General features: G+C 45.3%; 2 protein-coding genes across 2 annotated transcripts in view; one reads left to right on the plus strand and one right to left on the minus strand.

The window, feature by feature from the left end:
* Positions 1 to 31,997, minus strand: part of LOC124722447 (aquaporin-5-like) — a 51,145-nt gene extending 19,148 nt beyond the window's left edge. Inside the window, exons 1-3 of the mRNA XM_047247608.1 lie at positions 31,931 to 31,997; positions 28,402 to 28,601; positions 18,996 to 19,139 (exon numbers count right to left, since the gene is read on the minus strand). Of these exons, the coding sequence (XP_047103564.1) occupies positions 18,996 to 19,139; positions 28,402 to 28,601; positions 31,931 to 31,997 (411 nt within the window). The remainder of the gene's footprint in view (positions 1 to 18,995; positions 19,140 to 28,401; positions 28,602 to 31,930) is intronic.
* A 14,295-nt stretch (positions 31,998 to 46,292) lies between these two features.
* Positions 46,293 to 116,018, plus strand: LOC124722448 (aquaporin AQPcic-like). The gene is made up of 5 exons (XM_047247609.1): positions 46,293 to 46,313; positions 47,438 to 47,581; positions 48,000 to 48,206; positions 90,866 to 91,060; positions 115,959 to 116,018. Exons 1-5 carry the CDS (start codon positions 46,293 to 46,295, stop codon positions 116,016 to 116,018), a joined length of 627 nt encoding a protein of 208 aa, XP_047103565.1.
* Positions 116,019 to 144,179: the final 28,161 nt, after the last annotated feature.

Consider the following 144,179-nt stretch of genomic DNA (forward strand, 5'->3'; position numbering starts at 1 on the left):
CAAGGCTCTGAAGAGCACTGAGTGAGTCAGAGCAGAGTACATACAATGAATGGCGGTGGCAGCGGGCATACTGAATGGCCTGATGGAGAGCAAAAAGCTCGGCCATAAAGCTGGAACACTGGTCTAGGAGCCGGTATTTAAAGGTGCCGGCCCCAACGACAAAGGCACAGCCGACACCATCGTCAGTTTTGGAGCCATCAGTGTAAATAAAGGTGTGACTGGCAAGTCGCGCACAAAGTTCGACAAACCGTGAGCAATACACTGCAGCCGGAGTACCCTCCTTCGGGAGCGAGCTGAGGTCGTGATATAATGAACCGGAGCCTGGAGCCACGGTGGTGTCGGGCTCTCACCCTCTCTGAAAGTGGAGGGAGGGCAAAATCCAATTGTCGAAGCATGCGACGAAAGCGGACTCCAGGGGGCAGCAGGGCAGACACATACAACCCATACTGACTGTCGACAGAATCGGCGAAGAAGGACTGATAGCAGGGGTGGTCGGGCATTGACAACAGCCGGCAGGCATACCGACAAAGCAGTACGTCCCGCCAGTAGGTCAATGGTAATTCGGCAGCTTCAGCATAAAGACTCTCGACGGGACTGGTGTAGAAGGCTCCGGTCGCAAGACGTAACCCCCAATGGTGGATGGAGTTGAGATGGCGTAAAAGGGATGGCTGAGCAGACGAGTAGACGAGGCTCCCATATCCAGCTTTGGTCGGACAATGGACTGATACAAGAGAAGCAGGACAGTGCGATCCGCTCCCCAAGATGAACCACTAAGAACTCTGAGGACATTAAGGGAACGTGTACAATGGGCAGCGAAATAAGAGACGTGCGGAGACCAACAAAGTTTCCTGTCCAAATGGGAGAACAACGGGACCGAGATGTAAGGATGGCGGAAGGAACGCTTTATATCGCCAAAAGTTTATGCAAACCGTCTTCTCTTCAGATAACCGGAAGCCATTTGCCACACCATGAGTATAGGCTGTCTAGACAACGCTGAAAGCAGTGCTCCAGGAGGCATGTTCGCTGGGCACTGCAGTAGATCGCGAAGTCATCGACAAAAATAGAGCCTGAGACATTAGGTGGAATGCAATCCATAATTGGATTGATCGCTATGGCAGAAAGGGCTACGCTCAAGACAGAGCCCTCAAGCACTCTGTTCTCCTGGAGGAAGACGTCGGACAAGGCGGAACCCACACGTACCCTAAACTTTCGGTCTGTTAAAAAGGAATCAATATAAAGGGGCAGGCGACCGCGTAGATCCCACCTGTGCATAGTGCGGAGGATACCTCCTCTCCAACAGGTATCATAAGCCTTCTCCAAATCGAAGAACATGGCTACCGTTTGGCACTTTCGCAAAAAGTTGCTCATGATGAATTTCGACAAGGTCACAAGGTGGTCAACAGCGGAGCGGTGGCGACGAAACCTGCATTGAACATTGGTAAGTAGCCATCGAGATTCAAGAATCCAAACTAACCGAGCATGAACCATGCGCTCCATCACCTTACAGACACAGCTTGTATAAGAAATGGGGCGGTAACTAGAAGGAAGGTGTCTATCCTTCCTGGGTTTGGGTATAGGAACAACGACGGCGTCACGCCAACGCATGGGGACCTGACCTTCGGTCCAGACGCGATTGTAGGTACGAAGAAGGAAGCTTTTGCCTGCCGGAGAAAGGTGGGCCAGCATCTGAACGTGAATGGCATCTGGCCCTGGAGCAGAGGACCAGGACAGTGCAAGTGCACGTTCGAGTTCCCGCATAGTAAAGGGGGCATTGTAAGTTTCCAGATTCAGCGAGTGGAAGGAAGGTCGCCGAGCCTCTTCTGCCTCTTTCCTGGGAAGGAAGGCAGGGTGGTAATGGGCGGAGCTTGAAACCTCCGCGAAAAACCGGCCGAAGGCGTTGGAGACATCCACAGGATCAACAAGGACCTCAGTACCTGAACTCAGGCCAGGTACCGAGGAGTGGGCCTTCATGCCCGACAGCCAGCGCAGGCCACCCAGACGGCAGAAGAGGGAGTAAAACTGTTAAAGGAGCTGGTGAAAGAGGCCTAACAAGTTTTTTGCTGTCTTTGATGACTCTACAGCATTGCGCTCTGAGTCGTTTGTATCTAATACAATTCGCCAACGTAGGATGGCGGCGATAGGTGCGTAAAGCACGTCGTCGAGCACGGATAGCGTCTCTACAAGCCTCTTTCCACCAGGGGACGGAAACGCGACGTGAAGAGGAGGTAGTACGAGGAATGGAACGTTCGGCAGTATTTATGATAACAGCCGTGAGGTATTCGACCTGACTGTCACAACTGAGAAAATCGTGGTCTGGAAATGTCCCCAGTCAGCTTTCGGTATGTTCCAGCTCGAAGGACGTGGGGATGGGGCGTGGTGTAGGAGACGAACGACACAGGGGAAGTGGTCGCTCGAATAGGTGTCAGAAAGGACATACCACTCGAACCGACAGGCAATAGTGGTAGAACAGATCGAGAGGTCCAAGTGGGAGTAGGTATGAGTAGAGTCCGAGAGGAAAGTAGGGGCGCCAGTATTGAGGCAGGCAAGATTGAGATGGTTGAAGGCATCCGCCAAGAGGGAGCCTCTCTGACAGGATGCTGGAGAGCCCCAAAGGGGATGATGGGCATTGAAGTCACCAAACAATAAAAACGGTGGAGGAAGCTGAGCGATCAGGTGCATCATGTCAGCCTGACTAACTGCAGATGACGATGGAGTGTAGACGGTACAAACGGCGAAAGTAAAGGCAGAAAGAGTAATACGGGCAGCTATTGCTTGGAGTGGGGTGGTCAATGGGATAGGATGGTAATAGACATCGTCCCGAACGAGCAACATGACCCCACCATGAGCTGGAATACTGTCCACAGGGGTGAGGTCAGACTGCTCTGAGGTATAGTGGGTAAAAGCAATTCGGTCAGTTGGGCGTAACTTGGTTTCCTGGAGACTAAGGACGAGCGGACAGTGCAGGCGGAGGAGCAGTTGTAATTGCTCCCGATTAGATCGAATACCTCATATTCCAATGTAACAAAGCCATCGCTAGTCAGAAAAAAAGGGGGAACGAAACAGGTGAAGAGCTGGTCACCTCGACAGCCGCAGGGGGCCAGGTTTCAAGGGAACAACTCTATAACCGGCAGTAGGCGGATCCTGTTCCATCGAGTCGTCGTCAGCTGCGGCCGCTTTCCCAGGTTGCGTAGGAGGGGCAGCATCATTCGCAAACGAGAGGCCAGCTGAGCGCCTGGCAGCAGAGCATCCCAGCGAAACTGAGGACGGCCGGGAGCAGCGACTCACGGATGGAGCGTCAGACGAAACGCGCCAGGGTGGAGAGGGGGATAAAGACTACTTCTTGGAGGCCTTCTTGGAGGCCTTCTTGGAAGTCCTATGAGGCATGGGGATGGTGGGCTGGACCCGAAGAAGGTCCTCACGCGCAGGGTCGGTTTTGGAACGCCGGACATCAGAAGCCGGGGTCAGGAACATTTCCCCAATGGACGCCTGAGAAGAGGATCGCTTCTCAGGCGGCGGATGGGGAGGAGGAAGGGTGGCCCCTGGGGCAGAGGGGGCAGGGGCCGCGAGGGAGGAGGATTTGGAAGGGAGGGATTTGGGAGGCAGAGGCATAGACCCCGGATGGGGTGAGGAGGTGGAGGGGGGACGGGATAGGGGTGAGGATACTGTTGAAGGAGTGGACACGACTGAGGCAAACGAAGTTGTCAACGTCACGGGATGGAGGCGGTCATACTTTTTCCTGGCCTCAGAATAAGAGGCGTTCCAAAGTTTTTAATTCTTGGATCTTCTTCTCCATCTGATACACGGGGCAGTCTAAAGATCTAGGCGAGTGGATGCCAGGACAATTGACGCACTGAGGTGGTGGGGTGCATGTACGGTCCTCAACAAGAGGACGTCCACATTCGCCACAAAGGGGGCTCAGCCTCACACCATGACGATATGTGCCTAAAGTGCAAACACCAAAAGCAGCGCATAGGAGGTGGGACCTAAGGTCGCACGTCACACCGGTAGCACATCACCTTTACCTTCTCCGGGAGAACGTCCCCCTCGAAGGCGAGGATAAAGGCCCCGGTGTCGATGCGACAGTCTTTGGGACTCGCTGGACGAAATGCACGCCTCAGCGCTCCAGGTTGGCCCTGAGCTCCTCATCAGATTGCAGCAGGAGGTCCCGATGAAAAATAACCCCCTGCATCCTATTCAGTGCTAGATGCGGGACAATGGACACTGGGATGTCCCCTAGTCAGTCGCACGCCTGGAGCACCGCCGACGGAGTGGCAGAGGTGGTATTTATAAGAACGGACCCCTAACTCATTTTACCGAGGGCCTCGATTTCCCCGAAGATGTCCTCAATGTGCTGGTGCTTGACAAAGAACATGGGCTTGGAGGTGGCGAACGTCCCCCCATCGGTCCGAGAACAGACTAAATAGCGGGGGAAGTACTTCGACCCAAGCCGGCGGGCCTGTCCCTCCTCCCAGGGAGTGGCCAAGGCGGAAGGGGCAGGAGAACCAGAACCAGAGACAGTACCTTTCTTTTTAGAAGACTTGGCCGCAGAGCGACCCGATACATGTTGACATTTCATCTGCCGAACATCCGCCCCGATACCACCCACTCCGACCAGGGGCTCTCCCCACGGGCGCCACCCAGCCTCAGCAAGGGCCACCTGGCAGGATGACCGTTGCCAGGAGTCCTGATGCCCCAAGGAGATGGGCATCTACTCCTTGGCCGACATGGGGAGGGTGCAGCTCAGGTATCGCCAGTACAATTGTTATCTGATGTGCATCCGCAATATCGAGGTGTGACGCTGGAAGTACAGCAGGAAGACAAGGCTGAACTTCCAGCGCTTTAAACACAGCATGAGGCGAGGGGTATGGGGCTTGACGTCACAGTGGTAGACCATCACCTTTACCTTCTCAGGCCATGTATCACCGTCGAAAGCCAAGATGAAGGCACCGTTGCTCTGACCCCAATGAATGCGCCAGACGAAATGAACACCTCGCCACTAAAGTGCAAAAGAAGGTCGTTGTGGAATATAATACCCTGGACCATATTTGAACTCTTGTGAGGCGTGATAGTAACTGAAACATCCCCTAACTTGTCACAATCGAGTATGCCCGGCAGTGTGCACAGGATGCTCATTTTATCAAAACTGACCCAGAGCGCATTTTGGACAAGCCCTCCACCTCCCCTGACTTTTCCTGTAAGTGCTCTATGAAGAACTGAGGCTTCACAGACAAAAGATTCCTCATCAGCTCTTTTACATACTAGGTAGTGGGACGAATAAGCTATGCTGCCATTCTTAGCCTTTTGTTCCTCCCATGTTGTGGCCAGAGAGGTTAAAGATTTGGGGTCATACGTGTTTGCATTAAATTGAGCCCAGGAACACTGACTGCTGGTGGCTGGCCACCAGCCAGAGAAGATATGAGAAGATGTGTCACACTTCATTGCCTGTCATCCACCCTGATGCCACCAATTCCGCCTAAGAGTCCTCACACGAGCCCACCCAGCCATAGCGAGGTCCACGTGGCAGGATGGCCATTCCCGTGAGTCCTGATGCCCTGGGGAGATACGCATCTACTCCTTGGCATACATGGGGAGTTAACGGCGCAGGCATCGGCAGAGCGAACCCTGTGTTGTCAAGGGGCTACAACAAACAGGGTACATGGCAACCCCACCACAAACTGGCTACTGTGCTGGATATCAGGTGCGAAGAAGCCCATGGTGGTCGTCGGCGCAGAAAGCGACAGCATAGTGGATGGCAGAAACTGCTCCCAGGAATGTATCCTCGCCAAAGAGACAGAGTGAGCGGGACTGAAAGTGACGAAGAGAAAGCGGGCTAAAGATCTCTGCACGATGGACACGATGCACCATGTAAGGTGCCCCTTCTCCAATTGGCTCTCTTCGGGAAAATTTTGAAAAATGGATGTCAAAACCCTACAGGGGGCCATCACCTAAAGGCTGAAAGGTGTGAGACGCCTTTTAGTCTCTTCTTGCGACAGGCAAGAATACCTCACAGGGCTATTCTAATCCCGAGCCTGCAATTGGTTCTCTAAAGGTCTTTTTTCCTATAGACGGTATCTATCCAAGTAGTCGTTATGCTTCTGTATCACTACATGTCTTCTAGCCACTCCCGTTTAGCCATTTTGCACTTGTAAAAATTTTTAGATGTGTTTCCTTTCGCCTGCTTCATTTGCTGCATTTTATATTGTCTCCTTTCGTCAGTTCAGTATTTCTGATATCCATGGCTGTCTACGAGGCCTTATCTTTTTACATGTTTTATCCTCTGCTGTCTTTACTATTTCATCTCAATACCATCAGTTTCTACTATATTCCTTCGCCACGTTTTAGTTACTCGTTGCTTAATACTCCTGTATCTCCACCTCTAGTTGTTCCATGCTACCCAGATTCCTCTCTGTAGTTTCATACCTTCAGTTTTAATATATGGTTTATAAACAAATTTTTGTCAGAGTCCAACAATGCCCCAGGAAATCTCTCAGTTCAAAATCTGGTATACAGATCTACCATGTAATCAAATTTACCCTGGTGTCCAGGTCTGTACCACTTATGCAACCCTCTTTCGCGACTCCAACGAAGTTTTTTTTGTTATGGATTTAGGGCGCAAAACTGCTACAGTCATTAGCGCCCGGTCTGACTCAGGGAAAGGTAAAGGAAACAGGAAACCAGCAGCAATGGGAACTCAAAAAATTGGAGAAACTAAAAGAAGGAAAGCTTTAAAAAACCACTATAGAAGAGGGTTCGTTGTCCCCGAAAAGAGTTTCAAATGACTGACGTCATCTCACTGGCACTAATAAACTCGAGAACGCGATCGGCTGAGCGCGTGTCATCTGCTAAAATGGAAGATATATCAGGCGACAGCTGTAGACGGGCGCGTAACGGAGTAAAATAGGGGCACTCAAAAGGTGTCTTACCGTCCACAGCTGAGAGCAGTGGGGACAGAGTGGGGGAGGATCGCCGCTTAAAAGATGTCGATGGCTAAAAAGACAGTGCCCTATCCGGAGTCTAGTTAAAATTACCTCCTCCCGACGACGCGTTCGGAAGGAAGAGGTCCAAGCACAGGGAAGAGCTTTCACGTCCCGCAATTTATTATTGGGAAGTGTCGACCAATGTGCGTGCCATAAAAGAGCAACACAACGACAAAGCACTCCGTAGCTCGGTGAAGGGAATCATGCGAATAGCTGGCTAAAGAAGAGAGACTGCAGCCTTGGCCGCTATATCGGCCGCCTCATTTCCACAGATACCAACGTGTCCTGGGAGCCAGAGGAACGCCGGAGCAAGTGGAGGCAGTCCTGAATCCGGTGGACCAGAGGGAGAACAGGGTAGAGAGCTTGGAGACTGAGGAGAGCTGAGAGAATCTGAACAGATAACATACTGTATCCGCTGACGGCGACGGATGTATTGGACAGCCTGGAGAACAGCGTAAAGCTCCGCAGTATAAACCGAACACTGGTCGGGAAGCTGAAATCGATTTGGGGTGTCGCCAACAATATAGGCACTCCCTACACCTAACGATGTTTTCGAGGCATCAGTGTAAATAAATGTGGCTTCCTTCATTTGTGCACAGAGCAGCAAATGCCTGACGATAAACAGGTGGAGGGGTACCATCCTTGGGAAACTGAAAGGTCACAGAGCGGGCAGGTCCAGGGACGGAGCCAAGGCAGCGCTGTACCCCAAGTTTTCAAGATGGTTTTAGGAAAGCAGAAGGAAAGAGAATGGAGCAGTTGACGGAAGCGGAATCCCAGTGGTAGTTGGGAAGAAGGGCGGCCTGCATACCCTAAATCCAAGGAGGCGTCGAAAAAATGTCATGGGCCGGATTAGCAGGCATGGAAGACAGATGGCTAACATAACGACTCAGGACAGCTCGCCAATTGGACAGCGGAGGTTCAGCAGTCTCAGCATTAAGGCTTTTCACAGGGCTGGTGTAAAAAGCTCCAGACACTAAACGTAATCCACGGAGTCGAGACGCCGAAGAACAGACGGCCGAGCAGAGGAGTAAACTATGCTTCCATAGTCCAATTTCGAGCGCACTAAGGCGCAATAGAGGCGGAGGAGGACCACTCGGTCCGCTCCCCAGGAGATACGATTCAGGACACGGAGGGTGTTGAGGGATCGCAGACAGCGAGCCGAAAGATATGAAACGTGGGAGGACCAGTACAGTTTTCTGTCAAACATAAGACCCAAGAATTTAGCGACGACCGAAAACGGAAGGTTGACAGGTCCTAGATGCAAGGAAGGTGCAACGAACTCCGTACAACGTCAAAAATTAACACAAACTGTCTTACTGGAAGAAAAGCGGAAGCCTGTTGCGATGCTCCAAGAGTGGAGGCAACCGAGACATCCTTTAAGACGGCGTTCAAGAAGGCTGGTCCGTTGAGAGCTGTAGTAGATCGCAAAATCGTCCACAAAGAGGGAGCCCGAGACATCAGGAAGGAGACAATCCATAATTGGATTTATGGCGATGGCAAACAGTACAACACTCAGCACGGAGCCCTGGGGTACCCCGTTTTCTTGGGAGAAAGTACGGGAGAAAGAGTTCACCCGCACCCTAAATGTGCGCTCTGCCATGAATTCGCGAAAAAATGGGGCAGCCGGCCTCGAAAGCCCCAAGAGAACAGTGTGCGGAGGATGCCTGTCCAACAGGTATCTTATGCTCTCTCCAGATCAAAAAATATTGCTACCGTTTGGCGTTTCCGGAGAAAATTGTTCATGATATAAGTGGAGAGAGCAACAAGATGGTCAACTGCAGAACGATGCTTTCGGAATCCGCATTGGGCAGGTGTTAAAGACTGCGGGATTCCAGCCACCACGCTAAACGGTAATTCACCATACGCTCCAAAACCTTACAGACACCACTCGTGAGAGAAATGGGGCGATAGCTAGAGGTGAGATGTTTGTCCTTTCCAGGTTTCGGAACGGGAACGACGATAGCTTCCCGCCATCGTCTGGGAAAAGTACTGTCGGTCCAAATTCGATTATAAAGGCGAAGGAGGTAACTCAGACTATGGGTTGATAAATGCAGCAACATTTGGACATGGATACCATCCGGTCCTGGGGCGGAGGAGCGAGAAGAGAGGGCATGTTGGAGTTCCCGCATGGAGAAAACAGTATTGTAGCTATCGTGATTTTGAGAGGAGAAAGCAAGATGTCGCACTTCCGCTGCACCTTTCTTCGGGAGAAACGCTGGCGGGTAATTTGAAGAGCTCGAAATCTCAGCATAGTGCTGACCCAATGAGTTAGAAATTGCGACGGGGTCCACTAAGGTATGATGCGCGACAGTGAGCCCAGAGACCGGGGAGAAACTAGGCGCGCCTGAGAACCGTCGAAGCCGACTCCAAACTTCCGAGGAGGGAGTGAAGGTGTTAAATGAGCTAATAAAGAATTTCCAGCTTGCCTTCTTGCTATCGCGGATGAAGTGACGGCATAGCGCACGGAGCTGCTTATAGCGGATATAGTTGGCCAAAGTAGGATGGTGACGGAAAATGCGAAGAGCACGTCGCCACTCACGTATTGCGTCACGGCATGCCTCGTTCCACCAAGGAACTGGGGGGCGCCGGGGCAATTCGGAGGTGCGTGGTATTGAACGTTCCGCAGCTGTAAGAATAACGTCGGTAATGTGTGTGACCTCATCGTCGACGCTGGGAAAGCGACGGTCATCGAATGTCGCTAGAGACGAAAAAAGTGTCCAATCGGCTTGGGCAAAATTCCAGCGTCGCGGGCGCATATATGGCAGTTGAGGCTGCAGTCTAAGGACACATGGAAAGTGGTCACTCGAGTGTGTATCATCAAGAGCGAACCATTCGAAGCGCCGAGCTAGCGGAACAGTACCGACCGCAAGGTCCAAATGAGAAATTTGTCGTGGAGGCAGACAAAAATGTGGGTACCCCAGTGTTGAGGCAAACTAGATCCGCTTGGCGGAAGACGTCTAGCAATAGCGAGCCACGTGGACAAGGATGTGGAGATCCCCAAAGCGGGTGGTGGGCATTGAAGTCCCCAACGAGCAAATAGGGGGGGTGGAAGCTGACCAAGAAGATGAAGGAGATCAGCTCGTGCCATTGGTGTGGACGATGGAATGTATACAGTACAAAGAGAGAACGTGTATCCAGAAAGGGAAAGACTGACGGCGACAGCTTGGAATGAACTGTTTAAGGGGATTGGTTGATAATGGAGAGTATCATGAAGAAGAATCATGAGTCCTCCATGGGCTGGAGTGCCTTCAACAGAGGGGAGGTCATATCAGACGGACTGAAAATGAGGGAGAACAAAGCAGTCATGGGGACGCAGCTTTGTTTCCTGAATACAGAAGATGACCGGCGAGTAGGATCGTAAGAGGATCGACAATTCATCCCGATTGGCTCGAATGCCGCGGATATTCCAGTGTATAATGGACATAGGGTGAACAGAAAATGGAGGAATGTGACCAAGGGTGCTGTCAACTCAACGACTGCTCAGAGCTTGCCACCGACAGCATGGAATGGCATTCAGCCGAAGGCAGAAGATCCTGATCCATAGGTTGGTCAGGAGCAGCTCCTGCCACCAGCGATCGGCCGGTTGACCGGCCACCAGCAGTGCGCCTCGGCGACACAGAAGACTGTCTAGGGCGATTGCCGCCAGGTGGTGCTGTAGATGGGACACGCCTTGGCGGAGAAGGAGAGGAACTGGGTTTCTTTGTAGCCTTCTTGGAAGTATGATGTTCAGATGAAGGAGGAACCGATGTTGTGCGGTACGTAAAAACTCTTCACGAGTATGCTCTTTTTTCGAAGACTTGGTGTCTGACTTTTGGGCTCGAGATTTAGCAGAACCCGACGAAGGGTGAGCCCGAGAGTGGGCAGGCGAAAGTGGTGAGGTTGAACGGGCGATCTTTGCGCTGGCCGATCTGACGACCGTGGCACTAAAGGTGAGGTCGCAAGTCTGCGTGGCCGCCTCCTTTGTTGGCCGAGGAGAAGCAAGGACAGTGCTGTATTTTCCTGTCTAAGGCACGGTGGGCTGTCGACTGGCGAGTAATTTTCGAGCAGCAAAGGTCGACACCTTTTCCTTCACTCTTATTTCCTGGATGAGCTTTTCGTCCTTAAAAACGGGGCAATTTCGAGAGGAAGCAGCGTCGTCACCCATACAGTTGATGCAGCGAGGGGATGGAGGTGGACAAGCACCCTCATGGGCATCCTTGCCACACGTAACACATTTGGCCGGATTGGAACAGGACTGGCTGGTGTGATTGAACCGCTGACATCGATAGCAACGCGTAGGGTCTGGGACGTAAGGGCGAACGGAAATTATCTCATAGCCTGCTTTGATTTTCGATGGGAGTTGAACTTTGTCAAATGTCAAGAAGACAGTGCGGGTTGGAATGACGTTCGTGTCAACCCTTTTCATAACTATGAACAGCCGTTACGCCCTGGTCAGACAGGTAGTGCTGAATTTCTTCGTCAGACAATCCGTCGAGGGAGCGTGTATGAACGACTCCACGCGAGGAATTTAAGGTACGGTGCGGTTCCACCCGGACAGGGAAGGTGTGAAGCAGAGGAGTACGGAGCAATTATTGTGCCTGGAGGGCACTGTTTGTTTGTAACAACAGGAAACCATTGCCGAAGAATCCCGCATGATTACCGGCGTCTCCGATGGCGCGCTCCTCCCTTGTGGGGGCCCTCTCTGAGGGCACGCCCACCTTAGGTGATTGTTCACACCTCAGGTCACACCTCCCGACACCACTTCTATTTCATTTGTAAATTTTTAACCTTCCTGCCCGAATACATGTTTTAGCATTTCACATTCTGACAATGAGTTTTTCCTGGTGACGTCCTCCTGGGTAGTCCACACCCAGAAATCCGGATGGAGGAGAGGGTGACTTACTTCCGAAGAAGGTGCCGTCATGTAACCGTACTAACGTTGTAGTTTCCTGTTGCATTCAGCTGTTTGCAGTACCAGCACAGTAAAGCATGTTTGGTCTGATAGCATTCTGTTATGAATGCACCTACAGTATGGCAGTATCACTGCGACAGCAAGCCAAAACACTGTCAAATTCACTGTTCCTGTGACACGTAACATTGCCCATGTAGGCGGCCACTCATCTCCGGCCGGCATTTGACAGTATTTATGCAATGAAACACTTTGAATTAAGTGATCTTTAATACAGAACATGCTAGTGGCCGTATCTTTTTCACCCTGTCGAAACAGAACAGTCCATGAACCTGCTGTATGCCGCTGCACACTAGCAGTACTCAGTTCTGTGTGTGGCTTTCTAGATTGAGGTGGTAATGAAAGTTATTAAAGCTCACCAGCTACAGAACAAATTAAGCTCTTAGTTCAGGCATACCAGCAGCTTGACTTAAATTTGTCGACTAAGCTGTAAACCCCTTTCAACAGGTATACAGTACGTTCGGCTACATAGTCATGATGTTTGATGTTGCCTAACTATGAAACATGCAGTAAATTAACCTTACAGATTCTGCCCTGCATTGTGCACAGTCGCGGGCCATCACTGTTTACATACTTGGCGCTACCGAGAGGGTAAGATCCTATTTGCTCACTTACAACGAGACCCGTAACTGCTGCCTAACGCAAGCTCATCCGTTCACGTCCCACGTTCGACCAACTCAGTTCGAAACACTTCGTTTAGCTCATTGTTGACGCCCCGAAATGCTTCGTGTGCGTTTTACGATGTTGACATGGAAATGAATAATGAGTATTACGTATGGTCTTAATATTTGTAATTGCTAAGTTGGTTCATGGCAGATGTGAAAGGAGGTTAATGAATGAAAGTTGACCATACCTCATTTCATTACTTTCGCCATACCAGGTACCAGTAACCATTTTAATTACTACGCAAGTTACAGAAGTTAACCCTATGACTCCCAGAGTTAGTAACGTCAATAATTTCTGCCTGACTAGCGCGTGCATGGCAAGAGGAAAGTGCATTGTGCACATACCCACCAGTAGTAGCCGAGTCCTTTTAACGATCGACCTAAGTATGCCTATGTCGATAGTTCGCGTTTTATCATCGCTGCCACTTGTAATGCCTATAGGCGGCTGCTGCTGCTGCTGCTGCTGCTGCTGCTGTGTGGATAATGCAGAGCTACAGGCAGGCACGGGAATCTGCCATACGGCATCCAGACTCTGCAGTGGCAAGGCAGCCACGGCGACATTCTGTTGCAGGCAGCTGGTCCCAGATACGGCATGATTGTGCTAGCTTCAGCCAGTTTTACGCTAACCTTGTTCTGTAAGGTTTATTAACTTCAATTTTATCTAGGAACATATCAGAACTCACCTGTAAATACTTTAGCTCGGCATTGCGTCAAACGCTTTCGCTAAACCGTACCCTGGCGTGAGCTTCGTTGCAGTGGAACTACATTTACAGCCATGTCAGGAAGTGTCCACTGAATAGCCAAGCAATGAAAAGGTATGGGAGCCTCCATGCACACGACTGTGTTAAGCTATGAAAAACAAGCTTCTAGGAACTGTTTAGTTGCCGAAGCAGCTATTTGCATGAAGGACCTAAGCCATGGCACATTGCGCAATTCCTTAACGGTTGTCGAGAACTATGTTCTTCGCAAGGTACTAATATCTTTGACATTATTATAGTAGTCCTGCAATACATTGTCGTCCACTATAAGGAAAGTAATTTTGATTATAGGGAACAGATATATTCAAACAAATTACGCGAATACAGCCGAGTCACCTGTCGTGCTCGCATGTCATACTATACGTAATAGCATTTTGAGAAGAGCAGGTCCAGACTACCTGCAGTAAGTTTAATATTCTTTACAATAACTCGTTTTTACTGCCCCCATCAAGTAACCTGCTAATACAACATCGTTGAGATTATCTACACAGGGTGATTGTGCATGTGAATAATTACACACTGGTACTTAACGTCTAGTTTAATTTGACATCCATTTTGTCACTAATTCTTAGTGATTGCGCGACATGTAATTATCAACTAATAATACGTTTTGACCTATGTTAATTTAATCAATGGCTTTCTCAGCATAATCCCAGTAACCGACATCGCACGTCATTAACTATTCCTTAGGATGACCAGTACCAAGGGAATGCTCTGAAAGATTTGCTCAGCTGTGTGTACGGTGCTATGCTTAACACATTGTCCCATTGGTCAAACCAATGTATGACAAGCCCTAACATCAAGGGATATTCTAGATCTTATTTACTCAAACCTATATCATCTTTAACAGATCCTAAGAGTACCCTAATCTTGGACGAAAAGCAGATTTTACATGTCTCCCCATAATAAGACCAATACTATTTGAAATTCTACCTTCTAAAGACGAGAACTGTATTATTTGCCATCTCATTTTCGTCACTCATCCGATCCGCGGTTTGCCAACAGATCAATGGGCGCCTTATCTGTCACTAATCATTCTGAAGAAAGGTTAGTTTGAAATTAGCGAACTCAGGTGACCGACTCACATCGTCCGAGATGTACGAATGTCTTGTACAAGGCCGCACGTACGGAGACAGAGCTCTCGTGAAAGGTAAGTAATTTAGGTTGTAATTAATTGTAGTTGAACACAAATACGTTCATTAGTGTGCTCTTCTAGCTTGCCATTAAAGGTTTATTTGCGTATTCTTCCAGTAATCGAAAAACTGTTTGTTTTGGTTACATTCGACTGTTTAGGCCCAATTTTTGAACGTGCATATTTAGCGTTATACCACAAATTGAAGTGCATTTGCTAATAGTTTACTTACATATTAGTTTCCAAAACATTTAGTGTCCTTTTACATCTGCATTTAATATATTATCGTCATCACTTAGACAAGATATTTACTAATTTCCAAACTACCATGGATACTAAGTGTGTGAGCTGCAGTAGGAAAGTTAGTTCAGGAGTTTTGTGCAGCTGTTGTGACAGGTGGTTTCATTGGTGAAATTTTAGTGGCGTGGGAATTGCGCAAGCAAACTAGACTCTCCAGTTCTTTTGCAGAGGTTTGCTCAAGAGATAGGATTGTAGCTGAACAGAAGGAGAAATTAAGAGCCCATCAGGCTGATTTGGACAGAGCGAGGGAGGAACTGAAGAGATTAAGGGGGAGGAGGGTAAACAGCGGTAGGAAGTGGTAGCTGGGAACAGGGGCTAAAGAGAGAACAGCGAGTTTCCCAATTGGCACAACCAATAGATTTGCCTCGCTACCACAGTTAAGGAAGAGGCTCCAGTATTAGATGTTAAGATGCAACAGAATCTCATTAGGAAACCAACTGTTTGGAGAGAAGTAGAAAGTAAGAGGAAAGTTCTGTTGCTAGGTAGCAGCCATGGAAGGTGTGGGCCAGATTTTGCAAGAAAAATTAGGTGACAGGTACCAGGTCACAAACATTCAAGCCAAGTGCATGTCTTAGCCAGGTGGTAGATGATACAGGTTCCTTGTGCAAGGGTTTCTCAAAGCAGGATCATGTGATAGTGGGTGGAGTGGGAAACAATATTGATAGTGACCAGGGCTACAGTATTGAGTGTGACCTGGAGGAAACAGCCTCTGCACGACCCCCACCAATGTTGGGCTGGTGCCTGCTTTCGTGTGGCATGATCAGCACCAGTTTAACAGCTGTCAGGAAAGTAAATATGGAGTTTGATCAGTTGCATAGGGGGGCCACTCTCAGACATTGGCTTGGTTCCTGTAGATGCTATTGATAGGGGGGGGGGGGGGGAGATTTCGTAAGGCATGGCTTATACCTCAATAGGAAAGGGAAGGGAAGGGTAAACTGGCAGGGTTGTTAGCGAAATCCATAAGGGGACACTAATACTCATGGATGTATCTTTTTTAGATTAATATCAGTGTCCAATGGGAAGTTCAGGCAGGCAGGTACTGAAGAGGTCCAGAACTCCCAAGACTCACAACAGTAAAGTAAATAATAATGTTACTATATTTACCACAATATTGGCGGATTAAAGAAAAAGATTCTCAAAGTAACAAATAATGTTACCATTTTTCACCAAATTATTCCAAGATTGAATAAAGTAGCTGAGCTCCTGGTTTGTTTAGATGACATTGAATCTGATAATGTAGGAGATATACTATGCCGGTATGAGAATCACGTTGTGTCTGATACGGAAAAGGTAAATATCAGTGGTTATAAACTAGCTACACATATGAGTAGAGAGAATAAGGTGAGAGGAGTTGCCATATACGTCAAAAGTTATCACTGTGTAAAAAGCTTAGATATAAAAAATTTGTCTAGAGCAACATACAGAATCATGTGCCTGTCAACTTAAACTGAAGGAGGGCTCTTATTTTAACAGTATATAAAGGTCCCTTTCAGGAAACTCATTTACTTCTGGAAAACTTTGATACCTTCTTGTGCTTTCTGTCAGACAGGGGAAAGCAAATTATTTGTGAGGACTTCAATGTTGATTCACTGAAAGAATGCAATAGGAAGAATGATCTGGAGGTCTTGCTCAGTTCTTTTAATTTGACATCTGTCAGTTATTTTCCTACTCAGGTAGTAAAGGACAGCAGCACATTGATAACACTTATAGAGCAAGGTAAGTTTAAAAACAAATCTTTGTGCTGTTGAGAATGGCCTTTCTGATCATGGTGCCCAACTAGTTACAGTTTATGACAGATCCATTCAGTAATTCAAAACTACCCTCCACAGTTGTGCGTTCAGTTAATAACTCAATTAGAAAGGTCAGGGAAAATCTTCTGCGATTTGACTAGGATGAGGAGTACAAGGAACCTGATGCTAATTTAAAATATAACTTATTTCATGATACTCTTAAGAGAACCAGGAAACTGTTTCCCCAAGAATATAGTTAAACCTAATTATAAGAAACCATGCAAAAAACCTTGGCTTACCAAAGGAATAAAAATATCTTAACCTCAAAAGGGAACTGTCTACTCTTGTTCTTAACGACCCAGAAACAGCCAAATATTAAAACTACTGTGCTACATTAAGGAAGGTTATTAAGAAGTCCAGAAACATGTGCATCATGTCAGATTAATACCCAATAAAAATCAAAACAATTTGGAATATTATTACAAAGGAGTCAGGGCAACTAAGAGTACAGGATGACGGCATTACCATCAAAGCGAATAGAAACTTAACAAGCCAGAAGTCTAAAACATTTTGAATAATCATTTTTTAAATGTTGTAGAGAAAACGGTATCTAAATTTTCATTAGAAGATGCAAGGCAGTTAATGGAAGAGGCCTTACCCACACCATTTGATATAACTGAAATTCCACCCACCTCTCCATCTGAAATTAGGAAGACGATGAACTCAAGAATAAAAGCTCACATGGAATTGATTGAATTTCCAGCACTGTAGTAAAAGTTTGTTCCCAAGAGGTAATTGGGATTCTTAGCCACAGACGTAATAACTCTCTGAAGGGTATTTTCCCAGATAGACATACTTCAGTCATTGGTAAAACACTGCATAGAAAGGGGATACATCTGATGTCAACTACCGCCCAACCTCTCTTCTGACTGCCTTCTCCAAAATTCTTGAAAAGTAATGTATTTTACAATAGCTTCACACCTTTGTAAAAAATAAAGTTTTAACGAAATGTCAGTTTGGTTTCCAGAAAGGTTTTTCAACGGAAAGTGCTATGTATACTTTCACTAATGAAATACTAAAAGCTCTGCGTAACCAGAAGTCACCCGTTGGGATTTTTGTGATCTCTCAAAGGCTTTTGATTGTGTAAATCATAGAATACTTTTAGATAATCTGAAGTACTGTGAGCTGAATGGGACAGTGCTTAAATGGTTTACATCAGACCTAACTGGAACAGTGCAGAAAGTTTAAATACGCAGTTCACATAAGATCCAAAAACCTTGTGATTTCTCAGACTCGGGAACAACCAAGAATGGGGGGGGGGGGGGGAGACCCACAAGGTTCGGTCTTGGGGCCTCTGCTGTCTTAATATATTAATGACTTGCCTTTCTGTATTCACGAAGATAGAAAGCTGGTACTTTTTGCCAATGATAGAAGTATAGCTATGACACCCAACAGACAAGAATTAACTAATGAAATTGTGAGCGATGTTTTTTCAGAAAATCATTAAGTGGTTCTCTGCAAATAGGCTCTCAAACTTTGACAAAACATATACAGTTGTACACAGTAAATGGAATGACACCATTAACAAATATAGAAACTTCCTGGCAGATTAAAACTGCGTGCCAGACCGAGACTCGAACTCGGGACCTTTGCCTTTCACGGGCAAGCGCTCTAACAACTGAGCTGTAAATATAGACTTCGGTCAGAAATAGGTAGCTAAGGTAGAATATTCACAATTTCTACGTGTATGCATTGATGAGGGGTTGAACTGGGAAAAACACACTGAAGATCTGCTGAAACGTTTGATTCCAGATACTTACGCTATTAAAAGTCATTGCCAATTTTTGGCGATATCCATCTCAGTAAATTAGCTTACCACGCCTATTTTCATTCTCTGCTTTCGTATGGCGTCATTCTGCGGTAACTGAGTAAAAGTGTTCATTGCACAAAAGCGTTTAATTAGAATAATTGCTGGAGCTCATCCAAGATCATCCTGCAGACACTTATTTAAAGAGCTAGGGATATATTCACTTATGAAATTTGTTAGTAACAGATCGAACGAACTCGAAAGTAATAGCAGTGTACATAGCTACAACACTAGGAGAAAGGATGATCTTCACTACTCAAGGTTAAATCTAACTTTGGCTCAGAAAGGGGTAAATTACGCTGCCACAGAAGTCTGGTCACTTACCTAATAGCATCAAAAGTGATAGCCATATAGCATTTAAAAGGAAATTAAAAAATTTCTGAATGGCAACTCCTACTCAGATGACATTTGGATATAGTAAGTGGGTAATTTCCCCATCCTCCACCCCAAAAAAATATTAAGTATCATGTAATATCTTGTGTAATTTAATATCATGTATAGACACCTTTCATTAACCCGACACGTTCCACACCATTACGACGTGTGGTATTCATGATCTATGGAAGTACTAATTAAACTAATAAAACTATGTTAATATCCCGACAGCTCTTTTCGTACCTTGAGGACAACAGCAGCAGCGATTGCGCCAGCACACTGGGCCGCTATGTACATCACGGCCCTCAGGAGGAAAACGTGGCCGGCTGACAACAGGCCCACCGTTACTGCTGGGTTTACGTGCGCGCCGCTCACATGACCCAGGCACTGAAACACCATATACCATCCATCGCTCGCTGATTCCTTATTTTGTAATTTTCTGATGGTATTAACGTACGCGAGGATGCAAGGCATCTGAGATTGTGCTGTTCATTGTACAAAATTTTCAAGTTATTTCATCTGCCTCGTGTCACAAACATGTGAATAATGAAATAGTCTGTTTACCTTTATTTCAGTATCTGCATAATTAGAATATATGTTAACAGCAGTACTAGCTCTACTGTGAGCAGACTATTGTTGCACGAGCCCCTGTACAAAATGCTTCAGGTGACTTCAAAAATCAAGCATTTGTTAGATAATGCTAACTACCCATTACAAATGCCTCACGACGAGCGTTGTGTCAGTTTGTTTTGAAGAGCTCTACGTGCCATTAGAACAGGATGGTCACCCTAAATTTGAATTGTAAAAATGACTAATCAAGTGGTGACCTTATCTCGTTATGTTAAACGGATTGAACTAATGTGTTAACTCGTAGTCCTTCCACATGAGAAATCCTGAACCGAAAGAATACACTTTACTATGAAACAAAATCAATGAAACTACTACTGCACACCCCCTGTAACTATTTGCGTGCGAAACGGTTGGTTGGACACTTGTTTGCTTGTTACGGGACTGAACAGCGTGTTCGTCAGTCCATAGGCCTAGATAGTTCATCCTGAGTTGGTGACCGCCACAAATTTGAAAAGATTATTGAAGGTAGGAGCTTTAAGGCATGCATTGAAGGTAAGACTGACGTCAGAGCTAAGAATTTCCAGAAGGTATATTGATCGGACCTATACATAAGACAGAACGGACAGAAGGTCGCATTTCATCCCTCACTAACCCGATTAAATGTTAAGAAAACTGCATAGTAAAGAATCTCTTATCTATGAGATGCTTAATAGTGAAAGTGAGAAGGCTAAAATGTAATGGACATATGGTGGACAATCAATAACAAAAAGGCGAAAAATCAAGTCATCAGGTGGGTGGGGCCAGGCGAATGTCGCCCACGCCCCTGCATGCGACAGAAGTCAGCTCCAATCCGTTATCAAAGTGGTGACAAGAGGAACAACACCCACTATTAATTTGAGAGCTATCGCTGACACGAAAAATGGGGTGTAGCGGAAGGAGGGCTGACCACATCTAAGTGCAAGTGGATGACAGGCGACTGGTAAAGGCAATACAGTTTAGGGTCACCCCCACCTAGCATGTGACCAGTTCCAACCAACCCTCACCTACCCAGAATGGCTTTTAAAACTGTGACAAAAACCACTGTCAAAACAGAACTAGTTCCACTCAATGAGTTGTCCAACATTAGAGGTAAAGTGTTCAGAAGACCAGTCTTAGCATGGATAGGCAGGAGGAGGAACCATTCCACCAGGATATGAGCTACTGTCTGCAAAGACGGTGGATTGCTTCTTTGAGGCACGTATGAAGTGTTGTGCCGCAGTGGTCTCTTTGACATTGAGTTTATTAGAGGGGCAATAACCAACCAGATGTTCATATGTGAATAAGCTGGATCGTCAAAGTGAATGTTGACCGAGTGTTCACTTCTGTAACTGAATAGTCTGATGCCGATGTGAAACCATGTTCAGACGTGTGATAGCATGGCTAACCTCATTACAGATGTCTGAGGCCATAGGCTGGCCAGACTGGTGAAACAGGCGAGGCGCAGAACTGTGGCGGACCTAACGTCAGAAAAAATGGTTCAAATGGCTCTGAGCACTATGGGACATAACAACTGTGGTCATCAGTCCCCTAGAACTTAGAACTACCTAAACCTAACCAACCTAAGGACATCACACACATCCATGCCCGAGGCAGGATTCGAACCTGCGACGTAGCAGTCGCGCGGTTCCGGACTGGGCGCCTAGTAACGTCAGACTAATGCCGGTCAGCAGACAAGTATGTGTGAGCATAAAGCGCAACTAACACTCCTCATGATGAGCCTCCACAGCTAACGACCCACTCATGTGCCAATGTTGACACCACATCTGCAACTGCGACTGAAATGGACATGACCATCCGCACTGGATGTTGGCGCAATGGTAGAGCATTATATGGTCTGATGAATCCCGATACCTTTATCATGCTGATACGAGGGCACGAATCCATCGTCTTCTGGGGGAACTGCTCTTTCACGCCTGTACTGTGGGAACATTCACGTGGGCATCCATGGGTCCAGTGGAGTTCGTGCAAGACACCATGACAGCTGAGCAGCCGTGTACACTGGTTGCAGACCACGTACATCCGTTCATGAGGATCATGTTTCCCGATGGCAGTGCAGTTTTAGCGGAATAATGCGCCATGTCACAAAGGCAGGATTGTGGTTGAGTGGTTCACAGAACAGTAGTGAGCTCTAATGTGCTCACGCCCTCCCCAGCTCGCCAGATCTGAACCCACTAACCCATCTTATGTTATTTAATGTGCCCCGCTTCCCTATAATTCACGGGAATGGTATGTGCACAGATGTGGTGCCAACTTGCTCCAGCGATTTGCTAGGGCCTCACTGCTATGCCACGAAACGGCACTGCTGTTATTTGTACCAAATGTGGACATACTATTAGGTAGATGGTCAATGTTCTGGCTGATCAGTGTAAGTAGCAGTAGCACCCTGATACTCTTGCAAAACAACTGGACACTGAATGATCATGGGAGTAACTATATGATCTTGAACCAGATTAATTCGTTATCTGGGTAGTGTACTGAACAGGATATGCGGAACAGCAGGTTATGTGAAGCTCCTGGCAGAAGTTAGAGGTGCATTTCAGCTGGTAATTCTGCTGGAGGGTGTCAGCGAGGCGATGCACCGTTTACACAAAAAGAAGTTTTAGTGTGAGGAAACTGATGGATGATCGCTTACGTGATCAATACTTTGTACCCTCTGACGAAGTAAGAACCTAACTTCGGCTGGGAGACCACAGGAACGGTACAGCAATTCTCAACAAGGTGGAGCCGAGCCATAAATTATCAACCATAGAATCCAGCAAGACTATGGCCCTGTATGTATGGAAGAGAGTGATTTACAACTAAAGATGTTGACAAGTAAGTGGGGTCAAGCTTCTGCATGAAGCTAGTTTTTAGTAGCCACATGTTGCATAAAAGTAAACCTTTAAGAAGGTGACTTCCCAGAATAGGACTGCAACCACATCCTTGTTCTGCGTCAGAAAGCAGGCGTCAGCATGGGCTATGGTGTGACGAGAAATGCACCACACTTTCACAGGAGATATTTGTAAACCATGGAAAGGTTATTGTATGTTTAAAGGGACTTGCTACTGAGTCGTTAGCCCATTTCATGACACGCAAAAAGGTAGGAAGCAACTACACAGGTAAGTCAGAGTTAGAAATGGTCGTGACAGTAAAGCCGACAGGTAAAGGTAAAAGCAACCCAGACAGAATCGGGCACAAGAGCGTCTAAAGGCACAACAATGTGAGGGGGAAGTAACTTTCTTACGAATTTAAATGGGACTCCTTAGAACCACATAGCTCATGCTAAACCTTTTTAGATAAATTCAAAGAACCTGTATTCACGAAAGACTGCTGCCACCATCGTGCATATCAAGGTAACAGTAAATTTTTGTTAAAAACGGCACCAAGTGGCAAAGTTTTTTTTTCTATTTTTAGGTGCTGCATCCGAATATGTTTGCCAAAAAATTTCGTGATGCAACACTGAAAAATGCAAAAGGTACTGTAACAACAACGACGCTGCACTATTGTACAGTTAAGTAAATTTTTTTCCATCTGATTTTTCGATAAACTAGTGTAACTGATGTTCTGATTTCATTTCTTTTTTGTTTCATGTCATTGTGTTAAGAAAACTGAACAAGTTTGAATGTGAATATTAATGCTTTATGTCAAATGTCAAGCAGTATTTTAATAGAATTGAAATGTAACAAATGTTGAAACTGTTGCAAGATGTTTAAAATCTTAACTGTACGTCTGGTCCATACGCAGGCAATGTGTTAGGATATGTATAATGTAAAACCTCGGGTGAATACCCTGTCTGTAGGGGAGCGGTGAAAGGTGGATGGCAGGCGAGCGCGGGAAAATGCACGCGGGCACTGCATGGCACAACGGGCTCAGCAGTGGTAGTTGGAGTTTGGCATTGGTCTGAGCAACACCTTCTGGAGCGAGGAGGCTCTCCAGGAAGACGTTTCACTGAGCCTCGAGTATGCTGTTCCAACGCCCACACAGCATGGCAAAATTCCATAGGCACTAAATGGAGAAGTATTGCGACGCTAAGAAGAATTGAAGTGCCGATACGTCAAGAGCCATAGCTGTGGTTGTGTGTGTGCTCTGTGCCTCGCCATCTCGCCGGTCGCCAACCGCCGCATCGATAAAAGCAGGTTGAAACTTTTAGTACTGTATTCGTATGGACCATAGAGTGAACTGTTCAATAATAACCTAAATTTTACCAGAACTTTCCCCTCATTTAATTATCCTCACAGCTAACCTAGACAGGATCCTTTCCAAATGTTGTGCAATCCGAGTGTCCCGAAATGAAAAATTAAATTTTGTTAATAATAAATAATAATTACTTGCAGACCTAGTTATGTTTGAATGGTGTTTAAAGAACTGTTTTGTTAATGAACCAGTAAATGAATAACGAAGGTCTAATGAAGTTGAAAGGTAACTAATATTGATATAGTAATGAAGTTTAATTATTTCGAGACAGATATAAAGGTATTTAAATGAGAAGTAAATAAGATAAAAAGAGTAGTAACTCATACTGGAAATCGTGAACGCATGATAATTTCAGTAATCAATTTTTTAAATATAGTGATCATAACAGTTACAGGGCCCCCGCCCCTTTTTATTCATTTGAATTCTGTAGTGTTCCACATTGGTTTGACCAGCAAAAGTTAAAGTCAATATATAAGTCAAAATTTATCAGTGTTTTATCTTCATCAAAATTGACATTTTGTGTGTGGCTCGAAAGTGCTATTTCTAGGGTAACCTATGCCCTATTTTAATCAGATCAATAGACAGTACGAAGCTTTGTAGTATACATTATAGTGTAGTGTTATGTATTCATGGTTTTTCCATATCAGTACTGAACGTGAAACTATCAGTTCAATAGATTTTCTGGTTCTAAAATTTTACTATGTTGCGCAGTGTTACTACGTGTTTTGCATGAATATACATCAACTTGTACAAGGAAGAAACTCAATGCCTAATTAGGCTGGCGACCGCATTATTATTAAATTGGTAGCATCTTCAGTGTTGCTTTTGGTCCATCCTGACGTGTAATTGCATTTCGAACTTACTTGACGGATCATTGTTATTACAGAGTGGGTGTAAGTCTGATTTGCCACTATTCAGGTACACGCGGTCAATATCTATACGAAAATCCTGTCTCGTAAGGTGAACCCCGCTCACTTACCATAGTACAGGCTTTAATGAGTATTGTGTGCCCCACGCGCACGTTACAGTACCATTTTGGGCACTTGTTGCATCTAACAAAGTACCAACTTCTGGTAAGTAACTTCTATTCAGAATGGAAGTGTACAAAATTTCCTACCTATTTCACTACCTTTATATCTCCGACAAACTTAGGGCTCAAGCGCTAATTGAGAACTGACGTGTGTCGACTGTCTCCTTAAAACACTTTCCATTCCAAATCCATTATTATCAGCTGTAACTTTGTGAATTCCTCCCAGTTTTACGTTGAATACAATGTAGAATGTGTTATCCGTTATGGAAGCTCCAGTAAGACGAGAAGAACCGTTTCTAAATTCACTTTGTATTCAAGTTCTAAGCAAATGTGATTCCGTCTACGTCTTCGTTTTATATTCCATACCTTCAACATGGCTGGTTAGAGAACTTTTCCACACAAACGACTTTTCTTACACTTTTACCCCTGTCAGTTTTCGCTGATAACTGGAAAGTACGATATACGTCTAGCACTTCGGCGCCACTCTCACTTTGGCGCCCCGAGCGGCACACCAGAACGAGATGGCCGGAGGAGGAAATTTGTTTCTCATGGCTCTGTATGGGAAAGGTCATGCGACTAAAGCGAGTGATTTGGAATGCAGGCAATACGTATCTTCAACGCACTAAAGTGAAACCAATATTGCCTCACCACTTCTCACCGAAGCTACTGCATGACAACATTCAGTTTACTTTCACGTGGAGCAGTTGTTATCCGGTCGAACAACACTGAACAAAACGAGTTGCGTGGAAAACAAGTAGTGGTCTCTTGCCAGTGCAACTGAGCCCTGCACTGGACTAGACTCTAGCCATTACTTGTAATTGTTAAAGACGGCTGTCAATGCACTTGTGGAGGCAGGAAAGCTAACACATTGCTCCCCGATTTTCACATCGTGCGAAGAGCGGAATGAACGTCCAGCCCCAGTGAGGCAGCACTGGTCTAGCTTAAGTGACTAAAGGAGACCGAGTGTGAGTAGAGACACTTGCACGAAGCGGAAGATACGTCATCTTTTTCGTAATCCTCCCTCCTTGAGATGATCAAGCTTTTCTTACTGTCTCTTACTCCCTGGATTAAGAAGTCCCGATGCTGATGCAACAACCCGAACCTTTACCAAGACCCACTGCCTTCGAAGGACCTCAGCTAGGACCCTCTAAACGACGGTACATTTCTGCCCAAATTGTTTTTACGTAATCATGTAACTTAATATGAATAATTTTCAACGATTTTTCGTTGAAATTCCAAATTTCTTGTCACAGCTAATACAAGGTCTGATTTGTGTAACTTTTACATTATGTAATTTGTGAAATAATGACCTTTGCATATGCGATATAATGTTGGTATGTGAAGAGAATTGGAGGAATTCACTGACAGCCTTTAAAAATCAATTCGAGTTGTGGAGCGGAAAAGTGAGTTTCTTCATAGGGCAGAACAAATACGTCTGTTTTTAACTAACGCTTGGGCACGACGGCTCGTGGGTGAAAAATCCTTAATAACGGCATTTCTAGGAAATTTTATGCACTCATTTCGAATAGGGAGGTTATTTACGAAAATATGACTTCCTAGTTACAAGCAAGGAACAGCCAAAAATGTTTTTGCATTTTCTCAAGGTCATGAAATTTTGCAGGCAAAATTAATTCCGGTTTAGCACCCCCAGAAAACAATTGAAATCAAAACCACTCCACAACCTTCCTGGTCAAAACAAATTTTCACTAAAATAATGAGAAATAGGTAAGTATGTGCGGTGTCTTGCGCCAATTTTCTCTGTTCACCAATGGTATGGGAGAAACACCAGTATTGGTTCTATTTACCCTCCACCGAGTGCTGTACAATGATTGACTTAAGATGAACGTGGGTCAACACAACTGACGTGTACCGTGTAACGCTCACAAAGTGTGATCCAAATTTGACTGCCAGGGAAATTTTTGTTCAGGATAGCCCATAACAGCAAGCGTGAGGACAGCTGCTAAGAATACCAATAAGTTTCGGTATTTTCGCTGGTAACTTTTCGACCACCCAATTTGCTGGTATGACCTCTTGCGCAGCAACTATCATCTCTCCGTACACTGAACTATAGCTTGCCCGACTACGATTTGAGCATGAAACAACCATAGTGTGTTTCAATTTCTAGTCTATGCAGATGGATTGCACCTAGTGCAATGTTACGGAAGGTCCTTAGAAGTGAGTTATGATTCCGGGAAAATTTAAATATTTAGTAAACACTCAGTAAAAGCTTTTATTAGCTAAATTTTATGACCACACGGCTCGTTTCGAGTAGGCCCCTGCTCACAACCGTTTATTTCGCCCGTTGTCTAAGGACTGCGATTCATTCGTCTAATCCCGTAACGTGGCAGTTTTGTATTTTTAGAGGGTGCACCATTACGATGAATGTGACGGTTTGATCATTCACACTGAATTGCAAGTGTTACTATCAGAACTATATAACAAATGATAGGTTCCTCCAAAACATAGGCTATTTCAGCTTCGGGCACTGATGTCTAAGTGCATGCTGAGTATACTACGTAAGTCGAACAGAAGCATATATCCTGACGTTACATTGACTTTGAAACTTACTGATTTTAACGCGAAAGACAAGAAATAATTACAAGGAGTGATGAAACACCATCCAGCTCTACACGAACTATACAGTAGCAGTATAAATGTGTATATCAGAATGAACAGTAGTCAGTCCCCTTGACGTAATGTATTTAAGGCCTAAAGTTAGAGGTCAATTACGTAATATTGTCACCATAGCTCTTAATACCTTTGGTATTTCAAATACTTAGAGAAAATAGCTCATACTTTAACAGTGACGTCTTCACGTTATAGAAGAAAGAATCCAAGCGGAAGTACTGACCACATTAACGGATCAGTTTACACTTTAGTTTTGCCTGGTATACATTCATTGGAATAAAATCCGAAAGTAATAAGACTCAATTCAGGAAGAGACTCAGTTACTTTGCTTACGTATTTCAGCCTACGTAAAACATTCTGGCAAACATTTGATTGTTTAGGGCATTCACTTAGACAAATTGGCGATGTAACTGTTTCAGAAAAACCACACTTTAAAACTGAAAGACTGATGTGCAATTCCTCCCACTATAGATAAATACCTTAATAGGGGCTGTTAGACCACTAAGTCAAAACGTTTTATTTCAGTTGACAGCACTGTCCCAAACCAAGATTAGGTATTTTGTGTATGAAATATTACAAGTGCATAACTTTCATTCTGACAGTTAATTCTGTAAATGTTAGTTCAGTTTACTGTTATGCATTCACCTATTTTGACGATCCTAACTGACAACCACGCGGGGTAGCCGCGCGGTGTAGGGCTTCTTATCTCCCCGTCGGAGGTTCGAGTCCTCCCTTGCGCACTCGTGTGTGCATGTTGTGCATAGAGTAAGTTAGAGTAAGTTGGATTAAGTAGGACCGATGACCTAAGCAGTTTGGTCCCCTAAGGTCTTACCACCAGTAACATTTATTCCGAAAGGAAAAATAACTGCCAAATCGGGAGCTGATAAATAAAATGGCTAAGGTAACTGCCGAAGACTTCAGAATTAGCATGAAAAGAACGTAGCTGTTCCAAAAGCAAGCAGTTACGGCAAATTTTCCGACAAACTAATTTGTCCGATAGTTTCAGTGAGGATAAATGTAATATTTGAACTAAAGCTTCACAATATACCCATTACGTCTATATTCTTGCTTAATAGCATCAAATGATAGCTAAGCTCAAAAATGCACACTTTTCCAGTGACATTGCCATTACAAATCTCTGAACAGTACATTCACTGCACTGGATATAGCAACTGGATTTAAATATATTAATAAAAACCTGTTACTCACCTGAACAACACATGCAACAATCAGCCCGAAGGCCAGTGAAATTTGAACAGTCGTTGGCTTGTATCCTTCAGACCAAGCTACAGTGGTAGAGCCACAGCCTACGAGGACCAACAGGAATGTTCCTATGAACTCCGCTGCAAACTTTCGCCAAGTAGTGCTGTACACTTCGACCTCGTGCAAACCTGCTGCAGCCCAAGCGCCTATAGAGGAAGTATTTTACAGTAGTTTCACAGAATCCCAGAGCATGTCTTACATGTGACTTTCATATCAAAGCTACTAACGATGTTTTACAGTTACTGTTATACAGATACAAAAGATTAACTGTATTGTATGAAATACACCAGAGCTATTTTACGAAGTTGCTTCTTTGGATATTGTTAATGAAATGCTCATAAATCTCACAGTATCACTATGCCATAACGGCAGATTTAAGTTTGCCTAGTCTCTGAACCACTTGTTGCAAACGTAACGCTAACGTTTTACGAATAACAAACCGTAGCTTTATGAATATTTCAACGTATTTTACTATAATTTCTTAAAGCTGCTGAAACACTGACGGTATCCAAAACTTTAAAATAGTTAAGCGGGAAAACTAATTTTCCAGCGTTTGTATCAGTGGAGCGTTCGAACTTATTAGTCTGCTTAGGTTCCAAGCAATCGCACTGGAGGCGTCTGAAGAGCCTGCAGTGATTAATAATGCTGCACCACAGTTCCTACCGTATGCCTGCACGTCGCCAATTTCCTTGTCAATGATTTCTGCGAACTTAAGCTGTAACCATCTTATTTGCACAATCTCAAATCGTTGAGAAGGATATTTACGTCATGTGCAACCAGTGATACCAACGCCGAAAAATAATTTGTTTTTCCGCTTAACTATTTTAGGTATTTGGATACCGTGAATCTTTCAGCAGCTATAAGAAATTATAGTAAACTCCTTCGAAACATTTGTAAAGCTACGGGTTGTTATTCGTAGAACCGTAACATTTACTTTCCGCGTTAGAAGTCTGAACTCCGAGAAGTTCCTCGACTTAAGATACCAGTAACTTCAGAAGAGTTTTGTGGGTTCTGTCAACGCTTCCAGCATCATTAGCATGTGCTGGAAACTTTAATATTCAGTTTCAGACGATATGCACAAAGCTAATGTCAGACAAGCGACGAGAATTTAAGGTCCTACTATCGACAACTACAATTGACTTTCTTCCCCATTACGATTTTGCTTTCAACCAAGATCTGATTAACAGTACGCCGTTCAGTCACAAGTTTTTACCTATCACTAAGAAGACCATCACCAGTTGGTTAGAATACTTTGTGAACTATTTCAGCAACATTAGGATTACCGCCAGGCAGTACACTGAACTAAGGGTAGTTTCCTTTAACTGCTATTTTTGTACGGTAGACTGCTTCAAGAGAAAAGACTAGGTGGAGCTTCGCAGTTTCGACCGCACCCTTGTATTGCAAAGAAGTGGGTTCTAGAGATTTCACTCTACGTAGTACGTATCACTTCAGTCGAATGGCGTTACTTGAAGAGAACTTTTTCAGAACCAAAGTTCTGAATTTCACTTAACTACAGCTGTCTACAGAAGACTAGATACATTATGGAGAAATTAATAGCCCTAGAGTATATTCTTATAACGTGTTTTACACTTTATGACGCAGAAGCAGCCAAATCTTTAACCCACTTACTAACGGTTCTCTCAAACGTATTCGAGTTTAATTTTACTCTTGAGACTTCCGTGACAGACCCGTTTAGAAGCCTCTCCTAGGTGCTGCCAGAGAAAGTAAATACCGTAACATTCTTCCAGCTGCCTGACGTCAGGTGGTTACTGCTACCAAGCAGCGAAAGCTGTTACTTACAAATAGCAGCCACAGGCTCTCTCTAGCAGATATCTGGAACAAATGTGGGATTTTGGTAACGTGAATCTGTGACAGTATTTCATTTTGAGATGTTTCATGGGTTAAAACGGTAATTCTGAAATTAGAGAATTCCATGGCCCATGAATGACACTCTTCGATATCCTTTGGCAGGAAATTTCATCGTTTTAAAGTTCAATATATTTGCAAAAATTAAAGCTAACATGCCAAGCTTTTCACATGCATAACAATACGAGTGAAATAAAATACTGATTAAAGGGATAGGGATCCAACCTGTACGAAAGAAAACTGCACACTTTTCTAACCTCCGTATCAATTCATCCTTACTACACACTATTCCACACTCCACATTCTAACGCAGCTGATTCGCATTAACACTGACCTTCCTTCATATTCGCATAGCACGGCATGACTGGAAACAGCTGCACACTGACCAACAAGATGTCCTCGCTCGACTGAACGGGAAATCATATCCGTACTAGTCAACCAGTACCGTATTGGCGCAAACATTTTCACGGCAAAGACTATACACTTCTACCATCAGTCCACGTTTGAAACTCTCAAGTTTTCTTTAATGTATAGAGAGCCAATCTGCATGCTGAATTTTATGCTCAGCAATGAAAAATAATTGTTGGATGAACATACAAATGTTCAGCATGTTTCCTGATAGGCATCCTTCGTGTTTGACATTAAGGCGACAGTGACAAGTATACTTTAGGTGATTTTTTTTTCAGATATGCTCTGTGAATGCTTACTCCGAATCTTCGAATCTAAACTAAATGCCGGCCGCGGTGGCCGTGCGGTTCTGGCGCTGCAGTCCGGAACCGCGAGGCTGCTACGGTCGCAGGTTCGAATCCTGCCTCGGGCATGGGTGTGTGTGATGTCCTTAGGTTAGTTAGGTTTAAGTAGTTCTAAGTTCTAGGGGACTTATGACCTAAGATGTTGAGTCCCATAGTGCTCAGAGCCATTTGAACCATCAAACTAAATACCGACAAACCTAAGAACATTACTGCATGAATACACTGTAATATATTGGAATGAATTTATTGCATAAATAAGAAGCAGGTGCCAATACTTTTTACGTGTTGCCTCCCTACCTATTAATGTGCTAAACCATAAGAAATAAGTTGCAGTAAACTGTCTTTTACAGTGCTTTAATCTGTCTTCGTGGTGGACATTGGTTCATCTAATTGACTCTGTGGTACTACATCGGGTTAGAGGAACTGTTCATGGTCTTCATTTCGCAGGCAAACATGAGATATCGTAGAAATAGGAACATCTGGGATTGTTTACACACTGACTGGATTAAATTACAGATATCTGCACACAGTCATATAGAAACAGGATGCAGAATACTGTCGAATTCGCCCGGTGGATGGGGTGAAACTTGGCGGCTTCTAGTAGCCTCTCGAAGCCTGTATACGAAATGCTAGCATAGGATTATTTTATCCTCTCCTTTCTTTAATTCCAATTTTCCTTGTATGCTAAGAGTCGAATGTTTATACCATCGCAAAACAAGAATGGCATTACGTTATTAAGTTAAAGCACATCACTCACAAGGCCAGCGCAATTAAGAGCAAAGGAAAAGTTAAACAATAGTATTCGGACTCTGTGTCTATTTCAGCGCGCTAGTTCTGCTTTTATGAAGTTCACTCACCTGGGATGATTGGACTGTAGGTCACATTCCTCTCTGCTGTGCTTAAATTAGTATTCCACAGTTCCATTCTGGATGCATCTCAACTCCGCCTTGGGTGCAGATTGTATTTTCAATTAACCTGTATTCTTTTGAAACTCTTAGACAGGTGTACAACAGTCAAATGGTTCTAACCATAAACAGTGTTGATCGGCTTCAAAGCCCAAAATTCTTTTCCCTTTAACTCTCTAAATTAAGGAAGGTTCCACTCTCACACCTCGTTAAGACGAAGTCATTAGAGATATACTGTATTGTATGTTAACCGGGGACCTAGAAACGACGGAGAGACTCCGTCCCCGCCGCAGCCGCAGTGGTCCACAACCCCACGACGACTACCGCAGTCCACTTCACCCCTCCGCCGCCCCACACCGAACCCAGGGTTACTGTGGGCTTCGGCCCCCGGTGAACCCCCCAGGGAACGTCTCACATCAGACGAGTGTTTGCGTGGTAGAGTAACGGTGGTGTACGCGTACGTGGAGAACTTGTTTGTGGAGCAATCGCCGGCATAGTGTAACTGAGGCGGAATAAGGGGAACCAGCCCGCATTCGCCGAGGCAGATGGAAAACCGCCTAAAACCATCCACACACTGGCCTGTGACGGACCTCGACACAAATCGGCCCGGCGTTAGACCGGACGGCCAACCTGGCGGGCAGAGATATACTACGCAAGCTCATATTATACAAACATCGAGATCGGCTGTGGCTTTGTTACAGTAAATATCTGAACTTCCGCCAGAAATGCTTTTAGAGAACCACTAAACCCTAAATCATAATAGGAGCGCAGATACTTGGATCCAGCCTTCCCTGAATACGAGCTAATTATTTTATCACTAGCTACCCTATCTCGGTATATATTTTCTTAATTTTTGCGTAACTTATATTCTTAGTGGGTATGACCTCCGTCAACGATTCTTTCAGAACAGTTTACAGACGTTTGCTAGGTGTATGATCCAAGGGCTTCCTGGTATGTAGTACGTAGTTATCAAGCAATGCACATATGCGTCACTTAACTATATTTAAGAACTGTTTTTAAAATATTATGATGGAAACTAAACTGGATATGCAGTACTGTTGATACTGTTTCTGTTAGGGTCAGTTATCACTTACTGCTACTGACGATTCACCTGTTTAGATACGGATATGTATGTTCATTTCATATAGTACAAAAGAAAGAACCAGTGCAACAATAACTCAGAGTGACACTGTTAGTACTCAATCACCAACTGTCAGCCGCCACATACATGGTCTTGGAGTGAAGTTCCTGACGGAAAAAACAACCGTCCTGAAGATGTTTTGCAGGATATCAAACGTACCATCGTTTGTAAATACACTCTCTAGCTCAAGACTTTTGACACCATTTCCGGACGTGGCCTTTCTTGACGTTAAGGAGCAGATGTAAATTCTATGAGCTTGAGTACTTGTATTGCCACAAGGATATTTATCATCAACCTAGTCAGTTTTCTATGTGAATGGTTATATGTCGCATTAGATATTGGATAAAGCTTATAAATGTATTTATAAAGCGCTTTTTTGTGCTACGGAAAAGGCATAGGCCTTTCCGCCGGTTTTAAGCTTCTTGTTGTCAAAGGAGGGAGATCAGGATTTAACTTCCAATCGAGGACGAAGTCATGAATCTGACAAGTATGAGGAAGGAAAGTGACCGTGTCATTTTCAAAGTAAATCTTGCCACTTCAGACTTAGATTTGAGGAAACCACATTAAATCTAAATTAGGATGCCGAGTGGAGACTTTAACATTATTTCTCACGATTACGATTCAATTTCTGTCGATATCTGATATATGAATTAAATTCTGAGCTGTGGAATACTGATGCCCTCAACGATGGTCCACCTGTCCAGCCTTCGACTATGCAAAAGTTACATACCGTGCAAAGAGTTCATTCTGGGAACGTCCATCCAGATGAACCTGGCCTATACTCGCTATATTGTTCCTAGGATCGTAAAAAGTGCTAGTTTAACCCATAATCTAAAGCTGTGTGCAAAATTTATATTTTCATTTTATAAAGCAGTTCTCCAAATGATTAGTACAATTAGTAGGAAGCCACATAAAATCTAAATTAGGATTGCCGAGTGGAGATTTTAACTCTATTTCTCACGATTGCGATTCAATTTCTTTCGATATCTGATATATGAATGTCTCCAAATGATTAGTACAATTTCTCAGGTGAGATGCGTGATCAATATACTATTAGCGTGCGCTTTTGGTAGTATCGCCAGGAAGAATATGACTGAGTCAGAAGATGCTACATTGTATACAGATCATTTATTGTGTTCCACTCTCCAAAACTGACTATCCACTGTAATCAAAACGTAAAGACCAGTAAGTGTATGCATGCGCTGGGTAAGGTCTTCCAGAAATTAGTGTGCAATACACTGAAGAGCCAAAGAAACTGGTATAAGTATACGTATTCAAATGCGGAGATAGGTAAACTGGCAAAATGCGGCGCTACGGTCCGCAACGGTCCAGACATGTGTCTGGCGCAGCTGTTAGATCGGTTACTGCTGCTACAATGGCAGGTTAACAAGATTTGAGTGAGTTTGAACGTGTTATAGTCGGCGCACGAGCTATGGGAGACAGCATCTTCCAGGTAGCGGTGAAGTGGAGATTTTCCCGTACGACCATTTCACGAGTGTACCGTAAATATCAGGAATCCGGTAAAACATCAAATCCCCGTCATCGCTGCGGCCGGAAAATGATCCTGCAAGAACGGGACCAACGGTGACTGTAGAGAATCTTTCAACGTGACAGAAGTGCAGCCCTTCCGCAAATTGCTGCATATTTCAGTGAAGAGTCAGCGTGTGAACCATTCAACAAAACATAATCAATATGGGCTTTTGGAGCCAAAGGCCCACTCGTGTACCCATGATGACTGCACGACACAAAGCTTTACGCCTCACCTGGGCCCGCCAACAACGACATTGGACTGTTGATGACTGGAAACATGTTGCCTGGTCGGACGAGTCTTGTTTCAAATTGTATGGAGCAGATGGACGTGTACGGGTATGTAGAAAACCTCATGATTCCATGGATCCTGCATGTCAGCAGGGGACTGTTCAAGTTGGTGGAGGTTCTGTAATGCTGTGGGGCGTGTGCAGTTGGAGTGGTATCGGACCCCTGAGACGTCTAGATACGACTCTGACAGATGACACGTATGTAAGCATCCTGTCTGATCACCTGCGTCCATTCATGACCATTGTGCATTCTGCGGACAATGCGACACCTCACACGTCCAGAGTGGCTACAGAGTGGCTTCAGGAACACTCTTCTGAGTTTAAACATTTCCGCTGGCCACCAAACTCCCCAGACATGAACATCACTGAACATATCTGGTATGCCTTGCAACGTTCTGTTCAGAAGAGATCTCCATCCCCGTAGGATTCATGGTGTCAGTTTCCTCCAGCACTACTTCAGACATTAGTCGAGTCTATGCCACGTTGTGTTGCGGCACTTATGCTTGCTCGCGGGGGCCCTACACGATATTAGGCAGGTGTACCAGTTTCTTGGGCCTTAAGTGTATATTTAATGATCATTGCAAGCTGAAAGGCATGAGTCCCTGTCTATTCTGGTTTATTGGAAAGAACTCTACGAAAACTATAAGAAACACAAAGTGTAATGGCAAGGTAGTCACGAAATTTCTACAAACTGTGACCAGTATAGTTGTTTTTTTTTTTTTGTTTTTTGTTTTAGAGCGCAAAAACAACTAGGGTCATACACGCCTACCCAGAATAGTTAAAATATTAAGGAGCACATCTAGTCACCATCTGTTACCGTATGCGACAGCAATAACTATCATTACATGCAGATTACAGAGATACATTCATCTGTGACAGCTCTTTAATAAATCAGAATTGACAGGGACTCGTGTTTTTCAGCTTACAAAAATCTTGAAGTCTTTTACACAATAATTTATATATCTCACCCAATACATTTGCAAGTGAGTAAATTTTTGGCTGCAGCGGTTGTAAGCTTTAGTGAGTAGCACACAATAAATAAACTACAGACTGTGAATAATATTGACTCAAACATAGGGGAACCATACTTCAGAGTGCGCAGTTGAGGTATAACCTTAAATATCTGGGTTATTATCAATAGGAAAACAAAATATTTTAGGTTTATATTAATGAATAAAAAATCTACATGTTCAGAAAACTACAACAGCAGAGAGGTAATACCTTTATCGAACTTTTCAAAAATACAAAGAAAGGGAATGCGCACTCTTTCGTTCACCTACGCTTAAGGGTAAGCAAAACATGCCCCAAAGAGTGCGTATTTAGCAAATGTCACAAATGAACGCATTATCACCCTCAAATGAAGAGCACTGCTCGTGGCACCATCTCCTTCACTTAATCCACTGGATACAGTCTTCTGGAAACGCCAGAATCTATGTTCCCTACTAACCGCTTTCAGTCTTTTCCTTAAAGCAGACTCCTTCATACCAAGAGCAGCGGCAACCTTTGTTTACTGTCTCCATTTTCAATTCGTTGTCTGGCTTCATGGAACAGCTCTTCAGTTTAGATGAGCTTCATGTCCGATTTTCGCACTTAATTTGAAGTCATTCAGAAACCAAACCTATCCTTTGGACTCCACAACGCACTCAAGAGGTACAAATTTGCAGTTGTGCCCTAAACAGAGACCGAGTGAGGCGGTGCAGTGGTTAGGACACTGGACTCTCATTCGAGAAGACGAAGATTCAAACGCGTGTCGGCCATCCTGATTTAGGTTTCCCATGATTTCCCTAAATTGCTTCAGGCAAATGCCGAGATGGCTCCTTTGAAAGGGCATGGCCAACTTCCTTCTCCATTCTTCCCTAATCCGATCGGACCGATGACCTTGCTGTTTGTTGACCTATCCCAAAATCAACCAACCAACCAACCCTAAAGAGAACGCACGCACTCTTTGGGGGCGTTATATGCGCGCTCTTACGTACTGAAACAATGATTCCAAGGGAAGTCAACAGATGACAGCACACGTCACATTTACTAGACATCTGGACACAGTATGGTAGATATAAAGCAAGAGTTTCAAAATATAATTAGGAATTAAAGGCTATTGCTCGTGTATTCTGTGTATAATTATGCAATAGAGTACCAGAATTACATCAAGAATGCTCAAGAGTGATTCTTACCTGTTTTACCTCGGAAAGATAGGATTTCTTCACACAGCTTCTGCGAGGCTTTTCTGATACCACTCTGAACACAGCTACGTCAGTTGCGAGCTGATCGCTTTAGTCAACTGTCAGGAGCTGCGCTCTCTTTGGGACTGCACACTGTTCGATACATTTACCCTATTCTTCCTAATGATTCTGCCAGCAGTGCATGCTAATAACCAATAGATCACGTATCTTACACGAGAAATCGTACTAATCATCTGGAGAATTGCTTTATCAAATGAAAATATATATTTTCGACACAGCTTTTAATTATGGGTTAAACTAGCTTTTTTAACGCTCCCGAAACAACACAGTGAGTCTACACGTTTAGGCCTCGTACTTGTGGCTGTGCTTTCCCAGAATGGTTTCCTTCAACCGTATGTAACTTTGGGGCAATTGAAGAACGGAGTGGTGGACCATTGTCGAGATCATCAGTGTGAAATAGCTCACAATTTACGTTCATGTATCACTTCTTGACAGAAAATGGCTCATATTCGTGAAGAATAGGGTTAAAATGTCAATAAGAAATACAAAATTAACTTTTGTATAGTTTACCCAACATCACTTACATCTAAGGCTCGGATACCTCCTTCGAAAGGGACGCGATCGGTTTGCTTCTTCATCCTCATCGACAGGACATAAAATCCTGACTTTCCTATTTCCTGACAGTGGCAATTACATAATAGTGATATAATTTTGAGAACAATGATGAATAAATCAAGAAATGGGAGAAACACTACTAACGGTAGAGTACAAGAGAGCGTCGGGTCACAAATTTCATAGACATTTGATATCATGTAGTAAAACATTTCAATAACGTATTCAAAAATATAATCACGGTGCCCCGCTGCTGCTTTTAGACATTTAACGTAGAAATATTTATAATAAATACAGAGATATGAAGTTCAGCCTGAGACCTCACAAACGAAGTAGGATTAACATATCGTTTTCCTAGTGGGTATTAGCGTTCCCTGAACATCGGAGAGATAATAAATGGGCTATAAAGCAAACTGATAAATGAAGCAGAATGGAATCGACCATTCATGGAAGTGGTTTTTAGAACAAACACGGAAAATGTGCAATATGTTGAACGAATGTGTGTAATGCCATAAATATTGTGTCAAACTATTCCCTATGAAAGAAAATGTAGCAAGCTTCAAGGCAGTTCATAATATCTCTTCGTCATCTCGCAAGTATCTGACAAAGTTTGAAATCCTTAATATTTTCTGCATTTTCCCTTTTAAGTGACGATTCGATTTACCAAATGCGAAGATAAGGAAAAAGTACTGCTTATTTATAGGGAGAATATTTGAGAAAAAATAATGGCTCATTCATTCGTTGAGTAGAAGATAAAAGCGTTAGTTCCATACTTACAAATTATGGAGGTTGGGTAACGTCACACTACCCAGAAGTTATGAACGAATCAGATCATTTCTCAGGAAACTATTCAAAACATTTTTGTGACTTCTGATCTGTGTAAATTCTGGGTAATGAGCTGTATCACTGTAACTGGTCCAAGGACCTAAAACATAATGTAGATGATAATAATAATGATGATGATGACGATTTCAGATAGTGAATATAACTGTCGAATTAAAGTTATATGCTAACGAAGATCGTCGCCTTTTGTGGACGAAGTCGATTAACTGAGTTGGTAAAGCCCACTATTTTAATCTTTAAGCAATAAATACTTCAATTCTGATTACACTAGAATGTAAAATTCGTTGCAAAACTCGATAACCTATACGACCCCGTTTTGGGAACGGTATTCTATAAAGCAAATGTTAGGTTTTATAAGTTATCGAACATTTTTATTTGTCTTTAGTTTGGACCAAGCGAGGACGCATAAGAGGTAAGACACTAGACACGAATTCGAAAGGGTGGCTGTTCAGATCCCCATCCGGCCAGCAGCTAGCTCGAATCACTCGAGGCAAATGTGAGAACGGTTCATTTGGAAAAGACATAGTCAGATCCCTTCCAATTCCAGGTGTGTGCTTCGTCCTAAGGACCTCGTTGTCAAAAGGAAAATTAATCACTTAAAAATGGAATAAATTTCTAGACGAAATACAAAAATCGTGGTGCTTTAGAGGTCCCGAATCACTTAGAAGAATGTCGCACTTGTCACATGCGTTGGTAGCTTCATGCTGAATCAACACCTACAGGCAATGGCACTCTAAAACAATTACCCTTCCAATTATTAGCACAGCATTGGTATGATGGAAATTCGCGACATTCGGTATTATGGGGTTAAAAATTAATCTTCAGTTTGGCATAAAAAAGGGAAACGTTTACGCTGAATTTCCATTTTCGACAGTAATATGAAAACATTTCTTCCGATTATCGACCATATTGAGGGAGCTATTGTGTGTTGGGACAGGCAATGAGGAACGTATCTGAATCTGTGACATTCCTCAGAGTACCATCACCTATAGCCCAGAAAGCATGAATTCTTTTTATTTCCCGTAATTAGTACACTGACTACAGATTTTTTTTTCTTCACTGTAATTTAATTCCCATACCCGTAAGAACGGGAGTGGAACGGCAGCGATACAATTGCGGTTTATCAGCAGAGAGCATTTACGAAAATATACGAAAACAATTTTAGAATATCTATGCTTCTTCTTTACCAGTTAAAATGTACATTTGTACATTTAAGGTGCTAAAAACCATTAGGTGTATTTTCAAACACAAATATCGTTGGTAGTCATTAAGATAAGAAAGAATGATTTCACTTCACAGCACTAACATGAAGGAATCGCAGGCGCAAAGGATAGATTGGGATTATAAAGGTTGTTTGTTATTGTGGTCTTCAGTCCGAAGACTCGCTTTATGCATCTTTCCACGCTACTCGATCCTGTTCAAGCCTACAGCCAACATCCTAGGGTCAGTATAACCTCGCGTGTTACTACATTTCTCCAAACTGATCTTCCTGATGTCTGCTTCTACCAGTTTTTCCATTCTTCTGTAAACAATTTGTGTCAATATTTTGCAACCATGACGTATTGAACTGGTAGTGCCGTAATATTCACATCTATCTACAGCTGCTTTCTTTGGAAATGGAATTATTACATTCTTCTTAAAGCCTAAGGATATTTCGCTTGTCTCCTACACCTTGTATACGAGGTGGATTAGTTCTGTTATGGCTGGCTCAACCAAGAATATATGTATTTCTGAGTGAATGTCGTCTACCCCAGGGCCTTGTTTCAACTTACGTCTTTCAGTGGCCTGCCATATTCTTCTCGCAGTATCTTACATCCTTTCTCATCTTCACCTAGGTTATCTTTTCTTTTTATATTGCCTTCAAGTAATTTTTCCTTGCACTGTCCTTCTATATACTCGTTCCGCTTCTCAGCTTTCCCTTCTTTGCTTACTACTGGTTTCCCATCTGCGCCCTTGATATTCGTGTAGCTTCTTTTCTTTTCTCCAAAAGTGAATTTAATTTTCCCGTGCGATTTATCTGCTTTTCCCATGGCTGAGTGGCCAAGTGAAGATATGAGTAATAGAGTTGTAATGGAACGAAATGTGCGGATGGACTACTGATAAGAAGTGTTACATATCAATGTTACTTTGGGTGTACGTGCTGAGGTATAGAGTAAAACAATCCTAGGCGTTAGACTCCTGCCAGGAATATAAATCATTTCTGCCGTCAGTAACATCTGCAGAACAAACAGTTTCATTGGCATCAGCTAAGGACACTTTGGATTAAACTTCTTGATTCACAGTTAAGGAAGAAGCTGTAAAGACGAGGGTGTAGAGAACTATGCAACGTTCGTGGTAGTTGCTAAAATTTTCCACGCTTTGCAAAAGCAAACTGAGTACAGACAAATGTAGTCAGTACGGTGTCCGACGTTACCATAAAATTCCAAAAAATTGCCGTCCACTCTTTCTCCTCTATCAGATGTTACACACAGAACCACAAGCAGTGGCGAAAGAACAGTTAACACGTTGTGTCTTGATGTTACTGCCTAGATGCCATCAACGTTAAATTCAGTTTGTTAAATCATATGATGTTATTGTTCTAGAATTTTGTACGCTATCGCTGGACGAGGAGTTGCTCGCAGATTCTACTGTTAATTGAAATGTTGAAATTCGAAGGCTACACATCTCATTGGTACACGGAAAAGTAAACTAATAAAGCATGACTTTAAAACTAAATTCCATGAAGTGTTACAGTATCTCTGTAAGATTATCGTAATGTCTTAAGTACTGTAGACGTGACGTTATGTCAAAAAATAAAGAAATTGTAATACATAGATTGGACAGAGACTGTAGTGTAGCATGTTCTTCGGTGACTGCTGTCTTGAAGTGTGCCGTCTTTGCTGCGACAGTGTTTGGTCTACTAGAGGTTTATGTGAGACTAGCCACCCTGCCCATTTGTAGTGCGAGTCTGCCAACAGCGCCGGTCTTGTTGATATTGTGGAGCCTCACAGCCATGTGTCTGTTTGCACTGAAGCATCCATTTACTCCGCAATGTAAGTTGGAAGAGCTATTGCATGTGTATAATACCGATAGCTTTAAGGTCTAATACAGTTTAGGCTTGTTTTCAATTGTCTGAATTTGTGAACGTCGATGTGTTTGTGTATCTTCCACGTAATTTCTAGTTTTTGATGCTGGATGCTTCAAGATCCAGTAGTAATTAAACTAGTTGCCTTATAAAAGGTAAGATTTCGTGGTAGATAGAGGAACGCATACCGATCAAATTTTTATGTCTTAGTTACGTCATTCTGCTTTATTCATGACGATTTCGTCATCACTGTTCGCGAACTTTCGTTGCAACGGATTGAGGTGTCCGGTCAATGCTGTATAGGGAAGCAGGGAGCTAAGGCTAAGTAAGTAGTAACTGAACGCACTCGCCATGTTGCAGACTGTAGTGCACTATTCTGTAGCTGTCCAATAGATTTACTTCAGAAACTTTATCAATTGAAGCTAGAACTTTCTAAATAAAGTCTCATACCATTTTTAACATAATGGCTACGTCGGTTTGAGTTCTTCATTTGCGTAAATAATTCCATACTATGAGTGGACGTTTATTGGGTCGCTTTCTGTTTGGTACAAATTTGGTAATCTATTTTAAACTTCGGTATGAGTTGGGTGCTAGAACCTCCCAGCGTAGTTCAGAGATGGGTGACCATTCAATATAACACGCTTCGTCAGTTAGGTGGTGGCCACCTTGTGTATCACTGCCGTTTGTCTCTTCCCTTGTTAGAGACAAATTGGTTCACGGGAGAACAATTTCTAGTAAGCCTCCATGTAAGCTCTAATCTAATTTTGAACTTCGCAGTATTTTCGGGAAATACTTTGGGAACCAATGTATTAATTAACGTGTGGAGGAACTGAAATTTTCCATGGCTGCTGTAGGCTTCTGACCCAAACTGGCTGAAAAATTTCTCACGCGAGAGTAAAAAAATGCAGAAAACTTTCAATAGCATTTCCATCCTCCCAAAGCAACAAAATTTTGTGATAAACACTTGTAGCTATGTCAACACCTTACACATTAAAAACGAAGTAAGCTGGGCGTATCAAACACGTAATTTACTTAAGAATGCCCACCACCCCTTTCCGCTCGTTCTGTTACATATTGCACGCGAACCACGTATTCTGTTTTCCGGCTTAGCTACTAGCATAGCTATAAGAAATTTGTCACAATTTCCCAGTACTATCGGTATGGGTTAAGACGCCCTATGCAGCTAGTGGAAATGTTACGTTCTAATAAGTTCCGAATTACTTGGTTCGTAAACTGTCGATGTCATTGCTGCCGTAAACGTACTAATGTTGCTTGCAAGGGGTAAGCAGGAGAAAATCAGCATGTTAACTGTAGCATGTATTACGGCAGTTTGGAAAGAGCGAGCTCTTTCCATAAATTTATTCCTTGGTGCTGCACCCGAGACAGTAAGTGGCCGTCAGGCTAAACGCTAGAAACGAATGGCTGTTCACGAATGTTACAAACGAGTCCAGACTGCCACCTCAGTGCTTCGTAATGTCTCAGACGGCTGTTGCTCATTAATCGATTACATTCCCGTCCTGCAGGTCCGTGATGAGCATTTTTGACAGTGAAGCTTCTTCACAGCTTAAAACTGTGCGGCGGGTGCCACAATCAGCTAGGAATGGTAAATCTACATGGGATTACGGAGAGCGTATAGCGTAGACACGTTGGTTGCATGCCAAGTCAAGCAACATCGTGCGGCAGCTGCTTCGATAAAAAAGCTCCATGTTGCTGGCTTCATATTCTTGTCTGTAAGCGGTTGACCAGATAGCGGCTTTGTCAGAACTGTGATGGGGGTGGGAAATAGCCACTAAATGTGGCTATTTCGGAAACGCAACGAAGACCTTACGCTACCACTGTTTCAAAATAGTAGTGGGAATCAACCTCTTCCTACTTCACTCGTTAAATCCCACAGCGGAAACTTCCGTGGGCTCCGACCAAGTAAGTCAACGTGAACGTGGTTACGGTCATAACACTAATCGTTAATTTCCACGCTCTGTACTCTAGGAAACATGGGGAATAAATTAAAATAATTAGATAAGCGCGTTGTCAGATGGAACAGTTTAAAACATGTACTAGAGGTGTTTCAGCATGTGATTTCTGAACTTCGTCTTCGGATTTAGCGTCTCGGAAGGCTCTTACCTTTATCTGCCTGCACTAAAAGATCCTTCATACGAAACTTCATAAACGTATAGTCCCACAGTTAATTACGTGTCTTCACCGCGTACGTTTCTATAAATTTATAACGACAGGTTACCTCGTTATTAAATTTTGATACGTAATCGGCAGTTATCATGTTTTCCTTTCAGAAATTTAACGACGAAAATTATCTGAAATAGAAAATCAAAACGTGCCTGTCTTCGAAGAGCAAATATCAAGTTGTGATGGAAGTTTTTCCTTTACGAATAGTTAAAAATTGAAAATACTTGACCGTCTGCTTTGAGGGAAATTCAGATTGTCCTCAGAAATCCTGTACTTTGGAATAAAGGCTAGGGCAAAGAAATGAACGCTAGAGTACAGTATCAGGGCTTAAATTTATCAAAATATGCCAGGTCAGTTTGGCAATGTAAGGGTGCGTCCGTCTGTCACATGTACAACTTCTCGCTTTTGCGGCCACAAGTAACCCGTAAAACCCCATGGAAAAAGCTGCTGACCGCCGTCCCATCTCTGCTAAAATGCGCAATAACATTACAATTTAAGAATACCTCCAAGCACTCTCTGAAAGATTGGAGTTAAATTTTCTCGTTATAGGAAACACGATGAGACATGATCGTCACCACCAACCCTCCGCTTTTTATTATTTTCTACATATCCACTATTGTTGGAATGAGCGATTCCGTCACGCCACATATTGGTAAAACATTCCAGCCGTCTTCCAATTTAGGTAGAATTAACGAGGCTTCGCGGCATAAATCTTCATTGTACAGCTTCGTACGTCATGAGAAACAAGCCCCAATGTGAGAACAAAGCAGAGCTTAATGTTTATCATGTTGAGCTCACTGCTAGTGACTAAAACCAACCTCGGCTGTATTAATCCTCATTCGATAATACAAGTTTAATTTCTTAGAGTAAATCCAGGTTGCCAAATTGGGCTGAAGTGATGATTGGATCTGCAACATTACATACCAGACCATCTAGTTCCTGACGTCAGCACAGCTTGGCGACCTGTAGATAATCAAAGAAACGAAACTGGTAGTAACAGATGTGTAAAAACGCAGCTGAGGTTTTCCATTAATCGGTACTTTGAAGAAGCCTGTCACACAGGTCTGGTAGACAATGTGTCCTAGGAGAAAGGGTCAATATTCAAATCACTTCGTGATTTGAAGAAATTGGAGTTGAAATAAAACCTCAGAGGTAGTAGATCATAGCTACTGGCACACATGGCTTCTACTGAACAGGTATTAACAGCCCTTAAGGTGTGAATTATGCAGCTTGTTTCCCAGGTTTTTGATTCAAATGATCGTAATGTCATTCATGCCTCCTGCGCCACCCTGCATAAGGTTGCATTAATAAACCTTATGAAAGGGTTCGGACCCTTATCCTTAGAGCGTAAAGGATAGTTCTTGACTTTCTGCGTCTGAAATGACTGTTCTAATTTCAAGATTTCTTTCCCATGTTAGCTAACATTTCTTCAGAGGGGTGAGAAGCTAGTTCCTCACAGTTAGTGTGTAAACAGCTTACTGACCGCACAGGAAACGAAGTCACTCGCTAGTTCAGCATAAACAGCATGTATATGCCGCGGACGAGGCACAAATGACATTTTGAAACGAAATACAAAATGATTGCACATACTGTGCTTCTTTGACACAAGGGGAAAAGATACGAAACGAGATTAAGTAAAAGGTGTATGAAAGGATAATGTAGATAGAGGAACTCTAGCCTAAGAGGAACTAAAATTTATTACTGTGATAAATCCTGTAAATACTCCTTGCGTTTGAATAGGGGAGCCGTCTTAATTTGTAGATAGGAGACATAGTATAGTGCTGCGACAGTTGCAGTATGAAAACAGGTGGCAGTTCAGCTAGAAGAAACGGCATGGTTGAGGATGGAGGGTGCCTCAGCACGACAGCCGTTGAAGCGGCGGACAGTATGGTTTACCTAGTGTTTCCACAAGACCATTGCAAATTCACCTCGATTCTTGAAACTTGCAATGCCATGTCTCGGAAGTGACACTGTGCTTATGTTCTAGGCGTCCTGGACCTGATAAGGTTAGACGAGATGAAGCCCTGGAAAACAGTGGTGGTACAGCTGGCTGCTGAGCTCCTCGGCACGTTCCTGCTGGTAGTCGTCGGGTGTGGCTCGACTACAACGGCGTGGTCGGAAGGCTACCAGCCGACGACTGTTCAGGTGGCCCTGACATTTGGACTTACTGTCGCATGCATCGTGCAGGTAGGTATCGCAATATTGGTCGCATTCTAGAGAGCAAGAAATGGTCACTCGTTAAGCTTGCTAGTAACGGGGGAAATAATAGTAAAAGTGTAGTGAGCTGCGTATCGCAAATGGAATTGAGGTAGATTAAACTGCTACTGACTAGAAAGTACCTGGTCATGGCGTGTTGGGGCCGCTCTTTCAGCGGCGTACATAGATAGTAGGGGCGCAAAGTGCAGTTGTAAAACGGTGTGTGCTGGCTGTCTGTGCTTTCTTAGTGTCTCGTTCGTGGAAAACGTCAGACAAGATGTGGAAGCTCGCAGGCCATGTAACGGCTGTGGGCAGTAGAACATTCGCTCCATATTAGGGTTAAGGCCAGACACTTCAGCTATAATTGTCAGTATTACTAAGTTCGCGGCAGAGACGTTGTGATCCGTATTATGCGCATGATGTTCACGGCATTGACAATGGTCTTAAACTGGTTATAAGATACGGGACAAGATAGGATTCGCAGTGACTTAACAATTAGAATGTGAAAATAAACCCCTAATGAATCTCATTGCTTAAATGTGATGGTTGTGTATGGCGGTAGTAACTAGAGGTGCTCGCCTGTGCACAGTATTGAACTGTTCGGTCCCTAGGAAACGAAAATTTGACGAGATAATTAAATGTCAGCATCTTAACTCATCAGGCTCACTCGTATTGACCTTTCTTAATGCAGTTCTATGTCAGAATAGCTTAATGGCTGGTTTGTAACTCATTCCCCTTGCTGTAATGCAAGCATGTCACACATCCGCTGCAGGAATGGCTAGAAAGGTGCCATTGTCTGAATAAAAGTGGAGGGTAGAAGTAATGGTCAGTGCCACTCGAACAAAGAGGTTCAACGTGCCAATGCTACAAGTTCTCCTAAAGAGCACGCAGCAATTGGCTACTAAAACGCTATTCGCACAAATAGCGCGATGACAGGTTTCAAACACAGTCAACAATCGGTTGCTTAAATTTATATGAAATTCGTTGTTAGCAAACTAAAATTACTAAACAGATGAGCAGTCGCAATATCCATTTGCGGCAAAACAGCGGAACAGTTTTTGGCGGAAGTACCATTAATACTGAGGCACGATTTCATTTGTGATAAAGCTGGTAGAGAAAGGATTAGGTTCTTCACTGGTAGAAAAGCAGCCAACGAAAACGACTTCACACGATTCAAATTCTTAACACCAGAGGTAAGTACGTCTTGGTACGAAGACGATGCACGTCTTCCTGAGGCAATTTTCGAAAATTTCTGTATGGTTTGGCACCTGGGATATCCAATAAACGAGAGTGAAGAGGCATTGCAAGAATATGACGAACTAGAGCGTATCCATTTCCACTCAACTTAAACTCGGGGTAGTTGCACCGAAATATTTGTATGTGGAAGTAGATAATGTGATTGACCAAAATGTTTGCTTTCAGACGCTGGGCTACGTAAGTGGCGCTCACGTGAACCCGGCAGTGACTGTGGGCCTGGTGGTGGGCGGCTTCCTGGGCCCGCTGAAGGCTCTGCTGTACGTGACGGCGCAGTGCGTGGGCGCCACCGCTGGCTCATTCGTGCTCCAGGTACTCGTAGCTGGCCTGTTGGTTATTTCGTTCTAACAATTGTTAAATGGTAAAAAAGGACATGGTTTCAAACCTACGCGGTAGACTGTTCAGTAGTCTGGAATTTTGACGAGTTATAATCTGACAGTAACTGTACATGGCAACTAATTGCCAAAGAATGACGCCTTAAAGCAGCAGATAGTACAGAACACAGAGTTGTATAGCAACTGTATGTCAGAGAGCAGCGACTAAGGCTTTCAAATCTTCGTAGTCGAAGAACTGAAAAACAGCCATATTAGTGAAGAGGGACTGTAAACTTCGTCCAGCTGTGTTAATTGTAGTAAATTTGTTCGCTCTTTCCACAAAATGGTTTTAAATGTAAATGAAGTACCAGTGAGATGGAAGGTACCTTGGCAGCTTTATGTTGTGGTTGTTGCAGGCCCTGACACCCAACGAGACGGTCGCAACACTAGGCGTTAATGCCTTGAATCGGCACGTGACGCCGACGCAGGGCTGCTTCGTGGAGATGGTCATATCATTCGTGCTCGTGATGGCCGTGTACAGCGCTGCCACAGGGGGGGCGGCGGCGGCGGCAGCAGGACCCTTCACTGTCGGCATGTCTATAACAGCCTGCCACTTGTTCGCGGTATGTTTCCCAGGGGCCCAAGGTCCCTGATCATGGGTGCTCTGAGGTTTAATTTCAATGACTGATAAGTCTGTAGCTGCTGTGCGGACGTTGAGACCTAGGCTAATACAGCCGCAGACATGGTTGTGGAGGTGCCTGATTTAAGCGACCTAGGTGCAGAATCGGCAGCGTACAAGTCGGCACACCAATTTCATTATTAACTTGGTAAATACATTGATACGTCCCTAAATATTCAAAACTCCCGTTTTTACCAACGCATCTAGTTCAGGAAATTAACAACGTATTGCATCAGTTGGGTTTTAAGGAAGAATTATGATAGTTTCATAAGCGACACAGACAGCGCCAACAGTGTTAACGGTCCCTCATAACTACGATCTGTGGTTACACAGGGTATGATAGCAGGGTGGGTAATACCGCGGCCACCGTGTGAGTTGCGCATAGAAACCAACGGCAATGTGATTGCTCGAGTTCGGCATTAAATAGTTAAGGCACTGTCAGGTAGGCCGATCCACCACGGCACCGGTTGATGTAAGAGAATTTGAATGGCACATTCCGCAATTCTGCGTAGTGGCGTGTCTTCGAAGATGGAAAAATAGGCTTCGTATGTTCGATGCTGCCAAGAAATGCTAGCCGAAAGTTTGCCTTGCTGGAAGGTCAACATGAAGCAACTCTTGAACATGATTAATTTTGGAGAGCAATGCTGGAAGTTTCCGCAGAACTTTCTGCAGTCCTCACAACTCTAAGGTTCACTTAAATCGCCGTCCACTGCATATTGGCACTCCCTCCTGTAATGCTGTAGCAACATGTGCTGAAGTCGGACCAATTGCTCTCTTCCTTCAAAAAACCTGTCTTAACGAAATTATACTTTCCTCCAGACCCTTCACAATGGGCCAGCGCCCAATTTTTTTTCCTATCCTTAAGCTTCAGGAACTTCAGTAGATCTGAGTCACCGATCTTGCAAGACACTTTCACCACCAGCGCGCCATCCCGCATGGATAGTCATACCGAGAGTCTGACAGCTGTTTAACAAATTCTGCGTCTTATAGCGCCATGTAGTGAAGTACCATAGTGCCCCCACCCCACCTTCGATAATAATCCGTCCCAATATGACGTCATGAGTAGTTACTTTTTCAGCGTTTTGAAACTGGATCTTCGCTTACCACCTTCAAATTTCGAATTGCATAATGACACAGCTTCGCAGCTAGTTCGAGAAAGTCAGAATAATCTACCTTTCGGTTTTAGGCAAGAACTGCCCATAACTAAAGCTGTAGATATGGTTATTCTTAAGCATGTGAAGTGCCTGTTGGGTATGCGGACGGTAAACAGAACTTCTGTGATGAGTAGTTCTCACGGGGGGTTAGAACGTGGTCATTTCGGTATACTCCCATCCGGTAAACATAAATATACGACACTTCCTTCTTTGCACGCTACATTAAAGATCTTCGAAGTGAATACTCAAGCCTGATAGTAGCTACCCAACAGCGAAGGCAAGCTAAGTGGAGAATCAGGGTCGTTCAAAGGAGTGGGAGCGGACCGAAGAGACTTCCGGCAGTTTCTGGCTAGTCTACAAAACCCGTTCTTTTCTCTGGCCTCGACAAGTTTTTCCTGAGCCAGGTTTCTTACCTGGAAATCTGTAATGCGACGCGGGAACGCATTTTAATCATATTGCTGAAGGAGCCCTTCAGATCTGAATTCAGTGTTGGACAAACAATAACTCCTCCTGTGTTCAAAAAATTTCAATAAAAATACAGCAGCGAAGTTCATGCATACCACAGCCTGAACTGAACTGTTCACCACCCAACACGACCGTTAAAAACTCACCATACATTTGTACAAACTTTGTCCAATTAATCCTAGGTATCAGAACAAGCTTGAAATAACACGGGTCCTTCTTCCTGACAGGAATTCAAAGATGTTAGTGTGTGGGTACGCTGTAATGCGTATGGACAATGTGTGGCGTTGGGTGAAAAACTTCGGAAATTCCGCATAGCTGCCGGCAGACATTGATTAGATTAGGATCGAAGACATACTGGTAATGATAAACAAGAAATACGCTTTAGTTCACGATAAACAGCGACGCTTCTGTAACCAGAGTTAAGAGCCTTAGGGAGCCAATAACGCACGCCCCCAAACGTCGTTCTTCGCATCAAGCGATCGTAAAATGGAACTGCTCAGTGGTGAATCTTGCACACTACAGCCCATTTGACTGTTAGGTCTTAAGAAAGCAACATACGCTGTTAAAGATCAAATGACTTGCGTGAACGTAACAGCTGAAATATAAGAAAAAGCAAGGCTTGGTTCAGTAATGTCGCAGGTAGGCACGAATGCATCGGCGACAGTGCAAAAAGGGAGGTGTAGAGGACAGTTAAAGCTATAATCTACTAATTCCGCTGTTCTCTCAATCACTAAACTTGATACAGGGCACTACTTCTTGGTCTACCCTCGTATAAAAGTAATCGGTGATCTAAGTATTTAAACTGTGTAAATGGATTTAAATATGGAATGTGAACTAACGCCCTATAGAAAGCTTATGGCTCGACCTTGTCCAGACATAAGGTGACTGTCATCAGTGAGTGGTAAGAGATCTTCACACACCAGCAGCACTGCTACAATGAAAGTGGATCATTTAGGTCAAGTATATGCCCAACTAAACGTGAAGGTATCGTCCCAAACGCAATAACACGGAGTTAAGATGTGTGCCCACCTTCGTAACTTAGGTTTCGGGAAGATAAAACTACTTTACGATGTATCAGTTGAATTTAGGGTTTCGTAGAACGCTACCCAGAAATTGACAACGATAGAAAATTCACTTCGTAGGTCAGTAGAGCAAACCCTGATGGTAGCTGAAAAAGCAGCCACAGGACGCACCTGTAAATGACAAAGGACCGCCTAAAATTCAATAAGCTGTAAATCACTATTCAGATGGATTCAAATGTAACGCGGAAATATCTGAGGTATCGTGCAAGACTAAATGACCTTCATTTTTCGCAGATGCAGTATACTGGTGCTGGTATGAATCCGGCTCGTTCTTTCGGACCTGCTTTCGTTACTGAATCTTGGACAAACCATTGGGTATGTATCAAATGAAAAGTGTGAAATGCATTATGAGAGTGAGTTGTTGTCAAAGCTTCGCTTAGTATTGGTTCGGCCGTCTTTTGCAGGTGTACTGGGTGGGACCGTGCGTAGGCGGTGTTGCTGCGGGTATCGTCTACCAATACTTCAGACGAGAAGAGCCTGTGGATGCATCAGAGAGTAGGGCTTCTCCAGGCCAAGCTTCTGGCATGGCCTCAGGGGTAGCGGAACGGAATGTATAAGCACGGAACAAAAATGTAATGCTCTTGACAACATGGCATTGTCCAATTTCTGCCTGAACTTTGTGGACGAGTGTGTAAACCTAATTAAGCCTGATGTTAAGAAAAGCATACTAGAACTCGCCTATTTCGCTAGGCGTGGCAAGGACATATAATGGATGTAAAATTTTAGTAATGTGAAACATTTACAATGTACTGAGATTTTATGCTCCAGTGTATTTTTAAATGTTGTCCACGTTCAATAAATTCAGCATGTCGAAAGCTAGTATCTGCTGACTACTGGAATTAGATACTCCTAAAGCTAGGATAGGCACAAGAGTCTCACCCGACCCTTCGAAATCACAGTACTTGGGCACAACACCCCCCCCCCCCTTTTTATGTTCATGTAACATAAGTGAATATTCTTAACGTGCAGTTAAGTTTCAGGTACATACCGTTCTTCAGCTGGGCTGTTTCACAATTCTTTTCCAGAGGGCGCTGCTTCAGTAAAAGAAATTTCCTGCGTGCTTGGAATAAGACAAATTTAAATCATTGGCGTATCACTAGTTCAATAATTCCCGTGGTTCTCCGCCCTTGCTACTATAGGTTGACATAACATTTTCACTTCAGTTACTTCATTAAGTCAGCTTGTCGTAGGTGCCAATCTCAAGACGTCCTGGCTGCCGACTTGATAAGGCAAGCAGGCAGGCGGTCACTGGCTCTAAAAGATCCAGTTAGGGCATTTAAATTCAGTTCACTCCACAACCATTCAAATAAGAAATGAATCCTAAATACTGAAAGACATAAACGTATGACTCGTTAGTCAAATTTGATCTACTAACAACGCTCGATGAGTCGTTGATATTGGAAGCGCGCGCGCACACACACACACACACACACACACACACACACACACACACACACACACACACACTCTACATGCATACACATGTATACATCTCCGGCAACAGCTCTCAATATAGGTGTCGCCTCAGCAATAATTCCTGCAATGACGTGACGCATCAATGGAGTGAGGTCCACTGTGCGCAGTACACACCCACGTACGTGGCAATGTGTGAAATGCCCTAGCCTTGTTCATTCCCAAATAATTCGAATTAACGACACAATTTCGTGAAGTGCCACACGCAAATCCACTTAAATCGATCGTGAAAATATTCAACGGAACGCTCAAGTTAAGTGATAGTACGACACACACAGTAAGGTAAACTTGGCCAGGCTGGACCGTACTGGCCAATTCTGGCATTAGCCAGTGGCGTTATTTCAATGTATTGTAAAGGCGCGTGGCGCTACCACACTGCTGTCGGCCGTGGCCGTCTTTGCAGAGCTTGGCGCCACTGCTTCGAAAGTGGCACCTCAACTGGCATCACGAGGCTGAGTGGACACCGTTCTAGCCCTCCCACCAAGGGGAAAAGTTACTGGCAGTGCCGGGATCTGAACCTGGGTCGTCTGTCACGATTACCATTCACATGTGACTGAGACGGATTTCACATAGTGCCTATTCAGCAATCTAACAAATTATTTAGCGGTCGCCAGCCCAGTTACGCTATGTTTAACTGCACAACGGTAGAGTATATTGTGCGTCGTACTTAAAAGCCCTGAGTCCTGTAATAACAAAGTATGGGATAGTGTTGGTTGTATTGTATCTTGCTTACTTGTTGCGTTGTAATCATCGTTAAGTGTAAGTAAACTTAAATTTCGGTACCTGCTCAACAAGAGGCAGTGGAACACATTAGGTCGTTCTTGGAAAATTGTCCAGTAACCTGTTACCTGCGATCTGCTGTCCACTTGCTGGTTTGGCGGCTACTGTATTGAGACAATCTAGGCTGTTCAACCCAGGATGACTGAAATCAACAGGTGACAAGTTAATAGATTTCTTTGGACGAAGCTCGTTTACTGTACTGTTCATGAACTTTAAACAGAAAGAAACCCTCTACAAATTTCTCAGAGCAGCACGTTCCACTTACTTGCCATCGAAAGTTGTGAAAGGTCTCTAGGTCTACCCGCCACTCATCCAACTGCAATTTAGCTATTTGCAGGTAAGTAGTTCCCTTCAATGTTTATAATGAATAATCACAGTGAACACACAAGCCTATTTACGTGCAGACGTGGGGGTGGGGCTGATTGTAACATTTCACGTGAGTCCTGAAGGTGGACGTGGAGCCGTCAGGCCCACAGGAACAAAGTTCTGTTAGCTCGCATCGTAAGGCTGAGCCCTTCTTGCAGATCAGGCATCGTCGTGAAACTGTTGCAGGAACGTGCAAGTCTACTTTCCAGTAATGAGTACGTAAAATTTTTAGGGATGCCAGCAATTTACTCAAGTTGCGATGAAAATTTAGATGGTTTCGCGCGCGACCTCTGAAACTTCTAGTTCTAAGATAGCACGCATAAAGCAAGTTTAATTTCACACTGCTGTAACCTCTCACTTGCTGAATGACGTAATTCGTGGAAATTCCAGGTTAGGTCGACCAGTCATAAACGGTGTGTGTGTGTGTGTGTGTGTGTGTGTGTGTGTGTGTGTGTGTGTGTGTGTGTGTAACTGTCTCAGAAAAGTGGCTTCCATCGAAACTTAATTTCGTCGAGTGGTGGTCTTACTCTCACGAGTAGAGCCAGTTAGAACTGATAATACCGGTATAATGGGACTGTGAATACTTGCACTTGGAATAATTTTGCAGTGCTACCAGGTTTATTCACAACTAGCAGAGTACACAGCATTGCCTGGGTATGTATGTATTCCAGTCTTCTAGTCCATCGCCTCCTTCAACCTCTTTCCATCTCTACAGCCTCCTCTCTTGCCACCTCAACTCCCCATTCTTTACCCATTTCCTCCCTCTCCCTGTTCATCTTCCCCCCATTCAATTTTAGTCCATCTCCTCCTCGCCCTTGTCTCTGTCCATTCTTCCCTGTTTTTCATCCTCCTGCTTGTCATGTTCTCTCCCCCCCCCCCCCCCCATCTCTCCACGTGCCTCTTCCTCCCCTTGTCTGTGCCCCCCTCCTTTTTCCTATGTCTACTTCTCTCCCCTCTCTACCTTCCCCTCCCGTATCTCTGTCCGTCCTGCTCCTCTTACCGTTGCCTATCTCCTCCTTTCCCCTGGTCCTCCCTTCGCTCACCACGCAGTAATACCCCAATAGAAGGCTTGATTCTTACTCCTACAGTATTTCTTTCCCTATTGTAATTAATATATGTACCAATTTGACTGAAATGCTTACAGCCGTTTACGATGAGCTTTCTACCCGTGGCTTTTCCAGCATATGCACATGTAAAATATATTTCAAAGATATTTAATTGTATTTTACGACTGTTTGTACATATATTTCACCTGTAGCTTCTTTTTTCCCCTGCATCGTAATGTTTATTACGTCGCATGTCCTGAAACATGTTCAGTACAATGACATATTATTGCATGTACATCCAGTGGTATATGTGACTGTCCGCAAAATCTATTATGAATACAGTTAGTAAAAAAGTTCAAACGTAATGCGTCAGTTTCTCATGCATCTGTCAGTGGTGTCATGTCTCCTGAGCTATGTACCTTAAAATGATACAGGTTTCTAAGTAGTCAGCATTATACGTGGGTACTTCTACGAAATGTTGCGCGTAGTTACTAGCAAAGGGGTAATACATTAAATCATGCTTCATGTGGCAGTCTTAATCCATGGGCTGGATAAATGTAATAAGGGATAAGCTTAGAAGTTGGAAATCATGTGTACAGTTTGATGCAAGTATCCAAGTGTTGCCATTCTCAAATACTTGATGACGAAATTATGGGTATTCTCGCGTCGTGGGCTAAACTTAGTGGCGCTCTACCAAAACTACAGTCGGGTCTTTCTGGTACAGTAAATAGATAAGGTAGGAAATGGTACGCTTGCCGTCGGTATTGACAGGACTGGTAGAAAATAACTAATGGAAAGTGTGAGAGAAACCGAGCCGACGACTTCCCTTTGTTTTTGCACGTAATTAGAACTGCATATCTGTTAGTTCATTGTGTAGTCTGTTCCGTACCCTTACAAACTGTAAACTGAATTTTAGAACTAATAAAAATTAGTCGATCGCTTAACTTGTTTTTATATAACCACTGCAATTACTTTTGATGCAAGTACAGTTTATATGCACCAACATATAAAATCTATATTGCCATTGTTATGTCCCAATAGGTTAATCACGTCAAAGGCAAGAGTTTCCTGTTAAGTACGAAACTAATTTATGAATAACAAACTAGTCTCGTGTAAAGTTGACGATTTATTGAAGCGATGTTTGATACGTTGTCTTGCGTTTTTATAAACGTTGACTTTTAGGAAATTGCGCATTATAGCGTTAGATGATGAATCTTTCTTTATTAAAACATTCCTCTGTCAAGGTACAAAACGAGTTTCAAATGAAACCCGCATAAATGGTGGCAGTTTCAATTTTGCTTTAAATGCTGTTTAAGTATGACGGGGGGGATAACTTGTAGAACAGAAATGATACGTAGGCTACACAGCCCATATACAAGGAAAAGCCAGAGAAAAACCATAGTGAGGTGGTGCAGTGGTTAGTACACTAGACTCGCATTCGGGAGGACGTCGGTTCAAACCTGCGCCCTGGCCATCATCCCATTTCAGGTTTCTTGTGATTTCCCTAATTCGCTTCAGGCAAGTGCCGAGATGGTTCCTTTGGAAGGGCACGGCCGGCACCCTTTCGCAATCCGATGGGACCGGTGACCTCACTGGTGGTCCCCTTCCCTAGACCAACCAACCTGAGAAACTGGAACACCTGCCTAAAATTGTGTAGGGTCCCCGCGACAGGATGCTTAAGTGCCACCTGTTAGTCACCTGTGATATATATATAGCCACTTGTCATGCCCACCTGACAAGTGCTACCTGAGACGTTGTATGTGGAGCAAGCTAGTGGCCTGTTGTAAGGCAGGCTATGGAGTGCAGGATGCTGAAGAAGCAGTATTCTAGTGCCTGCCACTGGATTTTTGTAACTAGCTGCCAGCTTGTGAACTTGTGGCCTGCTTGAACCAATGCCACAACATACATCATAACAATTAAAATTTGCATCTTGAGTGAATTAATCAGCTACTTTGACATGGCTATGACTTCCTCAATTTATTAAAATAATGCCCTGAAATGAGGGCCATGATGCCCAATATTTTGCGCACCAAACCTAGAATAATTTTTCGTTGTCTCCTCGCCACGCCCTCCTGCCTCCAATCTGTCATATACTGGTCAGACCCTAAACTTTTGCTGTAATTTCCCTGAGCTATGACTTCTACCTGTGTGACCATCCTCTCTGAAAGACTTGCCCTATGCACCCTCGTACCTCTATCTACACCACCCCTGTAACTGGCAGAATATACACTCAGAGGGAGGGCCACCTGTAAAATGAAATCTTATGTACCAGCTGTTAGGTAAACAATGTTCAGCCTTTTACATTCGTACAACTACCAACAACTTATCAGTCAGGTGAATGGACATGAACAGAGGGTGTAAACTGGTAATACACAATATCCTGTTGCAGAGCATGCTCTGCAATATAACATTTATGAACTCAGTTCGGCACTCGAGTTTTGGAGTTCTCCAAGTGAGAAATGGCATTACAATATGTCCTTGGTTCTTGTCACCCCCTTGCCCTTAATTTGTTATTGTCTTTTATGCCAGCATTTCTTCCCATTAACGATTCATTTCTTCAGTCCCTTTTAGTTTTCTACATCTTTTATTTTCTCACCAGTCTATTTCTCCCACAACCCCACCTCTGCAATGTACAATGCACTTAACTATCTGCTCTTATTAACTCTTGCATGATGTTTTGTCTGTAATCTCTGTTGTGCTTATTACCTTATCTTCCAACTCCAACGTCTCTGGTTTTCAAATGTTGTCTGATGCAATCCCCCAACAATCAGTCTTTCCTTCTCATTCCATCCGGCAATATTCCCTGATCCATGGTTCTGGGCAACGTTTCCAAAATGTCCACGTTTCCTAAGTCTTACTAATTCTTTATCTTCATATTTTTTTCCTTCCATTTCACCTCTTCTGCAAGAAGGAACCTCTGCCTCCAAAAGCTTTCAAGTTACATTGATCTTTATATGTATGAATTCTCTTACCACTACTTGGTGAGTAGATTTTTTTTATCTATCCAGTTGCACAAAATATGAGAACAGGTGGACTACTATAGACATGAAAACATTTAAGAATTATATCTGAAATGTGTAGAATAGACAGTACTAACAATGTGTGGTTGTTAGGTTTTGATTAATGAGTTAATTTATGATCAAAAATGGTAAGACTTCTGTGTATTATATAATTATGTGAGCTCTGATAATGTAACTAGCTTCACCACAGATTGTGTGGATGGAAAAATATTATTTACATGACTGGCAACATTAATTCTTGTAAATCAAATAAAAAAAATTGTTATATGGCATAAATTTGTGGAAAACGTACTAGTAAATAAGGTGTATGCACAAGCATATCTAAGAATTTAACACTTGTGCAATGAGACAAAAATTTGGATTAGAGTGTATGCTATATGTGGCATCAGTCACTTCAGTATAGTGTGCCTGGGTCTGCCACATTGCAGTCCCCCAACTCTCATCCCCCCTCCTTGCCCCATAAAAAATCTTGCGTAAGAATTATCCTTGAGCATGAATGGGGAAAAGGCACAAAGTGTAACAATTTAAAAAAAACCATAGAAACAATTTCTTCCAAGTATTTCATAGCAAGGACTCTTGTTTGTACCAAGAGAGGTGACGAAGTGTTTAGCACACTGATCATGTAAATGATTTACAGGAAGATAATAAAATGAAGATGGAAATGATCTTGCGTTCAGGAGGATGATGGTTCAAATCTGCATCTGACTCTCCAGATTTAGGTTTGCTATTATTTCCCTAAACCATTCCATGCTCCTTTGAAAGATCATTACTAATTTCCTTCCTCATCCCTGAAACAAGCTGAGATTGTGCTTCTTCTGTAATGACCTCAATGTCAACAGACCATTAAACCCTAATCTTTCCTTCCTTTTGTTGTTTGTATTTTGCGACAAGAGTGATTCCCATTCCATGCAGCACTTAATGAAAAGGGATTAATGACTGACGGCAAGAATTAAAACTTATTACACAATGGAAAAGTTACTAAATGACCTTGCTATAATACAGAAGAAAATTATTAGTTAAGCATTAAAATACACTGCTGGAAATGGAAAAAAGAACACATTGACACCGGTGTGTCAGACCCACCATACTTGCTCCGAACACTGCGAGAGGGCTGTACAAGCAATGATCACACGCACGGCACAGCGAACACACCAGGAACCGCGGTGTTGGCCGTCGAATGGCGCTAGCTGCGCAGCATTTGTGCACCGCCGCCGTCAGTGTCAGCTGGTTTGCCATGGCATACGGAGCTCCATCGCAGTCTTTAACACTGGTAGCATGCCGCGACAGCGTGGACGTGAACCGTATTTGCAGTTGACGGACTTTGAGCAAGGGCGTATAGTGGGCATGCGGGAGGCCGGGTGGACGTACCGCCGAATTGCTCAACACGTGGGGCGTGAGGTCTCCACAGTACATCGATGTTGTCGCCAGTGGTCGGCGGAAGGTGCACGTGTCCGTCGACCTGGGACCGGACCGCAGCGACGCACGGATGCACGCCAAGACTGTAGGATCCTACGCAGTGCCGTAGGGGACCGCACCGCCACTTCCCAGCAAATTAGGGACACTGTTGCTCCTGGGGTATCGGCGAGGACCATTCGCAACCGTCTCCATGAAGCTGGGCTACGGTCCCGCACACCGTTAGGCCGTCTTCCGCTCACGCCCCAACATCGTGCAGCCCGCCTCCAGTGGTGTCGCGACAGGCGTGAATGGAGGGACGAATGGAGACGTGTCTTCAGTGATGAGAGTCGCTTCTGCCTTAGTGCCAATGATGGTCGTATGCGTGTTTGGCGCCGTGAAGGTGAGCGCCACAATCAGGACTGCATACGACCGAGGCACACAGAGCCAACACCCGGCATCATGGTGTGGGGAGCGATCTCCTACACTGGCCGTACACCACTGGTGATCGTCGAGGAGACACTGAATAGTGCACGGTACATCCAAACCGTCATCGAACCCATCGTTCTACCATTCCTAGACCGGCAAGGGAACTTGCTGTTACAACAAGACAATGCACGTCCGCATGTATCCTGTGCCACCCAACGTGCTCTAGAAGGTGTAAGTCAACTACCCTGGCCAGCAAGATCTCCGGATCTGTCCCCCATTGAGCATGTTTGGGACTGGATGAAGGGTCGTCTCACGCGGTCTGCACGTCCAGCACGAACGCTGGTCCAACTGAGGCGCCAGGTGGAAATGGCATGGCAAGCCGTTCCACAGGACTACATCCAGCATCTCTACGATCGTCTCCATGGGAGAATAGCAGCCTGCATTGCTGCGAAAGGTGGATATACACTGTACTAGTGCCGACATTGTGCATGCTCTGTTGCCTGTGTCTATGTGCCTGTGGTTCTGTCAGTGTGATCATGTGATGTATCTGACCCCAGGAATGTGTCAATAAAGTTTCCCCTTCCTGGGACAATGAATTCACGGTGTTCTTATTTCAATTTCCAGGAGTGTATATTCTTGGGGAAACAGTTTCCTGGTTCTCTTAAGAGTATCATGAAATAAGTTATATTTTAAATTAGCATCAGGTTCCTTGTACTCCTCATCCTAGTCAAATCGCAGAAGATTTTCCCTGACATTTCTAATTGAGTTATTAACTGAACGCACAACTGTGGAGGGTAGTTTTGAATTACTGAATGGATCTGCCATAAACTGTAACTAGTTGGGCACCATGATCAGAAAGGCCATTCTCAACAGCACAAAGATTTGTTTTTAAACTTACCTTGCTCTATAAGTGTTATCAATGTGCTGCTGTCCTTTACTACCTGAGTAGGAAAATAACTGACAGATGTCAAATTAAAAGAACTGAGCAAGACTTCCAGGTCATTCTTCCTATTGCATTCTTTCAGTGAATCAACATTGAAGTCCTCACAAATAATTTGCTTTCCCCTGTCTGACAGAAAGCACAAGAAGGTATCAAAGTTTTCCAGAAGTAAATGAGTTTCCTGAAAGGGACCTTTATATACTGTTAAAATAAGAGCCCTCCTTCAGTTTAAGTTGACAGGCACATGCTTCTGTATGTTGCTCTAGACAAATTTTTTATATCTAAGCTTTTTACACAGTGATAACTTTTGACGTATATGGCAACTCCTCTCACCTTATTCTCTCTACTCATATGTGTAGCTAGTTTATAACCACTGATATTTACCTTTTCCGTATCAGACACAACGTGATTCTCATACCGGCATAGTATATCTCCTACATTATCAGATTCAATGTCATCTAAACAAACCAGGAGCTCAGCTACTTTATTCAATCTTGGAATAATTTGGTGAAAAATGGTAACATTATTTGTTACTTTGAGAATCTTTTTCTTTAATCCGCCAATATTGTGGTAAATATAGTAACATTATTATTTACTTTACTGTTGTGAGTCTTGGGAGTTCTGGACCTCTTCAGTACCTGCCTGCCTGAACTTCCCATTGGACACTGATATTAATCTAAAAAAGATACATCCATGAGTATTAGTGTCCCCTTATGGATTTCGCTAACAACCCTGCCAGTTTACCCTTCCCTTCCCTTTCCTATTGAGGTATAAGCCATGCCTTAAGAAATCTCCCCCCCCCCCCCCTATCAATAGCATCTACAGGAACCAAGCCAATGTCTGAGAGTGGCCACCCTACGCAACTGATCAAACTCCATATTTACTTTCCTGACAGCTGTTAAACTGGTGCTGATCATGCCACACGAAAGCAGGCACCAGCCCAACATTGGTGGGGGTCGTGCAGAGGCTGTTTCCTCCAGGTCACACTCAATACTGTAGCCCTGGTCACTATCAATATTGTTTCCCACTCCACCCACTATCACATGATCCTGCTTTGAGAAACCCTTGCACAAGGAACCTGTATCATCTACCACCTGGCTAAGACATGCACTTGGCTTGAATGTTTGTGACCTGGTACCTGTCACCTAATTTTTCTTGCAAAATCTGGCCCACACCTTCCATGGCTGCTACCTAGCAACAGAACTTTCCTCTTACTTTCTACTTCTCTCCAAACAGTTGGTTTCCTAATGAGATTCTGTTGCATCTTAACATCTAATACTGGAGCCTATTCCTTAACTGTGGTAGCAAGGCAAATCTATTGGTTGTGCCAATTGGGAAACTCGCTGTTCTCTCTTTAGCCCCTGTTCCCAGCTACCACTTCCTACCGCTGTTTACCCTCCTCCCCCTTAATCTCTTCAGTTCCTCCCTCGCTCTGTCCAAATCAGCCTGATGGGCTCTTAATTTCTCCTTCTGTTCAGCTACAATCCTATCTCTTGAGCAAACCTCTGCAAAAGAACTGGAGAGTCTAGTTTGCTTGCGCAATTCCCACGCCACTAAAATTTCACCAATGAAACCACCTGTCACAACAGCTGCACAAAACTCCTGAACTAACTTTCCTACTGCAGCTCACACACTTAGTATCCATGGTAGTTTGGAAATTAATAAATATCGTGTCTAAGTGATGACGATAATATATTAAATGCAGATGTAAAAGGACACTAAATGTTTTGGAAACTAATATGTAAGTAAACTATTAGCAAATGCACTTCAATTTGTGGTATAACGCTAAATATGCACGTTCAAAAATTAGGCCTAAACAGTCGAATGTAACCAAAACAAACGTTTTTCGATTACTGGAAGAATACGCAAATAAACCTTTAATGGCAAGCTAGAAGAGCACACTAATGAACGTATTTTTGTTCAACTACAATTACAACCTAAATTACTTACCTTTCACGAGAGCTCTGTCTCCGTACGTGCGGCCTTGTACAAGACATTCGTACATCTCGGACGATGTGAGTCGGTCACCTGAGTTCGCTAATTTCAAACTAACCTTTCTTCAGAATGATTAGTGACAGATAAGGCGCCCATTGATCTGTTGGCAAACCGCGGATCGGATGAGTGACGAAAATGAGATGGCAAATAATACAGTTCTCGTCTTTAGAAGGTAGAATTTCAAATAGTATTGGTCTTATTATGGGGAGACATGTAAAATCTGCTTTTCGTCCAAGATTAGGGTACTCTTAGGATCTGTTAAAGATGATATAGGTTTGAGTAAATAAGATCTAGAATATCCCTTGATGTTAGGGCTTGTCATACATTGGTTTGACCAATGGGACAATGTGTTAAGCATAGCACCGTACACACAGCTGAGCAAATCTTTCAGAGCATTCCCTTGGTACTGGTCATCCTAAGGAATAGTTAATGACGTGCGATGTCGGTTACTGGGATTATGCTGAGAAAGCCATTGATTAAATTAACATAGGTCAAAACGTATTATTAGTTGATAATTACATGTCGCGCAATCACTACGAATTAGTGACAAAATGGATGTCAAATTAAACTAGACGTTAAGTACCAGTGTGTAATTATTCACATGCACAATCACCCTGTGTAGATAATCTCAACGATGTTGTATTAGCAGGTTACTTGATGGGGGCAGTAAAAACGAGTTATTGTAAAGAATATTAAACTTACTGCAGGTAGTCTGGACCTGCTCTTCTCAAAATGCTATTACGTATAGTATGACATGCGAGCACGACAGGTGACTCGGCTGTATTCGCGTAATTTGTTTGAATATATCTGTTCCCTATAATCAAAATTACTTTCCTTATAGTGGACGACAATGTATTGCAGGACTACTATAATAATGTCAAAGATATTAGTACCTTGCGAGAACATAGTTCTCGACAACCGTTAAGGAATTGCGCAATGTGCCATGGCTTAGGTCCTTCATGCAAATAGCTGCTTCGGCAACTAAACAGTTCCTAGAAGCTTGTTTTTCATAGCTTAACACAGTCGTGTGCATGGAGGCTCCCATACCTTTTCATTGCTTGGCTATTCAGTGGACACTTCCTGACATGGCTGTAAATGTAGTTCCACTGCAACGAAGCTCACGCCAGGGTACGGTTTAGCGAAAGCGTTTGACGCAATGCCGAGCTAAAGTATTTACAGGTGAGTTCTGATATGTTCCTAGATAAAATTGAAGTTAATAAACCCTACAGAACAAGATTAGCGTAAAACTGGCTGAAGCTAGCACAATCATGCCGTATCTGGGACCAGCTGCCTGCAACAGAATGTCGCCGTGGCTGCCTTGCCACTGCAGAGTCTGGATGCCGTATGGCAGATTCCCGTGCCTGCCTGTAGCTCTGCATTATCCACACAGCAGCAGCAGCAGCAGCAGCAGCAGCCGCCGCCTATAGGCATTACAAGTGGCAGCGATGATAAAACGCGAACTATCGACATAGGCATACTTAGGTCGATCGTTAAAAGGACTCGGCTACTACTGGTGGGTATGTGCACAATGCACTTTCCTCTTGCCATGCACGCGCTAGTCAGGCAGAAATTATTGACGTTACTAACTCTGGGAGTCATAGGGTTAACTTCTGTAACTTGCGTAGTAATTAAAATGGTTACTGGTACCTGGTATGGCGAAAGTAATGAAATGAGGTATGGTCAACTTTCATTCATTAACCTCCTTTCACATCTGCCATGAACCAACTTAGCAATTACAAATATTAAGACCATACGTAATACTCATTATTCATTTCCATGTCAACATCGTAAAACGCACACGAAGCATTTCGGGGCGTCAACAATGAGCTAAACGAAGTGTTTCGAACTGAGTTGGTCGAACGTGGGACGTGAACGGATGAGCTTGCGTTAGGCAGCAGTTACGGGTCTCGTTGTAAGTGAGCAAATAGGATCTTACCCTCTCGGTAGCGCCAAGTATGTAAACAGTGATGGCCCGCGACTGTGCACAATGCAGGGCAGAATCTGTAAGGTTAATTTACTGCATGTTTCATAGTTAGGCAACATTAAACATCATGACTATGTAGCCGAACGTACTGTATACCTGTTGAAAGGGGTTTACAGCTTAGTCGACAAATTTAAGTCAAGCTGCTGGTATGCCTGAACTAAGAGCTTAATTTGTTCTGTAGCTGGTGAGCTTTAATAACTTTCATTACCACCTCAATCTAGAAAGCCACACACAGAACTGAGTACTGCTAGTGTGCAGCGGCATACAGCAGGTTCATGGACTGTTCTGTTTCGACAGGGTGAAAAAGATACGGCCACTAGCTTGTTCTGTATTAAAGATCACTTAATTCAAAGTGTTTCATTGCGTAAATACTGTCAAATGCCGGCCGGAGATGAGTGGCCGCCTACATGGGCAATGTTACGTGTCACAGGAACAGTGAATTTGACAGTGTTTTGGCTTGCTGTCGCAGTGATACTGCCATACTGTAGGTGCATTCATAACAGAATGCTATCAGACCAAACATGCTTTACTGTGCTGGTACTGCAAACAGCTGAATGCAACAGGAAACTACAACGTTAGTACGGTTACATGACGGCACCTTCTTCGGAAGTAAGTCACCCTCTCCCCCATCCGGATTTCTGGGTGTGGACTACCCAGGAGGACGTCACCAGGAAAAACTCATTGTCAGAATGTGAAATGCTAAAACATGTATTCGGGCAGGAAGGTTAAAAATTTACAAATGAAATAGAAGTGGTGTCGGGAGGTGTGACCTGAGGTGTGAACAATCACCTAAGGTGGGCGTGCCCTCAGAGAGGGCCCCCACAAGGGAGGAGCGCGCCATCGGAGACGCCGGTAATCATGCGGGATTCTTCCGCAATGGTTTCCTGTTGTTACAAACAAACAGTGCCCTCCAGGCACAATAATTGCTCCGTACTCCTCTGCTTCACACCTTCCCTGTCCGGGTGGAACCGCACCGTACCTTAAATTCCTCGCGTGGAGTCGTTCATACACGCTCCCTCGACGGATTGTCTGACGAAGAAATTCAGCACTACCTGTCTGACCAGGGCGTAACGGCTGTTCATAGTTATGAAAAGGGTTGACACGAACATCATTCCAACCCGCACTGTCTTCTTAACATTTGACAAAGTTCAACTCCCATCGAAAATCAAAGCAGGCTATGAGATAATTTCCGTTCGCCCTTACGTCCCAGACCCTACGCGTTGCTATCGATGTCAGCGGTTCAATCACACTAGCCAGTCCTGTTCCAATCCGGCCAAATGTGTTACGTGTGGCAAGGATGCCCATGAGGGTGCTTGTCCACCTCCATCCCCTCGCTGCATCAACTGTATGGGTGACCACGCTGCTTCCTCTCGAGATTGCCCCGTTTTTAAGGACGAAAAGCTCATCCAGGAAATAAGAGTGAAGGAAAAGGTGTCGACCTTTGCTGCTCGAAAATTACTCGCCAGTCGACAGCCCACCGTGCCTCAGACAGGAAAATACAGCACTGTCCTTGCTTCTCCTCGGCCAACAAAGGAGGCGGCCACGCAGACTTGCGACCTCACCTTTAGTGCCACGGTCGTCAGATCGGCCAGCGCAAAGATCGCCCGTTCAACCTCACCACTTTCGCCTGCCCACTCTCGGGCTCACCCTTCGTCGGGTTCTGCTAAATCTCGAGCCCAAAAGTCAGACACCAAGTCTTCGAAAAAAGAGCATACTCGTGAAGAGTTTTTACGTACCGCAACTTCACAACATCGGTTCCTCCTTCATCTGAACATCATACTTCCAAGAAGGCTACAAAGAAACCCAGTTCCTCTCCTTCTCCGCCAAGGCGTGTCCCATCTACAGCACCACCTGGCGGCAATCGCCCTAGGCAGTCTTCTGTGTCGCCGAGGCGCACTGCTGGTGGCCGGTCAACCGGCCGATCGCTGGTGGCAGGAGCTGCTCCTGACCAACCTATGGATCAGGATCTTCTGCCTTCGGCTGAATGCCATTCCATGCTGTCGGTGGCAAGCTCTGAGCAGTCGTTGAGTTGACAGCACCCTTGGTCACATTCCTCCATTTTCTGTTCACCCTATGTCCATTATACACTGGAATATCCGCGGCATTCGAGCCAATCGGGATGAATTGTCGATCCTCTTACGATCCTACTCGCCGGTCATCTTCTGTATTCAGGAAACAAAGCTGCGTCCCCATGACTGCTTTGTTCTCCCTCATTTTCAGTCCGTCTGATATGACCTCCCCTCTGTTGAAGGCACTCCAGCCCATGGAGGACTCATGATTCTTCTTCATGATACTCTCCATTATCAACCAATCCCCTTAAACAGTTCATTCCAAGCTGTCGCCGTCAGTCTTTCCCTTTCTGGATACACGTTCTCTCTTTGTACTGTATACATTCCATCGTCCACACCAATGGCACGAGCTGATCTCCTTCATCTTCTTGGTCAGCTTCCACCCCCCTATTTGCTGGTTGGGGACTTCAATGCCCACCACCCGCTTTGGGGATCTCCACATCCTTGTCCACGTGGTTCGCTATTGCTAGACGTCTTCCACCAAGCGGATCTAGTTTGCCTCAACACTGGGGTACCCACATTTTTGTCTGCCTCCACGACAAATTTCTCATTTGGACCTTGCGGTCGGTACTGTTCCGCTAGCTCGGCGCTTCGAATGGTTCGCTCTTGATGATACACACTCGAGTGACCACTTTCCATGTGTCCTTAGACTGCAGCCTCAACTGCCATATATGCGCCCGCGACGCTGGAATTTTGCCCAAGCCGATTGGACACTTTTTTCGTCTCTAGCGACATTCGATGACCGTCGCTTTCCCAGCGTCGACGATGAGGTCACACACATTACCGACGTTATTCTTACAGCTGCGGAACGTTCAATACCACGCACCTCCGAATTGCCCCGGCGCCCCCCAGTTCCTTAGTGGAACGAGGCATGCCGTGACGCAATACGTGAGTGGCGACGTGCTCTTCGCATTTTCCGTCACCATCCTACTTTGGCCAACTGTATCCGCTACAAGCAGCTCCGTGCGCTATGCCGTCACTTCATCCGCGATAGCAAGAAGGCAAGCTGGAAATTCTTTATTAGCTCATTTAACTCTTTCACTCCCTCCTCGGAAGTCTGTAGTCGGCTTCGACGGTTCTCAGGCGCGCCTAGTTTCTCCCCGGTCTCTGGGCTCACTGTCGCGCATCATACTTTAGTGGACCCCGTCGCAATTTCTAACTCATTGGGTCAGCACTTTGCTGAGATTTCGAGCTCTTCAAATTACCCGCCAGCGTTTCTCCCGAAGAAAGGTGCAGCGGAAGTGCGACATCTTGCTCTCTCCTCTCAAAATCACGATAGCTACAATACTGTTTTCTCCATGCGGGAACTCCAACATGCCCTCTCTTCTTCTCGCTCCTCCGCCCCAGGACCGGATGGTATCCATGTCCAAATGTTGCTGCATTTATCAACCCATAGTCTGCGTTACCTCCTTCGCCTTTATAATCGAATTTGGACCGACAGTACTTTTCCCAGACGATGGCGGGAAGCTATCGTCGTTCCCGTTCCGAAACCTGGAAAGGACAAACATCTCCCCTCTAGCTATCGCCCCATTTCTCTCACGAGTGGTGTCTGTAAGGTTTTGGAGCGTATGGTGAATTACCGTTTAGCGTGGTGGCTGGAATCCCGCAGTCTTTAACACCTGCCCAATGCGGATTCCGAAAGCATCGTTCTGCAGTTGACCATCTTGTTGCTCTCTCCACTTATATCATGAACAATTTTCTCCGGAAACGCCAAACGGTAGCAATATTTTTTGATCTGGAGAGAGCATAAGATACCTGTTGGACAGGCATCCTCCGCACACTGTTCTCTTGGGGCTTTCGAGGCCGGCTGCCCCATTTTTTCGCGAATTCATGGCAGAGCGCACATTTAGGGTGCGGGTGAACTCTTTCTCCCGTACTTTCTCCCAAGAAAACGGGGTACCCCAGGGCTCCGTGCTGAGTGTTGTACTTTTTGCCATCGCCATAAATCCAATTATGGATTGTCTCCTTCCTGATGTCTCGGGCTCCCTCTTTGTGGACGATTTTGCGATCTACTACAGCTCTCAACGGACCAGCCTTCTTGAACGCCGTCTTAAAGGATGTCTCGGTCGCCTCCACTCTTGGAGCATCGCAACAGGCTTCCGCTTTTCTTCCAGTAAGGCAGTTTGTGTTAATTTTTGACGTTGTACGGAGTTCGTTGCACCTTCCTTGCATCTAGGACCTGTCAACCTTCCGTTTTCGGTCGTCGCTAAATTCTTGGGTCTTATGTTTGACAGAAAACTGTACTGGTCCTCCCACGTTTCATATCTTTCGGCTCGCTGTCTGCGATCCCTCAACACCCTCCGTGTCCTGAATCGTACCTCCTGGGGAGCGGACCGAGTGGTCCTCCTCCGCCTCTATTGCGCCTTAGTGCGCTCGAAATTGGACTATGGAAGCATAGCTTACTCCTCTGCTCGGCCGTCTGTTCTTCGGCGTCTCGACTCCGTGGATTACGTTTAGTGTCTGGAGCTTTTTACACCAGCCCTGTGAAAAGCCTTAATGCTGAGACTGCTGAACCTCCGCTGTCCAATCGGCGAGCTGTCCTGAGTCGTTATGTTAGCCATCTGTCTTCCATGCCTGCTAATCCGGCCCATGACATTTTTTCGACGCCTCCTTGGATTTAGGGTATGCAGGCCGCCCTTCTTCCCTACTACCACTGGGATTCCGCTTCCGTCAACTGCTCCATTCTCTTTCCTTCTGCTTTCCTAAAACCATCTTGAAAACTTGGGGTACAGCGCTGCCTTGGCTCCGTCCCTGGACCTGCCCGCTCTGTGACCTTTGTCAGTTTCCCAAGCATGGTACCCCTCCACCTGTTTATCGTCAGGCATTTGCTGCTCTGTGCACAAATGAAGGAAGCCACATTTATTTACACTGATGCCTCGAAAACATCGTTAGGTGTAGGGAGTGCCTATATTGTTGGCGACACCCCAAATCGATTTCAGCTTCCCGACCAGTGTTCGGTTTGTACTGCGGAGCTTTACGCTGTTCTCCAGGCTGTCCAATACATCCGTCGCCGTCAGCGGATACAGTATGTTATCTGTTCAGATTCTCTCAGCTCTCCTCAGTCTCCAAGCTCTCTACCCTGTTCACCCTCTGGTCCACCGGATTCAGGACTGCCTCCACTTGCTCCGGCGTTCCTCTGGCTCCCAGGACACGATGGTATCTGTGGAAATGAGGCGGCCGATATAGCGGCCAAGGCTGCAGTCTCTCTTCTTTAGCCAGCTATTCGCATGATTCCCTTCACCGAGCTACGGAGTGCTTTATCGTTGTGTTGCTCTTTCATGGCACGCACATTGGTCGACACTTCCCAATAATAAATTGCGGGACGTGAAAGCTCTTCCCTGTGCTTGGACCTCTTCCTTCCGAACGCGTCGTCGGGAGGAGGTAATTTTAACTAGACTCCGGATAGGGCACTGTCTTTTTAGCCATCGACATCTTTTAAGCGGCGATCCTCCCCCACTCTGTCCCCACTGCTCTCAGCTGTGGACGGTAAGACACCTTTTGAGTGCCCCTATTTTACTCCGTTACGCGCCCGTCTACAGCTGTCGCCTGATATATCTTCCATTTTAGCAGATGACACGCGCTCAGCCGATCGCGTTCTCGAGTTTATTAGTGCCAGTGAGATGACGTCAGTCATTTGAAACTCTTTTTGGGGACAACGAACCCTCTTCTATAGTGGTTTTTTAAAGCTTTCCTTCTTTTAGTTTCTCCAATTTTTTGAGTTCCCATTGCTGCTGGTTTCCTGTTTCCTTTACCTTTTCCTGAGTCAGACCGGGCGCTAATGACTGTAGCAGTTTTGCGCCCTAAATCCATAACAAAAAAAACTTCGTTGGAGTTGCGAAAGAGGGTTGCATAAGTGGTAAAGACCTGGACACCAGGGTAAATTTGATTACATGGTAGATCTGTATACCACATTTTGAACTGTGAGATTTCCTGGGGCATTGTTGGACTCTGACAAACATTTGTTTATAAACCATATATTAAAACTGAAGGTATGAAACTACAGAGAGGAATCTGGGTAGCATGGAACAACTAGAGGTGGAGATACAGGAGTATTAAGCAACGAGTAACTAAAACGTGGCGAAGGAATATAGTAGAAACTGATGGTATTGAGATGAAACAGTAAAGACAGCAGAGGATAAAACATGTAAAAAGATAAGGCTTCGTAGACAGCCATGGATATCAGAAATACTGAACTGACGAAAGGAGACAATATAAAATGCAGCAAATGAAGCAGGCGAAAGGAAACACATCTAAAAATTTTTACAAGTGCAAAATGGCTAAACGGGAGTGGCTAGAAGACATGTAGTGATACAGAAGCATAACGACTACTTGGATAGATACCGTCTGTAGGAAAAAAGACCTTTAGAGAACCAATTGCAGGCTCGGGATTAGAATAGCCCTGTGAGGTATTCTTGCCTGTCGCAAGAAGAGACTAAAAGGCGTCTCACACCTTTCAGCCTTTAGGTGATGGCCCCCTGTAGGGTTTTGACATCCATTTTTCAAAATTTTCCCGAAGAGAGCCAATTGGAGAAGGGGCACCTTACATGGTGCATCGTGTCCATCGTGCAGAGATCTTTAGCCCGCTTTCTCTTCGTCACTTTCAGTCCCGCTCACTCTGTCTCTTTGGCGAGGATACATTCCTGGGAGCAGTTTCTGCCATCCACTATGCTGTCGCTTTCTGCGCCGACGACCACCATGGGCTTCTTCGCACCTGATATCCAGCACAGTAGCCAGTTTGTGGTGGGGTTGCCATGTACCCTGTTTGTTGTAGCCCCTTGACAACACAGGGTTCGCTCTGCTGATGCCTGCGCCGTTAACTCCCCATGTATGCCAAGGAGTAGATGCGTATCTCCCCAGGGCATCAGGACTCACGGGAATGGCCATCCTGCCACGTGGACCTCGCTATGGCTGGGTGGGCTCGTGTGAGGACTCTTAGGCGGAATTGGTGGCATCAGGGTGGATGACAGGCAATTAAGTGTGACATCTTCTCATATCTTCTCTGGCTGGTGGCCAGCCACCAGCAGTCAGTGTTCCTGGGCTCAATTTAATGCAAACACGTATGACCCCAAATCTTTAACCTCTCTGGCCACAACATGGGAGGAACAAAAGGCTAAGAATGGCAGCATAGCTTATTCGTCCCACTACCTAGTACGTAAAAGAGCTGATGAGGAATCTTTTGTCTGTGAAGCCTCAGTTCTTCATAGAGCACTTACAGGAAAAGTCAGGGGAGGTGGAGGGCTTGTCCAAAATGCGCTCTGGGTCAGTTTTGATAAAATGAGCATCCTGTGCACACTGCCGGGCATACTCGATTGTGACAAGTTAGGGGATGTTTCAGTTACTATCACGCCTCACAAGAGTTCAAATACGGTCCAGGGTATTATATTCCACAACGACCTTCTTTTGCACTTTAGTGGCGAGGTGTTCATTTCGTCTGGCGCATTCATTGGGGTCAGAGCAACGGTGCCTTCATCTTGGCTTTCGACGGTGATACATGGCCTGAGAAGGTAAAGGTGATGGTCTACCACTGTGACGTCAAGCCCCATACCCCTCGCCTCATGCTGTGTTTAAAGTGCTGGAAGTTCAGCCTTGTCTTCCTGCTGTACTTCCAGCGTCACACCTCGATATTGCGGACGCACATCAGATAACAATTGTACTGGCGATACCTGAGCTGCACCCTCCCCATGTCGGCCAAGGAGTAGATGCCCATCTCCTTGGGGCATCAGGACTCCTGGCAACGGTCATCCTGCCAGGTGGCCCTTGCTGAGGCTGGGTGGCGCCCGTGGGGAGAGCCCCTGGTCGGAGTGGGTGGTATCGTGGCGGATGTTCGGCAGATGAAATGTCAACATGTATCGGGTCGCTCTGCGGCCAAGTCTTTTAAAAAGAAAGGTACTGTCTCTGGTTCTGGTTCTCCTGCCCCTTCCGCCTTGGCCACTCCCTGGGAGGAGGGACAGGCCCGCCGGCTTGGGTCGAAGTACTTCCCCCGCTATTTAGTCTGTTCTCGGACCGATGGGGGGACGTTCGCCACCTCCAAGCCCATGTTCTTTGTCAAGCACCAGCACATCGAGGACATCTTCGGGGAAATCGAGGCCCTCGGTAAAATGAGTTAGGGGTCCGTTCTTATAAATACCACCTCTGCCACCCAGTCGGCGGCGCTCCAGGCGTGCGACTGACTAGGGGACATCCCAGTGTCCATTGTCCCGCATCTGGCACTGAATAGGACACGGGGTTATTTTTCATCGGGACCTCCTGCTGCAATCTGATGAGGATCTCAGGGCCAACCTGGAGCGCTGAGGCGTGCATTTCGTCCAGCGAGTCCCCAAAGACTGTCGCATCGACACCGGGGCCTTTATCCTCGCCTTCGAGGGGGACGTTCTCCCGGAGAAGGTAAAGGTGATGTGCTACCGGTGTGACGTGCGACCTTAGGTCCCACCTCCTATGCGCTGCTTTTGGTGTTTGCACTTTCGGCACATATCGTCATGGTGTGAGGCTGAGCCCCCTTTGTGGCGAATGTGGACGTCCTCTTGGTGAGGACCGTACATGCACCCCACCACCTCAATGCGTCAATTGTCCTGGCATCCACTCGCCTAGATCTTTAGACTGCCCCGTGTATCAGATGGAGAAGAAGATCCAAGAATTAAAAACTTTGGAACGCCTCTTATTCTGAGGCCAGGAAAATGTATGACCGCCTCCATCCCGTGACGTTGACAACTTCGTTTGCCTCAGTCGTGTCCATTCCTTCAACAGTATCCTCACCCCTATCCCGTCCCCCCTCCACCTCCTCACCCCATCCGGGGTCTATGCCTCTGCCTCCCAAATCCCTCCCTTCCAAATCCTCCTCCCTCGCGGCCCCTGCCCCCTCTGCCCCAGGGGCCACCCTTCCTCCTCCCCATCCGCCGCCTGAGAAGCGATCCTCTTCTCAGGCGTCCATTGGGGAAATGTTCCTGACCCCGGCTTCTGATGTCCGGCGTTCCAAAACCGACCCTGCGCGTGAGGACCTTCTTCGGGTCCAGCCCACCATCCCCGTGCCTCATTGGACTTCCAAGAAGGCCTCCAAGAAGAAGTCTTTATCCCCCTCTCCACCCTGGCGCGTTTCGTCTGACGCTCCATCCGTGAGTCGCTGCTCCCGGCTGTCCTCAGTTTCGCTGGGATGCTCTGCTGCCAGGCGCTCAGCTGGCCTCTCGTTGGCGAATGATGCTGCCCCTCCTACGCAACCCGGGAAAGCGGCCGCAGCTGACGACGACTCGATGGAACAGGATCCGCCTACTGCCGGTTATAGAGTTGTTCCCTTGAAACCTGGCCCCCTGCGGCCGTCGAGGTGACCAGCTCTTCACCTGTTTCGTTCCCCCTTTTTTTCTGACTAGCGATGGCTTTGTTAGATTGGAATATGAGGTATTCGATCTAATCGGGAGCAATTACAACTGCTCCTCCGCCTGCACTGTCCGCTCGTCCTTAGTCTCCAGGAAACCAAGTTGCGCCCAACTGACCGAATTGCTTTTACCCACTATACCTCAGAGCAGTCTGACCTCACCCCTGTGGACAGTATTCCAGCTCATGGTGGGGTCATGTTGCTCGTTCGGGACGATGTCTATTACCATCCTATCCCATTGACCACCCCACTCCAAGCAATAGCTGCCCGTATTACTCTTTCTGCCTTTACTTTTGCCGTTTGTTCCGTCTACACTCCATCGTCATCTGCAGTTAGTCAGGCTGACATGATGCACCTGATCGCTCAGCTTCCTCCACCGTTTTTATTGTTTGGTGACTTCAATGCCCATCATCCCCTTTGGGGCTCTCCAGCATCCTGTCAGAGAGGCTCCCTCTTGGCGGATGCCTTCAACCATCTCAATCTTGCCTGCCTCAATACTGGCGCCCCTACTTTCCTCTCGGACTCTACTCATACCTACTCCCACTTGGACCTCTCGATCTGTTCTACCACTATTGCCTGTCGGTTCGAGTGGTATGTCCTTTCTGACACCTATTCGAGCGACCACTTCCCCTGTGTCGTTCGTCTCCTACACCACGCCCCATCCCCACGTCCTTCGAGCTGGAACATACCGAAAGCTGACTGGGGACATTTCCAGACCACGATTTTCTCAGTTGTGACAGTCAGGTCGAATACCTCACGGCTGTTATCATAAATACTGCCGAACGTTCCATTCCTCGTACTACCTCCTCTTCACGTCGCGTTTCCGTCCCCTGGTGGAATGAGGATTGTAGAGACGCTATCCGTGCTCGACGACGTGCTTTACGCACCTTTCGCCGCCATCCTACGTTGGCGAATTGTATTAGATACAAACGACTCAGAGCGCAATGCTGTAGAGTCATCAAAGACAGCAAAAAACTTGTTGGGCCTCTTTCACCAGCTCCTTTAACAGTTTTACTCCCTCTTCTGCCGTCTGGGTGGCCTGCGCTGGCTGTCGGGCATGAAGGCCCGCTCCTCGGTTACTGGCCTGAGTCCAGGTACTGAGGTCCTTGTTGATCCTGTGGATGTCTCCAACGCCTTCGGCCAGTTTTTCGCGGAGGTTTCAAGCTCCGCCCATTACCACCCTGCCTTCCTTCCCAGGAAAGAGGCAGAAGAGGCTCGGCGACCTTCCTTCCACTCGCTGAATCTGGAAACTTATAATGCCCCCTTTACTATGCGGGAACTCGAACGTGCACTTGCACTGTCCTGGTCCTCTGCTCCAGGGCCAGATGCCATTCACGTTCAGATGCTGGCCCACCTTTCTCCGGCAGGCAAAAGCTTCCTTCTTCGTACCTACAATCGCGTCTGGACCGAAGGTCAGGTCCCCATGCGTTGGCGTGACGCCGTCGTTGTTCCTGTACCCAAACCCGGGAAGGATAGACACCTTCCTTCTAGTTACCGCCCCATTTCTTATACAAGCTGTGTCTGTAAGGTGATGGAGCGCATGGTTCATGCTCGGTTAGTTTGGATTCTTGAATCTCGATGGCTACTTACCAATGTTCAATGCAGGTTTCGTCGCCACCGCTCCGCTGTTGACCACCTTGTGACCTTGTCGAAATTCATCATGAGCAACTTTTTGCGAAAGTGCCAAACGGTAGCCATGTTCTTCGATTTGGAGAAGGCTAATGATACCTGTTGGAGAGGAGGTATCCTCCGCACTATGCACAGGTGGAATCTACGCGGTCGCCTGCCCCTTTATATTGATTCCTTTTTAACAGACCGAAAGTTTAGGGTACGTGTGGGTTCCGCCTTGTCCGACGTCTTCCTCCAGGAGAACAGAGTGCCTGAGGGCTCTGTCTTGAGCGTAGCCCTTTCTGCCATAGCGATCAATCCAATTATGGATTGCATTCCACCTAATGTCTCAGGCTCTATTTTTGTCGATGACTTCGCGATCTACTGCAGTGCCCAGCGAACATGCCTCCTGGAGCACTGCTTTCAGCGTTGTCTAGACAGCCTATACTCATGGTGTGGCAAATGGCTTCCGGTTATCTGAAGAGAAGACGGTTTGCATAAACTTTTGGCGATATAAAGCGTTCCTTCCGCCATCCTTACATCTCGGTCCCGTTGTTCTCCCATTTGGACAGGAAACTTTGTTGGTCTCCGCACGTCTCTTATTTGGCTGCCCATTGTACACGTTCCCTTAATGTCCTCAGAGTTCTTAGTGGTTCATCTTGGGGAGCGGATCGCACTGTCCTGCTTCTCTTGTATCAGTCCATTGTCCGATCAAAGCTGGATATGGGAGCCTCGTCTACTCGTCTGCTCAGCCATCCCTTTTACGCCATCTCAACTCCATCCACCATTGGGGGTTACGTCTTGCGACCGGAGCCTTCTACACCAGTCCCGTCGAGAGTCTTTATGCTGAAGCTGCCGAATTACCATTGACCTACTGGCGGGACGTACTGCTTTGTCGGTATGCCTGCCGGCTGTTGTCAATGCCCGACCACCCCTGCTATCAGTCCTTCTTCGCCGATTCTCTCGACAGTCAGTATGGGTTGTATGTGTCTGCCCTGCTGCCCCCTGGAGTCCGCTTTCGTCGCATGCTTCGACAATTGGATTTTGCCCTCCCTCCACTTTCAGAGAGGGTGAGAGCCCGACACCACCGTGGCTCCAGGCTCCGGTTCATTATATCACGACCTCAGCTCGCTCCCGAAGGAGGGTACTCCGGCTACAGTGTATTGCTCACGGTTTGTCGAACTTTGTGCGCGACTTGCCAGTCACACCTTTATTTACACTGATGGCTCCAAAACTGACGATGGTGTCGGCTGTGCCTTTGTCGTTGGGGCCGGCACCTTTAAATACCGGCTCCTAGACCAGTGTTCCAGCTTTATGGCCGAGCTTTTTGCTCTCCATCAGGCCATTCAGTATGCCCGCTGCCACCGCCATTCATTGTATGTACTCTGCTCTGACTCACTCAGTGCTCTTCAGAGCCTTGGAGCTCCATATCCGGTCCATCCCTTGGTGCAACGGATCCAGCAGTCCCTCCATTCTTCTGCTGCTGATGGCTCTCCTGTCAGCTTTCTGTGGGTTCGCGGCCATGTAGGAGTGCCTGGGAATGAGGCTGCTGATGCTGCAGCCAAGGCTGCAGTCCTCCTGCCTCGGCCAGCCTATCATTGTGTCCTGTCATCTGACATTAGTGGGGTTGTTTGTAGGAGGCTTGTGTCTTTGTGGTGGGATACTTGGTCACCACTTCAAGGAAACAAGCTCCGGGCAGTAAAACCATTCCCAACTGCTTGGACAACCTCCTCCCGACCATCTCGGCGAGAAGAGGTCCTTCTGACCAGGTTGCGGATTGGGGATTGCCGGTTTAGCCACCGCTACCTGCTCTCCGGTGACCAAGCCCCGCAGTGCCCTTGTGGTCGTGCATTAACAGTGCATCATGTTTTATTGTCGTGTCCCCGTTTCATTACTTTGACTGGCTTGTCCAAAGACATCTAACTCCTGTGGCAGGCACACCCATGAGGGTGGCTGTCCACCTGTCCCCTTGTTGCATCAACTGTATCATGCTGCCTCCTCTCGCGACTGCCACGTCTACAAAGATGAGAAACGTATACAGGAAATTAGAGCGAAAGAGATGTCGACCTCGGCTGCTCGCAAGTTATTAAATAGCAGAAAACCCACTGTGCTTCTGGCAGGTACATACAGTACCGTTCTCGCTTCTCCTCGGCCTACCAGTGAGATAGCTACACAGACATGTAATCTAACATTTAGTGATTCCGTCGTCAGATCGGCCAGTGCTAAGATCGCCCGATCAACGTCTCCTCTTCCTCCCACCAACCCTAAGGCTCAACCATCATCTGCTACTGCTAAGACGAGGACCCCTAAATCAGATGCTCGGACCTTCAAAAAAGAACCGACACGTGAAGATATCTTGCGTACACAAACTACACAGCCATCAACTGTTCTTTCGACAAAACGTAATTCTTCAAAGAAGGCTCATAGAAAAGTGTTCTCTATCTCCGCCGAGGCGCGTTTCTTCTCCTGCGCCACCCAGAAGTTGCCGTCCCCGGCCATCTTCAGTTTCGCCAGGCCGCACTGCTTGTAGCCCATCATCTGGCCTTTCACTGGTGGAGGAAGCTGCCCCTCCTGACCGGCTCAGGAAGGTGGCAGACGCAACTGTTGAGTTGATGGACCATGACTCACCACCTACCGATTGCAGCAGCAGTGCTCACTCGAAGCCAGGCCCTCAGCGGCCATCGAGGTGACCCTTTCTTGTTTCTTCTTTTTTTCGTTTTCATAATGGCACTTAATGGAATATTCGTGGCATTAGGTCCAACCTAGAGGAACTAAAATTGCTCCTTCGAATGCACTGCCCGCTTGTTGTAGGTCTCTAAGAAACGAAACGATTGTATTGACCTGGCGCACTATATCTCCGTGCATTTTGACCTACCACCTGTGGCAGGTATTCCAGCTCATGGAGGGGTCATGTTGCTGGTTTGGGATGATGTCTACTACGATCCAATCACATTGCACACAGATCTTCAGGCAGTTGCCGTCTGAATTACTCTCCCCACTTCCACATTTTCCATTAGTAATGACACTCCATCGTCTGCCTTTACTAGGGCAGACGTGAGAAAACTGATTGCTCAGCTTCCTACACCATTTTTGTTGGAGACTTTAACGCCCACCATCCCCTTTGGGGCTCTCAAGCATCTTGTCTGAGAGGTTCCCTCTTGGCAGACCTTTTCAACCACATCAATCTAGTCCGCTTAAATACCGGTGCACCTACCTTTCGGACGCAACGCGTATCTAGTCCCACTTGGACTTCTCAATATCCACGATCCAACTTGCATGTCGGTTCGAGTGGTATGCTCTGTCTGACACATACTCGAGCGACCATATCCCCTGCGTAATCCATCTCCTGCAACACAACCCTTCTCAACGTTCCACGAGCTGGAACCTCTCCAAAGCCGACTGAGGGCTTTTCAGCTCCCTGGCGACCTTCCATGATCAACACTTCTCCAGCTGCGATAGTCAGGTAGCATACCGCACGGACGTTATTTTCACTGCTGCTGAATATTCCATCCCTCGTACGCCCTCTTCTCCACGTCGAGCCCCAGTCCCCTGGTGGACTACAGCATGCAGCGACGCTATTCGTGCTCGGCGACGTGCTTCACGCGCCTTCCAACGCCACCCTACGATGGCGAACTATATTTTACAAACGACTCTGTGGACAATGTCGTCGTATTATCAAAGAAAGCAAAAAGGCTTGCTGGGTGGCGTTCACCAGCTCATTCAACAGTTTTACTCCGCCTTTGGTAGTCTGGGGAGGCCTGCGCCAGCTATCTGGCACCAAGGTCCACTCCCCGATTTCTGACCTGACTGTCGCGAATGAAGTCCTTGTGGATCCTGATGTCTCAAATGCCTTCGGCCGCTTTTTCGCGGAAGTTTCACTAACGGTTTCAGTTTCCCTGGTGAGAAAAGGGTCTGTATGAACTTCCGGCGTTAAAGTTTCATCCACCATCCTTACATCTCGGTCCTGTTGCTCTCCCAATCGTGGAGACAAAATTTTTATGTCTTACATTTCACAGGAAACTTAGCTGGTCTCCACATGTCTTACTTGGCTGCTCGTTGTACCTGTTCCCTAAATGTCCATGTTCTTAGCTGTATGTCATGGGGAGCAGATCGAATCGCCCTGCTTCCCTTATATCGTTCCATTGTCTGATCAAAGCGGGATTATGGGAGCTTTGTCTAGTCTTCTGCCCGACCGACCGTCTTACGCCGTCTAAACTTTATCTACCACAGGGGTTACGTCTGACGACTGGAGCATTCTAAGCCAGCCCTGTTGAGTATGTATACCGAAGCTGTCCAATTACTGCTAAACTACCGGCGCGATATGTTGCTTTGTCGGTACGCCTGCCGACTGAAGTCATTGCCCGACCATCTGTCATATTTCTCCTTCTTTGACGACTCTCTCGACCGCCAATACTGGCTGTATGTCTCTGCCCTGTTACCTCCTGGAGTTCGGTTTCGTCGCCTGCTTCAGCAACTTGATTTTACCCTCCCTACCACTTTTCGAGTGGGTGAGAGCCAGACGCCACCTTGGGTCCAGGTTCGCGTTCGCCATGAACTCAGCTCGCTCCCAAAGGAGAGGACAGCGGATTCGATATCCCGCTCGAGGTTTGTCGAACTTCGTTCGAGGCTCACTAATAACGAATTTATTTACACACATGGCTCAGACTGCTGCTGGCGTCGGATGTGCCTTTGTCGTTGGGAATGATACCTTTCAATACCGGCCACTTGACCAATGTTCAAGCTTTACAGCTGAGCTTTCTGCTCTCTATCAGACTGTTCACAAAATCCGCCACCATCGACGTTCTCCCTATGCCATCTGCTCTGATTCTTTGAGCGCCATTCAGTCTGAGACCCATATTCGTACAAACCTCTCGTGCAACGAATTTAATGGTCCCTTCAGTCGCTAGCTGATACCAGTGCTCATGTCTTTTCTTTTATTCCTGGCAGCGTTGGTGTGTCTGGGAACGAAGCTGCTGATGCTGCGGCCAAGGCTGCTGTCCTCCTGCCTCGGACAGCTGCCTTTTGTGTCCCATCAACTGATGTTTGTGGGGTTCTTTGTTGGTGCGTTTCATCATAATGGCATGAAAATAAGCTTAGGGACAGCAAACCGATCCCGACGGCTTGGGCGACCTCCTCACGTCCTTCCCGGCGAGAGGTGGTCATTTTGGCCAGGTTGTGGATTGCGCACTGCCGATTTAGCCACCGCTACCCGTTGTTCGGTGACCCTGCCCTGCAGTGCCCCTGTGGTCACCCATTGACGTTGCGCAGTTTTATTGTCCTGTCCCCATTGTATTAACTCTCGTGTTGTCCTGTGTCTGCTGTCTACCTTACAGGAACTGTCAGCTGATGACGCTCGAGCAGCTGCTCGTACCCTTAGTTTTATTACATTAACGAACTTGTCCAGAGATCTTATTTTATCTGCTTCTTTGTAAGTCCTCTCTGGTGTTGCCCCATGCGTTTTTCTACGCTATTAGTGCACTAACGTTTGTGACTGGGCGCTAATGACCTTAGTAGTTGAGCGCCCTAAACAAAACAAAACCCCCCCAGGGGGTCCACAACTCTTTTGTGGATACGTGCGTGGCGAGCACGGGGCCCCGAGCCATTGCAGCCTTCTTTCTCTCCCGGGCTGCATTTCCTTTCCCTTCCCCTCCTTTCCCCTCCATACCCCTTTCCCCTCGCCCTCTCCTCTCCCTCTATTGGTGTCCTTGCTTATGTTGGCCCCCGCTATCCTCCTGGTTCTGTTGGTTTTACACTCCGGCTTTGTTGCGTAATCATCTCCTCCTTTTGGCATTCCTTGGTCCCCCTCTGGGGTTTGACCTCCATTCCAAAATTTCTCTTCCGTAGTGTGAGCCATTTGGGGAAGAGCACCTTACCTAGTGTCTCCGACGTGTGCCCTCCTAGTACATTCCACCTTTTCTTTTACGTCGTTGTCTGATGCTAGGGTGCATAGCCAGCACGGTAGCCAGCCCGTGTGGTGGGGTCGCTATGTACCCTTTTGGTTGAGCCCCCTGAACACACAGGGATCACACTTCTGATACCTGAGCTGTGACCTCCTCATGCATGCCTTGGAGTGGTTGCTCGTCATCCTGGAGCATCGGAACTCCCGGCAATGGCCGCCGTGCCAGACGGCCCTTGCTGTGGCTGGGTGGCGCCCGTGAGGAGAGCCCCTGATCGGAGTGGGTGGTATCAGGGCGGACGCTATGCAGATGAAACGCATACGGGTCCAAAACTCTGGCCGCTCTTCTGCGGCCGTCTCTCTGCGTGGTACTGATTCCTCAAGTGCTGCTTCTCTTGCCCCTTCGGCCTTCCCTTCCGTGGCTACCCCCTGGGAGGAGGGTCAGGCCCGTCGTCTAGGGGCAAAACCTTTCCCCCGTTATCTAGTTTGCACCAGGACTGATGGAGATCCTTTCACCAGTGTCAAACCTTTATTCTTTGTGGAACACATTGAAGACAAGTTCGGAGATGTGGACTCCCTGAGCAAGATGCGGTCAGGTTCGTTGCTGATAAAAACTGCTTCGGCTGCCCAATCTGCGGCCCTTCGTGCCTGTACCCATCTTGGCACAATTCCCGTGTCCATTACCCCTCACCAGTCTCTAAATATGGTACAAGGTGTGATTTTTCACAGAGACCTCATCCTTCAAACTGATGAGGAACTTCGGGACAATCTCGGACGGCGGGGTGTTCACTTTGTTCGGCGTGTTCAGAAGGGTCCTAAAGATAATCGTATTGATACTGGTGCCTTTATCCTGGCCTTTGAAGGGGATACCCTTCCTGAGAAAGTTAAGATTATGGTCTATCGCAGTGATGTGAAGCCGTACATCCCACCTCCTATGCGGTGTTTTAAGTGCTTGCGTTTTGGCCACATGTCTTCTCGCTGTTCCCAGGACCCTCTCTGTGGTGACTGTGGACGTCCACTCCATGAGGGGAGTCCCTGTGTTCCCCCTCCTGTATGTGTAAATTGTCATGGCAGTCATTCTCCACGTTCAGCAGATTGCCCAGTCTATAAGAAAGAAAAAAAGATACAGGAGTATAAGTCCCTTGATCGTTTAAGCTACACAGAGGCCCATAAGAAATATGCACGATTGCACCCTGTGTCCATGACATCTAGTTACGCCTTGGTTACATCTTCATCCCTTCCTCCCCCTTCCTTACCCCCATCCCGGACCCCTCTCCTTCCCCCCTCCCCTGCGGCTCCCACACCTTCTCCTCTGGGCGCTGCTCCCCCTCCCCAGCCGGAGAAGTGTCCCACTCCTTCGGCGTCTGCCGGTCAAGGGCGCCTCTCCCCGGGATGCCCCTTCCCGGCACCTTCCAGGTCAAAGGTCTGATGCAGCGCGGCGACCGCGAGAGCCGCGGTCTCTCGGCCCCCAGGTCGCCCGGTCTCTTTCTGTTCCTGATCTTCCTGCAGCTGGCTCCATTATGCCACACAGCCCTCCTCGATCTCAGCCTGAAAAGAAGAAGAAACATAAGTCCCGGGACAAAGAGCCTCTGGTGTCACCGGAGGTCCCTTCCCCGACTTCACAACCGGATTCTGACCTGTCGTTTATGGATGTCGCCCCCTCCTTGTCGGTGACGGGTGGGGACCCGGCGGTATGACTGGATTTAGCGTGTTCAGCCCTCATTTAAACCATCGTTCTGTGGTTCTCCAATGGAATTGTAATGGCTACTATCGTCACCTTCCGGAATTGAAATCCCTTCTTTCGTCCTACTCAGCAGCTTGTGTGGTTCTCCAGGAATCTCACTTTACTGATGCTCACTCACCGACCCTCTGTGGGTTCCGTGTTTTCTGTCGAAATCGGGTCGGACCCTTGCGGGCTTCTGGTGGCGTTTGTACGTTGGTCCGTACAGACATTGCTAGCACGTGGATTCCTCTCCAAACTACATTGGAAGCGGTTGCTGTTAGGGTCCACTTAGACTCTGCAGTCACAGTATGCAATCTTTATCTCCCTCCTGACAGGACTCTTACACCTGCTGCCTTAACCACCCTTCTTCAGCAACTTCCTCCTCCCTTCCTCCTCCTTGGGGATTTTAATGCTCATCATTCTTTGTGTGGCAGTGCCTTTCCATCTAGACGAGGTCTTCTTATAGACCAATTTATTGCAGACCACGACCTGTGCCTTCTTCATGATGGCTCCCCTACTCATTTCAGTGCTGGTCATGGTACCTTTTCTGCCATTGATCTTTCTCTTTCTTCTCCCTCTCTCCTCCCTTCATTACACTGGTCGCCACATGACGACCTTTGTGATAGTGACCATTTCCCGTTGATTATCACGCTCCCTTCCCGCTCCCCGATGGAGAGGTTACCTCGTTGGTCTTTCCACCGCGCCGATTGGCCTCTATATACTGCACAGGTCGAGTTTTCTCCCTCTTTGTCGGGTTGTATTGATGACGTCCTACGTGACGTGTCTGACGCGATTGTTCGCGCTGCTAACCTTGCTGTCCCGCGCTCATCTGGACAATTTCGTCGTCGGCAAGTCCCGTGGTGGAGTACGGCCATTGCCATTGCCATCCGTGATCGCCGTCGAGCTTTGCAACACTTTAAGAGGCACCCATCTGTAGCCAGCCTTTCTACCTTTAAGCGCCTTCGCGCTAAAGCCCGTTATTTAATCAAACAGAGCAAGCGGATATGTTGGGAACGATTCGTTTCTTCCCTTGGTTCCACTGTCCCTCTGTCACGGGTATGGGCTACACTTCGCTCTCTCCAAGGTTGCCATCGGCAGTCCACCCTCCCAGGCCTTCACCTCCCAGATGGCATTTGTACGGACCCATTAGTTCTCGCAGAACATCTTGCGACCCATTTTGCAGTGGCATCAGCGTCGGCCTCCTATCCAGCTGCTTTCCTTCATCAAAAACAGCAGGCTGAAGCTGTCACCTTATGTTTCACCACTTGTGAGTCAGAATCTTACAACGAACCTTTCACTGAATGGGACTTTCTTTCTGCTCTATCTTCTTCTCACGATACGGCCCCTGGCCCAGATTCCATTCATAACCAGCTGCTTCAACATCTCAGTGCTCCACAATGGCACCATCTTCTTCGGGTGTTCAACCGTATCTGGCTCCAGGGTGGCTTCCCTTCTCAGTGGAGGGATAGCATTGTGGTTCCTGTCCTTAAGCCTGGTCAGAACCCCCTATCTGTTGACAGCTATCGGCCAATTAGTTTGACCAATGTTGGTTGTAAGTTACTTGAACGGCTGGTAGCCCGTCGGCTCACTTGGGTCCTCGAATCTCGGGATCTATTGTCCCCTTACCAGTGTGGCTTTCGAGAGGGACGATCTCCAATCGATCATTTACTTCGCTTGGAATCCGCAGTTCGGCAGGCTTTTTCCCAGCGCCGCCATTTTGGTTGCAGTGTTTTTTGACCTTCGCAAGGCCTATGACACGGCCTGGCCATCACATCTTACTAACCCTTCATCAGTGGGGTCTTCGGGGCCCACTCCCGATTTTTATCCGCCAGTTCCTGATCCATCGGTCATTCAGAGTTCGAGTTGGTACTGCTTTTAGTTCTCCACGGACCCAGGAGACGGGCATCCCACAGGGTTCTGTGTAGAGTGTCCTTCTTTTCCTCATTGCTATCGATGGACTTGTGGCCTCTGTCGGTCCCTTGGTCGCCCCTGCCCTGTATGTGGATGATTTCTGCATTTGGGTTAGTTCCTCCTCGATGCCATCTGCAGAACGGCAGCTCCAGGTGGCTATACGGCGTGCCTCTGCATGGACCCTCTCACACGGGTTTCAATTCTCTCCTTTAAAATCGCGGGTGGTCCACTTCTGTCGCCGTACTACAGTCCACCCTGATCCAGAGCTCTATCTCGCTGCACAAAGATTGCCTGTGGTTCCACAGTTTCGTTTCCTAGGTCTTCTTTTCGACAACAAGCTCACTTAGCTGCCCCATATCAGACTCCTGAAGGTAGGATGTTTCCGTAAACTCAATGTCCTTCGCTTCCTTGCCCACTCCTCTTGGGGTGCGGACCGTTCCCTCCTCCTCCGTCTTTATCGTGCTCTAGTTCTGTCACGTTTGGACTATGGTTGTCAAGTTTATGGTTCAGCTGCTCCTTCCACGCTGCACGTGCTGGATCCGGTCCACCATCGTGGTATCCGTTTGGCCACCGGTGCCTTCCCTACTAGCCCTGTTGATAGTCTCCTGGTTGAAGCTGGGATCCCCCCCCCTTTCTGTTCGGCGGTCCCAGCTTCTGGTGTCTTATGCCCTTACTATCCGTTCTTCTCCCGCTCATCCTTCCTATTCTATCCTATTCCCAGACCATGGACGTCGCCCGCCTGACTCCCGCCCTCGGGCGGGTTTACCGGTTGGACTGCGCCTTGCGTCTCTTAACCGTGATTTTCGGCTTCCTTCTTTGTCCTGTCTTCCTCGCTCCCTCCCCTCCACCCCTCCTTGGTTAGTTCCTCGGCCTCGAATTCGGATGGATCTCCGCCGCGGTCCGAAAGATTCCATCCCCCCGGTGGTGTTCCGTTCCTTTTTCCGCCAAATTTTATGGGAGTTTCGGGATGCTGTTGTTTTTTACACTGATGGCTCTAAATCTGCTGATCATGTTGGGTATGCCTTCACGTCCTTTGTTGGAACGGAAAATCATCTACTGCCATCCTCATGTGGGGTGTTTACTGCGGAATTGATGGCAATTTCCCGGGCCCTTACCTTTATTAAACAATCCCAACAAAACCGCGTTTTGTTATGTACGGACTCGATGAGTGGCCTTCTTGCTATTGACCGGTGTTTTTCGCGCCACCCCTTGGTCTCTGCCATCCATGACCATCTCGCTGATCTTCACCGTGCTGCTTGTTCCATTGACTTCCTATGGGTCCCGGGCCATGTGGGTATCCCGGGTAATGAGCTCGCTGATCGTTTGGCTGGGGGAGCAGTTACTTACCCCCCCGTTTTCTGTAACCCCTCCTGCAGCGGATTTACGGCTTCACATCAAATCCCACTTTGCACAGTCATGGGCCAATTCTTGGGAGGCTACTCCACTGTCTAATAAACTTCGTGCCATTAAGGTGAATCCAGGCCCATGGCGTTCTTCCTTTCGCCTCTCCCGCAAGGACTCGACCACACTGTGTCGTCTCCGCATTGGCCATACCAGGCTGACCCATGGTTTCCTTTTGCGTGATGAGCCACCCCCGCTATGTGGTTGTGGAGCCTTCCAGTCAGTGGCCCACATTTTGGTTGAATGCCCCCTTCTTTTGGCTCTGCGTGCTAAGTACAGACTCCCCCACACTTTACCTTTGATGTTGGCTGACGATTCCCGGATGGTCTCTCTGGTTCTAGGTTTCCTCCGGGAGAGTGGTTTTTATTCTCAGTTTTAAAGTTTTTAATCTCCCTCTGGTGTTGGGGCAGGGCGGTGAGTGTTTGGGTGTCTCCCACTGTAGGCAGTGTTCAGAGATTCCCGATTCACCTCCCTGACCGGAATCCTCTTTTCTTTCCCTTTTACTCTGTTTTTACCTCTTCTTTTTAAGGCTTGGTTAGTTTTTCTATTCCCATACGTACTTTCTGCATTATAGCAGTTGTACCTTTTCAGTCACAGGTGGTCTTGCCCATGCTGCTTCAGCATAGTGTTGGGTTCGTTCTCTTGCCAACTTCCCTCATTTGTTTTTACTATTGACAACGTGACTGCCCTTTTACGTTTCCCCTTTTTCCGTTTTATTGTTCTGACTTTTCTGAGATGTCCCGTTAGCAGAATGGAGTCTATTTGAAACAAGGGACTGATGACCTTGCTGTTTGGTCCCTTTAACCTCAAACAACCAACCAACCAACCAACCAACAAAACAAAACTCGGCAAAAGCTTCGTCTGGACCTTTTGCAAGACCCTAAGGACTGTTAACCCTACCCCTCTGCTGTCACTTTCCTTCGATTCTTGGCGTTCTGGGGCTCTAAAGTTTACACAGACGGCTCGATGGCTGATGGTAATGTTGGTTTCTCCTATGTCCATAGAGGACATATTGAAAAGCATTCTTTGCCTGCTTGCTGCAATGTATTCACTGCAGATCTTGTGGCCATATCTCGTGCACTTCGGTACATCCATTCCTGTTCTGATGAGTCGTTTGTTCTTTGTTGTGACCCAATGAGCAGCTTGCAAGCTATCGACCAGTGCTACCCTCGCCATCCATTGGTAGCGAACATCCAGGAACCCCTCACTGCCCTGGAATGATCCAGTCGTTCAGTGGCGTGTGGACTCCAGGACACGTCGGAATTCCAGGCAACGAACTTGTTGACCGGCTGACCAAACAAGCTACGTGGAAACCGCTCCTGGAGTTGGACATCTCTGGAACTGACCTGCGTTCTGTCTTACGCCGCAAGTGTTTCCGGCTTTGGGAGATTGAGTGGCATAACAGTATGCACAAGAAGCTGCATGTCATTAAGGAGACTGCAGATACTTGGAAGTCTCTCCTGCGGCCTTCTCGCAGGGAATCAGTTGACCTTTGTGGACTCCGCATTGGCCATACGTGTCACACATGGTTACCGCCTCCATTGCGAGGACCCACCGCAGTGTCGCTGTGGCGTGGCTCCTAAATGACAGTCGTCCACCTCTTGCTGGACTGGCCACTTTTATCAGCTCTTCGGGGACTTCTAACTTTCCAGCACACTACCTTCGGTGTTGGGCGACAATGCCTCAACAGAAGTTTTAATTTTAGGTTTTATTCGTGAGGGTGGGTTTTATTAATCTGAGTTTTAGTGCATGTCCATTGTCCCTCTGTCCTCAACCCTATGGTTTTTGGGTGTTTTAATGTGCTGCCGAGTGGCTGGCTTCTCCTTTTTTATTCTCATGGTCGACCAGTCATGGTAATCTTTCTTTTAGTCTCTTCTACAGTAAGTGTGAAGTTGTATATAGTTTCTACAGAAACCAGGCAGAACACGAGTTGAGACGTGAAAGGGAAGCAGTGGTAGAAGAGTGAGACAAGGTTGTAGCCTGTCCGCATTATTAATCTGTACAGTAATCAAACAGGGAAGCATAGAAAAATTTGGACGCGGCATTATCAAGTTTCGAGAAATAAAAACTGAGGCTTCCCAGTGACACTAATTGTCAAAAACAAGAGTAGGAAGAGCAGTTAAACGGAATGGAGAGTGTCTTGAAAGGATGTAACAAAACCATGAGTAAAACCAAAATATTGGTAGTGGAATGTTGTCGAATTAAATCTAGCGAGGCTGAGGAATTTATCATTAGGAAACTAAAGTCTAAAAGTAGATTAGTTTTGAAACTTCCTGGCAGATGGAAACTGTGTGCTGGATCGATACTCTCAGGAACTTTCTTTTTGTGGGAAAGTACGACTGAGGTACCCAGGCGCGACGCATGACCCGTCCTCACGGCTTTACTTCCACCGGTACCTCGTCTCCTACCTTCCAAAATTCACAGCAGCTCTCCTGCGAACCTTGCAAGCCCAGCACTCCTGAAGGGAAGGATATTGCGGAGACATGGCTTAGAAAGAGCCTGGCGATCTTCCCGGGGGGTGTTGGTCTTGAAAGATTAGCAGGAGAGCTGTGAAGTTTAGAAGTTAAGAGACAAGATACTTGTGAACGTAATACTGCTAGGACAGGTCCAGAGTCGTGCCTGGGTAGTTAAACCGGTAGAGCCCTTCCCCGTAAAACGCAAAGTCCCGAGTGAGGTTCTCGGTCCGGCACAATTTTAATCCACCAAGAAGTTTGTGTACACTCTGCTGCAGAATGAAAATACCTTTCTAGACAAGTTTTGCTGTTCGGCCAGTGAAATAAGATCTAGTGAGAATATAAAATGGACCGTCAATGGCAAAATGTTAAGTCTTTGGACTGCAGCATCACATACTGCATTGTATGGCAGGCACAGCAAGAAATAATGCATTCCTTCTGAAACAGTTTGAGCGCTCCTTACAGAAAAGTAGCAACTACCCTCGATTACAAGAGATAAAGTATAACATGGAGAATCCGCGACCGACGGACATCTTCTACAGAGAGAAGGAAAAGTCTTCAAAAGGCGCCAGGTAGGAGAAATAGGAGTTCGGCATGATTTGGTTAATTTGACAATCTTCGTGCACACTGTGACAAGCAGGTACTGGGTCCCATCACTAATGAACCGAAGGCGGCGGTGAACTGTGTACAGCTCTTGGCGAATTTGATCTGTGGCTCCAGACACGGGCATAACCACTCTCATAAACGCCGTAAACTCACTGGTTTGTGTGTACGTATAGTTTCGCAATATTTTTCACATTAAATACACATCGCCTAAAAGCAAAAGTTCTATTTTCGTCAAAATATAATACCTATCGTATTTAATCGTAAAGTTAGTACACGTCTCAGGCAATTCAGCTCATTGAAACATGTAACTAGTTCTTGTTACTCGTTAATTCTTCAGACAGACTTGGAAGATTATTTTTGAGTAACCTGATGGAACCCAACTTACTGATATTCTTAGATACAGATTGCACAAGTAGGTAAGATTGTCCATTCTAGTCCGGTTAAACTAATACTGTAGCAACATGCGCCTATGAACAGCAGCAACAGCCAACAGTTGTGCAGCCGATACTAAGCACCACAGACACAAGATAGCGCGTGGTACTAACGCTTCCTCCTAATATGAACGGTGACGCATATTAACATCTTTAAAAGTTTAAAACCTTTACGAAGATGGTTACATTTCATACGTCGTAATGTGTGGTCTAAAACGTAGTGGACGTAAACGCTATCACATATTTACAATAAATTTGTGAATAAAGTGCCCGTTCTACTTTGATGCTCTGCTCTGTTGAAAACTTAGATTCCGTTCGGCTTACCTTAACAGCTCTTAGCCAACCGACAACTGTTGCCGATGCCAAACTGTCAATAACCCCAGCACAGAGCAGTTCGTCCCACGGAAGAAATCATTGCGTGTGAAGCAGGCCCAATTGTGCAGCACTCACTGCTCTGTGCCGCGATTATACCGCTTTGGTTTCTGCGAACTTCATTTAGCCCAAATCGGTCCATTCCAGGAAAATTTTAAAAGAACGCTTTCAGATACCTTCTGTTTCGGTCGGAACAGCTACATAACTTTCAGTAAAGTTTTTGACATTGAGGCAATGGGTGTTCCATAATAAAGGCCAGTTTACTTCGTCCTTCCTGTCCCTCTTTACGTTTTCGGTAAGTACAGTTCAGTTTGACTAACATTTAAATTAGAATGTGATTCACTCACGTTCTGCCCGAACATATAAATTGTTAATGATTCGAGTTTGTATGGGGATAAAGCAAGTTAGCACATTCACCATTGCTTGTTAATTGATTAGTTTCAAAATAGCGTGCAGTTTCAGGCATCTTCTCACATTAGAGGGCAGCAGATTGATAAATGCCTTTTTCCAACTTGAACAGGAATTCACCTTTGCCCCACTGCGGAATAGAAAAGTCTTCGTCGTTGAGACGAGTGATAGTAGTCATTGAGCTGTACAATAGTTACTGAAGGGCTAAATGTTCAGTCTGCTGTTTATTCCAGGCGCTGACACCAGAGGAGTCTGAGTCGACATTAGGTGTGACGACAGTCAGCCCACATTTGACGCTGACGCAGGCGGTCTTCGTGGAGGCTTTCATAACATTCTTCTTGATGATGACGGTGTTTGGCGCCAGGTCTGCCAGAGGCAGTGCTGGATTTGCCATTGGCTTATCCATCACGACATGCCACCTGTTCGCGGTATGTATACTCTTCGTACCTACTAAATAGCCGTAATGGAGCAAAGCCAGTAGCAATAAACAAACGTTCCATGAAGCTGTTGAGGAAGCGTGGTACAGCATAATGAAAAGTGGATGGTCTTCGCCATAGCTCTTACCATTTGTAGCTGTGGTCTTCTCCCCTCTGTTGGAGAGTCCAACATGACACGTGATAGTGGTCTTTACCGAAAGTTGTCAAACAGCACCAATCATCTGGACATACAGAGATAGTCAGTTAGGAATTGTAACTGGAATTACTTTGCCGCTGCCATCGCCTTTAGCACCCTGACTCGATGCAGCTGTCCAGAATCACGTCCATTCTATCGGCTGTCGGATGACAGTAATCTTGGTAGACTTCAGAAATTACTGTCGCCATTTCAGATCAGATGAGCTCGCCAATGCTGTGAGACATCAATTGATGGAGCACCTCATTGCATTTACACTGGCTGTATTGTGCCTGTATGTGTGGGAATTTCTCAACGTGCCAGCACTTTCTCTAACATAGCTTGAGGGGCAGATTGCATGCACAGCCGAAAGCTCAAACGCCTGCTGGTGGACTGCCAGCGTCGTGTCCTTGCCATATTCAACTATATTTGGAGCGAGGGTGAGAGCTCGTCTTCGTGGTGAGAGCGAGAGCATCGTGGTACTGTAACACCACATTGAGAATGACAGCTATAACTTAGTCTCGCTAATGTTACCTGCAAGTTGCTCGAGCATATGGTTGTATCAGTAACTAGATCGTCGATATTTTGGTTATCAGCCCAGTTTCCGTCAAGGTCGCTCTACTGACAATTTCGTCTGTGAGGTGTGTGATAAGGGGAGATCCACTAATGCAACGGACATCCAGCATTGGAGTCAAAATTGTAGTTCATAGTGTCCCTGCTATGAACTCCAAATTCACTACTGCCTCTTGTCAGGAAGCACTCAATGGTGTGTACTCCGTCATCAGATTTCTCGACCTATCCTTGGGGCTGATATAGTGACCCAGTGGTTCTCCTGTGTCTGTTCCTGGCTATCCTTGATGCATTTCTCGGTTAAGAAGCGATACGCACTGTCTTCTACAGTCGACAGATCAACCACCCCCCCTGCAGGTCCGGGGATTAGAATAGGCCTGAGGTATTCCTGCCTGTCGTAAGAGGCGACTAAAAGGAGTCCCGCCCCCTCAAGGGGGTAGTTAGCGCCTGCGTCCGGAGACGGACGGTTCCACGACCTCTATTTGTGGTCATTTTGCTTTTTCACTTCTCGTTTCTTCCTTCCTTTCTTTGCTCTTCTCCATCTCACTGTCGTCCTTCCTCTTTCCCTTGTCTTCTTCTCCTTGCTTTCTCATTGCCTTCTTCTCCTTGCCTTCTCTGGTCTCCGCCTCGGCGTTTGAGACAGTCTGTCCTCTCTCTCCTTCTTCCTCTTCTTCCTTCCTCCCTCCCTGTGCGCGCCTGAAGGCCGACCCACGCGTTCGCACGCGTAGCCGGTGACAGGGTAACGCGTAATTCCCCGCCCTGGGTAGACAAGTAAGGCACGCACGTACCCCCTGGTAAAGGCCAGGCCCAGGGAGGGGTGATTGCCTGAGCTGATACCTTCTGACCATGCCGATTGGTCCCTCCGTCTGTTTCTCGGAAGGTGTGACCTGAGGTGTAAACATTCACCTAAGGCAGGAGTGCCCTCTGAGAGGGTCCCCACAAGAAAGGAGCGCGCCATCGGAGACGCTAACAATCATGGGGGATTCCTTCGCAATGGATTTCTCTTCCTCTTTCTCGACTTCTGCCCATAAACGGAAACTTGACCAGCCACTAGTGACAAAAGTACTACCGCCTGCCCCACAGTTCCTCGTAGTTTCTCGATCTGAGGACGGAAAAGATTTTTCCTCTGTCAACACTTTCGTTATCCAGAAGGGCATAGAAGCCATAGCCGGATCTGTCAAGTCGTGTACCAGGTTGCGTAATAGTACCTTCTTACTAGAAACTGAGAGCGCCTTTCAGGCACAAAAATTGCTTCGGGCCACACTCCTGTACACGTTCCCTGTCCGGGTGGAGGCTCACCGCACTTTGAATTCGTCCCGTGGTGTGGTATATACTCGATCACTTGACGGATTGACTGACGAGGAGATTCAGTCTTTACTCGCTGAGCAGGGCGTGACGGCTGTCCATAGGGTCATAAAAAAGGTCAACAATGACCTTGTACCGACTCGGACACTTTTGTTGACCTTCGACAGTGTTCAGCTGCCGTCGCATATCAAAGCGGGGTACGAGGCTATTTCTGTTCGCCCCTATGTCCCGACACCTACGCGCTGCTACCAGTGTCAGCGTTTTAATCACACTCGCCAGTCTTGTTCCAATGCGGCTCAATGTCACTTGTGGCAGGGATGCCCATGAGGGTGACTGTCCACCTCCGTCTCCTCGTTGTGTGAACTGTCGGGGTGACCATGCAGCGTCCTCCTGCGACTGTCCCATCTAAAAGGAGGAACGCTGTATCCACGAAATTCGGGTCAAAGAGAAAGTGCCCACCTCGGCTGCTCGCAAGCTATTTGCTAGTAGGAAGCCTGCGCTGCTCCCAGCGGGAAAGTACAGTACTGTCCTCGCCTCTCCTCGGACTACCATGGAGGTGGCGACGCAGACATGCGATCTGACCTTCGGCACCACGGTCGTCCGTTCGGCCAGTGCTAAGATCGCGCGGTCGACGTCTCCGCTTCCTCCCGTCACGCCTCCAACACAAGCACCTTCATCAGCTAGTGCCAAGACGAAGACCCAGAAATCAGATGCAGGGGCCTTCAAGAAGGAACCGTCCCGTGCAGACTTCCTACGTACCTCGCACTCCCAGCCGTCGACCAGTACTTCCACTAAAAGACCTTCCAAGAAGGCTCATAGGAAGCACAGTTCTCCTTCTCCTCCACGGCGCATTTCTTCTCCTGCGCCACCCAGCGGTTGCCGCCCCAGGCCGTCATCCGTTTCACCTGGCCGCACTGCTGGCGGCCGAACATCTGGCCGTCCACCGGCGGAGGAAGCTGCTCCTCCCAGCCATCTTAACGAGATGGCCGATGAACCTATAGAACCAATGGACGATGACGGTCCGCCTACTGATAGCGGCGGCAGTACTCGCTCGAAGGCAGGCCCTCAGCGGCCTTCGAGGTGGTCCCTTCTTTCATCTTCCTTTTCTTCTCACGATGGCACTTATTCACTGGAATATTCGCAGCATTCGCTCCAACCGAGAGGACTTGAATTTGCTGCTCCGCTTGCACCGTCCGCTCGTCGTAGCCCTCCGGGAAACTAAGCTACGCCCATGCGATCACATTGCCTTGGCACACAACACCTCTGTGCGTTTTGACCTACCCCCTGTGGTAGGTCTTCCGGCTCATGGAGGGGTTATGTTGCTGGTCCGGGATGATATTTACTACGATCCCATCACATTGCACGCCGGCCTGCAGGCAGTTGCCGTCCGAATTACTCTCCCCACTTTTACATTTTCAATTTGTACCGTTTACACTCCATTTTATACTAGTCCCGTCGAGAGTCTTCATGCTGAAGCCGGTGAATTGCCACTGCCCTACCGGCGCGATTTACTGCTTTGTCGGTATGCCTGTCGGCTACTGTAAATGCCCGACCACCCGTCTTATCGTTCCTTTTTTGACGACTCCCTCGATCGTCAATACGGGTTGTATCTCTCTGCCCTGCTACCCCCTGGAGTTCGCTTTCGTCGCCTCCTTCAACACCTTAATTTTTCACTCCCTGCAACCTTTAGAGTGGGCGAGAGCCACACGCCACCTTGGCTCCAGGCTCAGGTTCGCGTTCACCTTGACCTCAGCTCGCTCCCAAAGGAGGTTACCCCCGGTTCAGTATACCGCTCCCGTTTTGTCTAACTTCATTCGAAGTTCATTAATATGACCTTCATTTATACAGATGGCTGTAAGACCAATGACGGGGTCGGTTGTTCCTTTATTGTCGGGGCACAAAGTTTCAAATACCGGCTCCTCGGCCATTGTTCGGTCTTCACAGCTGAGCCCTTTGCCCTCTACCAGGCTGTTCTTTACATCTGCCGCCACCGTCATTCTGCTTATGTCATCTGCTCCGATTCCCTGAGCGCCATCCAGAGCCTCAGTGATCCGTATCCGGTTCACCCTTTCGTGCACCGGATCCAACGCTCTCTTCAGCAGCTGGTGGACAACGGTTCTCCGGTTAGCTTTATGTGGGTTCCTGGCCATGTCGGTATCCCTGGGAATGAAGCTGCAGATGCCGCAGCCAAGGCTGCGGTCCTCCAGCCTCAGACAGCTTCTTGTTGTGTCCCTTCATCAGATCGTAGCAGGTTCATTTGTCGGCGCATTTTATCGCTGTGGCATGCCGATCGGGCTGCACTTACGGACAACAAGCTTCGGGACTTGAAACCTCTTCCCGCAGCTTGGACGTCCTTCTCTCGGCGGGAGGAGGTAGTTTTGGCCCGGTTACGAATTGGACACTGCCGGTTCAGCCATCGCCATCTGCTGACGGCTGCGCCGGCGCCGTTCTGCCCATGTGGGCACTTGCTGACGGTCCGCCACATTTTAACGTCCTGTCCGGATTTTACTCCACTGCATCTTGATCTTGGCCTGCCATGTACTCTCGATGCCATTTTAGCGGATGACCCAGGAGCAGCTGCTCGCGTTCTTCGTTTTATCAAATTGACCAACCTGTCTACGGACATTTGATTATGCTGTTTTTTTAATCCTATGCCTGTAGATGTTTTATCATGTTTTCCCTTTTGGTTGCTGTTTTAAACTTGTGACTCGCGGTGCATTCCTAACGTAGTCTAGGCGCTAATGACCGTTGAAGTTGTGCGCCCTAAAATCACAAAAAAAAACAACCACTTTCGCCTACACACAGGCAGTGTGCAGTTAACTACTTACTGCCAAATGGATGCAGTTTACTCACAGCAGAGTTGGTGGTCATTGCTTGAGCCCTGAGTCACATTCGTTCCTGCACTGGTGAGAAGTCAGGTCAGCATGGACTGAGTAACCGTCAGGCTACTAACCTCTCCCCCATCTTCGCCCCTCCTCCCGTCACCTCCGGCTCTTCCCTTCCCTTTCTCCCCCTCTGGGAGTATGGTTTGTGCCTACGTCCGGAGACGGACGCTCGTAAATGTACCGCATTCTTCGCCTTCTCTGCTTGTATGTCTATATTCTTCCTTTGTCCTTCTCTTTTCCTTACCTCTTCTCTTTACCCTTTTCTCCGCTGCGCCGTTTGAGACCACTCCTCTTTCCTTTTCCTTTCCCTTTCTCTTTCTTCCTCCCTGTGCGTGTCTGAAGGCCGACCCACGCATTTTTGGCGTAGCCGGTGACGGGGTAACGCGTAATTCCCCGCCCGGGTAGACAGGTAGGACACGTACGTACCCCCTGGTAATGGCCAGGCCCAGGGAGGGGTGATTACCCGAGCTGATACCTTCCGAAAGTGCCGATTGGTCCCTCCGTCCGTTTGTCGGGAGGTGTGACCTGAGGTGTGAACAATCCCCTAAGGTAGGAGTGCCCTCAGAGAGGGCCCCCACAAGGGAGGAGCGCGCCATCGGAGACGCCGGTAATCATGGGGATTCTTCCGCAATGGTTTCCTCACCTTCTACTAAGTCTGCTCACAAACGTAAGTTCACTGAGTCTCAGCCACAGACAGTTCTTCCATCGTTGCCACAGTTCCTTGTTGTTTCTCGGTCTGACGAAGGTCACGACTTCTCCACGGTCAACACTTTCATTATTCAGAAAGGTGTCGACGCAATTGCAGGTCCTGTAAGGTCTTGTTCCTGTTTACGGAATGGCACCTTGTTGTTAGAAACAGTCAGTGCCCTCCAGGCACAAAAATTGCTGTGTACTTCTCTGCTCCACACTTTCCCTGTCCGGGCTGAAGCGCACCGCACTTTAAATTCCTTGCGTGGAGTCTTCTATGCACGCTCCCTCGATGGATTGTCTGACGAAGAAATTCAGCAATACCTGTCTGACCAGGGCGTAACGGCTGTTCATAGTTATGAAAATGGTTGACACGAACATCATTCCAACCCGCACTGTCTTCTTGACATTTGACAAAGTTCAACTCCCATCGAAAATCAAAGCAGGCTATGAGATAATTTCCGTTCGCCCTTACGTCCCAAACCCTACGCGTTGCTATCGATGTCAGCGGTTCAATCACACCAGCCAGTCCTGTTCCAATCCTGCCAAACGTGTTACGTGTGGCAAGGATGCCCACGAGGGTGCTTGTCCACCTCCATCCCCTCGCTGCATCAACTGTATGGGTGACCACGCTGCTTCCTCTCGAGATTGCCCCGTTTTTAAGGACGAAAAGCTCATCCAGGAAATAAGAGTGAAGGAAAAGGTGCCGACATTTGCTGCTCGAAAATTATTCGCCAGTCGACAGCCCACCGTGCCTCAGACAGGAAAATACAGCACTGTCCTTACTTCTCCTCAGCCAACAAAGGAGGCGGCCACGCACACTTGGGACCTCACCTTTAGTGCCACGGTCGTCAGATCGGCCAGCGCAAAGATCGCCCGATCAACCTCACCACTTTCGCCTGCCCACTCTCTGGCTCACCCTTCGTCGGGTTCTGCTAAATCTCGAGCCCAAAAGTCAGACACAGACTCCGAAAAAAGAGCATACCTGCGAAAATTTTTTACGTACTGCAACTTCCCAACCATCGGTTCCTCCTTCATTTAAACATCATACTTCCAAGAAGGCTACAAAGAAACCCAGTTCCTCTCCCTCTCCGCCAAGGCGTCTCATGTACGGCACCACATGGCAGAAATCGCCCTCAGCCGTCTTCTGTGTCGCCGAGGCGCACTGCTGGCGGCCGATAAACCGGCCGATCGCTGGTGGCAGGAGCTGCTCCTGAACAACCTATGGATCGGGATCTTCTGCCTTCGGCTGAATGCCATTCCATGCTGTCGGTGGCAAGCTCTGAGCAGTCGTTGAGTTGACAGCAACCTTGGTCACATTCCTCCATTTTCTGTTCACCCTATGTCCATTATCCACTGGAATATCCGCGGTATTCGAGCCAATCGGGATGAATTGTCGATCCTCTTACGATCCTACTCGCCGGTCATCTTCTGTATTCAGGAAACAAAGCTGTGTCCCCATGACTGCTTTGTTCTCCCTCATTTTCAGTCCGTCCGATATGATCTCCCCTCTGTTGAAGGCACTCCAGCACATGGACTCATGATTCTTCTCCATGATACTCTCCATTATCACCCAATCCACTTAAACACTTCCTTCCAAGCTGTCGCCGTCCGTCTTTCCCTTTCTGGATACACGTTTTCTCTTTGTACTGTATGCATTCCATCATCCACACCAATGGCACGAGCTGATCTCCTTCATCTTCTTGGTCAGCTTCCACCCCCCTATTTGCTGGTTGGGGACTTCAATGCCCACCACCCGCTTTGGGGACTCCACATCCTTGTCCACGTGGCTCCCTATTGCTAGACGTCTTCCACCAAGCGGATCTAGTTTGCCTCAACACAGGGGTCCCAATATTTTTGTCTGCCTCTACGACAAGTTTCTCATTTAGACCTTGCGGTCGGTACTGTTCATCTAGCTCGGCGCTTCGAATGGTTCGCCCTTGATGATACACACTCGAGTGATCACTTTCCATGTGTCCTTAGACTGCAGCCTCGACTGCAATATGTGCGCCCGCGACGCTGGAATTTTGCCCAAGCTGACTGGACACTTTTTTGGTCTCTAGCGACATTCGATGACCGTCACTTTCCCAGCGTCGACAATGAGGTCACACATATTACAGACGTTATTCTTACAGCTGCGGAACGTTCAATACCACGCACCCCCGAATTGTCCTGGCCGCCCCAGTTCTTGGGTGGAACGAGGCATGCCGTGATGCAATACGTGAGCGGCGACGTGCTTTCCGCGTTTTCCGCCACCATCATACTGTGGCCAACTGTATCCGCTATAAGCAGTTCCGTGCGCGATGCCGTCGTGTCATCCGCGATAGCAAGAAGGCAAGCTGGTAATCCTTTATTAGCTCATTTAACACCTTCACGTTCGACTCCTGCGCCACACCCAATCCCCACGTCCTTCGAGCTGGAACATACCGAAAGCTGACTAGGGACTTTACTCCTCCCTGGCGACCTTTCCAGACCACGATTTTCTCAGTTGTGACAGTCAGGTCGAATACCTCACGGCTGTTATCTATGCTGCCGAACGTTCCATTCCTCGTACTACCTCTTCTTCACGTCGCGTTTCCGTCCCCTGGTGGAACGAGGCTTGTAGAGACGCTGTCCGTGCTCGACGACGTGCTATACGCACCTTTCGCCGCCATCCTGCGTTGGCGAATTGTATTGGATACAAACGACTCCGAGCGCAATGCCGTGGAGTCATCAGACAGCAAAAAAGCTTGTTGGGCCTCTTTCACCAGCTCCTTTAACAGTTTTACTCCCTCTTGTGTCGTATAGGGTGGCCTGCGCCGGCTGTCGGGCATTAAGGCCCACTCCTCGGTACCTGGCCTGACCTCAGGTAATGAGGTCCTCGTTGATCCTGTGGATGTCTCCAACGCCTTCGGCCGGTTTTTCGCGGAGGTTTCAAGCTCCGCCCATTACCACCCTGCCTTCCTTCCCAGGAAAGAGGCAGAAGAGGCTCGGCGACCTTCCTTCCACTCGCTGAATCTGGAAACTTATAATGCCCCCTTTACCATGCGGGAACTCGAACGTGCGCTTGCACTGTCCCGGTCCTCTGCATTGGGGCCAGATGCCATTCACGTTCAGATGCTGGCCCACCTTTCTCCGGCAGGCAAAAGCTTCCTTCTTCGTACCTACAATCGCGTCTGGACCGAAGGTCAGGTCCCCATGCGTTGGCGTGACGCCGTTGTTGTTCCTATACCCAAACCCGGGAAGGATAGACACCATCCTTCTAGTTACCGCCCCATTTCTTATACAAGCTGTGTCTGTAAGGTGATGGAGTGCATGGTTAATGCTCGGTTAGTTTGGATTCTTGAATCTCGACGGCTACTTACCAATGTCCAATGCGGCTTTCGTCGCCGCCGCTCCGCTGTTGACCACCTTGTGACCTTGTCGACATTCATCATGAACAACTTTTTGCGAAGGCGCCTAACGGTAGCCGTGTTCTTCGATCTGGAGAAGGCTTATGATACCTGTTGGAGAGGAGGTATCCTCCGCACTATGCACAGTTGGGGCCTACGCGGTCGCCTGCCCCCTTTTATTGATTCCTTTTTAACGGATCGAAAGTTTAGGGTACGTGTGGGTTCCGTTTTGTCCGACGTCTCCCTCCAGCAGAATGGAGTGCCTCAGGGCTCCGTCTTGAACGTAGCCCTTTTTGCCATCGCGATCAATCCAATTATGGATTGCATACCACCTAATGTCTCAGGCTCTCTCTTTGTCGATGACTTCGCGATCTACTGCAGTGCCCAGAGAACATGCCTCCTGGAGCACTGCTTTCAGCGTTGTCTAGACAGCCTATAGTCGTGGAGCGTGGCAAATGGCTTCCGGTTCTCTGAAAAGACGGTTTGTATCAACTTTTGGCGATGTAAAGCGTTCCTTCCGCCATCCTTACATCTCGGTCCCGTTGTTCTCCCATTCGTGGAAACAACTAAGTTTCTAGGGCTCACGTTGGGCAGGAAACTTCGTTGGTCTCTGCACGTCTCTTATTTGGCGTCCCGTTGTACACGTTCCTTTAGTGGTTCATCTTGGGGAGTGGATCGCATTGTCCTGCTTCGCTTGTATCGGTCCATAGTCCGATCGAAGCTGGATTATGGGAGCTTCGTCCGCTTGGCCATCCCTCTTACGCCGGCTCAACTCCATCCTCCATCGGGGGATATGTCTTGCGACCGGAGCCTTCTACACTAGTCCTGTCGAGAGTCTTTATGCTGAAGCTGCTGAGTTACCATTGACCTACTGGCGCGACGTACTGCTGTGTCGGTACGCCTGCCGGCTGTTGTCTATGCCCGACCACCCCTCTTACCAGCCCTTCTTCGCCGGTTCTCTCGACCGTCAGTACGGGTCGTATGTGTCTGCCCTGCTGCCCCCCGGAGTCCGCTTCCGTCACCTGCTTCGACAATTGGATTTTGCCCTCCCTACCACCTTCAGAGAGGGTGAGAGCTCGACACCACCTTGGCTCCAGGCTCCGGTTCATATTTATCTCGACCTCAGCTCACTCCCAAAGGAGGGTACTCCGGCTGCAGTGTATTGCTCACTGTTTGTCGAACTTCGTGCTCGCCTTGCCGGTCACACCTTTATTTACACCGATGGCTCCAAAACTGACGATGGTGTCGGCTGTGCTTTTGTCGTCGGGGCCGCCACCTTTAAATACCGGCTCCTCGACCAATGTTCCGGCTTTACGGCCGAGCTTTTTGCTCTCCATCAGGCCGTTCAGTATGCCCGCCGCCACCGCCATTCATCGTACGTACTCTGCTCGGACTCACTCAGTGCTCTTCAGAGCCTTGGAGCTCCCTATCCGGTCCATCCCTTGATTCAACGGATACAGCAGTCCCTCCATTCTTTCGCTGATGATGGTGGTTCTGTCAGCTTTCTGTGGGTTCCCGGGCATGTAGGAGTGCCTGGGAAAGAGGCTGCGGATGCTGCAGCCAAGGCTGCAGTCCTCCTGCCCTGGCCAGCCTCCAATTGTGTCCCGTCATCTGACGTTCGTGGGGATGTATGTAAGAGGCTTGTGTCGTTGTGGTGGGATGCTTGGCCATCCCTCCCAGGAAACAAGCTCCGGGCAGTAAAACCGCTTCCAACTGTATGGACAACATCCTCCCGACCATCTCGGCGCGAGGAGGTTCTTCTGACCAGGTTGCGGATTGGGCATTGCTGGTTTAGCCACCGCTACCTGCTCTCCGGTGACCCAGCCCCGCAGTGCCCTTGTGGTCAGGCATTAACAGTGCGCCATGTTTTATTGTCGTGTCCCCGTTTTAGTCAATTTCGTGTTGTCCTGTCCCTGCCATCTACTTTACCGGATGTTTTAGCTGATGACGCTCGAGCAGCTGCTCGTATTCTGCGTTTTATAACTTTAACAGGCTTGTCCAAAGACATCTAACCTTTTTACTTACTTTATCTGCATCTTTATCAGGTCCTTCTGGTGTCCCCCCCCCCATCCCCTTGAGTTTTACTAGATTCTATGTGCTCTAACAACAGTGACTGGGCGCTAATGACCTCAGCAGTTGAGCGCCTTTAAACCCCACAAAAAAAATCTAGTTACGCCTTGGTTACATCTTCACCCCTTCCTCCCCTTTCCTTACCCCCTTTCCTTACCCCCTTTCCTTACCCCCTTTCCTTACCCCCTTTCCTTACCCCCTTTCCTTACCCCCATCCCGAATCCCTCTCTCCCCCCCCCCCCTCCCCTGCGGCTCCCACACCTTCTCCTCTGGGCGCTGCTCCCCCTCCCCAGCCAGAGAAGTGTCCCACTCCTTCGGCGTCGGCCAGTCAAGGGCGCCTCTCCCGGGATGCATCTTCCCGGCATCTTCCAGGCCAAAGGTCTGCTGCCGCGCGACGACTGCGAGAGCCGCGGTCTGTCGGCCCCCAGGTCGCCCGGTCTCTTTCTGTTCCTGATCTTGCTGCAGCTGGCTCCTTTATGCCACACAGCCCTCCTCAATCTCAGCCTGAAAAGAAGAAGAAACGTAAGTCCCGGGACAAAGAGCTTCTGGTTTCACTGGAGGTCCCTTCCCCGACTTCACAACCGGATTCTGACCTGTCGTTCATGGATGTCGCCCCCTCCTTGTCGGTGACGGGTGGGGACCCAGCTGTATGACTGGATTTAGCGTGTTCAGCCCTCATTTAAACCATCGTTCTGTGGTTCTCCAATGGAATTGTAATGGATACTATCGTCACCTTTCGGAATTGAAATCCCTTCTTTCGTCCTACTCTGCAGCTTGTGTGGTTCTCCAGGAATCTCATTTTACTGATGCTCACTCACCGACCCTCCGTGGGTTCCGTGTTTTCTGTCGAAATGGGGTCGGACCCTGGTGGGCTTCTGGTGGCGTTTGTACGTTGGTCCATACAGACATTGCTAGCACGTGGATTCCTCTTCAAACTACATTGGAAGTGGTTGCTGTTAGGGTCCACTTGGACTCTGAGGTCACAGTTCGCAATCTTTATCTCCCTCCTGACAGGACTATTACACCTGATGCCTGAACTGCCCTTCTTGAGCGACTTCCCCCTCCCTTCCTCCTCCTTGGGGATTTTAATGCTGATCATCCCTTGTGGGCCAGTGCATTTCCATCTAGACGAGGTCTTCTCATAGACCAGTTTATTTCAGACAATGACTCGCACCTTCTTAATGATTGCTCCGCTACTCATTTCAGTGCCGGTCATTGTACCTTTCATGCCACTGATCTTTCTTTCCTCTCCCTCACTCCTCGCTTCATTACAGTTGTCGCCACACGACGACCCTCGTGATAGGACCATTTCCCGTTGATTATCTCGCTCCCTTCCCGCTCTCTGGTGGACAGGTTACCTCGTTGGTCTTTCCAACGTGCCGATTGGCCTCTATACACTGCACAGGTCGTGTTTTCTCCCCCCCTGTTGGGTTGTATTGATGACGTCCTACGTGACGTGTCTGACGCGATTGTTCGCACTGCTAGCCTTGCTGTCCCGCGCTCATCTGGGCCATTTCGTCGCCGGCAGGTCCCATGTTGTATGGCCATTGCCATCTGTGATTGCCGTCGAGCTTTGCAACACCTTAAGAGGCATCCATCTGTAGCCAGCTTTACTACCTTTAAACGCCTCCGCACTAAAGCCCGTTATTTAATCAGACAGAGCAAGTGGATTTGTTGGGAACGATTCGTTTCTTCCCTTGGTTCTACTGTCCCTCTGTCATGGGTATGGGCTACACTTCGCTCTCTGAGGTTGCCATCGGCCATCCACCCTCGCAGGCCTTCACCTCCCAGATGGCCTTTGTATGGACCCATTAGTTCTTGCAGAACATCTTGCGACCCATTTTGCAGTGGCATCAGCATCAGCCTCCTATCCAGTTGCTTTCCTTCACCAGAAACAGCGGGCTGAAGCTTCCATCTTCTGTTTCGCCCCTTGTGAGTCAGAATCTTTCAATGAACCTTTTACTGAATGGGAATTTCTTTCTGCTCTATCTTCTCATGATACAGCCCCTGGCCCAGATTCCATTCATAACCAACTGCTTTGACATCTCAGTGCTCCACAACGGCAACATCTTCTTCGGGTGTTTAACCATATCTGGCTCCAGGGTGACTTCCCTTCTCAGTGCAGGGATAGCATCGTGGTTCCTGTCCTTAAGCCTGGTAAGAACCCCCTATCTGTTGACAGCTATCGGCCAATTAGTTTGACCAATGTTGTTTGTAAGTTACTTGAACGGATGATCTGAGCACCAGGCTATAGACAGACAAATATGCTAGCGTGTGCATAAATTTCTCGAAGGTGGTCTGTGGAAGGCATGTACATAGATGAAAACACTGGAAATTAGTATAATCAACCTAACAAAAACTACACAATGCATTACTGAGAAAAAGAATAAGCATTGATCTGAGAATAAAGCAAAATATTCCCAAAGCATTTTGCATTGTTAAAACTATACGTTAAGAGATTGAAAGTTCTTGTTCATAGCGTTAATGAGCTTGTCATTGCAACGCAACAGATGTCTGTAGAATCAAAATTCCTGATTCATCACATCTGTAATACAAAAACTGGCCAAATGACGTGTCTAGTGAGAATTGAATGAGACTATTATTGAAACAGTTGAGCCCATGTACTTCGCTTCAGTGTATTCATTACCGAGATGCAGCATACTGTGGATAAATGTACACCAGACCAAACTTTCCTGATAAATAAAAAGCAGATAAAATACACAAGCAGCACCAAACACTATAAATAACAAAATTTGTGTATTACAGTTACGCATGTTGTCTCACGGAAAGAAAACTTCACTCAGTTCTCAATTACAATAGTACCAATCACTAAAACTTTCTAAGAAATGTCGTACAGGTAAAACACTGAAATTGTACACAAATTTCTGAGCTACGTTTTTAAAATTACTTCCTACACGCTGCAGAAACTCCTTTCACCCCGTCTCCCAGTACTTAATGCTTAAAAATGAGTAATTTATCCATTAATTATACAAATTAACAAGTATAAAATGCATGTAAAAATCCTTCGTAAGTATGTAACTAATGCAGTATCGCATTTTTATAAAAATTTTAAAACGTATGTTGTCGAAAGTGTGAAACTCTTGTTCCGGAAACGAATTTACAGGATCTAAATAAATATTACCAGAGGCTGACGGGCTGACCATATAGGTACTACAAGCAGACCTCCGTGGTACTCTTAGAAGTTACTAGGCAGAATTCTTAGTATGCCTTTGAGCCTGAAACTGTCCACTTGAACACAGGGAATATCCGTCTTTGGAGGACGACTGCGGTAGAGTAGATTAAATGCACTTAAGATAATGCAGAGGAAGTTTACAGGAACCTGTCCCTAGGACACTTGGAAACGAAACGAGAAAATGCCGATCACAACGTTTCTGTATGAATTTTGTCAATTAAGTGGTAACTAGTGCAAGCGACGAGTTTGTAACACCAAACCACTGCTTGGAGAAATACACAAATGACACTATGGGGGCAAAGAATAGGGGCAAGAAAATGCTGATAAATAAAGCTACCCAAGCAATATACTTAAATTTTGATCGGCTTTGAATATGTTGCAATGTAGTGTAAGATAATTAAGATGTGCCTATAAGGCCGTGAAGAGTGAAAGCACCCCCTTGGAAAAAAGTTTGTTTCCGAATGAATACTGTTGAAACGATATCAGATACTTCAAATAAGTTCTGTCGTTTATATGCATTACAACGGAGCATTCAGATTTGTCCAAAAAGTATTTTGTTACGTCCTGCGTGCTTGGTGCGCAATATGAGTGCACTCAGCGTATTTTACCCCAACATTTCTACACCACCTCATTGTTGTCTAGCTAAAATGTTAAAACGTAAAAAATTTCAAATGAAAATGACTAAATCTGAATCTTACAGCTAGACAACAAAATATAGCAGATGTAAAAAAACATTCAATAAAAGATTAAAAGAAAATCATTAAAAATATAGTTATGTATCGGGTGATCAGTCAGTATAAATTTGAAAACTTAATAAACAACGGAATAATGTGGATAGAGGTAAAAATTAACACACATGCTTGGAATGACATGGGGTTTTATTAGAACAAAAACAAAGTTCAGAAAATGTCCGACAGATGGCGCTGGACAGCAAAACGTCAGTGACTGCGCATGACAATCGTGTATAAAAGGAGCTGTAATGAGAAGAGGATCAGTCCTATGTCACCATCCATAACACCGATTCCTACACCTTTTTCCCTTCCGCCGGTGTGCCCCAAGGCTCCGTCCTCTCCCCCCTTCTGTACCTGTTGTACACGGCGGACATGCCGCCGCCGTCACCCCCCGGTCCACCTTCTCCAGTTTGCCGATGACACCGCCTTCCTTGCCCTTGCCCCCACCCTGCAACGCTCCCAACGCCTTCTCCAATCCCATATTGACCGGTTCACCGCTTGGTGCAACCAGTGGTTGCTCAAGGTAAATCCCTCCAAAACCGAGGCGATCATTGTAGGCAAAACCACCCCTTCCTTCCGCCTCCTTGATTTCTATCTCACCGTCTATGGCCGTCCCATCGCCCTCACTCCCACCCTTAAGTACCTTGGCGTCACCCTCGACCGTCGCCTCTCCTGGACTCCCCATCTCCAGACAATCCAAGCCAAGGCACGTTCCCGACTCCGTCTCCTCAAGCTCCTTTCCGGCCGTACGTGGGATCTGGACTCCTCCACCATCCTCCACACCTATAAATCCCTCATCCGCCCTATCCTTTGTTATGCCCATCCAGCATGGATCTCCGCTCCCCCTACCTTTTATAAATCCCTCCAAATCCTTGAACGCCATGCTCTCCGCCTCGCCTATCGCATCAGTCTCCCCTCCCCCACGCGGATCCTGTATGATCTCATCCCCTTCCCCCACCTCCTCCTTTTCCTTGAAAGGATACGGATCCTGTACACCTTCCGTAAACTTGATCCTCCTCACCCACTCGTATCCTCGATCCTCTCCCATCCCCGCCCGCTGCCACGCCTGTATTCCCACGTCCCGCCCGGTCTCCATCTCTCCACCCTCCTTACCCTCTCCCAAGGTGGCTTCCGCCAGCTCCCCCTCCCTGATGATGCCCTCCTCCCCTCCATCTACCCCTCCTACCAACTTTGATCCTCCCGCCCTCCTCCTGTGCTTGCTCCTCTGGGCGCCCTCCCTCCCTTCTCTCCCTTTTTCCCTCCCTCCCCCTTTTCTCCCCCCTCCTCCCCCGATCCTCCCCTCCGCTGTCTCTCTCCTCCTGCCCCCGTCTCCTCCACCATTGGCATCCTTCTTCTCCCCTCTCCCCCACCTCACCCCTGTTTCCCCCTTGGCAGGTCCCCAGACTCGCACACGCTACGTGGACATTCGCGCGCCGGAGATCACCGCCATCAGTGTTTCGTGTGCCGTCGTGTTTAGTGTTCAGTGTTCACCGTCACACTCCCTCGTTCGCCAGTGCCATTGTCTTCTTCAGTGTTTGTGCGTCGTCCCATCAGTTAGCAGTGTGGATTATTGACGAGTGTGAACGGCTCCGTGTTTGTATCTCTGTCTCCCGTTTTATTGCCCACCGTTCTGTCACTTCTGTGTCTTCTCCTGTTTTTGCTGCTTGTTTATTCTATGGCTGAAGAGCAGCGTAGTGTGCTGCTGACAGCCTGCCTATTGTACAGGCTTTAAAATAACAATAAAGTAAAAAAAAAGAGGATCAGATGCGCCAGCAGTCGCAGCATGTTGACGATACCTGAAAAGGCGCTTTCAGTGAAGCTGTATTATCAGAATGGGGAATTTGCTAGTTCAGCGTTACGATCCTATCGCCATATGAAGGGGATTCGAACGGGTAAAGGTCCGTTAACAAATGCAGCTGCGGGGAGAATGATTTCGAAGTTCGAAGCCAAGGCTTGTTGAGACGATAGAGCCCGTAGTGGCCGACCGAGCACAAGGCGTAATGCTGCGGAGACAGTTCAGGAAGAAATGGATACTGTAGCGGGTTCGTCTATGCACGGGGAAGTCAGCGCTCGTGCAGTCGCACGTCGCACCGGCATTCCATACACTACTGTTTGGTTTGCCCTCCGATGCTATCCGTACAAAATCCATCGGCATCATGAACTGTTACCTTGCGATTTAGTGAAGCAGAGGGCATTTTCGGTGTGGGCGTTTCAGAAGATGGCGGAAGATGACGATTGGTTGAATAACGTTGTGGACCGACGAAGCTCATTTCACGCTCAGAGGGTCTGTCAACGTCCACAACTGCAGAATTTGGGCTACAGAAAATCCTAAAACTGTCGTGGAGACTCTATTGCACGACGAGAAAGTCACGGTAGGGGTTGGATTTACATCTACCGTTATCGGGCCTTTTTTTCTTCGAGGAAATGCGTGATTCTGGTTTTGTAACTGCTACCGTGACGGGTGAGAGGTACGGCGATATGTTACAGAATCGCATCATCCCCAGCCTCGCTGGTAAACACCTGCTGGAACGTAAGATGTTGATGCAGGATGGCGCTCCACCCCATATTGCTAGACGCGTGAAAGATCTCTTGCGCGCGTCGTTTGGTGATGATCGTGTGCTCAGCCGCCATTTTCGTCATGCTTGGCCTCCCAGGTCCCCAGACCTCAGTCCGTGCGATTATTGGCTTTGGGGTTACCTGAAGTCGCAAGTGTATCGTGATCAACCGACATCTCTAGGGATGCCGACAGACAACATCTGACGCCAATGCCTCACCATAACTCCAGACGTGCTTTACAGTGCTGTTCACAACATTCCTCGACTACAGCTATTGTTGAGGAATGATGGACATATTGAGCATTCCCTGAAAAGAACATGATCTTTGCTTAGTCTTACTTCATGCTAATTATTGCTATTATGATCAGATGAAGCGCCATGTGTCGGACATTTTTGAACTTCGGTATTTTTTGGTTCTAATAAAACTCCATGTCATTCCTCGCATGTCAATTTGTACCTCTCTATCTATATTATTCCGTGATTTATTCAGTTTTCAAATTCATACTGACTGTTTGATCACCCAGTATATAGCATATTTATCTGGAAAATACTTACTAAACAACTCAGCATGACAAACGGCGTCCATGTGGACATATTTCTGGCTTTTTACTGACAAATGCGTGTATGGAATATCACTTCACATAACGCTGAATCTGGTATTAACGATGTTTCTGCCTATGTATGTGGGTGTAAGCAAAGTACTTCAGCTTTCGGAGGAGAACGTTGGAGATTGAAATTTCGTGAACAGATCACACAACTAAAAACGCCCTTGTTTTAACGATTTTCATTCCAACTATCTTGTCATATCCGTGATGCTCCGCCCTATTTCACCATACTAATAAACTCAATGTTCTCCTTCCTTACTTTCTGGTAAGGATCCCATGTAGCATAGCACTACTCCAGTAGACGCTGAACAAGGGTAGTGTGGGCTCTCTCTTTAGTAAACCAGTTGCATCTTCTAAGTGGTCAACCAATAAAACGTAGTATTAGATTTGCCTTCCTTGCGGCATCATCATGACCATTTCAATTTAAGTTGTTCGTAATTCTAATTTCTAGGCATGTATTTGAATTGTCAGCCTTTAGATTTGCCTGATGCATCGTGTAACGGAAATTTAACGGATTCCTTTCAAAATCAAGTTGGTGACCTAGCACTTGCCATTTTTCGCACAATAGATATCTTGTCTTAATCATTTTGCACTTGTTTTTGATCTTCTGATGACTTTACTACACGATAAATCACAGCATCAGCTCCAAACAATCTGAAGATTGTCTCTTAAGCTCTTCTGTCACTCCACCCACCAGATTCCTCCAGAAACACTTTACGATCAAAATTTTCACGTTTCCTTTTCATGTGCTTCTGGCCATTAGATCCCATTTGGGAGATGGAAGTTCGCGTAAACTGTTTCGCAATTCTATCTTTATTGCATTTGGTCCGCTCTGCCACAGCAGTCACCCAGTGAGGGACATTTCCGATGTTAAAATGGACAGCTTAGGTCTCAAAGGCATACCAAGACATCTGCCTATTAACAGCTAACCATCAGTCCCAAGATCTGCTTGTAATGGTGGTATGCACCCGATGTTTTTGCTGAAACTCTAAAACCATCAAAATGAACTTGCTGTAGACCAGGACCAGGAGATGACGTACATTTCCCCTGGGAACACCAGATATCACTTCAGTTTTACTCAATGACTTTCCGTCAGTACGAATAGTGACCTTTGACAGGAAATTAAACAGCACTATCTCGACTTATTCCCAACGCTCGAACAGAACTGTGTTCAGAATTTCTTGCGCTCCTGTTCTTTATCCCCCCCCCCCCATAGTTAAGTCAATGGTTCATTCGTATAAATCTCCAGGCAGTGGTTTGGCATCTTTTAATGGCTTTCATTTCCTGTAAAGTTAAGACACGGACGTGTGTGTGTGTGTGTGTGTGTGTGTGTGTGTGTGTGTTCGTCGAATGGTTCTTGGCAAGATGGAATAGTATGGACCTTCTCGTCTGTCGAATTCTTAAGCGTTCATTCTATGACATAAAAAGACAAGTACTCATACAAAATATACACAGATGAGATCTGAAATGAAATCTTTGTCACGCAATATCTTTCTTATAAATTTTCTAAGTAAGCTCCTGAAATCTAAAACTACTCACAAATATCGATCAGGGATATATTCCTATATACACTGAAGAGCCAAAGAAACTTGTACATCTGCCTAATATCATGTAGGGCCCCCTCGGGCACGCAGAAGTGCCGCAACACGACGTGGCGTGGACTCTACTAATGTCTGAAGTATTTGTGGAGGGAACCGACACCATGAATCCTGCAGGGCTGTCCATAAATCCGTAAGAGTACAAGGGGGTGGAGATCTCTTCTGAACAGCACGTTGCAGGTCCTCCCAGATACGCATAGTATGTTCATGTCTGGGGAGTTTGGTGGCCACCAGAAATTTTTAAACTTGCAGTGATTCTGGTGCTGCAGTGTAGCACTGTTCTGCTGGAATTGCCCAAGTCCGTCGGAATGCAAAATGGACATGAATGGATGCAGGTGATCAGAAAGGACGCTTAAGTACATGTAACCTGTCACTCGTGTCTAGACGTATCAGTGGTCCCATAACACTCTAACTGCACACGCCCTCACATTAGAGCCTCCACGAGCTTGAACAATCCCCTGCTGACACGCAGGATCCATGGATTCATGAGGTTGTCTCAAAACCCATACACACCCATCCGCTCGATACGATTTGAAACGAGACACGTCCGACTAGGAAACATGTTTCCAGTCATCAACAGCCCAAAGTCTGTGTTTATGATCCCAGGCGAGGCGTAGAGCTTCGTGATCTACAATCATAAAGGATACACCAGTGGGCATCTAGCTCCGAAAGCACATATCGATGGTGTTTCGTCGGGTGGTTTGCGCGTTGACGTTTGTTGATGGCCCAGCATTGAAATCTGCAGCAATTTGCAGAAAGGCTGCACTTCTGTCGCTCTGAATGTTCCCTTCAGTCGTCGTTGGTCCCATTCTTGCAGGATTTTTTTTTTTTTTTTCGGCCACAGCACTGTCGGAGATTTGATGTTTTGCCGGATTCGTGATATTCATCATACACTCGTGAAATTGTCGTAGAGGAAAATCCCCACTTCATTGGAGATGGTATCTCATCGCTCGTGCGCCGACTAAAACACCACGTACAAACTCACTTAAATCTTGATAACCTGTCATTGCAGCAGCAGTAACCGGTCTAACAATTGCGCCAGACACTTATATTACGTAGGCGTTGCCGACGGCAGCGCCGTATTCTGCCTGTTTAAATATCTCCACATTTGAATACGCATGCCTATGTGTTTCTTTTGCACATCAGTGTATTTCTCCCTTTATAAGAGAATTTCTGACTCTTCGTATTACAACAAATTACAACTATGTGCTATGTTTTGACCTCATTTAGTCTAGTGTACAGATGGAAGAACTGAATGGCATAAGTTTTCTATGCATAAGGAGTCTGGGACTGTGTATGAGTTCTGAAAAACGACACATTACGCTCCTTTCGTGGCCTTTCCCATCAAGAATTCGCGAACTCCATCAATTCTTTCCTGTACAGGCTGCTGTTATGTAGTGGATGATCATAATATTATCTCCAAATAACTGGTCAGCATTCTGTGCTACAATGGACCACTTCATTAAGTCATCTTTAAACTTTGAGCATGTGCATTACTCTCATGTTATGACTCTCGGACACAAGAATATGAAAGTTGGTCAACAACTGTTTCATGTATCTCTCTCTGATGTTCAGTAGCGGGTACCTTATCGAAGACAGGCTCACATTCATACCTGCCTTTTATAGTCCTCCCATTCAACGTGAAGCAAATACTGCCTGATAAAATAAGTGAAACATCGAGGAGGAGAGGAGGAAATGAATTGAAACTTCAAAACTTGGGAAGGTATGTGATACTATTCCATTGACAAGATAGTCAAATATATAAAGAATTTGTCAATATGAGCCCACTTATCAGTATGGCATTAAAGCCCCTCTGGCCTTGATACATGCAGCGATTTGCTTGGGAAGGGTTTCAAGCATCCTTTGCACTCTCTCCTGAGGCCAGTTGACTCTCAACGGATATAGCAGCTACTTTATATCCTCCATAATGGCAATGTGACACGGTTGACGTCCAAACTAGTTTCATGTATCTTCTATTGGGGATCTTACTGACCATAGGAGTACCTCAACATTACGCAGACATTTCATACACACACATGGAAAAACTGTACTCTGGTACTGTCGCATGAGGACTCAGGGTGTCAACACACTATTGTTGTGCTGTCAGTTCCCTCACTCAGTACTGACTGTGACCTGAAGGTGTATGTGATGTTTCTCCACACCATGACTCCAGGAGTAGCACTGCCCACTGCCATGTCGCTCCAACAACTGGAAAATGGGACCACCTCAGGCCGCCGCCACACTCGCATACTATGGTCATTTGGGGCAGTGCAGAATCTCAATTCATCACACAGAACACAATGGGACCTATTCATCAGTTCAAGCTTCATGGTCAACACACCACTTCAAAACATCTGTTTCTGTCGTGGTGTTAACGGCAGCTTATGCATGGGGCTCTAATTCCCTACTCTGGTTGCTACTAACTGCCGTCCAGTGGTGCAAGATAATACAGGATGTTGCAGGGAGTCCATTGCGTGTTCTTGGATTCCAAGTGCACATGTGAAGGAGTTAAGATGGTCTTGGTGCACAATAGGGCGATCTTTCCTTGTGGTGATCAGATGTGATCGACTGGAGAATTGACAAGTACTCCTACCCTTACTTTCCCTTGCAGTCCGTCAACAGGCCATTGTCACATAGGAATGCCCAATAAGTCTGGACATTGCAAGATCATAGTAGATGGTCTCATGGAGACCCACAATGATGCCCATATCAAACTCTGTAACGTGCCGATAATGCTGTGTCACACAATTACCAGGCATATTCGTGTCTTTCACGGCGATAACCTCTTAAGTCCCATTTGAGAGGACGACTGATTTGGATCCACATCCAATCATCCAGATTTAGGTTGTCCATGATTTCCCTAAATTAACCCAGGCTAATGCTGGGAAGGCTTCTTTGAAAGGGCACCGGCGATTTTCTTCTCCATGCTTACAATAATCAGAGCTTGTGCTCCGCCTCTGACCTCTGTCTACTGGACATTAAACTCTGATCTTTATCCCTTCATTTTTTCAACATCTGAAGCTATTCACTTGCATTATATACCAGTGTGACCCAAGCTGGGATCGTATTATTGTCAGGAAGCCGAGCGAAGGGTGGGTGTGAATTTAATACCTTATTTTTTGGGCCATAAAAAATTAGATAACTTTAGTTGCTACCCATGTACGAGGCTAGGAGGGTAGTAACCTTCAAGCAAATTTTCATCCCTCACCCCCGTTTTCTTTTACCAGTAACAAGCGTACCATTATGAAGTATTAATGCGATAATAAGGGACAAAATATATGAGCGTGAAACCATGAACTCACCCATACATGACGATTGAAAAAATCGAAAAATACTTGTTTCCAAATTTTCATAACAAAATTAAGGGTGCGTCTTATCGTCTTAAAGTTCTCTGCCTTGTGGTCTGAAAAATATACGAGGGTCACTCCAAAAGAAGTGCACACTTTTCTGTAAAAATAGTTTTCATTCTGCATGTGTGAAAGTTTTACAGTGTGCAAGTACATCCTTCCCGCTTGTCTTCAAACTTAGTTCAACCTGTGCTCCCGTGAGTGGCGCCATCACAACATGTCTTCAAGATGGCTGCTACTCTTGACGTTCGTCAGAAGCAACGTGCTGTCATAGAATTTCTGTGCTGTGAAAACGAGAAGTGGGAAACATCCACAAGAGGTTGAAAAAGGTGTATGAAGATGCTGCTGACAATCGCAGCACAGTTAGTCTGTGGGCAAGCAGGTTACGAGATGAAAGCGGGCACGGCAATATTGAGGATTGTCCTCGTAGCGGCAGGCCTCATACTGCACACACTCCAGACAATGTGCAGAGTGTTAACGAATTGGTGACTGCTGACAGATGCATCACAGTGAACAAATTGTCACGCTGTGTTGGGATAGGGGAAGGAAGTGTTTGCAGAATACTGAAAGTGTTGGCATTAAAAAAGGTTTGTGCCAGGTGAGTTCCCAGGATGTTGACAGTGGCTCACAAAGAAACAAGAAAAACGGTATGCAGCGAACTTTTGGAACAGTACAAGAATGGTGGAGATGAATTCATTGGAAGAATTGTGACAGGTGATGAAACATGGTTCCATCATTTTTCACCAGAGATGAAGAGGCAATCAATGGAGTGGCATCATGCAAATTCAACCAAGGAAAAATAATTCAAAACCACACCTTCTGCTGGAAAAGTTATGGCTATGGTGTTTTTCAGTTCCGAAGGACTCTTGTTTGTGGACGTCATGCCAAGTGGAACCACCATAAATTCTGATGCATATGTGACAACACTGAAGAAAGTTCAAGCTAGACTGAGTCGCATTCGACCACATCGGAAAAAGCAGGATGTTTTGCTGTTGCACGACAATGCACGGCCACATGTCAGTCAAAAAACCATATAAGCGATCACAAAACTCGGATGGACAACACTGAAACATCCGCCTTACAGTCCTGACCTGGCTCCATGTGACTATCATCTCTTTGGGAAACTGAAAGACTCTCTTCATCGAACAAGGTTTGAAGATGAGGACTCCCTTGTGCACGCTGCCAAACAGTGACTCCAACAGGTTGGTCCAGAATTTTACTGTGCGGGTATACAGGCGCTGTTTCCAAGATGGCGTAAGGCAGTTGAGAGGGGTGGAAATTATGTGGAGAAATGAAAATATTGTTCCTTAAGGATGCATCTACACCCCAAAACTTTCAAACATGTAGAATAACAGGTGGAGTTTAAAGAAAGTGTGCATTTCTTTTGGATTGACCCTCGTAGTTAAAATAGTATTCTTAACCAATTATTTACGCATATGTAGCTACTGCAATAATGCATTTTTTTTCATCATAATACTGTTGAGCTATTCTCAGCAGATTAGGACAGACAGAACATATGATCAGTGAATATCACGCAGGCTTCCGCCCACATCGTTCCTGCGCACAACAATCTGGAACCAGAAGATGATACTGCAACACCGTCAGTTGAACTGCACAGTAGTCGGCTTCATAGATTTCTAGAAAGCATACGACTCCATTCATCACACCAGTCTGTTCAATACACTTCGTGAATATGGCGTAGATAATAAATCTACTTCATTATTTGAGCAGACTTTAACAGACACAACCGCAAAAGTAAAACTCATGGAAGAAGTTTCTGAACCTTTTTATTTGTTGCAGGGACAACCCTACAAAGGAAATGGAAGAGCTTACAGGCCAGTTACACCAGAAAGTAATTAAGACAAAAGACCGAAAAAAGGTATGTTTGTGCAGCAACTGGTAGGAAGAAGTAAACCTCCTTCGATTGGATGCGATTCTCAACAACTGACTGTAAGAGCACTATCTCTAGTACTGAGAACGATGATTAGCAATATTTCCTTTGCAGATTCTCTCTTATCTATTTGCACCAAGGACTTTGCAGTATTTCCACTAGATTTAATGCCCAATAATTCCAAAACATCAAGTTTTCTAATTAAACCATCATTGAAGCATAAAATAGCATCATAAACCCCAAATTTGAGGTTTGTAAGCTGATCAAATACAGTTTTCAGTAACTGGTTCCAAATGACAGAATTTACACATTCATTTAAATTTTGGGTTTTCCAATGAAGACATTTCCTCATCAAGGTACCTTTACAAAGGTCTGTAAATATGGGTTTAATTTCATTCATTACTGAAGCAGGTAAAGAATGTTTGTGGTCATATCGGGAATACAGCAGTGTCCGATTCCACCCATCTCCTTTGACCCATGATGTCACCAATATGGCGGAAGCGACCATTCTCAACGTCTCCAATATGGCGCCTATGACGTTATTACATAAACATGACAACAAACACCTCCCTTTAAAAATATAATCAAACTAACGGGACCAGCACTTGGAAATTGGGGGTATTTGGGTGGGCACAAAGTAAATATAAACACATACACACAATATCATCCCAAACCATACAAAATGACGACATGAAAACGCCACAAAATTCCCAAATTCCGCTACACTTACAATATCGGCCACTTCCCTTCACCTTCACAGCTCAACCGCAACTGTCGATACCACAAAACCAACATCTAAAACAAGAAAAATTGGAATCACACTTCCCTTCACCTATATAGGTAAATAACATCCCACGATACCAAAACAAACATACCTATGATGACAAATTGGAATCGGTCACTTACACACACACACACACACACACACACACACACACACACACACACACACAAAGAAAAACACAACCAAAACAAACCCCCAACTCGCATATTCCACTTTCATGCGCCGCATTTCACTATATCCGCCACAAGCCCAAAACGTTACAGAAACTTCATGACGGACAACATGTCGTCCACCATTTCAGCCTGCAGACGTGCACAATTAAACTTAGAAGTCATATCCATACCTAACAAAAGAAGCTACTAATTGAATTAGAAGACTTACAGCAAGACAAACAGCAAACGAATAACATCAAACGACACCGCAATATCGTAAACACAACGGAAACTTAATTCTTAACTCACTGAAACTAATTTCGGTTCTTCTACAACAGTCACAACCGATAAACGCACACTTCAAGCACCGACACCCAAATGAACCCAATATACCACATAACATGCGGATCATACATGCACACACCACTAGACGACACCACCAACTGCAACAAGATGACATCTACAAACACAACACACTTATAGACTAAGCTCCGCACTGTCATGACATCACACACAACACCCTTACATCATAGGACAAAGCCGATGGGTTGGATCGGGTGCCTCCATTGACCCATCATACCTGGCTCTTCTCCTGTACGTGCACCAAGTGTCAGGATCATTAGGGCAAAGACCGTGCACTGGATTTTCATTTGTGAAAAGCTTATGGAAAAAGATAGCCCATACAGCTTTTCTCATGTTTTCTAAATTCCCTACGTTTATTCTTATGGCCAAGCCATAATAATTCTGTAATCTATCTATTTCAAGATTTGTCAGCCGACCTTTACCACCTATCTCCTTACCATCTTCCGATACTATTTTTTATTTTTCTTTCAATAATCTTCTCAACCTGGACCTCATTCTCTTCTGGACATGCCCAATGCACTTTAATTTAGAAATTGTGACATTAGAACCATAGGGTTTTTCTGCACACACCCAGTCACAAGCCTTGCTGTCACCATCCCCTAAATACTGTGTGTATCTGACACCTCTGTTTGCCACTGAACGATTAAAAATCCTGAGAACTCCTGCTACTTTCATCCCACCACTTGGAACAGTATAATTCATCTAACAGTTATGTTCATGCTCTTTCTCAGTTCCACTGCCACAAGTTTTACAGTACTTATTTGGAATCTATACATCAATTACCTTGCCGGTATCAAATGATGTAGCTGCCACGACACTATTTAGTGAAGTGCGTCCACGTTTCTGCCAGCTGCCATCAAAACATGCACAAATATCATCACTTTCACTGTCATTACTTTCCTTGAGTGCTTCTTCAGCTGCTTCCTTCACTGAGATGTTACAAACATCAGCAAAAGCAATACCAGTAATATTATTGTAAGTCATAAATTTTGCAAGAGGATTTGGAATGTCAAGTAATGCGCATAAGACTTTTCCTGGCTCCATCCCTTTACCAACTGATCCGAGACCATAAAGTATCCTTATGTTGTTTTCATATAAATTATTATTTGCTATTTTTGATGTCATTGTTGTAGCAACTACACCACATTTTGTACGAGTCAATGTCAGGTTTGACACAATCACTTTACGAAGATGCTGATTCTCACCCAAAGAAACGTCACCACCATATATTCTGCACACAGTATTTTTGGAAATGAAATCACACGGTATGATAAGGTTCACCATAATATTTTCGAACGAATGTCCATCTCGCCACAAGGTGACTGGGAGGATATGCCTTGAAGACACTGAAGTTTCTTTCTTGATGTGCTGATTTTCTTTGTGCCTAACATTCTTGTGTCCTTTCACCCACTAACCCCATTTACCGTTACGTATTTATTTCCTCTGAATTTTAATTTAGGCGAGAATTTCTTTATTTGCGGCATTTTTATGAAAACACGCGGAACCAAAAAAAATACAAATCAACACGTATTTCACTCACAACAAAAATCACTAAGTACAACCATTATCGCTCGAAAACAATAACAAACACGATCGGAAAAACGAGTATCGATGGTAGATATCACAATCTAACATAACAGTCGCGACACTCACTGCTGTAAAAGTTGTTACCGTTCGACAGATGGAGCGACACTAGCGCTCCAAGCGGCGAGTAAGGTGAACATCAGAGGCGTCGTAAGGATAATGCCTGTTTTGCATCCACTTCCTACGTAATTTACGAAATATTTGAGTTATTTTCTTGCCTCCAAGGGTTTGTGTAGTATCAGAAGGCATATATGTGTCTAAAAATGATTCTAAAATAAGCACAAGTAGTGACAAAAACCATGAATCGAGTGGCAAGCTACAACACATTCGTGAAGAAACACTTGTGACGTTGGAGAGAATTGCAGCTTACCTCGTTGATATAAAAAGAATATAAACACACAGATTCACACGTAAGAAGCACAGACATGTACCTCTACATGCAAAAGCGATCAACAGTTCATTTATCATTCTGTAGGCCTACTGTGTTTGTCATGGTCGCCTGTTGCCACAAGTACGACCGTCATCTTTATATTATTCCAAGTGGGACAAGCAACTGCCAAATAGTGGGTGAAATATGTTGAAAACATTATGATCTGATTACATTATATTTCATGCAAAACCAAATATTTGAATAATTTCCAAAAAATCTGTTGGTGAACAAGGTCCTAACAAAAAAATGTCATCACACGAAGGAAGCAAGGAAAATAAGTGACTAACAACAGAAGTGAATGAAATACATACCAAACATTACGCTTTTGTAAGACACAAATAACTGCATTTAATAGCCACTTCATCGTCAAAGCAGGCCTGTGTTGACGATTCACATGAATCTGGCACTGATACATCGAGAGCTGAACTGGCTGCTTCTGTCATAGGACTGTTTCACAGCTTTAGATGGATTGTCGAATCTTTGTGGCAGTTTCCTCTTCGTCTGTTGAGGTGGCTTATTTGGGATGTCAAACAGTGTGGGTACTGCATTCCACACGAGTTCATTATTGTCTGCGTTCATGAACTGGTTTTGTTCGAAATGTAGCGAACAAAACCTAATATTATTATACAGTTAAACTGGGTCTTTTGTCATAAGGTCTTCCCGTCAGCTATTAACTAGCCATTTTCTGCTCCTAAAACGAAACATTAATCATTAATACACATATAGTTTGCAAGTGAATCCTGACGGTACAGTTTAGTAACATGATGTTATATACCTCTCAGGATCCTTAGGAAACCTAAAAAAACACAGCTGTGGTGTCTTCTTCCTGTTGTTGCCGCATTTCATTGCGCTACAAACACTCCCGCTTGTAAAAACCATTGTAGAAATCAAAATAAACTACCGCTATTCGCTTTCACGATCTCGCCGAACTCACAGTTTAAGTTACTGGCCGCTTGGGGCGCTGCTGACGCGGTAGGCAACAAAATCGAGGCGAAGTGTCGCGACTGTTATGTTAGACTGTTGTAGATATAGGGTAGGAAACATTGAAGCGATAAAACAATAAAAGCATGAAATAATATACAAGGAGTAAAAGAATTCTGTGCATTATACCTGTATGGCGCAAAAACGAGGGCGTGGCATTTAAATGCCAGCTTGCAGAAAGCGTCATGAAAACCATCATATCTCACGAAAAAGTTGTCGTATTTATATAAAACAAAAACTGTTTCACGCAGGAAAGACCTGGCATTTCAAATATGCTAAAATTTAAAAATCGAATTTTTGAAGCCCACTTGCCTTCCGACTCCCCTTAATGTGACAAGAAGTTTTTCCTTTGCTTCTTTCACTTGTCCTAGCAGTTCATCAAACGAAGTTTCCGACATTCGAAAATACTGAAAAAAACTGCTTCTCATCTTGTCTCAGGTCGACATAAAGAGTAGAAAACAATCCTTTCTCCAGCAAATCACGTAGCAGTGGATGTACGTGTAATGAACGGTTGTCTTCACTCTCCTCCTCCTCCTCCTCCTCCTCCTGCTTACAAGTATTGGCTCTGAGCACTATGCGACTTAACTTCTGAGGTCATCAGTCCCCTAGAACTTAGAACTAATTAAACCTAACCAACCTAAGGACATCACACACATCCATGCCCGAGGCACAATTCGAACCTGCGGCCGTAGCAGTCGCTCGGCTCCAGACTGTAGCGCCTAAAACCGCACGTTACAAGTATTAACAAAAGTTCCTCCCCGCTCGAGTCCATTTCACTAACTAATCAGCTGGCAATATCTGCAGTGTCCAACACCGGTGATCCAGGAGTGTTCACCACAATTACCAGTGACCGTCACCAGTGTGTGAAACAGACCTTACTCAGCCATTAAAACATGGCTGTTTGCCACAAAGCACACTGGGAACAGTCAAGTCAGAACTTGCGCCTACGCGATGACACAGAGGTGCGGGGAGACAGGCTATTGTCAGTGATGGCAACTCACTCTTGCTGAACTAGTGAACCGTGAACTCATTGCGCCATACCGATCAGCCTGATTTCGTTCGCAGCTACGTTTTCCGATCGCTAATTGTCAGTAAGCTTCACTGCATATTTAGTTACAATTTCCTTACGTAATTGGTGAACAGCCCATGTTGGAGTCAGTTTAGATTGAACAAGGTGATAAAACGTGTATTTAACTCAGCTATTACTGTGTCTAATACATTTTTCAAAATAGTAACATTAAATTGTAGACTGGCAATGGCAAGGAAAGCGTTTCTGAAGAAGAGAAATTTGTTAACATCGAGTATAGATTTGTCAGGAAGTCGTTTCTGAAAGTATTTGTACAGAATGTAGCCATGTATGGAAGTGAAACATGGACGATAAATAGTTTGGACAAGAAGAGAATAGAAGCTTTCGAAATGTGGTGCTACGGAAGAAAACTGAAGATTAGATGGGTAGATCACATAATTAATGAGGAGGTATTGAATAGAATTGGGGAGAAGAGGAGTTCAGGGCACAACTTGACAAGAAGAAGGGACCGGTTGGTAGGACATGTTCTGAGGCATCAAGGGATCACAAATTTAGCATTGGAGGGCAGCGTGGAGGGTAAAAATCGTAGAGGGAGACCAAGAGATGAATACACTAAGCAGATTCAGAAGGATGTAGGTTGCAGTAAGTACTGGGAGATGAAGAAGCTTGCACAGGATAGAGTAGCACGGAGAGCTGCATCAAACCAGTCTCAGGACTGAAGACGACGACGACGACGACGACTGCAACAACAACAACAACAACATTAAATATTTCTTTCCTGTTTCGAAATGGGTGGTCAGAAGCTAGTTTATCAAAATGTTTTTTTTTTAATTTCTCTTCCCGTTTTTGATGAAAACTGGGATCTATGTCATATGTTTTTGCAGTTTCACTGGCTTTGCACTTGAATGATTCGAAATCATTTCTATAAAACATCAATTTTTCCAAACTTCTGCTGAAGCTCTGCTTCCTTTGTCCAAATAGATATAACGATTTGTAAAATTTTTGATGCATAACTGATGTCATTCAATAGCATGAATTCGCAAAGGAATACGAACTCGAAATTTTGCATTTCTGTTTTAATACATTCACCTTCTTTACAATCATCTTTACTGAAACTCTTCAGTACTTTTTCTGATAACGCATTTCTTTTATCAAAGGATGTTTTATTGTACATGTCATATTAACTTCACTAGACCATGTAATTGGATTAAATTTTTTTAGAGTGGCTTCTCATTCGCCAGTGAACTTCGACAGTAGATCCCAGCGCTTAATGTTATTCTCGAAAAAAATTACACAAGATCCACATTGTTGCGAAAAAAATTCGTACATCCACACAAATGCTAATGACATCATTTATCACTAAATTCAAATTATGACTGGCGCAATGTACATACTTCGCATTTGGCCGAATATTCTTAATCTGATGTAATTCTTCAGGCTTTCCCAGCGATCTGTTGACATTTTGTAAAACGGGACTTCTGCCGGATGTTCGCGTCGTTCTCGCACAATATTTCGATGGCGTAACTCTGTCTTCTTCAGGTGCTACCCGAGAATGGTCCTTGGGCAGATGGAGTCTAGTATTTATGCCTGTAAGGTGCTGGGCGTTCCCTAGTCGGTCCGTGCGGCATCTGGTGTTCCCTCAGCGGTTCCCGCCCGCATGACGCGGCTCCCATGGTCCTCTATGGTCGCTGGTGTTCCGACTGCCGTCCGCGACCGGCTCGGCTGCTCTCTGGGGACGCGGTCGTCATCTGCAGTGTTTGGTGGTCTGTATCCTGGTTATTTCCTTGGTCTCAACTTCTATTTCTTGCTAGGCACTGCGAAACTGGTCCGCGCCGCATCGATTGCTTTGTTCGCAGTGCACGCACGCCAGGCCCGACTACCATGGACCCCTCTGGTCACTGGTGTTCCGACCGCTGTCCGCGCAGGACTTGGACGTCCTCTAGGGTAGTAGTTGTCATATCGGGAGTGTCAGAACAAATCTGTAGTGTCTGGTGCTCTGTCTCGTGGCTGTTTTATCGGACCCACGCCTGTTTCTTGTGAAATCTCGCTGTTTTGCATTGAGCTTTCAGAAGTTCAAGACTCAAATCCCAGGCCATGCTGAGCTGGTATCCAGTGTCACAGGTGACGAGATTCTCCGTTATCTTGCTCTTGATGGACTCTTTTATGACATTGTCCCAATATCTAGGGGTCAGTGTGACAATCTTGGTGTCATTGTAGTTCATCGAGTGAACAAGCTCTAGACAGTGTTCTGCTATAGTTAATTTGGTTGCCTGTCTGAGTCTGCTCTGCCTGTGGTGTTCTTTATACCTGATGTCCACAGTCCTGGTGGTCTGTCCGATGTATGACATCCCACACTCGCATGGTATGTTGTAAATTCCTGGCTTCCATTACCCCATCCTATACATCCCCCAATACTGTCCCAATCTCAGTGGGTGGACAAAATACGCTCTTGAAGTAATGTTTCATGAGAATTCTGTTGATATTAGCAGAGATCAGTCCGGCATATGGCAAGTATGCCACCCTCATCGCATCTTCTGGTTCTTCTACTAGATTCTGTGGTTGAGTAGAAGGTCAAAGTGCCTTCTGGATGTCTCTAGATGAGAATCCATTCTTACTGAACATGAACTGTAAGTGTTCTATTTTCATCGGCAAACTGTTGGGGTCTGACAGAGTACGTGCTCTGTGGACTAGAGTTTTGAGCACTCTGTTCTTCAGTGCCGGATGGTGGCAGCTGTTGGCTTGCAGGTATAAGCCACTGTGTGTCTGTTTGCGCTACACATTGTGCCCAAATGTGCCATCAGCCTTCCTCTTGACTAATACCTCCAGGAATGGGAGTTGTCCATCCTTCTCTAGTTCCATTGTGAATGTTATATTTGGGGGGGCATGAATTTTGATGTTCCTGAAAAGCATTTAGTTTCTCTCAGCAATGGGTCCAAATGACAAAGGTATCATCCACATTTCTAAAACAGCACGTGGGTTGATATGTTACCAATGTAAGTGCCTCCTCTTCAAATCTTTCCATGAATAGGTTGGCAATCATTGGTGATAGAGGCAGCCCATTGCCACTCCTTCCGCTTGCTAATAAAATTGACCACCATATAGGAAGTGTGTCGAGGTTAATATACGCCTGAATAAGTCGAGGAGAGCTCCATTGAACTCCTCTCCAATAAGATCGAGTGAGTCATTCAGTGGTGCATGGGTGAAGTGAGACACCACATCAAAACTGACCATTATGTCAGAGTACACAATGTGTAGTTGCCTCAGAGTAGGATAGGTGGCAGCGTCGATATTGTTGACAATAGCTCGAAGAGGAACCCCATTCTTGTGAACTTTTGGGATTCCATAAAGCCTAGGTGGTACCGGCGCTTTGGAACGCAGCAGTTTGATGACTTGTTCAGGCAGGCCTGTCTACTTCTGCAGAGGCCTGGTCTTTTTGTCCACTTTGTCCATGGGCTGACTTCCTATTGGCTTGTATGTAGGATCCTCCAGAAGTTGTTGCACTTTTCTGTCATAATCTGTCTTCTTTAGCATGAGTGTGGAGTTCCCCTTGTGTGCTGTCATCACCACAATGCTGTCATCCTCACAGAGCTGCCTGAGTGACAACCTTTCATCGCTTGAGATGTTGTGGCTTGGTTTTGGTGAGCACCCTGTACATCTCTCTACATATCTCTTCAGCCATACTGGATGGTGGTGTGTTGTTCGCTTGCCCAACTGCACTGATGAAAGCTGTGACAGGCACGTTCCTGGGTGTCACTGCAAAGTTGAGACCTTTTCTGAGTACTTTTAAGGTTGCCTCGTCGAGCTGCTTGTCACTCATGTTGATCACCGTACACATGTCCTCATTCTGATGCTCCTTGTAGTTGAGGTGCTCAAACTTGGCTGGTTGGCACGCCGTTGACTTCTTCCTGATGCATTCTGCTTGAGACCAGGAGGCGCCATCGACCTGGTCCCATTCTTGTTTGGTCAGGGAATCTGCTGTGGAAACATGGATATACAGCAACTCCCCGGGCGTCACATCTAGTCGATGGTGCGTTTCATGCACTCTCTTCCTTACCAGCGCGAGTCTAGCTCATTGTTTGATCTTGTTCGCCATTCTGGAATTGACATGGTGTTTGATCCTGGAAAATACTGGAACTAACTCTTCCTCTCGGCAACTCAGCAGAAAACTGAAAGAATTCAGTATTCTCCCTTTCCTTTGATGAAGCATGTCCAGTGTCTTGATGTTGCGGTACATCTCTTCCCCATAGAGTCTTCTGATGTGATTCTTCAAGCTTTCCCAGCGATCTGTTGACGTTTTGAAAACGAGGACTTCTGCCAGATGTTCGCGTCGATCTCACACGAAATTTCCGTGGTGCAAACCACTGTCTTCTTCAGGTGCTACCCGAGAAGGGTTCTTGGGAGGATCGAGTCTGGTACTGTAAGGTGCTGGGCGCTCCCTAGTCGGTCTGCGTCGCATCGGGTGTTCGCTCCGATGTCCGCGCCCGCCAGACGCGGCTCCCATGGTCCTCTCTGGTTGCTAGTGTTCCCTCTGCCGTTCGCGCCCTCGTCCGCACTCTGGTGTCGCGGTCGTCATCTGTAGTGTCTGGTGCTCTGTATCCTGGCTATCCCCTTGGTCTCCACTTCTATTTCTTGCTGGTCTGCGACGTGTCAGTGTCCCGTTCGCGGTCCACACGAGCCAGGCCCAGCTTCCATGGTCCCATGTGGTCGCTGCTGTTCCGACTGCCATCCGCACCCGACTTGGTCGTCCTCTAGGTTCGTGGTCGTCATCTCGGGAGTGTCAGGATAAATCTGTGGTGTCTGGTGCTCTGTCTTCTGGCTGCTTTCAAGGTCCAAACTCCTGTTTCTTGTGAAATTTCAATGTGTTTTGCGTTGAGCTTTCAGAAGTTCATGAGCCAGATCCCAGGCCGTACTGAGCTGGTATCCAGCGTCATGGTTCATGAGATTCTCCATGATCTTCATCTCGATGGACTCTTTAATGTCACTGTCCCAATATCTAGGGTCTGTGTGACAATCTTGGTGCCATTGTAGTTCATCAAGTGACCAAGCTTAGACAGTGTTCTGCTATCTTTGGTTTCTTATCTGAGTCTGTGTGCCTCTGGTATTCTTTACACCTGATGTCCACAGTCCTAGTGGTCTGGCCAATGTATGACACCCCACAAAGCGCCAGTACCACCTAGGTTGTATTGACTCCCGAAAGTTCACAAGAATGGGGTTCCTCTTCGACCTTATGTCAACAATATCGACACTGCCACCTATCCTACTGCCAAATACTTAAAGAAGATGCTGACATCACATGTGGGGCAAATGTGTGCACCACATTCAGAATTCGGAGGACTTCCTACAATGCTGAGGCAACTACACATTGTGGACTCTGACATAATAGTCTGTTTCTATGTGGTGTCTCACTTCACCCATGTACCACTGAATGACACTCGATCTTATTGGAGAGAAGTTCAATGGAGCTCTCTTCGACTTATTCAGGCATATATTAACCTTGACATACTTCCTATATGGCGGTCAATTTTATGAGCAAAAGGAAGGAGTGGCAATGGGCAGCCTCTATCACCAGTGATTGCCAACCTATTCATGGAAAGATTTGAAGAGGAGGCACTTACATTGGCAACATATCAACCAACGTGCTTTTTAGATATGTGAATGATACCTTTGTCATTTGGACCCATGGCAGAGAGAAACTAAATGCTTTTCAGGAACATCAAAATTCACGCCACCCAAATATAACATTCACAATGGAACTAGAGAAGGATGGACAACTCCCATTCCTTGAGGTATTAGTCAAGAGGAAGGCTGATGGCACATTTGGGCACAATGTGTAGCGCAGACACACACACACACACACTGGCTTATACCTGCAAGCCAACAGTTGCCACCATCTGGCACTGAAGAACAGAGTGCTAAAAACTCTAGTCCACAGAGCACGTACTCTGTCAGACCCCAACAGTTTGGTGATGAAAATAGGTTGATGGACATATGCCACACCTCGTTGCGTCAGTGGAGCTCACGCCGGCGGAGGTGCATCAGTGAATCGTTTGCTGGCAGGTATGCTTCTGATGACAGGATTCCCAGCTCGTTTTGTTTTGGTATTGGGAAGAGGTAATCCTCTTTGGTGTCGGCTGGCATCTTTGTGTTTGACATGTACGGTAACTTGCTGGGAGACTGCCTCCACAGAGTAGGTCCTTCTTTGGGTTGAGGATATTGGTGACTGTCATGTGGTCCTCCACACTTCACACACAAAAATGGCATAGTGCAGAGGCGGGTCACATGATTAAATCCTTGGCAGCAGAAACATTGAGCCACGCCTCTTGATTTCTGAAGCTTCTCGACAGAAACAGCCAATGCAAAGATTCTGCTGATTTTTAAAGATGTCTCGATTCTCAGGTGGGTCTGGTAAGACCACTGCACGAAGTCCTGATTTTTGCTGCATGCCAGGCATTCGATGAAAAGTCCACAACAGTTGCAGCAAATCCAAGTGACTGCAGTTCACTCATCAGGGTGTTGTTCAGTAAAGAGTCGACGACGCCTTAAATTACCACTTCAGAGATGGTGGTTGAACGATGGGAAACGTGTAACAAGGTATGTCCCCTGCTCCCATCATGTCCATAACCTTCACGTAATCGTCAGTAGCCATCACAGTTTGTTTCAGCTTATCTCCTCAAGCCTGTTTAAAGCACTGATTTAAATTTTTTGTCAGCCAATCGTATAGCTTTCGATAAGTGACTGGGTATTGCATCACTATTGGTGGAATCTTGTGCTGCTGTTGCTGCTGTTGTGCTGCTGTGGTGCCGCAGTATCCGTTTGCGCCGCCCCACCATCTTGTATGACGTCATAGCGGTTGCTGACAGGCACGACCGGTGCTTCAACCTTGGCCTGCTTCTTCGCCTACTTCTTCTTCAGCAGATGAATGAAACTTTCATCGGTGGCCGCCACATTGTGTTGTCCAGGCCCAGGGTCGCTTCGTTCCATCGAAACTGTGCTGTTGACACAGTTGATTGGTGAGCAGCGTCGTCTTAGACCAACACGTCTGTATAATAATCCATTGCCATGTCAGCGTCCCTTGCCGTTGTCATCAACAGATCGTTTTCCTTCCACCTTTGCCGAGTCGTCATCGGTGGAGCAACTGACAGGGCCAGCATGTTCGCACGCTGTGACATACCACACTCGAATGCGTCTGCCATGCGCAGACCGACTAGGGAACGCCCAGCACCTTACAGGCATAAATACCAGACTCGATTCAGCCAAGGACCTCAGGGAAGTAAGGGGTAAAGCGCCTAGTAGACTGTGCTTACTATATACCCCTTACTCAACCCAGCGACGACCCTGCCCCCACACTGCGGCATTACTCTGTACCTGACACTAATCAGGCAAGTGTTAGAGTACACTGCTGTGATGTGGGTCAACACGGCCGACTCGTCAATTGCAAAGCTGCAGACGGTCCAGAACAAGGAGCTTAGTTTAGCGCTTCACCTGCCACGAGACTTCAGCACCGGAAAACTCCACAAAATGGCAGGAATCCCGCTGCTAAAACACCGATTCCGGCAAGCAGCGCAACGTTTTTACGCGGCCGCGGACGTGGGAGAACGCCCTCATCTGCGACTTGGGCAACCAACTGCACAGGCGCCAGACCACAAGATGGCCAGACCAGTTGCTGGTATAACGGAACGCCGCAACGCGAGCAAAGAAGATCTCTGAGCAGCCATGCAAATAAGATGAAGATCCCAAATGAGAGACCACATAATACACCCCCAGGGAGAAGTACGAAGAAAGGCGTGATCCGCCCATCCTACAACGTACCAGAGCATGAAGTTTCGCGAATTTGCCATGCGAGGCCCAAGGACCATTCTCGGGTAGCACCTGAAGAAGACAGCGAGTTACACTCTCGAAATATCGCGAAAGAACGACTCGAACATCCGGCAGAAGTCCAGTTTTTCAAAATATTCTTAATCTGTTTTTGTACACAATTATAAACATCACTCTTCATACTGGCTCCATCATAACCTTGCCCACAGCCTTTTTTAAATCATTAATTTTGTCAATAAAAAATAATTTAGTCATCTGCTTGATTAAAACTGCTGCACTGTGTTTGATGACTGCATTAAAACCTAGAAATAATTATTTTACATCTATATCGATTGGTTCTCCATTTTCTGATCTGGTTATTACTGCATATCTCAGAACAATGCTTAGCTGATCTACCTTCGATATATCCTGTATTATGTTCATTATGATAGCGAAAAACAGTGATGCTCTAATTTGTTCTAGCAGCTTATTTTCAAGTTTGTTTAATAAGCACACAGTCATTTCATTTTGAATTTTTGGACTCATATACCTTACAGATTCTAAAAACAAAAAGGTGTGATTTTGATAATGTTTTCAAATGCAACAAGTCGAAAAAATAAACAAAAATCATTTTTTAAAATAATTCTTTGAAGTGAAAACGATGTACTTTGGGCATAGCCAAAATTTGCCGCAAAATGTGATCACGCCGAGAGACAAGCACTGCAACGGACAGAAAATTGCGTAGTATCCTTCCTTCTGACTTAAGTTCTCTCGATGTCATCTCAAAGCCGATGAACTTTTTGATAGAGTAAGTATGATATCGAATAACCTTGTAAGAACCATTTTCCAAAGTAACTCTTCTTTACGAATATCATTTTCTACTTTCTTGTCAACAGTGTCATTTTTTTTCCCAAACTTCGTACACAGCACATGCTTCCATATGGCCACTCAAGAACCTGTGTTCTTTAGTTCTTTCTGAAAAGTGCTTCCAGTCCCAGTTACCCATACACCGTACATTATTCCTTTTCTAAGAAAACAGCACCAAGAATTTTGAAATAACACAACAAAAACCATTAACTGATCCATACATAGAAAATGAAACATAATACGACGTTGAAAAACACCTGTTGTTCTGGTGGGGATCTTTGGGAAGTAGTCGCGAGAGCTGTAACGGCACCATATCAAGAATTAGACGTTTTTCTTTGTCACTCAGTGTCTGGTTTGCGAAGTTTCCCATGCCATACGAAGTTTTATTTACCTTCTCGAAGATCGTGTAGGTTGACATTTCTTTCCCTGTTTCGTATGCCATGCAGATGTCGTAGACATGATCGGTGGCGTCGTCGTGGCCGGTGTTTCTAACTGCAGTTATTGTCGGATCGTTTTCAGTGGGCTTCTCAACAGATACCACACTATCTGAGTCACAGTCAACACAAATGTTTGCGCCAAAAGTACTTGTAAAAGTTTGAGTAAAACATTTGTCAAGTTTTGTTTACTCACTTCTTTTTCGTGACGTTGCTTTCCCTTAAACGCACCACTGAGTCGACTTTTTTTATGCATGATTTTAGTTCACTTCAACGGAAACCCTGCAAACCAAACAAACAGTCCTAATGCTTGGTTACACGTATGTGCTCGAATCGAATACTTACTGCACTGCGTGGACTTTATACGTTATAAACCCGAAGAAAACATTGCACATGTATACTTGCGCGTTTGCTGGTACCTCAATGGCCCGTTGTTTTACCTTGAGCTTAAAGAACACGCCCGCTAGAGTACACTAAAGTAATATGATATTAAGAAAAATTGTGCTGTAATGTCACTGATAAGACCGAAATATCTCACAACCGCTCAAATACTACCAGCACATTTGCACTGACTGGCCATATCAAGAATCGTTAGATCGGTTACTGCTATAAAATTGCAAGTTATCAAGATTTCAGTGAGTTTGAACGTGGTGTTAATAGTCGGCACATCAGCAATGGGACACAGCATCTCCGAGGTAGCGATAAAGTGGGTATTTTGCCATACAACCATATCACAAGTGTACCGTAAATATCAGGAATCAGGTAAAGCATAAAATCTCCAACATCGCTGTGGCTGGAGAAAGATCCTGCAAGAATGGGACCATCAACAACTGAAAAGAATCATTCAACGTTCCAGAAGTGCAACTCTTCCGCAAATTGCTGCAGATTTCAATGCTGGGCCATCAACAAATATCAACCATTCAACAAAACATAAAATATCAGTATGGGCTTTCAGTACCAAAGATACACTAGTGTATGCTTCATGACTGTACAACACAAAGCTTTTCCCTCGAATTGACCTGTCAACACCAGCATTGGACTGTTGATGACTGGAAATGTGTTGCCTGTTCGGACGAGTCTCCTTTTAAATTGAATCGAGTGGATGGATGTGTACAGGTATGGAGGCAATGTAATGAATCTGTGGACCCAGCGTGTCAATGAAAGACTACTCAGGCTGCTGGAGGCTCTGTAATGGTTTGTGGCATGTGCAGTTGGAGTGATGTGGGACCCCTGATACCTCTAGATATGATTCTGACAGATGATATGTACATAAGCATCCTGCCTGATCACCTGCATCCATCCATGTCCATTGTGCATTCCGATTGACTTGGGCAATTCTAGCAGGGCAATGTGACATCCCAAACGCCCAGAATTGCTACAGAATGGCTCCAGGAACACTTTTCTGAGTTTAAACACTTCCAATGGCCACCAAACTCCCCAGACTTGAACATTACTGAGCATATCTGGGATACCTTGCAACATGCTGTTCAGAAGAGATCTCCATGCCTTCGTACTCTTATGGATTTATGGACAGCTCTGCAGGATTCATGGTATCAGTTCCCTCCACCACTATTTCAGACATTAGTTGAGTCCATGCCATGTCATGTTGCAGCACTTCTACATGTTCGTGGGGGACCTACACGATATTAGGCAGGTGTACCAGTTTCTTTAGCATGTCAGCATCTATTCATAGTGGCTCATTTTTCTGCTAAATGTAATGTTTTCATATTGCTTTCATTGTTATCACTGAATGGTTTTCCTCTGCAATGTGGGCTGCAAATGTAGATTTATTCACGTTTCCAAGCCTTAAGGCATCAAGGTGCTCTTTGTACCTATGCTGCAAACTTCTGCCTGTTTGACCAATGTAGAATTTTCTGCATGAATCACATTGGAGCTTGTATATTCTTGATTTACTGTAGGAATCCTTGGACAGATTTACAGAATGGATCACTTTTTCCAGTAATTTATTGTTAGTAGAGAAGCTAATATTAATATTCTCCTTTTTAAATAAGTTTCCAATTTGGTATGCTATTGGGTCTGTGAATAGTATAACAGTATATTTAGGTTCAGCTTCTACAGAAGGCTGATTTGTTTTTGACTGAATGCTGCGTGAACTGCTGTTCTCTGGAGCTGTGGCATTTGTTTTTATTTTGTTGTGGAGTTTGTATATTATTATGTGGTCATAGATATTATTGTGGGCAACTGTTTTAATTACACTGATTTCATTTTGTTGATCTGTGTGATTCATAGAAACTTTCTGCATTTGGATATCATGGCTCTGAAGTATGCCATTTTGTGTTGGCTGGGATGACATGAGGAGTTGCCAAAGGTGACGTCTGATGGTGGATTCCCTGTAGATGATAAACTGATTGATGTTTATGGTCAACATTACAGTTTTTTAGATCAAGAAAATTTATGCTCTTATTTGTTTCAAGGTCAAATGTGAATTTAATATTTTTATGCATTTTGCTGAGGTCTGTTGCCAATGTATCAGTTTCAATGTTTGTACCATCAAAAATCAGGATTGTATCATCAATATGCCTTTTGTAGTATATTATTTTGTTTGTGATTAGTTGAGAAGTATTTTTGTTCTACATGGTTGATGTAAATGTCTGCTAATATACCATCTAAGCCAATGTGTAATATGTATTGTTGAAAGCATGAAAATCCCATCTGATGATGTATTGTAAAAAATTTGAAATCATTAATGGCACTTTTGAATAAAGTAACCTGAAACCAGTATGTGGCTGGTTACTGTACACTATCAACAATTTATTTATATAATAGCCATATGACAAAATTGCACATGTTGAATGGCTTCATATTACCTTTTGTGGGGATACATTAAAAAGAATGGTATCAGATGCTGGTGATACATAAGGAATGTCAAACATATGGTGCACATCTTGAAGTTTATTCTTTCATTTATCACAAACTGCAAATTTATAAAATAAATATTGATAATTCTACAAAGACTTAATCCCACACCTGTACATTAGGACCTTATCATATTTATATATGCTCCAAATGATGTGTTTGTGTGAGGTGTCACCTGACCCATGTGCTGCAGTGATAGTACCACCACACTGCTCTTGTTCCACTTCATGCCATACACAAGGGAGAATACTGCTAGTGGACATTAGTAAAAAAAACAAGGTGGACATCTTCTTTACTGGCCATCTGTCCTCAATGATTAAATATATCTTTTAATATTAGGTGCAGTGCCAAAAAAAGTTTATTTTATTTTAAAAAATTTGCAGTACCTGCATTTCCTATACTGTAGAGTTAACTTAGTCAGATCACACTGCAGTAACTAAAACTATTGTTACAGAAAAAAGCCATGCAAATATCATGCACACAGCGCATGCTTGAATTACTAAATGGGGGAAATGCAGTTGGCGAATTTACTCTCCATCCTCAAGCATGATACAGTATGGATAGCTTTCCAAAAGCAAGTTGTGTACCTGCTCCCACAGCAACAGCAACCACATCACATTACTTTCGCATCAACACAGTTTTCTATGACAAAATCTTTCCATAGCAGATCACAAAGGCTCAGAATGGCATTGCTGACAGTCATGCACCTGCTTGAATTGAATATCATAGGTGCTGTGGCACTCATGTATGGTACCTTGCCAGGACTGCTGTATGACTGTCTCTCAGAGGCAAGGCAGCAGTTTGCATATGTCTAAATTCCTACACAGGAAAGACACATGACATTAACTATACATAAAATTACACTATTTCACATGACTGCTTCTCTTACAATGGAGTGACCATTTCCTTCTCTTCAGGAACAGCATAGGTGAATCCACTTCCTTATATTATTCCATATGTGATGCAGATGGATTCACTCTCAAACCAAATGTGGTTGAATCCATCTAGATATAGTATTATGGATGTGAAGTTGGTGGATTCCCATCCACACCAAATGTAAGTGAATCCAAATCTGCATGATATATTGGATGTAATATTTATGGATTCGCTTCAGAACCCTAACTCTGATGTTGGGTGTCCCCCACAGGTAAAGTAGACACATGGAATAGCATAACTGTATATATGATTATGTGCTATGTGTTTTTTGTAGTTACATACTTGGACATCTGCAGCCTTCTTCCCAGGCTCTGTCACATGTGCTCACACAGCAGCTTTGGTGGGGTACCACATGTGCCAGAGTGCCTATGATATTTATTTATAGTCAATTATAACATCACTTTTAATGTTTCAAATAGATCATCGTAGTAACATGCCCATATTATGTCATTATAATAAAGTTACCCACTGAAATTCATTTACCATAAATAAATTATACCCATAGAAACTATGCCATAAAATTATAAACATAACTACAAATGAAATTACCACAATAGATAGAACAGAGTCACTTTACTCATTCCCCAAACCCACATACAGTATTCTGTCACAAAAGCGCATAAACAAAATATGTTTATGTAGTCCTCAGTTAACTTTATGAACATTACCAATGTACTTCAAGTATAAAAGTTAAAAAAAAGGACGATCATTCCACTTGGGACCTGTGGAAGGTACATTAGCTTATTTGTTTTAGTTGTAAATATCTGTCACGTATTATTGTTTTTCTGACATGTTCTACATCCTGGAGGACCTCCTCACTATAGATCAATTGGAATGAAAGTTAATCTAATCTAATAGTGACTTAAGCTTCAAATGTCTCACAGTATTCACATAGCTTTTAATTTCCATAATTTGTTTACTCTTATGGTCTAACAAGCCTCTTTCTCTACTAGACTTTCCTCCCACCATAACACAAGGTTAGAAACAAAGTTGTAAAAATTTGCTAAAAATTTAACACCTCCATTTCCCATAGCTATCAAATTGTCTCACTAGTACTTCAGATCTTATCACAATACCCATATTTACCAGCTGTTTGCAATCACAATTAAAAAAAACAGTAAAATTTTAAATTTGACTTCACATCTTGTGAAAACCAAATTTCTTCTGAAAATTGCACAGAAGTCCTCCAACAGCAGTTAAAATTCATAACCATTTACTTTTACATGTTTCAAGATAACCTAAATATAATGTACCTCAGTTTTGTGTAAATAAACCAGACCAAATGTAAGTTTCGTTTGAAAGGAGTATAAAAATTTTCAACAAACAATGAAGTTTTCTTCACATAAACTTCATGAAATTCAAAATGCAATAAATGGTATTTCATATCGAAAAAGTTTTGAACGTAGGCAGTAACAGACAATATTTATTTCAAAACCTCAGAATTTTTTTTCCACTTCAGTCACAAATATTTTTTTTCGCTTCTGACAATTGTGAGATTAACAACACATTATCTCTGCACTTTTACTGAATCATTTCTTACCTACTAAAGAGAGGGTGGCAGATTGATAGTGCAAGATGATTTGAAAGCTTAAATAGATGAGTTGAAGAAATCATGTGCCACGGCAAAAAGAAATTTCAGAATTAATACTGATTGAGCATCGAGGCCCTGGGTTCACCATATCCAGATCACAAACAGAACTCATATCCCTCTGGGGATATCTTCATTAGTGTCCCTATCTTTGTCATTTGATTGGACCTCATATGGTTCACACACTATCATGGCTATATGTTTTAACACTTTCCCGTTCAGTACCTTCACCACATATTTCCAAGAGACATATACTTTTCTTTAACTAGACCTACTGTGAATCAGCAAATGACCACATTATTAGCAACACTGTCTTTGCACATACTTTTCCATCTTGTACTTTTTCAATTTAGTCAAATCATTATTAAAGTCAAAATTCTCACAAAAATCTACTGCAGGCAAAGTCTTATTATTGTGAGTCTCATTCCTGATAAACATACTATTATCATTTGTCCTACATACAGTTTCAATATACAGTTCTGCTTTGACTACTATTGCTTTGTAATATATCTGTATGTGTAATCTGAAGTTTTGCTATTTTGAACAATAGATAGGTTTATGGTTGGTGAAGTTATGTCAACATAAGCACTGTTCAGTTCTAGTGTCACTTAAAAATTTAAGCTCCATTCGAACAGGCCTTGGAAATCCCAATGGTACCATTTGACCACTGTGTCATCATCAGCCCAAAGGCACCACTGATGAAGAGGGGCATGTAGTCAGCACATTGCATGCTCTGGCTGTTGTCAGTTTACATGACCAGAGCTCCTGCTCCTCAGTCAAGCAGCTCTTCCACCGGTCTCACAAGGGCTGAGTGCACGCCACTTGCCTACAGAACTTGGCAGACTGATTGGTCACCCATCCAAGTGCAAGCCAAGCCCAACAACACTTAACTTCAGTGATCTGATGGAAACCTGTGTTATCACTGCAGCAAGGCCATGTAGTGTCACACTATGGTTTATATCCTTATATTGTAGAAGAATATAATAGGTTACCTCAATTTAATGCTTTTCTTCAACAAAAAGACTATGTTCAATATCATTCACATTTATTCTAGTCTTCAAATAGGTTTTCGTTTCTGTAATGTGATTAGTGCCAATGGCCTTGACGCAGTGGTAACACCGGTTTCCATCAGATCACCGAAGTTAAGCACTGTCGTGCTAGGCTAGCGCTTGGATGGGTGACTATCCAGTCTGCCAAGCACTTTTGGCAAGCAGGGTGCACTCAGCTCTTTTGAGGCAAATTGAGGAGCTACTTGATTGAGAACCAGCAGCTTCAGTGTCGGAAACTGACATACGGCAGGGAGAGTGGTGTGCTGACCACATGCCCCTCCATGTAGGAATCCGGTGACACCTATGGGGTGAAGATGACACGATGGCCAGTCTGTACCTTTGGGCCTTCATGGCCTGTGCGCGAAGAGTTTAGTTTAATGTGATTAGTATTGGCCCATATTTTACCTTTAATTGTTGTCAGTTGTTTCCCATTTCCCTCTAACTGTTTTCTGATGTTATCTTTAAGTACTTGTAGGTGCTTGTTAGCATTTGACACTAATCTGGTGTCTAGTTGTTGATGGAACTCCCATTTGTTCACTTATTAGGAATGAAAATGTTTTTATCCCCAGCCCTCACTCCACCCCCACCCCCTATTTGATTTCGTGTTTTTCCAGACTCCCCAATTTTCTTGCAAAACAGTTCAAGCAAAATTACCAAATTCTGATATTTCAATGATATTTATCATGATACTTCTTCTGAAACTCAACTTTACTGTCTTCTGTTGGTTTTTAACTTACTTTAAGTGCCAGTGATTACTCTCAATACACACTTAAACCATACTGTAATCCCCCATGTTATTTCCAAGTTACTTCCAGTCCATTCGTTCTCTGCAGCCAATTTTCACATAAATTTTAAAACATGTATATTTTTTTCCTTTATTCATTTTAAAAAGAGTGTTCTACTAGCTTCTTAAGATATTTTTAACTGACCCTGACTGAGCATTCATGTATGATGTTCCACTTTCCTTCTTCTTTTACAAAATAATTGCTCTTGTAGTTATGAATCTGAAATATGAACTCTTCTAGCATCAGACAGTACATGTTAAATTATAGGAAAGGATGACATTAACTGAAGTTTATAAAAGAATTAGAACTTGAGTAATTTTTTTTACTCATCTGTATAGTAGTTTCAAATATGAGATCCATTGTCTTCTTTGTTGAGAGATAAAATAGAAATCCTGGGTTTTATACTTCACACTAAAAAAACTTTTTTACAATGACACAGCACAATGGTCTTTTGACTTTTCTGTTTCTTGTTAGAACATCAAACTTTCACAGTAAAGAGTCTTGTTATACCAAAGAGAGCTTCTCTGCAAGTGCAAATTTTGCATGATAAACATGTTTTACACAGTACACATATCAACACAATTTGCACATACATGTTGCCAACTACTGACTGAGACAAAGAACAAGTGCTTCATGGACAAGTTACATGCTAGATGTCCACTCAAAAATAACTGTAAACCAACTGACTCAATTGGCACAAATTGTATTTCTATATATTAGAACATGATCTTTTGCAAAGTTCTAGAAGCAGTAATGGTTCAGATTAATATTTGTATTGCTTTTCTGTTTTTCAATAGTGAATCATTTAATCAAAGTTACATCTTATGAAGTTTGCAAATATCTAAGGATAAAATTAGTAACATAGATTGTTTTACATAATTATGACATACATTCTTTGAAATTTTCAAGTCGGTTTTGTATGTAAGACAATAAATACTTCACTTTTTCTACCATGTGGATCCATTTATGAAAACTTTGATATGATTTTGAAACATAACAGTTATTTCTGTTTATTGAATAAATAAATTTTGGGAACAATTATGTGAATAACATTCTGGCAAATATATGAAACACATGGTGTTTTTGATAACTCATGTAAATTGAAATCTATAGGATAACTAATTTTTGTAGTGCAACATTAATACACAGAAATATGCAAAGTTATTATTATGTTGTGTGCAAATTTCTGACGGTAAACGGTTCAGAAAATGCACCAGTATATATTGTAAACGTTTGGGAAGCAAGAACCTCATAATCTGTAGCTGAAAATCGGGTAATTGTTACTGGAAAGGTGTTGCAGTGAATCTTGGTTCATTGTAACAGAGAGATGATAGATGAGGAGATGGACAGATAGAGGGAGTGGGAAAAGGAGATGGATACAAAGAGGGTGGCATGTGGAGGAGATGGACATAAATATAGGAGGCAGGAGGAGATGTAAATGGCAGGAGGACATTGACAGAGAGAGAGAGGAGAGAAGGCAAAGATGCACATAGAGAGAGGGAAGAGGAGGAGATGCACATAAAGAGATGGGGAGGAAGAAATGAACATAGAAAGACAGATAGGAGGAGGACATGGACAGAGGGAGAGGGGAAAGAAGAGAGGGGGAGAAGGAACAGATAAACAGGAGATGGACAGTGAAAGGGAGGGAAGGAATGGCAGATGGACAGAGAGTATAATAAATTTCCTTGAGAGGTGGAAGCTTCTGTCCACAAATCAGCATGGTTTTAGAAAGCATCACTTGCGTGACACTCAGCTTGTGCTTTTCTTACATGATATCCTGCAAACTATGGATGGAGGGCTAACAGGTAGATTTCATATTTCTAGATTTCTAAACAGTGTTTCAAACAGTATTCTACTGCAGACTGTTAACAAAGTATAAGCCTATGGAATGGTTTTCCAGATGTGTGAGTGGCTCAATGACTTCTTAAGTAACAGGACCCAGTATGTTGTCCTCAATGGCAAGCGTTGATCACAGACAAGGTCATTGTCAAGAATGATCAGGAGAATTGTGTCCCCCAGTATTGTGATTGGCTAGAAGACTTGTTAACTAACAGGACACAGTATTTTGTCCATAACAGCTAGTGTTCATCAGAGACAAGGGTATTGTCAGGAATACCCCAGGGAGGTGTGATAGGACTACTGTTATTCTTCAATTTAGGAAAATGATCTGGCAGAAAGGGTCAGCGGCAATCTGTGGCTGTTTGCTGATGATGTTGTGGTGTATGGGAAGTTGTCATTATTGAGTGACTGTAGAAGGATACAAGATGACTTAGACAAAATTTCTAGTTAGTGTGTTGAATGGTAGTGAGCTATAAATGTAGGAAAACGTAAGTTCATGCAGATGAGTAGGAAAAACCAAGGACCTTGCTGTCGGTGAGTGGCTTGCATGCTTCAGTGATACAGATAGCTGTACCACAGGTGCAACCATAGCACAGGGGTATCTGCTGGGAGGCCAGACAAATGTGTGTTCCTGAAGAGGGGCAGCAGCTTTTCCAGTTGTTGCAGGGGCAACAGTCTGGATGATTGACTGATCTGGCCTCTTAACATAACCAAAATGGCCTTGCTGTGCTGGTACTGTGAACAGCTGAAAGCAAGGGAAAACTACAGCCATAATTATTCCTGAGGGTGTGCAGCTCTTCTGTATGCTTAAATGATGATGGTGTCCTCTCGGGTAAAATATTCAAGAGGTAAAATAGTCCCCCATTTGGATCTCCAAGTGGAGCGTTCTCAGGACGATGTCATTATCAAGAGAAACAAAACTGGTGTTTCACAGATTGTATCATGATGTTAGATCCCTTAGTTGGGCAGGTTGGTTAGAAAATTTAAAAATGGAAATGGATAAGTTGTAGTTAGATATAGTGGGAACTAGTGAAGTTCGGTGTCAGGAGAAACAGTTCATCTGCTCAGGTGAATACCGGATTATAATACAAAATCAAATAGGGGTGATGCAGGAGTGGGTTTGATAATGAATGAGGAAGCCCACGGCAGTACAAGTTTATATGCCAATTATCTCCATAGATGATCAAGACTTTGAAGAAATGTATAATGAGATACATGAAATCATTCAGATTGTTAAGGGAGATGAAAATTTCATTGTGGTGGGGTACTCAAATTCAAAAATAGGAAAAGAAAGACAAGGAAAAATAGTGAGTGGGTATGGACTCAGGGAAGGGGATGAAAGAGGAAGCTGCCTGGTAGAATTTTGCACTGATCATAATTTAATCATTGCTAACACTTGGTTTATGAATCATAAAAGAAAGTTGTGTGTATGGAAGAGACCTGAAGACACTGGAAGGTTTCAAATTGATTACATATTGGTAAGGCAGAGATTTAGGAACCAGATTTTGAATTGTAAGACATTTCCAGGGGTAGATGTGGACTCTGACCACAACATATGGGTTATGAACTGTAGATTAAAACTGAAAAAATTGGAAAAAGGTAGGAAACCTGGATGAATTGAAAGAACCAGAGGTTGCTGAGGGTTTGAGAGGGAGCATTAGGCAATGGTTAACTAGGACACTGGGAAAGGAATACAGTAGAAGATGAATGGGTAGCTTTAAGAGATAAAATAGTGAAGGTAGCAGAGGATCAAATAGAGAAAAAGACAAGGCCTAGTAGAAATCTTTGGATAACAAAAGAGATATTCAATTTATTTTATGAAAGGAGAAAATATAAAAATGCAGTAAACAAAGTACGCCATAAGAAATACAAGCGTTTAAAATACGTGATGACAGGAAGTGCAAAATGGCTAGGCAATAATGGCTAGAAGACAAATATAATGATTTAGAAGCATATTTCACTAGGGGAAAGATAGATATGAACTACAGGAAAATTAAAGAGGTGTTTTAGAAAAGAGAATCAGTTGCATGAATATCAAGAACTTAGATGGAGAATGAGTTCAAAGCAAATAAGGGGAAGTGTAAAGTTGGAAGGAGTATGTAAAAGATCTACACAAGAGAGATGGACTTGAAGGCAGTATTATAGAAAGGGAACTGGATGTAATGAAGATGAGTAGCAGATATGATACTGTCAGAAGAATCTGACAGAGCTCTGGAATATGTAAGTTGAAACAAGACACTGAGAGTAGTCAATATTTTCTCAGAACCACTGATAGCCTTGGAAGAGCCACCCATGACAAAACTCTTTCATCTGATGTGCAAGATGTATGAGACAGGCAAAATACCTCAGACTTAAAAAAGAACATAATAATTCCAATTCCAAAGAAATCAGTTGCTGACAAGTGTGAAAATGACCAAACTATCAGTTTAATAAGTCAAGCTTGCAAAATACTAACAGAAATTCTTTACAGAAGAATGGAAAAAGTAGTAGAAGCCAACCTCAGGATCAATCAGCTTGGATTCCAGAAAAATGTAGGAATACACAAGGTACTGCAGAGCTTATGACTTACCTTAGAAGATAGGTTAAGGAAAGGGAAACCTAAGTTTGTAGCATTTGTGGACTTGCAGAAAGCTTTTGATAATGTTGACTGGAATATTCTCATTGAAATTATGAAGGTAGAAGGATAAAATACAGGGAACAGAAGGCTATTTACAACTTGTACAGAAACCTGGGGCATGAAAGAGAAGCAGAGGTTGAGAAGGGAGTGAAACAGGATTGTAGCCTTTTCCCAACGTCACTGAATCTGTACACTGAACAAGCAGTATAGGAAACCAAATAAATATTTGGAGTGGGAATTATAGTCCAAGTAGAAGACATAAAAGCTTTGAAGTTTGTGCCAGAAACAGCAAAGGACCTGGAAGGGCAGTTGAATGCAATGGACAGCGTCTTGAAAGGATATAAGATGAATATCAATAAAAGCAAAACAAGGAAAATAGCATGTAGTTGAGTTAAACCAATTGATCTTAATAGAATTAGATTAGGAACTGAGACATTGAAAGTAGATGACTTTTGCAGTTTGGGCTGCAAAATAACTGATGATGACCAATGTAGAGAGGATGTAAAATGTAGACTGGCAACAGCAAGAAAAGCCTTTCTGAATCAGGGAAACTTTTTAACACTGAATATAGATTTAAGTGTAACAAAATCTTTTCTGAAGATATTTGCCTCGAGCATGGAAGTGAAACATGGATGACAAACAGTTTCGACAAAAATGGAATAGAAACTTTTGAAATGTGGCACTACAGAAGTGTGTTGGAGATGAGATGGGTAGATAATGTAAGTAATAAGTAAGTAATGAATAGAATTGGGAGACAAGAAATCTGTGGCTCAATTTGACTAAAATAAGGATTCAATTGATAGGATACATCCTGATACTTCAGGGGCTCACCAGTTTAGTGTGGGGAGTAAAAATCAGAGGAACACCAAGAGATGAATACAGCAAGTAGATGCATAAGGATGTGGGTTGAAGTAGTTATTCACAGATGAAGAGGCTCACACAGGATAGAGTAGCAGGGAAAACTGCATCAAATCAGTCTTCAGACTAAAGACATCAACATCAACATCATCATCAACAACAACAACCACAACAGTGTATGACTACAGCATTAATTGTGTGTTATTTGACACAGTCAGGTTGATTTATCTCTAGGCATTATGTTGCAAAGGGATATGACATGGAATGAACATGTAAGAATTGAAGAGTGAATGCAAATGGTCAACTTCAGTTTACTGGGAGAGTTTTAAGAAATTGTTGTTCATTTGTAAAGGAGACCTCACATGGCACACTAGTGCACACCATTCTTGAATACTGCTCAAGTGTTTGGGATCCCCACCAGGTTGAATTAAAGGACAACATCAAAACAATTCAGTGTCAGGCTCCTAGATATGTTACCAATATGTTCAACTAACACATAAGTATTACAGAGATGCTTTGGAAACTCAAATAGGAATCCCTGGAGGGAAGGTGATGTTCTTTTCAAGAAATGCTATTGATAAAATATAGAGAACTGGTATTTGAAGTTAACTGCAGAATGGTCCTACTGCACTAATGTACATTTTTCATAAGGACCACAGACATGAAATAAGAGAAATTAGACCTCATATAGAGCTACACAGGCAGTAGTTTTTTCATTGCTCTGTTTGCGAGTGGAACAGGAAGGGAAATGACTAGTAGTGGTGCAACATACCCTCCATCACACACTTGAGAAGTATGTATGTACATATAGATGTAGAAGTGAGAGACAGAGGCAAGCAGAGGAGAAGAAGGACACAGGAAGAGGGTGGACAGAATGAGCAACCAGTGTATTCTAAAAAACATAATTATTTTAATGTGATTTATATGATCTTATGTTGTCACTCAGGTAAATATTATGGATTTTTCCATTCACACATCATTAGTGATGAAGTTAGTTGCACCAGAAAAGGTAGATTATTTTGTTTTGTTTAAAAAACATTATAGTAGACGTTAATTTCTTCTTACTGAAGTTACTTGTAAAGATACTCCAGGGCAGGATTTAGTGAGCCTGACAACCACATCCCATCAATGCATCACATAAAATGCCTGTTAAGGCCTTCATCTC

This window comes from Schistocerca piceifrons, chromosome X, assembly GCF_021461385.2.
Source record: "Schistocerca piceifrons isolate TAMUIC-IGC-003096 chromosome X, iqSchPice1.1, whole genome shotgun sequence".
Classification (NCBI taxonomy): Eukaryota; Metazoa; Arthropoda; class Insecta; order Orthoptera; family Acrididae; genus Schistocerca; species Schistocerca piceifrons.

Bases quoted from the DNA above. Each gene is read 5' to 3' on its own strand.
- LOC124722448 (XM_047247609.1), top strand. From the start codon at position 46,293: ATGTGGAAGCTCGCAGGCCAT. The intron at 46,314-47,437 runs GTAACGGCTGTG...GTTTGCTTTCAG, and splicing joins TGTGGAAGCTCGCAGGCCAT to ACGCTGGGCTACGTAAGTGG. The intron at 47,582-47,999 runs GTACTCGTAGCT...TGGTTGTTGCAG, and splicing joins CTGGCTCATTCGTGCTCCAG to GCCCTGACACCCAACGAGAC.